The sequence below is a fragment of the Quercus robur genome, chromosome 10 (genome assembly GCF_932294415.1).
Source record: "Quercus robur chromosome 10, dhQueRobu3.1, whole genome shotgun sequence".
NCBI lineage: Eukaryota > Viridiplantae > Streptophyta > Magnoliopsida > Fagales > Fagaceae > Quercus > Quercus robur.
In genome coordinates, this window is record NC_065543.1 from 36,715,232 (window position 1) to 36,859,410 (window position 144,179).

Sequence of the window (144,179 nt, forward strand, 5' to 3'; positions counted from 1 at the left end):
GAAAAATTGCAAGTTTGATTTTAGTTTAAGAAAAACACAGAAAAATTACATATCTAAAATCTTAAGGAAAGATTCAACCCCAGAACTAGGCATGTTCATCAATTAATCATGTGAAAATTTTTGAAAGCAAAAGAGAACATGTAATAACATATGAGAAACATGGTTATCTAAACATAAAAGAAACAACATCACATCCATGTAAAATAAAGCATATATGAAAGCATGTTATGGAAACAAAGTTAGAATTATACCTGCATGAACTTAATCCACTAGTAGAGAACTATCATAGAGATCAAAGAGAGTGAATTTCTAAGGATTTAAGTGAAGCCTCTTAGCAAAAAAGAAATTCCTAATGCAAAGCTTCTAAAACTTCTTTAACATAAGGGGAGAGAGAAGTTAGAAAAAGGGTCTTGATTTCTTATTTTTGTTCCCTATTTATAGAGGTTTGGTGCTTAAAAAATAAGCTGGATTGGATCAGATACGAATTAGGTTGCATTCTTATCCCTAAAAATTCAAAATGGATGCATTTTATCTTGATCAGAACATTTCTAGGCCAAGCCTCGAAGCTGTGCCAATCGGCACTAGCCATTTGCCAATCGGCACTCCAAGAGTGCTGATTGGCACTCTTAAGTGCCGAGCCCAATTCCCAACTTTTGTTCGACCTGGACTCTTTTTTAGGGATTTTCTGAATCGGGAATTGCACCTAGACGTATTTTTAATTCGTACTCTAAAATTAAGCCCTTTTATTTTGATAATCAGGTCCTTAAAAACAATAATTATCTAATAGATCAATATTCTAAAAAGACTTAATTATCAACAATTCTCTTGTTATCTGATTATCCATTTTATTCCTATGCAACCAAGTTTATTTTTGATAAAAACCAACAACCAATCACACAATTATTTAATTAATTTTAATTGTTTAACCAATTAGAATTAATTTCAATTAATCACACGTGATCGGCTTCACCCCCATATAATGCATGCAAACCGTGAAAACTTGATCTTGTGATATCTTTCAATCCGACGGTCCAATTTGGGAATCGGGCATATCGCCGTGACTGTTAGAATCTCAAGATCATTTTTATGATATGCAATGAATAATTTAATGCATGTAATGCAACTATGATTTTTGGGTATTTGAAATGGTCATTTTAGTCATCTTCCAGAACTAAATTATGGGTGCAAAATCAAGTGTCTACATCGAGAATTTTCCCCCCCTACACCAATGTAATTCACAATTTCATAAGGTCACTATGGTTCAAGAGTTATGTATTGATCAACTATGATTATGGAAGAACAAGGTTTAAGAGTAATATACTATAGGAATTTAAAGAAGCTCACATTAAGGCTCTATTAATCAAAGAGAACTTTGGGGGTACCAAAAAATAATTAGAATAATATTTAAAAGTAATGGGAATCGAAAGAAGGAATGTGTTGTGTATAGCATAATCTACTCCACCCTCGCTTAAAAGTTACTTTGGGTTTTTTTGTGCGTTTATGTGTGTATGTTTGTTTCTTAAAAAAAGAAAAAGAAAAAAAGAGTCATACAAGATGCAGTAGAAGAGAAGTATTTATAAGATAAAGGCAGATGCGGACTTGCTTTAAGGATTCATGAGTACTTGATGGATCTCATGGCTATCTTGCCATGCATTAATAAATATTTGTCCTATCAAGTTTTACCTTGCCAATTCTAAATATATTTAGTTTTTTTTAAAAAAATTTAATTTTATCTATTCCCATTGTTTTGTATTTTTGTCTTTGTTTTTTCTGGTAAAATACTATTTTGGTCCCTAAATTTTACCAAAATATTTTTCATCCCTAAATTTTAAAAAGTTCTTTTTTGGTCCCTAAACTATTGAAAAGTTCGTCTTTTGTTTCTTAAACTATTGAAAATGTTTCATTTTTCATCCTTAAAATTTTAAAAATATCTTTTTTTTTCATCATTAAAATATTGAAAAATGTTCATTTTTATGTCCCTATTTTTGTCTCTAAACTATTAAGAAAAACTAATTACAAAGTTTAAGGACAAAAAATATATCATTTTCAAATTTAGGGATGAAAAACAAACTTTGGTAAATATTTAGGGACCAAAATTAGAAAGTCTAGGAATTATTGAATGAAACTTTGTACATAAGCCGTTGCAAACAGGAAGAGAACTTATAATCGGGGATCGACAAACTAGATCAAAGCCAACTTGATGTACCTTGGTCAGATGACCAAGAAATTATGCATAAAATTACAAAGAAATTTGGTACATAATATAGCCAACATAAAACAAGAAAAATCACAACTTAACAATTTCAAATATATGTTGTTAACTTTACTACGATTAGGTTATCTTGGCATGAATTTTGTCATTTAATATCTAAAAATCTTTGCTTCTTGTGTTATTCAAGTGAGAAGAAAACCTCAATCATTTATCATTCAATTTGCTTGTATGCAACTAGATAAAAGGAATTAATTGCTTTCTTGAGACCATTGTATTAGAATGGGGTAAAAAGTATAGGGGGCAATTGCAATTAACCCACCTTTGGTTAGACCCATTTTAATAGTGCTTACTCATGGTCAAAAAGTGTTACATAATCCACTTGAGATGCCCTCTTTTAAACAGCCGTAACCTACCTCTCTCCTTACTTTTAGAAAAATAGGAATAATTTTTTTTTCAATAATCTTTTATGCTTCTCTCCTCCTTCAGACCCAAAACTCAAAAATAAATAAATAAAAAACAAAACAAAACTCAATTATACTAAAAATCCCATGATTAAGATTTCACAAACTCATCCACTACTACAAATAATCGAAATGCAGATGCTTTCACTAACAAAAAAAAAAAAAAAAAAAAAAAAAAAACCAGGTCCCCCATTCTTCTATAAAGTATAAACCTTTACATATTATTCAACCAATCAAAATCTCACTATCCAAAATATAATGGGGAGTTTGGTACCAAAGACAATGAAGAAGAAAACAAAGAGTTGGAGCAAATGGAAGAAAGTGACAGAGTGTTGAAGTTGTTATTTTATTTTTTCTCTCTGACCTGGGGGACTATTTCTCTCACTTTGAGAATAACGTTTTTATCTGGGTCCACTCACCTGTGTTTGGGTGAAGAAATTGATAAATTCATAGAAATTCATAAATGATAGGATTTTAATTTTTAAGTCCCTTCCTTTCCAATACCATCATTTACCAATTTCTTAGTTTGGTATAAAATTTATACCAAAAAAAAAAAAAAAAAAAAAAAAAAAACTAGATTTCATAGAAACTCTTTCTTTCTTTGCCATCCCAATCCTTTTGGTCCCACAAACATGAAGATGCTCTTATGATGGCGGTGGCAATATTCCAGAAAAATGGTAGTGTATGGATTTTATTCATCCACATGTTAATAAAGAACAAGATCTAAAGCCATGGGTAAATTGTATTAAAAAAAACAATCTACAAAGTGGGTCAGTGACAGAATCCAATGAACCCCAACGCCAACAAAGAAGAGTTGTATGCCTTGATGTTCAAGATGATGTCGAATCTAATCTAAACAATAGTGAAGGAGGGAGCAAGTTCATCAACAAACAAGAAGTTTCCAGGATCTAGGTTCACTCAATGAAGAAAAACGATCAACAACCACAACTCTGTACGGTTGTCCCTCCTTTTCTTTTCTTTTCTTATGAAATTGGTAGTTTCCACTTTATTGAGTGAAAATCGATATGGGTGTCTCTCATTTTTCTCATATATGCAATTTTTTGGATTATGGATCTTGGACTTTACAATGGTGAAGCAAAGTATTTCTTAGGAGGCTATTTGATCTGTTTTATGTTATATGTTTTGGCAAAATATGAGCAAAATAGCAGCCAGTAGGGCCTCCAAGAATGAAACAATGTGTTTTCCAAATTAATTTGTTATAATCTACTCCCATCCATTATTTTTATATTTAAATGATCAGTCTGTTAAGTGATTTAAACAAACCACCAGATATTACAAGTCATATCTATCTGATTGCCTTGAAATAGGTCGGACGAAGTCCATCTTTATTGAGGAGTTAAGACATACATTTTACAAGCATGGGACTCCAAATTGGCAGAGAGTTGTCCCTGAACTGATTTTTTCTTTTTCTTTTTTTCGAGTGAGAATTGTCCCTGTGCGGATGATTGTGTTGAATGCTGCACAAATCAAGGAAGCTCTAAATAACAGTATAGAAGAGTATAATATGCCTTCTCGCATTTTTGGAAAAAAATCAAATCAAATCAAATCCTAGTTACAACTTACAAATCTTACCGCCCATAAATCTCGTGCACTGACAACAGTTTCTGGTTTGAGGCCTATATCAGACCAATAAGCAGTAACCGTAGCCTTTGATAAACCTCTGTTCCACAGGATTATTGCTACCTTGTTATCACTGAGAGGACCAGCCCAAACCTACATACAAGTTTTATTTTTAAAAATTTTATGTAATTATATCTTATACTATAATTAGACGTTTAACTATGGATGAAGAATTGATTGACTCCATTTATGCAATGCAAATTCTAGCAGTAACAGTCGATTATTATTTGCTCAACCTTTTGTTTCATTTTTTTTTTTTAGTTGATGCCCATGATTTAGCCAGTTATACATGCACAAAATGTCACGTGTATAAACATGGATTCATATATGATAAATTTATATATATATACTTGATGGGGGTTTAAATTAAGTTTAGTTCGTCCATGACTAGATCGCATCCAGAACGTTTAATAAGGAAGGAAGCCCAACAAAAGCACCACAAACATGAACAGTGTCCATCCATGAATATCGTAATTGTCCAAATCATAATAGTCGTCCATGGCACAAGGGCATGGACGACCAAACAACACTTAGCCAATTTCAAAGGAGCTTTCTACAGGTTCTATGCAATTAGACCACGATCTGCCATTCAAAACGCAGGGAGGATTCCTCGAAATCCACTCCATTTTCTCCATTAACTCACACATCCCCCATGATGATAGTGGATCTGAACAAGTAGACTCACTCCCAACTCTCTATAAAATGATCAAGTCTCATTCAACCAAGCTAAGTTCTACTACTCACTAATTCACCATCCTTGTGTTTTAAAGAGAAAACTGACTTAACCATCAGAGAGTTCTTGGCCGGTTCACACCAGTCACTCTTGACAGTCTCTTTTTTCTCTTTAGGTCATCAAGCCACCACCGTAGCCTGGAGCATCAAGCCTACTGATTCTTGTGCATCATCAATTAGTGTTGTCTGTGGGGAGTAAGCAAAGTTTCTATGTGTTAACCACCTTGTTTTCCAAGACAAAAAAGGCTACATGGTTCAGACTAAATCGATGGCCACCACTCCAAAACACCAGGAGAGTGGAAATGTCTCCAGTCATCCAAATTGTGCACCAATACCACCACTGCTGTCTGTCCAACAATAGCTACAGTCCATAGCAGCTGCAATGGCAGACTTGATGTAACAAAACCAGGAGTTAACTAGAGAAGTCAACAGACAACGTCGACAGCGACGCGGCGAGGAGCACGGGCAAAATTCAGAAAACAGAGGGGCGAAGAACAGTGTTAAAGGAGGAGATCAGTCCAGAGGTACCATCACTCGGATGGTGCCACACTTGGAGAGAGAAATGGACCAGATGAAGAAAGCCATGGAGGAGATGAAGGACTCCATAAGGAGAGCAAACCATGTGGATGATCTCATCCATAGAACTGACTCTCCCTTCACCATGTCCATCACAGTCATCCTTTACCCCCCAAGTTCAAAATGCCTACCTTGGACTCATATGATGGAACGCGAGACCCTTACGATCATATCGCCACGTTCAAGATGACCATGCATCTGCAAGGCATACCAGATGTAATCATGTGCAGAGTCTTTCCTATCAAGTTGATAGGCCCAGCCAGGGTGTGGTTTGGTAAACTACCACCAAACACCATAACTTCATTCCAAGAGTTAAGTAAGTTGTTCGTCAACAACTTCGTCGAAGGCCAAAGGCATAAGCGTTCCTCATCTAGTTTACTAAACATAGAGCAAGGAGAAAACGAGAGTCTTCGGACTTTCATCAGTCGTTTTAACTGGGAAGCCCTGTTGGTAGACAAGATGGACGATAAGATCCTCTTAGCAACCTTCTACAATGGAGTTACTTCGGATTTGTTCATCCACAAGTTGTATGACCAAGAGTCAGACGATAGCCAAATTGATACACTTAGCCTAAAGTTTCATAAATGTTAAGGATGTGATTATTGCCAAGAAAAAAAAAAAGGCTGAACGAGTGGAAGCTGGATATGTACACCATCCAGAGCAAGGCCCTTGTCCAAAGAAGGCGAAGACAGGGGAGAAAAGAGATCGAGACGACAGGAAAGCAGGATTATCCTCAGGATGATATTCCAACTACACTCCCTTGAATACCCCACTTGACCAAGTGTTGATGCAAATCAAAGATGACTTGTCCTTGAAATGGCCAGAGAAGATGAAAGGAGATCCTAGAAAACGAAACAAAAACAAGTACTGTTGCTTCCACCGAGATCATGGACATGAAACGGACAAGTGTTATGATTTGAAGCAGCAAATTGAAGTTCTCATTAAGCAAGGAAAATTGAAGAATTTCCTTGGACAAGACCACAAAGACAAAAGGCAACCATTGAAAGGCAAAGCGGAAGAGTCAATGTGTCAGCCACTAGGAGAAATAAGGGTTATTGTAAGGGGAATGTCAACCGGGAGCTCGTCCAAAACCAAGAAGACTTACTTGCAGGTAGTTTAGAATGTTCAACTCACTGACCTCCCACCAAGGATGTCCAAAGTAGACGAGCCTACTATTACTTTCACGAACGAAGATGCAAGAAGACTGCATCATCCTTATGAAGATGCAATTGTTATCACTTTGACGATTGCAAATTACACAACAAGAAAAGTGTTAGTAGATAATGGGAGTTCAGTGAATATCCTCTACTATCCAGCCTTCCAGCAAATGAGAATTAATAAGGAATTACTTTGTCCAGTGAATATGCCTTTGATTGGGTTTGGAGGAATTGAGGTTCTACCAGTAGGCACTATCTCCTTACCAATCGTTGTCAACTCTTACCCACGACAAATCAATAAGGAAGTAAACTTCCTTGTTGTGGATTGTTCATCTTCATATAATGTCATTATAAGACGACCGACTCAATAGCCGGACACCAATTGTTGAGTTTCATGGACGCATTCTCGGGGTATAATCAGATCAAGATGGACGAGGCAAACCAGGAGAAAACATCCTTCATCACAAGTCAAGGTTTGTTCTGTTACAAAGTAATGTTTTTTTTGTTTTGTTACAAAGTAATGCCTTCTGATCTGAAAAATGCAGGAGCCACTTATCAGAGGCTAGTCAACCATATGTTTCGTCCACAAATTGGGCAAAATGTTGAAGTGTACATGGACGACATGCTGGTCAAAAGCGCAAAGGAAACGTAGCACTTGGACGACCTCCAAGAGACTTTTAACATGCTTAGATGATACAACATGAAGTTGAATCCGAGCAAATATGCCTTCAAAGTTTCATTAGGAAAGTTCTTTGGTTTTATGGTTTCACAGAGGGGAATTGAAGCGAATCCTAACAAAATCCAAGCGATACTAAGCATGGAGCCCCCAAAGAATGTCAAAGAAGTCCAAAGCCTTACTGGACAAGTAGCAGCTCTCAACAGGTTCGTTTCAAAAGCTACTGATAAGTGTATCATTTTTCAGAGTGTTAAGGAAAGCATTTGAATGGACGGACGAGTGTTAACAGACATTTGAAGACCTTAAGGCGTATCTCACTTCAACTACGTTGTTGAGCCTGTCCAAACCAGGTGAAGAGTTATATCTGTACCTAGCGATGTCCCCTTATGCAGTGAGCTCAGCCTTAATTAGGGAAGAAGAAAAGGTGAAGAAGCCCATCTACTACACCAGCAAGGCCTTAAGAGGAGCTGAAGGACGACACCCGCCAATAGAAAAGTTAGCCTTCTCATTGGTAACAATAGTAAGAAAACTCACTTCAACTCCGTTGTTGAGCCCGTCCAAACCAGGTGAAGAGTTATATCTGTACCTAGTGGTGTCCCCTCATACAGTGAGCTCAGCCTTAATTAGGGAAGAAGGAAAGGTGTAGAAGCCCATCTACTACACCAGCAAGGCCTTAAGAGGGGCTAAAGGATGATACCCGCCAACAGAAAAGTTAGCTTTTTCATTGGTAACAGCAGCAAGAAAACTCAGGCCTTATTTCCAAGCTCACATCATCAACGTCTCGATAGATCATTTGCTCAAGAAGGCTATGAATAAGCTGGAAGCAACTATACGACTGATCTAGTAGGCAATAAAACTCAGTGAGTTTGACGTAAGATATCACCCTAGAGAAGCAATAAAAGTACTCGTAGACTTTATCGCAAAATTCAGTCCTGCCCATGATTAGCAGAGTCCATGATTAGCAGAGTAAAGACCATGGGGCAAAACAATGGATTGTCCACGTGGATGATTCGTCTACTCAGTATGTGGGAGGAGTTGGTATAATCTTGCAATCACCCAAAGGAGATCGTCTAGAGTATGTAATACGTCTACAATTCCAGACGACTAACAACGAATCTGAGTATGAAGCCCTCCTCAAAGGTTTAGAGTTAGCTAAGTCGCTTGGAGTGAAGTCCTAATAGGGAGACTCGCAGTTGATATAGACATTCCAGAGGTACATCATATAGATTGAGAAGCCAACTGGACCACTCCCATCATGTCTTATCTCAAGTGAAGTCCCAATAATGGACGAGCAAACACTTAACCATTTCAAAGTCCCTAAATAAGTGAAGTCCAAACCACGGACAAATGAATACTTGAACAATAAAGCTAGCAACAAAAGGGATAAAAACAAACAAAGATAGATGAGATTTGTATTTAAAAATAAAAAGGGTAGATGACCACCATCCAAAAACCCTTAAAGTAATAAGCCCAAAAAGGAAAGTGTATAAAACTTCCGTCCTTAAACATGGACGAAGTAAATGTACTTGGAGAAATTTAAAATGGTCCAGAACAATGGACCCCCCCCCCCCCCCCCAAAAAAAAAAAAAAGAGAAAAGAAAATGATGATGACGAAAATAAATTTTTGCTTACAAATTAAACTACTAGGATAAACCACTAAGGGCAACACCCCCAGACTTTCAGTCGTCCTTCATGGGATGAGGGGTAAAGGCATCGTCTTCAATATTTACATCCTCTGAGCTAGTCTGGGGCAAGGAACTCTTAGCTATAGTGAAGAGCTTGATGGAATCAAAATCCACCCCAGGAAAAGCTTCGACGGCATCTATACAGAAGTCCTCGAAGCTCGCAGCGTATTTCTTGTCCAGGAGGTCAGTAAACTAACTGATGTCTTGAATTCCTTGATGACCTCGTCTTTAGATTTACTCAGAGAGGACCTGAGCTCGTCATTCTGCTTCTAAAGATGGTCCAGACAAGTATCCTTCTCGACAATGTCCACCTTCAACTCCTCAGCAAGGTTCTTCAACTCTTTCACCTCATCCGCCAACTTCCTCCTCTCCCCAACCTTACGACTTGACTCCTCCATGTCCCTTATCTTCGTCTTCATCCTGATCCTCTCTTTATCCAAATACACGACTTGCCTGGACGCCGCCATGAACTTAGTCATAACGTGCAGTATATGCAAAATATGTATCGTCAAAAGGTTACTTGAAGATGAAGTACATGACTTAATATGGACGAAGAAAAGTTACCTTGAAGAGATCATGGATTGTGGAATGCTCGAATTCCTTGATGGACATATCGTAGCATATGGAGACGTCCTCATTTCTCACCACTTGCTTGAAACTATTCCAAGCTAGGTTCTCACTCCTTAGAAGAGTCAAGGGACCGTCGTCAAAAAGAAGGGCTTTAAGAGAAGGGTTAGACGGTTTTGCATCAAGACGAGTGAGGGAAGCATCGATCTTGGGGACCATAGATTTAGCAGTAGGAACGGCAGGGTTAAGAACCACGATAAGAGTGGTGGACGGCATTGAAGAATCAACCTTCTGCTTCTTATTACCTTGACGGCTAGAAAGGTTACCTATGTCCAGTTTCTTAGACACAGTCTTCCTTTTTTCCAACGAGGCTGGAAGGATGAGCTTCAATGTGGCCAGCAGGTGGACGAGTCTAGATAGGGACCCTGTCCCTAAATTGGACAACCTCATCACCAGCAGCAAGACATTTCCCCTTATTTTCCTTCATAGTTCATCAGAGTCTAGACGAACTAAATGAGTAGGAACAAGCAAAATTGTAAGAAAATAAATAACTTACATTGACGAGTAGTAAGCTTGTGGGCTAATGCTTCTTCTGTAGGTTCAAGTCCAAGCCCCCAAGTTGCTAGACGGCGAAGCGTCACTAAGGAATAGAAGGTCCTGTCAACAAAGGAATGCATTTGTTGGACGCGGTTTAGGAAGAAGTTGGTCAGGGAAGGTCGTCTTACAACTGAAAAATAAAGAAAAAAAATGAAGTTAGACAAGTATGATAGAATAAGTAAGATGAGCTAAAAAAGGTAACATACCCTTGGAACGCAGATGACCCATCTCACCGGTGTAAGGAGGAAATAGGTCCATGCCTACCTCAAAAGGGCTCCCTGCCCAATACCCAGAGACGAAGAAGAACATCGTCTTCCACCTCTTATCAAACGAGGGAAGGGACCTTATTAACCTACAACTAGAACCCCTAGCTAAAAACTAGTAGAAACCTAAAGATTTGCTTATTTCAAAGGGTTTATAACAATATAAGAACTCATCCACAGTAAGAGGACGGTTCCCATCAAAAACCTCTCTCCATAGCACTTGCATGGACACAATGATCCTCCATGCATCGAGGTTGAGTTGGTTTAGTCCTATACCTAACCTATGGAGAAGCTCCCTAGCAAAAGCATTCAGAGGCAACCTAAGACCCCCTAACAAGTAAGCCTTATATATGACAACCCCTGAATTCGAGGTACAACACCATTCACCAGGAGTGGCAAGATGAGGATTAACCTCGTCCGAGATTTGGTATTTATCCCTAAGTGCATAAAGCCTTTTCTCATCTATTTTTGAAGGAATGTCCATGGTGCAGCAATACAAAATGTCCTCCTCCTCACTAGAGGAAGGGAAGGATGGTTGGGCACTGGTGGACAGACCAACGAATGACCTAGATGCTGCCCTCTGCCTCAACTCCTCCTGAAGAACCTTTAAGGGAACTCCAAGGACTCCAGACGAGTACTGCTCATCCATAGAGTCACTACCACTACTATTACTCTCGCTACTGCTATCACTACTATTGCTCTCATCCTGGTACTTGTCTATCTCTCTCTCATCCCTATCACTAGACAAAGACACTACTATCTCAGCCATTTTGTAAAGAATTCTAAAGAAAACCTACAAACGAAGAAAAGAGGATACCTGGTTCTAAATGAAGAGGACTAAGGATGGAAGAAAACTTCTAGACGAGGAGCGAAGGACGATTGATGTCAGAGAAGAAAATATGAGAAATGTGAGAGGGTAGGAAAGGTATTCCCCTATTTATAGGCAACACGGTGGGACACTAAAATGACGCAAGCAAACCAGAATATGCCACGTGGCAATTTTTTGAAGAACGAAACAACGCAACCTGTGGACTGTTAGGATTACGCCACGTGTCAACATCCAAGACGTCTGATCCCAAATCACCCTGACATGCCACTTGGAAAATCCTTTCAACCAATAAAAAAATCGCCACGTGTCAAGGTAACAGTGATATGGATGACATAAGGACAAGGGGGAACTGATGGGGGTTCAAATTAAGTTTAGTTCATCCACGGTAGTCGTCCATGACCAGATCGCGTCCAGAACGTTTTATAAGGAAGGAAGCCCAACAGAAGCACCACAAACATGAACCAGGTCCATCCATGAATATCATGATCGTCCAAATCAGGATGGTCGTCCATGGCACAAGGGCATGGACGATGAAACAACACTTAGCCAATTTCAAAGGAGCTTTCTACAGGTTCTATGCAATCAGACCACGATCTGCCATTCTAGAATGTGGGGAGGATTCCTCGAAATCCGCTCCATTTTCTCCATTAACTCCACACATCCCCTATGATGATAATGGATCCGAACAAGTTTCCTAACTCTCTATAAAAGGATCAAGTCTTATTGAACCAAGGTAAGTTCTACTACTCACTAATTCACCATCCTTATGTTCTAAAGAGAAAACTGACTTAACCATCGTATTGTCCTTGACTAGTTCACACCGGTCACTCTTGACAGTCTCTTTTTTCTCTTCAGGTCATCAAGCCACTGCTGTAGCCCGGAGCATCCAATCTACTGATTCTTGTGCATCATCAATACTAATAGCCAAAATTTAGAGAAAATCCAATTAGATTTTAATTGGATTCTCAATTTTGCGCCACGTGTCCCATTTAATTTTTAATTTTATGCCAAGTGAATTTTTGAATGTAAAAATTGAAGAGTCCAAATACAATTAGATTCTAAATTAGATTTGAATTGTAGTCCAATTTTCCACCATGTGTCCATCTAAGTTTTTAATTTTTGTGATAAGTGAATTATTAGGTGCAAAAATCGAAAGTCTAAAACCAATTAAATTCTAAATCATATATATATATATATATATAATGAGAAACCATTACATATTTTAGAAATGTATAATTTTATAAAAGTATAAGTTAATTCCATGTATAATTTGAACCTCTTCTAAAAAAATATAATTTGAACTATATAATTAATGTAATTATTTTTAATTGTATCTGAGCATGTGCACAGGGCTACATACTAATGAAAATAATATGATAAAAGCTCACCTCTAAATCTCCATCCTTCTTAACCTTTTTCCCTTGAACTCCAAGTTTATCTGTCCAAATATAGCATCGTAAGTAATTTCAGATTTATTTGGGAAGATAAGCAATGTTTCTGATGTACCTTGATTAACTGCAATAACTTCCTTGTTGCTTAGTAATTCAAATGTCATATTGTCCATTGATCGAATATCGCATCCAATCAATAAAGGAGCCTATAAACATGAACAAAACACTGGTTTGATCAACTGCATATTTTAAAAACTGACATTCTAATTTAAAATGTGGTATATGAATGATTTCAAAAAAAATTTAGTAATATTTGCCAGACTACCTTAGCTAACGCCCATATACTGAAATGTGCACGGTACTCCTCTGTTGTCATTCCTCCATTTCCAACTTCAAGCATATCAGGATCTGAAACCAATTAGTTAGTTGGAAAACTGACTTACCATTTATTATTCAAAAACTGACACTATCATAAGTTACTTTTACATTTTGAAGCCAAGGGGCTACGTGGTACGACCTCGATCACTTGAAAATGGAGGGCTTACACAACTCATAATTTCTTATTTATCATAAGAGAAACAAACAATCCTCTGAATTATTTCTTATTACTCGAATAATAGAGGATTCATGTCAAAATTTTGGGTAATGCATATGGAAATGATAGAGAACAAAATCAATGACTGTAATTATGATAACGTCTAGAATGACATATGCTTGCGTGCCCTTTTTCCTTCCATAGCTGACAACACACACACACATATAAAAGTAATATTACACTATTCAATATTTTTTATTGGATTCAAATTTTGACTAATCCACTGTTGGATTACATAATCTTCAAATATTTTTTATACTTACAAAATTTTAAGACAATCAAAGATCAATAACTATGTCATCAATCAAATATATAAAGTTCAAGTTTTTATTGTTTAAAATTATACATAAAAAATGGGTTTATAGATTAAATAGTAAATAAATAAAGTTTAGTACCATTCCATCCTCCTGGTCCAGCATAAGATGCCCATTTGTCGTTTTGATCTGCACGAGATATCATGCTAAAAAACACATGTAAAAATACTTCTCTTAGATTGAATCATGAGAATATATAACAAGGAACTTATTTCATTATTTTCAAATTTTGTGGCAAAATTAAAAATTGAAGCTGAAATTGTACCATAGCTACAAGCATATTTGGATGAGTTTATTTTAGCTTATTTAACTTACATTTCAATTTTAATAGTTTCACTTTTTTTGGGAAGCACATACAGTACCATGTTTATTTAGTATTTACCATATCTTATGATAGCATTGGAAATACTAGAACTTGAGTTGATGCTATGTTTACCATTTGAAATGTTCTTATATTGTAGAATGAATACACTCAATTAAAATTGAAATAGAGGAAAACCTATTTTGTGTAAATGTTTTATATTAAAAAATAAAACACTAGTAACAAATCTATTGAATCAAAGTTATATCTTAAACTATGATATTGACTAACATTTGGCTTGCAAAAATTATATGAAGTGGCACTTTCTTATCTTACCTCTCCCAGCTATCCTGAATATCTCCTGTCGTTCTCCAACTATTTCCGATCCTTGCAGCCCAAGTCGCAGGGTCTTCTTGTCCCCTGAAGTTGGCAACAAATTTAATAAATACAAAAATAAAAAAGTGTCACCGTCGACTACACATTAATATTCACTGCAATATATATTCAACCCAAAAAAAAAAAAAAAGTTTTCTACCAATTACAAAACCATGATCTGTTGTATGTTCTGCAAAACAATGTTATGGAAATCATGTAATGTTATATAAATAGCAAAAATTGCTTGATGTAATGTAAACATCACTATGTAACTCACCATTCACATAGAGAGAAGAAGATGGGTCTTCCAGAATTCAATAAAGCTTTGCTCATTTTTGGGTACCTATTACACATTATAAGCAAGTATGATTAAAGCTATAAAGATTATGCAAAGGAAGAATGGGACTTTCCTAAAACTGTAATGCTTTACAAATGTTTAGTCCATACTAATACTATAATGTTATTCTTGCAAAAGAATTTAGTTTTATAGATTGTTGGATTCCTAACCATGGGCCCCTAGTTCTTGTTCAAATCATATAAATTCGAATTTCATAATATGAAAGTCTACAAAATATTCAAAATAACAACAGAAGCTTGTGTATTTTGAAGCAATACCTTTCCTTTGGGCTTGTGCCATCATTATAACAGTTATCATACTTCAAGTAGTCAACCCTCTGTGTATAGGATAAATTCTGAATTAGCCTAATGAAATTGTTTGTAGAAGTTAATTTTTTTTAATAAATAATTTGATAGTTGGAAAATGGAGATTTAAACACTAACGTCTCCGTTGGAAACACCAAAAAGTCGCAATTAGAAGACCCAAAGCTAAAAGCTAAATGTTAATAACTAGGGCAATACTTAAGAATCAGTACTTTTAAAAAGGAATTAATCTTACCCAGGAAGCAAAAGTATTTGCATCTTGTTCCTCATAACCTAGTGATCCGGGCATTTGTCTACTGCATGTCTCATTTCTACACATGTATGTATATATATTGATAAACACTGGCTGATAATATATAGATTGTGGAGATGAACGAAATTTTTGGTACTTAAAATTATTATACAGTACTACATTGTTAATAAAATAAAAAATTGATTCACGAAATCATTACCCAGCATCAGAATAGATCCCAAGTTTCAACCCTTTACTATGGACATAATCTGCTAATGCCTTTATTCCAGAGGGAAACGTTGAAGCCTTAGGTACCAAATTTCCCTGCCAGAATTAATATTTTGTTAAAAAAGATTGACAGAACTTATGAAATGTTATTTAACTACTTAGAACTAATAAATTATTGAAGCTTAAAATTTTTACTCTCGAAGTTTTTTGTACTTTGATAGAAGTACAATTAATTATACCAATAAAATAGAATGTGACCCTTTAAGGACAAATAAACTAATAATTTAAAGGAAAAAGGGTAACGGTGAAGCACATATACCTTAGAGTCTCTATTGAGTTGAGCCCAGCAATCATCTAAAAAATGTTTAAAACACAAACCCCCCACCCCCCCAAAAAAAAAAAAAAAAAATAGAGGGAAGAAACGATTAGCTAATTCTGAAACGATAATTTTAATTTAATTATAATAACTACTCAACGCAGCTGCTTATTAATTACCTAGATTTATATACTTATATCCCAGTGCTGCAAGTCCGGTTGACACCATTGCATCCGCTGTAATAATGGAATAAAACATATAATACATGTTCAATTTTTTTTAATTATAAAAAAACCTATTCAAAAAAAAAAAATTTCCAAAAATTTTGATAGTTATAACGGGATAGGAAATTCGAATCATAAACATCTCTGTTGAGTTGCATTGAGCTACAACTCTTGTGAATACATATTCGAATTTAGTTCCTTTGTAGTTCGTACAAATGTTTATGATAGACAATGTGATTACCTGTTTCCCTGATCAATTCCTCTTGGATGTGGCAGGCAAAGTGATTCCAACTATTCCATCTGATCACAACTCAATATTGTAGTCAAGTTTAAGATCAAACTTACAATTTGATTACAAATATAAATATGAACGACAGAAGTTGCATTTTTTCCACGATTCTTATTTAACATGAACAAGAAAAGAATTTCACACAAAGAGCTATACTAGATTGATCACATTGCGTTTTCAAAAAAAATAAAATAAAATAAAAATAAAAATAAAAAAAAGAAAGAAAAAAGAAGAAGAAGAAGAAGAAGAAGAAGAAAAAGAAGAAGATTGATCACATTGCCAAGTATAAATCAATATAAGAAGGTTACGCACTTGTCAAGAGCCTTGTAACTCAATTGGCACCTTCCAATCTCAAGTAGCATAGTAATGTATATATTTCTAACTATCTCAACAAAAACAGAAACAAAAACAAAACAAGACAAGACAAAGAAAAAATGTTAAGCTCTCTGTTTTGAGCTCACTATTGACACTACTTTTATTATAAATCATAATAGACTATATCAACAATTAAAATTAAAATGTCATGCTTTTATGCTTACTGCTTTTCGTATGCTCTAGTATGAATTTGTGTGAATTCCAAAAAAAATAAAATAAAAAACAATAAATCTTATTCTATCTATAAAATAAAATAAAATCCGAAGAAATAAATTCTAGGGATCAAAAAAATTAATTTACTTATTTACTTTTGCTAACTGAGTTGATCATTACGAACAAGTTGTAATTGTTGTAACATCTTTATCATATGAGCCCACTATTAACATCAATTTTATTATAATGAATTACAAAATGTAGCTTATCAATTTTGAAAACAAAATTATGAAATTCGTTGTGTTATTGGACTTATGGTAAGAATGAGTTTCGAAATTTGGGTTTACTTCCCTCTAGTGCAGTGGAGGAGACATTGACAAAATATCTGTCCTAAAATGACTATAGCTTAAACCTAGTACAGAGTGTACAAGAGCAATGAATAAAAGCCTTTAAGCTCTTTAAGAATAATAAATAAATAAAAATTAAAAAAAAAAAAAAAAAAGGTGAAGAAAAAATAGTTATAGATCAATTATATATCACTACTATAAAAAGAGAGTAGTTTAAAAATCTTATGTATGGGACGTACAGCGTTTAGACTCAGAACATCGATCTTGCCCTCTAATAATTATTATATGTTGGTGTTTCCTAAATAAATTAAAAACACTAGAGATGATGACGTGGATGGCACTGGTACACCAGAAGAGAAGGGATCCTTATTTTCTTTTAGAAGAAGTAAAAGAAAATTAAGGCCAAAGTTGATCAACTGGCAATCTCCTTGTGACTTTGATTGTGAGATAACACTCGTGACATTTTTCTTTTCTTTTCTTTTTTATGAAAAAAAAAAAGAAAAAGAAAGTTATATCACATGTGTGACTTTTTTTTTTAAGAAACAAACATTTAAACATACACACCTAATTACACTCTCTCACTAAGTTCAAACACATTACTTATATCATATGCATGACTTGTTAGACATTTTAACCTCATATCACTTGCATGACTAAAAGCAAGTTTGGTACATGTCTTATTCCCATTTATTAATAAGATTAAATCCTTTCTTTCCTGTATTGGAAATTCACATTTTGTCCGAAATTATTATCCACATTTTTTTCATATTATATACGGCAGAAAAAATAAATGGATCACAGAAAATTATTAAAAGAAAATTAAAAATATTTCTTTAATTTTCAGAAAATGATACATGTCTTAATATTCCTTTTACTTTCTAAACCTTATCTACTATTTTGTATTGCCACGTTAACTAACCCCACCAATATAACAACTATCATTATTGTCATCATTATCAGCGCACCATTGTCACCACTTTATGTACCACTACCACCACTACAACTACAGTCTCATCACCTCTTCTACTAACATGAAAATTTGATGATTTTTGGTTTAAGTTATATTGGAAAAAAGTTTTCTAAATCATTTTCCAAGCAACAATCACATGAAAAAGAAAATTAAAAATCGTTTTCTGTAAGTAAATATTTTCCACCAACACGCATTAAACGTGGAAAATTTGCGATTTTTTTCAATATGAAAAAGCGAACATTTTGTCACTTGACGGTAGGCATTGGGGCCTGGCCTAAAAATGTCTAACCTGAATTGCAATTAAATCTTAAATATCTCTTTTAAAAGTACTAAAAATCTCAACTAGTTGAATTATATATAAATATATATATATATATATATTTTTTTTTAACAAATCTGTCACATGTTAGCTCTTAAAAAGAGTGAAAATTTGTTTCTATAAAAAGAAAAAGTGAACAATAAAAAGGACTTGGTATTTACTGTTCTAATAAAGATAGTCGTCACTGAAAGAGATATTAACTACTCTAAATGAAACCACCGCACATTTTTGATGTGATGGTCACTCCACAAGTATAAGTATTTATGGGGTGTGAGGGGGCAAGAGCCGGGGTTCAAGTCTCCAGGGAGCTTCACACACATATACACTTAAATTAGGCTAAGGTAGAATTCTATCTTGTAAAAAAAAAAAAAAACTACTCTAAATGAAGATAATTCTCACTAAGAGAGATGAGATCCTAGGCTTCAACACAAGACTTTACGAATGCCGACAAGTAATATGAGCATCCCCAACACATTATTGGATTCATCATGACCAAAAAAAAAATCATAGAGCTATATATGTTAGACTAGATACGTGACAACTAGATCCCTTATCTTTAAATTCATATTATATTTGACCCCTCTTCAAACTTGAACCTCATATTTTTAATTTATTAATAATAAATATTTTATGTATTTGATATATAGATATATATTGTGTGGGCTTCATCATCCACATATGTTTAAGATCGGATGGAGGAGATAGCTCCCAATTTAGGGCCATCAGAACTATAAACCCAATCGTATGGCTCTTAAAGGACCACATAATTAATTTCACTAGTTATAGAATGCCTGCTTTTTATCTTTATTTTAATGTATTTATTTATGATATCTCTTCTTCTTAATGGAATACCTAATTTGATAGCAACGTGGATAGATAGAGTTGTCAAAGTTATATTGAAAGTGGTTGAGGTAATGTACCCAATCCCAATCATATTTCCGAGATTCTTGAACCCCATATGGTCCAGGATCCTCGAGTCAATGGATGACATAAACGAGATACTAATACCAATAAATTTCATTTTATTCAATTATCATGGGAAATTTTAGAATTTTTCACATAACCCAAACTCTAAAACATGACAAAATTAATAAAAAAATCCATTGATCATTTACTCAATTATATATCAAATTTTATTTGATTAAATCGAACCATTTATATTTTGTATAATGATTGTATATACCATCCCTCTCAATAACCTCTCTCTAAAAAACCATTTTTTTAAAAGACAAATTAGGATTTTAACTTATAAGTTAAAACACTAATCAACATTTAAGTATGAATGATGAGAATTTTATTATGGAGTTAAACGAAAATATATTCAGTTCAGAAGACTCTAATCAAGTAGATGCGGATGGATCACATGGTCCTTTTTTAATAATCGGATCTAAATAAACTAGTTGGCTCATCGTGAGCCATGCATGCACTAGACTCTAGACATAAAAACATAATTAGGATCATTAATTTTAAAGATAATTTTTCAACTAATTAATTAAGTTTTTGATCATTCCTAACCAAATTAAAGAGGAAGGGATAAGAAAGACCGAACATTTTTGGTACTGCGCATTTGATCATACAATTACTTAAAAAGAAAACAACACGCGCGCGCATGAATGTGATTAATTTAATCACCAAAAGCAGGATTGTTAACATAGAAAAAAGAAAGAAAGGGAGGGCTTACCCCATAGGTGGTGTTGGAGCAAGTTCATTTGCCAGAAGACTTCTCGGCATCGGCGACGGGATCTCCTCCATCTGACGAGCAGCAGCAACACCACAAGTACTGGTATTCGATAGCACAAGGATGCATATAGCAAAGCCCACAGCCACAGCTGATGATGACCAGCCTCCGCGTAATAATAAAGATATATGATAAGCAGCCATACCCAAAGATGAAATACAAAAGGAACAAAGAAAAAGAGAGAGATTAATTGGCAGTGATTAAGATCGAAGAGCTTAATTATGAATTGGATTCATAACAAGAAGTATTTATTTAAAGAAGGAATATTAGATTTGTCCCACCCACACAGCTCAGCTGGACAACGGCTTTCTCAAAGTCATTTGTTGTTTTTATTAATTAGTTTCTGTCGGATAATATATATATATATATATATATTAATATATTATTAGTTGGGAGATTTAAAATTTAATATATAAATGCCTCATCTGATTCTGTGTGTCACATATTTCCATATATATGAACTTAAAGAAGTTTGTAGGTTTTTTTTTGTTTTTTTTTTTATTTTTTTATTTAATGGTTTCATTAGGAGTCTGTTTGGTTGAAAAAGTGGAAAAGTAGGAAGATGGAAAATTGTGAAAGGATGAAAAAGTGAGGAGATAGAAAATATTTAGTTTTCCCTCTTGTGTGTTTGGTTGGAGGGGTGGAAAAGTGGGAGGGTGGAAAACTCTTTTATTTGGTTGGAGAGAAAAAAGAAATGATGGAAAATGTATTTTATATAAATTAACTATTATACCCTTGTTACATAATATGTAAGAAACAGATTTATTTGTACTCATTAAATAATATAAATTTACCACATCATACATATAAATTTATATATTTTTTTATTATAATGTAAAAATTACAATAGTATACATATAAATTTAATTGGGCAAAAGATTTTGTAACCAGCAAAAACTTGGTTAGCCAAAAAAAAAAAAAAAAAAAGGGAGAGAAGAGAACTTGGACGTTGCTATGCTATGAGAAGGTAAAATGATAAGGATGAGAAAAGGCAAAAGTCATCCGGTCATGAATAAAGTGAGGGGTGAGTGAGAGGGTATTTATATAAAATGTATTTCACAGCACTTTTCTCTCTCCATTTTCCTTCCAATTTGGAAGGATAAAAAAAGTGGATGCAGGAGGGAAAACTTTCTCCCTTGTTTTTTGTCTCTCCTATTTTATTTCCTCATCCAAACACTGGAAAACAACATTTTCCACCCTATTTTTCTCTCCGTCTTTTCCATCAAGTAGAAGTCATTGTTTTATTTTATTTTATTAATGAACATTAGAGTCATAGTGGAGTAGTGATGAAAAGGATTTCAATTCTTGGCGTATGATTTTGTCGCTATCTCTAGGCCATGTTCTATTGCAAATGTTATCATTCATTGTCCTCATCGATCTACTACTATATGGCAAATGTTTTCTCTTTAACTCATTATCTTTTCTATTTCAATACACTTCTTTATTTGTCCTCCTTGGAATTACTTGATTGTGGTGTTAGTGTTGAGCTAGCAAGGGTAATAATTGGAGTTTGACCAGATGTTTTTTATTCTTTTTTTTTTTTTTGGTTAGGAATATCGTTTGTTTAGATAAGTTAGGATTAAAAGTGGGTATACGTGGTCAACTATTAGAAACCAAACTAAAGGGAAGGGTGTTATTACCTCTTGTAGTCTTAAGGAAGGCAAGCGCGTGACTTCTTTAAATAAAACGTTTCAAGATTTAGAAGGGAAGGGTAAGGAGACAGATTTTAACAAAAAGCAAAGATGAGTGGGATTTGATGATTTAACGGTGGTGGCTGGGTCCCAGCCCTGCCGACAATAATGAATCTGTTAGCTTGGAACTGCCAAGGGCTTGAGAACCATCGTACAGTTGATGAGCTTGGGGAAATTATCCAAGCAAAAGATCTTAGGATTGTGTTTTTGTTTGAAACATGGTCCACTAAGGAACACATGGAGCGTATTAAATTGAAGTTAAATTTTGATGGTCTGTTTACTGTGACTGATGAAGCTAAGGGTGGTGGGTTGGCTTTGATGTGGAAAAATAGTAGCGATATCTGGGTTGATAGCTTCTCTTCCTATCATATAGAAGCTATTATTAAGGGGGGTACAAAGGATGCATGGAGATTAATAGGTTTTTATGGAGAACCAGAGACGAGTATTTGAAATGAAGGATGGAATATGCTGCGTATGTTGGGGTCAAAGCCAAAACTTCCATGGTGTTGTTTCGGGGATTTTAAAGAGTTATTACAAGTGGAAGATAAACAGGGTGGTGCACCACGAGCTCATAATCATGCAAGCTTTTAGGGATGTTCTTGATCATTGTGGGTTTGTGGACTTAGGCTATTCTGATTTGGACTATACTTGGCATGGGCGACGTAGGGGTGAGTTGATATGGGAAAGGTTGGATCGAGGGGTTGCCAACTATGAATGGCTTGCTTGGTTCCCTGCAGGAAGGATTAGGCACTTGAATAGTTTTACTTCAGACCATCGCCCAATTCTATTATCTTTGAATCGTAATGGGGAGCATCAAAGGTGGAGACGAAAGCATTTCCATTTCGAGGCTAGGTGGTTAACTAATTCGGAGTGCAATGGTATTATTTCAAGAGCTTGGGCTATTGATCAAAAGGGTACTCCCATGCACATGGTGTCAAAAAAGCTAAAAAAATGTAAGAAGATGCTTACGGCGTGAAACCGTGACCACTTTGGTAATGTGCTGAAAAAAATAAAAAATTTAAAGGAGCGGCTTTGGAGGGTTGAGGCAAATTCGATTAGATCTAGGGATGTTGATTTAGTGAATTGGTTGAAGAAGGAACTTAATGAATTACGTGCACAAGAGGAGAAAATGTGGCATTAGAGGTCTCAAGTACAGTGGTTGCAAAGTGGTGATCAAAATACTAAAATTTTCCATGGTGTCTCAACCCAACGAAAGAGAAGGAACTTTATAAAGGGGCTGCGTGATGAGAATGGAACTTGGCAGGAAAATGAGGAGGTGGTTTCGGATTTGTTGATTGAGTACTATGCTAATTTGTTTACTACTTCCAATCCTCGCAATCTAGAGCGGATTTTGGGAAGGGTTCAACTGGTGGTGACTAAGGAGATGAGGGCTACCTTGGCTAGGCCCTTCAATGTGGAAGAGGTGGAACTTGCTATTAAGGATATGGCTCCGTTAAAGGCCCCGAGACCGGATGGGATGCTGCCCTTATTTTATCAAACTTATTGGACTGATATAGGTATGGATGTCTCTCAGGCTATTCTTTCTTGCTTAAACTCTAGATCCATCCTGAAATCTATTAACCATACTTTTATCACTTTAATTCCAAAAGTCCAAAATCCATAAAGGGTGTCTAATTTTAGGCCCATTAGCTTGTGTAATGTGATTTATAAGATTGTTAGTAAGGTTATTGCTAATCGTCTCAAACCTTTACTGGATTCTATTGTCTCTGAAACTCAGAACGCCTTTGTTGCAAATAGGCTTATCACAGATAATATTTTAATTGCTTTTGAATCTTTGCATCATATGAAGAATAATTGTACAGGCAAGCAGGGTTACATGGCTCTTAAGTTGGAAATGAGCAAAGTGTATGATAGGGTGGAGTTGGCTTTTTTGGAACAGATCCTTCTGAAATTGGGTTTCCATTAGGATTGGGTAGCTTTGTTAATGAAGTGTATTACGACAATGTCCTATTCTATTCTTGTTAACGGAGAGCCAAAGGGTCTATTTAGGCCTTCAAGGGGTTTCAGGCAAGGGGATCATCTTTCGCCTTATTTATTTCTTTTTTATGCTGAAGGCTTAAATGCAATCTTGAAAGAGGCAACCTTAAAGGGGGAAATTCATGGGTTTTCTATTTGCAGGAATGGTCCAAAACTCACCCATCTCTTTTTTGCAAATGATTGTCTTTTGTTTTGCAGAGCATCATTGACTGAGTGTGAAAAAATCCAAGAATTATTGGGTTTCTATGAAGAAGCTTCAAGACAAATGATAAACAAGAGTAAAACTACTCTCTTTTTTAGTAAGAATACCGATGCATAGACTATGGAGGAAATAAAGTTGTCTTTGCATGTCCCTGCCATTCAACATTATGAGAAGTATTTGGGACTGCCTTCTTTTGTTGGTAGAGGGAAAAAAGCATGCTTTATGCAAATAAAGGAGCGGATTTGGGCAAAAATGCAAGGGTGGAAAGAGAAGCTTCTGTCTCAGGCTGGAAAGGAAGTTATGATAAAAGCAGTAGTTCAATCTATACCTACTTATTCCATGAGTGTGTTCAAATTACCTGTTGGTCTATGTAAAGATATTGAAGCAATGGTCTGGAAGTTTTGGTGGGGGCAAAGGGAGACAAAAAAAAATCCATTGGGTAAAGTGGAGTGCTCTTTGTTCATCTAAGTCTGTGGGCGGAATGAGTTTTAGAGATATTCAGAATTTTAATAATGCTCTTGTTGCAAAACAGGTTTGGCGGTTATTACATCATAAAGATTCTTTACTTTATAAGGTCTTTAGTGCAAAATATTTCCCCAATAGTAGCATTTTGGAAGCGCCTGTTCATCCACATTGTTCTTTTGCTTGGAGGAGTATTTTATAGGCGAGAGATGTCATCAGTAAAGGTGCGGTGTGGAGAGTGGGGAATGGAGAATCTATCAAAAATTTGGGAGCATAAATGGTTGCCGGAGCTTTCAAACAGCAAGGTTGTCTCTCCAAGAACAAATACTGATGTTATTTTTGTGAAGGATTTGTTTCTGGCAGGTAGAAGGGTGTGGGATCTGGGTTTAGTGCAGCAACTTTTTTTGCCTTGGGAGGCTGACTTGATCCGAAGAATTCCAATGTGTGAGGAGTCCGTAGCTGATTTGTTGATTTGGCCTCTCACTCCTACTGGGGATTATAGTGTGCAAAGCACTTACCGTATGTTGGAATCTACTGCAAGTGTGTTAATCGAGGGTCATCTTCAGTGGATGGGCAGAGCAAGGTTTGGAAGGGGATATGGAAGATCAAAACTCCGAATCAGATTTGGCATTTCATTATGAGAGCTGCTCGTGATTCTTTATCTACCAAGCAAAATCTTCGATATCGTCATGTACCTGTGGAAGCATCCTATTCTACATGTGATGAGCATTCGGAATCTCTAATTCATTGTTTGTGGTTGTGTGAGCATCCCTAGGCTGTGTGGAAATCCAACATTAACTTTGTCTAGTTTTATAGGAAGCAGTATAGGAGTTTTTTTGATTTATTAGAGGAAGTCTTGGATAATGCTTCGGAATTTCAGGTTGCTCTGTTCTTAACTATTTCCTGATGTTTGTGGCAGAGGGGAAACAGATTGAGGGAGAATCAACCCACTTGGTCGTTGCAGGAAGTAGGTGAGAAGGCTGTCTTGTTGGTTTGGGAATTCCTTGATCTGTGCAAACTTGATGCATTGCCGAGAGGTTCTGGTGCTTATGTGTGTTGGTCTTGTCCTCCAGAAGGTGTCTTTAAGGTGAATTTCGATGCTACCTTGTTTGAGAATAATGTTAGTGCAGGCATTAGAGTGGCGATTAGAGATTCAGAAGGTGAGATCATTGCGGCGTTATCTCAGAGGATTCCTATTCCATTTTTTGTGGAAATGGCAGAAGCCATGGCCGCTCGTCGAGCACTTATTTTTGCGCAAGAACTGAGTCTCTCTAAGGTGATGATGGAAGGTGATTGTCTTAGGGTGGTTTCGGCTTTGAACTCTTCGGTCAACTGCAACACGTTGTATGGGAATGTGGTAGAGGAAACTCATCGTCAAGCTTGTCAATTTCATTTTTGTAGGTTTATTCATGTGTGTCGGGGTGGGAATAAGTTAGCCCACGCCCTCGCTAGAAGAGCAGTTTCATCTGCAGGTTTAGATGTTTGGGTAGAAGAACTATCATTTGATTTGGAAAGTGTATTCCAAACTGATTTTTCTTAATTTATAAGAGCTTACCTTTTTCTCAAAAAAAAAAAATTTAATAAATAACAATTAAACAAAAACTCTTCAATCAAAAAAGAAAAATACATAAATTTTTGAGTTTTCAATCCTAAATTTATTTATTTATTTTCATAAAATAAATTTATTATTACTAGTCTAATAATATATTATTAAATGTTTAAATTGTATATGGTATAACTCTATACCTGGTGCAGCTCTGTTTAAGGTTATTTAATAAAGTTGAAAATGATGAGTTTTATTATATTGCATTGTCTCCTTACATATCTCATCGCATTTATAAAATATTTAAAAATGATTTTTTTAAAATATTTTAAAAGGATAATTACAAATTATCCGCTGTGACACAAACAATTTAAAATTTACCTATTTTTAGTTTTAAAAAGTTATAACTCATTTGACATGAACTTCATTTGTATAAGCTTTGTTGTGATTGGTTTTGTCACAACAAGCATTGTTAGGCTAAGGCTTAGCATTCTCATCAAGAGGACCCCTTCAATATGGATCTTCAATATATATATATATATATATATAGTTACAATATACTGCTAACGCTTCAGTTCGAAACATTTCCTCCTTAGACTCCTAAACACTTTTTACACGAAAATGTGTCAATTCAATCACAAAGCTGTTGACAAGATCTTCAACATTTGTAGTGGTAGGAATGGATAAGTATGCTACTAACACCTCAACTTGAATCCTTTCCTCCCTAGATTTCAAGCACTTTATGCTTGAAAATTTCAACCACAAAGCCTTGCCTGGATCTTCAACATTTGCAGTGGTAAGAATGGATAGGTTAAAAAGAAGGAAGAGCCTATCTATGTAGGGTTTAGGTATATTGAAGTGAAGTGGGGGAATGCCAATCAATGTGGATTGTAGGAGTAGATTGGTGTAGTTATGTCAACTTGTCAAATCTCCTATATATTAACAATCACAATGCAGAAGTCGATTTTACAAAAAGAAAAAACCATTGATAATTATTTTCAACATCACTGGATAAGTCAGAACTCAGAAGTGATCAAGTCGGCAGATTATCAGTATGGTCAATGACTTTAAACACCCTTACGTATGTTGTAGGATATATATATATCGATATTATGATATACAAATTCTAAATAAATGAATTTGATTTATTTTTATAGATATTTTCTCACAGACTCTTATCTATAGTGTTATATATATTCAACTAAGTAATGCTAGGAATGCATTATTTTCTCACAAACTCTTATTTATAGCGTTATACTCTTATTTTTTACTATAATAGAAAAGGGATATATTTTTAGTGTCCGTTCGGATTATTTGTTTTAAACGGTGTGCTTTTTAAAATCTCATATAATTGTTTGTAAAAATGTGAAGAAATACTGTTTCCTATCTATGTAGGGTTTAGGTATATTGAAGTGAAGTGGGGGAATGCCAATCAATGTGGATTGTAGGAGTAGATTGGTGTAGTTTTGTCAGCTTGTCAAATCTCCTATATATTAACAATCACACTGCAAAAGTCGATTTTACAAAAAGAAAAAACCATTGATAATTATTTTCAACATCAATGGATAAGTCAAAACTCAGAAGTGATCAAGTCGGCAGATTATTAGTATGGTCAATGACTTTAAACACCCTTACGTATGTTGTAGGATCTATATATATATATATATATATATATTGATATTATGATATACAAATTCTAAATAAATGAATTTGATTTATTTTTATAGATATTTTCTCACAGACTCTTATTTATAGTGTTATATATATATTCAACTAAGTAATGCTAGGAATACATTATTTTCTCACAAACTCTTATTTATAGCGTTATACTCTTATTTTTTACTATAATAAAAAAGGGATATATTTTTAGTGTCCGTTCGGATTATTTGTTTTAAACGGTGTGCTTTTTAAAATCTCATATAATTGTTTGTAAAAATGTGAAGAAATACTATTTCTATTTTTAAGCATTTGGATAGTATTGGTAAAAACTGTTGTTTCAAGTGAAAATTACCATTATAGTTCCCATTTTTAAGCATCTGGACACCTTATCATTTTTAATTCAATCTCCACCTACACTAAAACTGACTGGTGTATTAATTTGATGATAAAAGAACTATCATCAATAGTAGATGCCATAGGTTAAAACTCTCTCTTAAAAAAAAAAATTGTGGAAACTCCCACACAAGTTAAAATTGAAAAAAAAAAAAAGTATTGCAAAAGAAGAGGGAAAAAAAGGGGAAATTACAATTTACCATCTTAAACTATACCACAAATTACAATTTACACCCTAAACTATAACTTTTATTACACTTTGCACTCGACGTTAAGTTTGCTATTAACTTAAATTAAAAAGTATAATATTACGTGAAAAGACCAAATTGGCCATCGTCTCAATTTCTTAAAAATAAAGAAGAAATTATACTTTACTATCCCAAATTATACGCTCGATTACACTTTGCACCCTAAACTTTGGATTTTCATCCAAGTTAGCAACAAACTTGACGTTGGGGTGCAAAGTGTAATAATGTCATAGTTTAGGGTGCAAAACATGTATTTGAAAAGTTTAAGATGCAAAGTGTAATTCGAGATATAGTTTAACGCAGTAAAGTAGAATTTTTGAAAAAAAAGAAAAGAAAAAAGATAAGAGTCCTAATGTCATATACTTTTTTTTTTTTTTAGTTACGATATGCTGTTAATTCTACAGCTCAAACCTTTTTATTTTTTTTTTTCCCCTTAAATTTTTAAGTACTTTGTGTATGAAGATGTGCCAATTAAGCTAAATAGCTCTTAGCAACTACTACCGCTACATTCTTCATCACAACCTATTTAAATATCATCTTGTAATTAGATTGCATCTCTTATGCATGATTCTGCACTAGTATTTTTGGCTTGAAGGGTTTCGTTACTTTGACCATTCTGTGTTACTAGCATTTTTCGTTTGTGACAGTGCGATGGTATCTACAATGAGATTTTTCTCAACGAAAAAAAAAAAAAAATTTATAATGGGATATTGATATTCGATGATTTCCGAGGGTATTTGTGACAAATCACACTTGTAAAAGCAGTCCACAAAACGCCAAAATAGTACTTGTGAATTCTCACCTTCAGTTTCAAGACGCGCCATTTTTTTTTACCTAATTAAAAAAAAAAAAAAAAAAAAAAAAAAAAAAAAAAAAAAGAAGAAAAGGCGCGAGCCAAACAAACTGATCTTCACGTTTTCACGTGAAAACGCGCCCTTTATCTTGCTGGTCTGTTTGGAAAGGAAAATTATTGAATGGTTTTGGAGTATTATAAATGCGTATTTTTTTCAATCACATGAATTATAGGTCATATAACAAATTTAATTAGTAGGACCTACAGTTATGTGAGAGGAGAAAGTATGGATTTATAGTACTCTGGAAGTACCTAATAATTACCCGTTTGGATACTACTTATTACTGAAAACTAGAAACTTATTACTGAAAATATAGTAACAAAATAATTTTTAAATGATGAATAATGTCCGTGGGTCCCATGAACAGTTTTTAAATGATGAATAATTTGTGTTTTTCCGTACAACTAGGTCTCATGAACAGTGTACGAGATTCAGCTGCTGAGCGCAAATGCTGTACGTGATGGGTTTGGAACGCAATCCAAACTCACACTTAAGATGACACGGTGACATTCCTTAACCCACCCTTGCTATTTCACAATTTTTAAAATTTTGAATGATTTTATTGAATTTATTTTTTCTCAACCACACATTAAGCCAGGCCACAATTATAGCAAAAAAGTTATAAAATAGTTTATAATTCTAAATTTTTTCTTTTCTTTGAGCTATTCCAAGTTCCAACATTTATAGTCTCATTCTCATGTAAATTTTTTTTTTTTTGTTTATTTTAGTATAATAACTCACTTTTTCTATTATACATAATTTTCAAAACACTCAACATCATATTATTTGTTTCTCAAAAAAAAAAAATCATATTATTTATTTTACTCTAAATTTCATTAAAGTATCAATTTATCTTATTTTTATAATTGTTTATCTTTCCTTACATATAACAACCATTATTTACTTCTTATACAACTAAATGTAAAATAAATAGTATCGGTGTATATTTACACATTAAAATAAACTTATAAATTTACATAATTATACACAGATTGACCGTTAGTCATGCTTAAATAAAAATGTATAAATTTTGTATTTTTTTTTTCTATTCTACGTAGACCGGTAGAAATGCACTCACCATTTCATACGGACTAATACGAATGTACTAACTATTTAATGCGATAGTAGGTGACTGACTGTCACGGTGGATTTTCTGAAATTTTTTTCCCAGCTCGGCTCCTCGTCTACAATTCTACTTGACTTCCTGCTCCTCCTTTTATTTACAGTTTTACTAACTACCTCCAGAGAGAGACTGAGAAACAGAGGGACCCACCCAACAAATTTGAAAATCCTTTGTTATTTCACAAAAATCAATGTCAAGGCTCCTTCTTCTTCTCCACGGTCGAACCCTCACTTCCCTTCTCTGCAACTCCACTCTCACTCCCACACTCACACTCACACTCACACAGACACAGTCTCTCTCTCCCACTCCTTCCTTTCCCCTCCAAACCTTCACCTTCCGCTCCTCATTCTCCTCCAAAACCAAGAACAGCAAACAGCAAGAACAAGAACAAGAACAAGAACAAGAAGAAGCAGATAAAGTAGGAAATGAAGCGAAGAACAAGAACAAGAAGATTAATAATAGTAGCAGCGAGAGTAGTGTTAGAGATTCTGACTATCCAAGCGGTGAGTTTCAGTTGCAAGAGTTTAGCTGGTGGAGGAAGCTCACTGTCAAGCTCATGATGCTCACTGCATTGCCTAGAGAGCGCATTCCCAACGCCACCGTTTTGACCATGAAGATCCGCGGAGAGGTAAGCTTCTCTTTCTCCATTTCTCTAATTTTGAAAAAAGAAAAAAAAATCGATGAAAATTTAGCTTACAGTGAGAGCAAAGCATAAGCTGTGGTTAACTGCTCAAAACTTGATTTGTTGCATGCATTATTAGATGATGATCATCAATATCATTCCTCATGTTATAGTATAGCCTGATTCAACGTTCAACAAATTAATTTCAAATAAATTACTGTTTGAATTTAATTCAGGAACCTAATCTAGGTATTGTTTGTGTTTAAGTTTTACATTTTCTTTCTTTTTATTTATTTATTTTTTGCAAATTGTATTTAGAATTATTAATATATTCATTGTTGAAAGTTTGAACAATTATATTGCCTCATTTTCCTGTGTTTGGTTTTGACCTTGAAAATGAGCTAGAAAACACTTGTGATGGTTTTTTTGATGTTTTGGAAAACATTTCCATTGACTTGCGTTTTCCACTGAACAAATGAATTGTACTGCCATGTGTTTTTTTTTTTAAACTGTGGACTAATACTATGATACAATCTATCTTAAGCTAGAAAATACTTGATAACATTTTTCTAAACGCAAGTGAAATTGTAGCTTTATTGGATAATAGATGCTGAATATGTCATATATGTCTCATTTAGAAGATGAAATTGAAATTGTGTTGCTCTTTCTTATTCTCATGTTCAGATATTTGAACAGCTAGAGAGCCGTTACTCTTCAGAACTATCTCTACCTTAAATTTGTGAGAACATTATAAAAGCAGCATATGATCCGCGTATTTCTGGTATCTATCTTCATATTGAAACCTTGAGTTGTGGCTGGCAAAGATTGACGAAATCCGAAGGCATATATTGGATTTCAAAAAATCAGGTAGTATCTTCATGGTATTTGTTTTTCTCATAATATGTATATATGTTCTGTATGAGTTAAATACAACTGATTACTTTTCTCGGTCTTGTGCAGTCCTTTGGTAGGCACGACCTGACCCTCAATCAATTATGGTTATTGTAGTTGTAAAAAATAAGAGACACTGACTCCTGAGTACAAAAACACACACATGCAGCATGCAGCATTGAACTAGTTGATTAGACCTGTTAGTCAAGTGATATGCAAATTTTTTTTTATTGTTGTTTGGCATGTGATTGAAGAGGTTTGGTTCATGTGTATGATGCAGCTGAAGAGCTTGGCCATTTGTTTTTAGTTCCTAAGTTATAAATGCACCCAATGGGTCTTGAATCCACGTCTTCACCTTAACCCTCGACCTTTCCCTCTGCCTTACTCTCACAAGGAGTGGAGGTGCCATTTGAGCTAGAACTCATTGAAAAAGAGGTTGACTTATTGTCTGTGTGCACATATATATTTGCTCCTGCACCTAAAGGTTTTGAACCCACAATCTCACCCTCCACCCGTTCTTATGGGGGAGAAAGAAGTGCCATTTGAGTTAGAGCTTATTGTGGTCTGTATGTACCTACATGACAGGCAATTTATCTTCTTTGGACGTTCAGGTGCACTGTTTCTTTTAAATTGGACTTGTGTTTGTATCATCTTAAAGTAAGAAGCCCCTCATACCTTTTTAGTTCTTCTATCTTCTTTTCATCACAAGGTCATTGATTTTGTTTGTTATGTCCAAAGTACTGGATAGCTGAGTTATTTCTTTAAAACTTCAAGTTTCTATGGTGACCTGCCAGCAAATTATCTATTTTTACAACCAGTAACCTGATCTTTATTCATACTTGACATGCAGGGAAATTCATTGTGGCATATGTCCCTGAATGTTGTGAGGAAGAATATTACCTTGCCTGTGCATGTGAAGAAATATATGTCCCTCCAAGTGCTTATTTTTCTCTATTTGGTTTAACCGTTGAAGCATCATTCCTTAGAGGTAAGTTGATTTTTCTAGTTCTTGCATAGTTTTTGTTAGAGTAATGGTTAATGATTAAATTCATCATTTCTTAATTGCTTAAGCTTTTGGGATAAGTTGTAATTTATCATAATATCAGAGGTGGTCTTGAGTTCAAACCCTGTCTTTATTGCATTTACCATCTAAAAAATAAACATCCGACTTGTTGGGCCCCACTTATTGCTGGGGAGTTTGGGTTCACATGTGGAGAAGTGTTACAATGATAGTTTTTTTTTTTTTTTTTTGATAATCTTACAATGATAGTTAAAATGATTAAATTCATCATTTCTTAATAGCTAAAGCTTGCAAGGACAGATATGTAACCTTGTAGGTATTCTATCTCTATTTGGCTTGCCTGAACTTGCAGCTAATTTCTAAAATGGAGTAAGTGCTGATTTCTTCTGCCATCACAACGCAGTTTATCTTTCTATCTGTGTTTGCTCCTTATAGTAGCCTTGGGTGTCATGGAACTGGTTATAAATATTTTTTAATTACCATGGTCAGATTACTTGGACAGTATTGAATATTCATTGGTTTTCATTTTATCTCCATATTTTGTAACATCTTTTGGGTTATTTAAAGCTAAGATTTACCACTTTCTATGTTTTCAAATGAATACCATAATAAAATGAGAAAATACTTAGGAGCACTAGGACATTGTCTCCTTAGTGCACTATTGACTTGCTTATATCACTGATCTCTGTTTCTGAATTTTTATGCAGTAAAAAAGTTTTCTGAATTCTAAAACTGCTAGACTATTTCTTGAGATTCATGAGCCAAAGTGAGTTGTTCAACTATTAGACAACATCTGAAATGTTTCAACCAGAGCTTTCAAAATCCATATTTGCAAGTTGCATGAAATCCCATCTAAAGGAATTGGTGATCATCTCTGGTATAGTTTTGTGACATTTTGTTAATTACATAAATTAATCATTGAAATATGGATAGCATGGCCTTGGCTCTTTTGTTATCACACAGTTTGAAATTGAAAATAGATTGCATTTTGTATTAGTTGTGGTTAATCCTGAGTGCTCACATGTGTATCTTATAAATGTTTGTAAAATAAGTTCTTCGAGTCTTATGCTCTTGCATGAGTTTTTAATGAAACATATACAAAAGTCCATACCTAATTTTCCACTTCTTAAAAACTGTAGTCTGAGATAACTTATGGCTCCGATTGTATTATTTGAATTTGATAGAGGTTTCAAAAAATTTGTTTTGTAGGTGTCCTTGACAATGTAGGAATTGAGCCAGAAGTGGAAAGGATTACCAAATACAAAAGTGCTGGGGATCTACTTACAAGCAAAACTATGTCTGAAGAAAATTGTGAGATGCTGACTGCATTGCTTGATAACGTCTATGAGAATTGGCTGGATAAAGTTTCTTCTGCAAAAGGTTCCTTTGCATCTGTTGCTTTTCTCAATCTTCTAGTATTAGTTAAACTCACAAGATTCTGCAAATTCTGTAGGAAAAGACAAGGGAAGATCTGGAGAACTTCATTAATCAAGGTGTTTACCAAGTAGAAAAGCTAAAAGAAGAGGGCTGGATAACAAACATAAGCTATGATGATGAGGTACAGAATTCTACTCCTAGAAGTCGGGGCTTGAAGTATATGAGGAAGAATCAATATCTGCTACTGCACTTATTAAGAATTCTTAAGGATATCTGAAGAGTGAGATGGCATTTTCATTTAGTGTTCAGTGTACAAGATTTTAATGGCATTATACTTACAGCCAGTTGAGAGGGTTTTCTAAAACTTGGTAAGTTATGGTTAAAGTTAGAACTTCTAATGCATAGTAATTATCAAGTCTAAATGGATTCTTCTAATATAAATGTACCATATTGTTGTTAGATTTGATCACATGTTGGCCATTACCATTAATACCTGTTCAATAGTTTCTGTTGAAGAGCATGGGTGTGACAGCCATTGGTATTAGGAGTGGTTTGTGTCCTTAAAACTGTTAAGGAATTTTTATTTTTATTTTTTTCAGTTTCATTGATATGATGATTTCAGGTGGTTTTTAGTAACATGTAGTCCTTGCAGATTATTTCAATGTTGAGGGAGAGACTGGGATTACATAAGGATGAACAGATCCCTATGGTTGATTACAGGTAGTCAACGTATTATTGGAGGCCTACAAATATGAATGTTCTAATGGAGTGTATTGTTTCCTGGAGCCATTGTTGGCAAATTGACAACCCCTTCTTCCCAATTAAAGCTTTAATTTTCGTTAATTTTAATATATACATATATATATATATGTATGTATGTATGTATGTATGTATGTATATGCATGTGTGTGGCTGTCACTTTCTGTTGTTTAGACATCTAATCTTTAGATTGTCCATCCAACTGTATTTGATTTCTGTATCATAATCTGGCATATAAAAAAATTATTTCGACCTGCTGCTGTTTTAGCTTTTAATTATTTTGAGTGAATACTAGCCATGGGGCTTCACTTACCTCTTATTTGAAGTTTGAACAATTTTATGATTTAAATTTCTAAATAGGTTGTCGGAGGAATAATTTTTATTTTTTGTTTCCATATTTACCACGCAACTCTTCCATTTTTCTATGATGTGTATCCATGATTAATGATTTGGATTTACAATGCAAGGTACATTGAGGTTCTGTTTACGGAAATTCATAACTCTCTAAGTGCTAACTTTGTTGCTTCACACACTCTGACACATGTACAATCGTGTCGTCTGATCTATTTTATATTAGTGATATATGAAAATGTTCACTAGTCTCTGTGTGACTTGTGACCAATCTAAGAGTTCCATTGGTTCAACTGCTTGGATTTTTTTTTTTTTGGAGAACGTGAAATATTAAGTATTAACCTTTATAAGGTTTTTTTTTTTTTTTGGGTCATGTTAACTTACAGCGAATATTCTAGAGTTAGAAAATGGACTCTCGGTTTATCTGGTGGTGAAGACCAAATAGCTGTAATCAGAGCCTCTGGGAGCATTAGTCGAATACAAAGTCCATTTAGTGACTCTAGTTCGGATATTATTGAGGACGAGTTCATTGAGAAGATTCGTAGTGTGAGAGGTAATATTTTATCTTATAATTCACTTTGCTTAATCTAATGCTCTATTTTTTACCGTGGAAGCATGATCAACTACCTCTTAAGATGTGACCTAGGCACCTAGCCATTTGAGATGGTGGCGTTCTAATTATGTTCATGTTAACAATGGTCACATGTGTGTTAAGTAAAAACTATGTAACATTGTAACTGTGTATACTTACTCCATGCCATTCGTTGTGGAAACATGGGGAGCCATTAGAAGATGCAATGAAAGAAAACATATAGATGTGCAGTTTGACTGTTGAGAAGACCTCTGGCTAGGTATCTAAAAAACTGCTCATGTAAATGAACTCAAAGAACATAGAGAATTTCCCCAGCAACGGCGTTTTTTGTTTCTCAAAAAAAGAAGAAGAGAGAATTAGTGCTGTTCAATTGAATATATGGTAACATCATATGCATCCACAACATTCATCTATAATTTTTGCTTGTAGAGGTCTAAGAGCAAAAGCTGAAGTCTACAAGGATCATGTTTTATCTACTTGGGAGTTGCTTAGCTTGAATTGCCCAGTATTTGCAGAGTCATAAATTATTTTTCCAATCATGTTGGTTTTCTTTTCCCTTGCCTCACCCTCAGAGTCTAAAAGATATAAGGCAGCAATCATCCGAATTGACAGCCCTGGAGGTGATGCTCTTGCTTCTGATTTGTAAGTTCTGGAATATTTTACCTCTATAGATGTGTTATGAATCCAATGACGCATGAACTAAGATAGTAGCCATTTTGTAGACAACCTATCATGTTTTGTTTTCTTTATAATCAACTCTTTGGTGATTCAGTATTCTCTGTCAAGTTTCTTACACCGAACGCAACCTCATACTGGATAATAACAGAGTCCCACAAAGCTCCCAATGGGAATCTATGCATGAGAAGGAAGCCTGCCCTAAATCCTAAAAACTCTGCAAGCCCTTCCTCCTCCTCTGTAGTTCCCACTGAAACTAATTATTTTTTTCTCAAAAATAACTTTCTTAATTGTAACTACTTCAAAACATATGAGTAGACACCTTAGAAAACTGCCTGTTTTACATCAGCTCCAAAATAATAGTAGTTCATCTGCACAAAGAAATTTGAAGCACCAGCACTCAATTTGTATGGCCAAAAATGGTCATATTCCACTGTTTGGGAAAATATATATGGATCTACCACTGTTTGCGAAATATTTAGCAATCTACTACCTTTTTGAAACTTGAGTTTGTGAAACTCGAGTTTGCCATGAAATTCGAGTTCTGTGGAAAAATAGCCTTTAAATTTGCCGTGCTATTTTTTATGGAACTTGAGTTAAGTAAAAAAATTTCAAAATTTTTCCATGGTACTCAAGTTTATTGAAGAACTTGAGTACCATTGAAAACTCGAGTTCCCCAAACTCAAGTTCCCAATTAGTGGTACATCTCTACATATTTCAAAACCAGTGGTAGATTGCAAAATATTTTCAAAAACAGAGGTATTTGACCATTTTGGCCCAATTTGTATGATTATTACCAACTAGAAAACTTGATATGGAACCTTCCCCAGCTTCCATAGTCAACATCTGCTGGGAACTTTCCTAACAAGAATTGAGAAAGATTCGAATGTGGATTACCTTGCCTTAGGCCTATCAAACTGTTGAAGAGAGATATTAGTTCTTTTCAATAGAACTTAAATCTCCTGATAGTGGAAATCCAAAAGAGATATGGAATCTATTTTCTTACTTACACGTCTATAGAAAAATATTGGGACCTTTAAAAATATTATATGATTTTCATTGATCTAAAGAAAGCATATGATAGGGTCACTAGAGGTTATGTTGTGGGCTTTGGAAAAGAAAGGAGTTCCTTTAAAGTATATTAAGTTCATTAAGGATATTTATGGGTTGTACTTGTAACTAGTGTGAGAATAGGTGGAGGAATCACAAGTTGGTTTCCTATCACTATAGGTTTGTATCAAGGATCATCATTAAGTTCATATCTTTTTGCATTCGTAATGGATGAACTCACTAAATCGATTCAAAAGGAAGTCCCTTGGTTTATGCTTTTTGCAGACCAAGAGCAAGAGCTTTTGATATCTTGGATCAATAATTCATAAAGATATAGAGATTAAAGAGGATGTGACTTACAGGATAAGAGTAGGGTAGATGCAGTGGAGAAGTGCATCAAGATTATTATGTTATTGTAGAATACCTATTAAGTTAAAGGGGAAATTTTATAAGATTGCTATACGACCAACTATGCTTTATGGTACTAAATATTAGGTTATTAAGAAAAAACATATTCATAAAATGAGTGTAATTAAAATGAGAATTTTAAGATGGATAAATGGAAATACACGGAAAGATAAGATTTGAAATGAGAAAATTTGCTTAAAGATAGGGGTACTTCTTATTGATGAAATGATGAGAGAGGGTTGCTTGAGATGGTTTGGTCAGAGGTGAGTGATTAATGCACTAGTAAGAAAGAGTGAGTTGATCCAAGTTGAGAGAAATAAAAAAAAGGTATAGGAGACCCAAATTGACATTAGTAGAAGTAATAAAAATGAACATATCAATCAAGAAAGTAACAAAGAATATAATTTTAGACTAGCCTCATCACACGTGCTCAGCACGTGCAATGAGGCTCTTTTTTTATTTTGAGTTTAATATAATTTTTTAATTTGAATTTATCTATTGTTAGTGAGGTTACATAGGAAATGATTGTTATAAAACTAAAATTTAGGATTTGAAATGGAGTAAACTACTGGGTTTAGTGTGTGCTAGTTTTTAGGAAAAAAAAAATGTATCAAACCTATGTAAGATATGTTTAGATAGAAAGTGCGCTAATTTTTAGGAAAAAGTTTCTTGGGTAGGTTTTTTTTTTTTTTTTGAATTAAAATTTTAACCATATTTTTTATTTTTTAAGAATAAGGATTATCTAATTAGATTAGGGATCCCCACAAATCTAATTAGATTAGAGGTATTTTTGATATTTTTTGAAGTCATAAATAAACTTTTTGAATCCACTTAATATATAGAGATAAAATGAAATCAAGGAAAAGAATACATGTAACCGACCCTTAATAATCTGTTGAGGATCCATAACCAACTCCAAAATTTTGGGATTACGGATTATTGTTGTTGTTGAGTAGTGGAAATCCAAAAGTGTTTTATCTTTGTTGCATCTCCCCAAATCTAATACACCCCAATTAACATTATCGCCTTTTCTACATCTAACTTGCAAACTAAGCCCTAGACTCCTTTCTCTCAAAACCCACATTAATCTCTCATTAGGGACCAAAACAAAGTCTAGAATGTACCGTCCTCCCACTAAGCATTCTGTGACTCTAAAACATGTGTGGGCCATGGCTAATGAGGATGAAAAGTTATGATAGTTTTCTTCACAAGAAACTAAATCTTGATAGTGGAAATCCAAAAGTGTTTCATCGTTAAGGAGGTTGAAGAGTGATGGTAGATCTGTTCACAAGAAATTAAATCTTGATAGTGGAAATCCGAAAGTGTTTTATATTTTCTTTTTCGCCCCAAATCTAGTACACTCCAATTAACATGATCGCCTCTTCTACATCTAGCTTGCAAACTAAGACAAAGAGTCCTGCTCTCAAAACCTGCAGTAGTTTCTCGTTAGGCACCTGAACAGTCTAGAATTAAATGTTGTCCCACTTTGTGTTTTGTGTCAATCAAAAGTTTGGACTGTGGACCCCTACTATTGGATTTAATGAGGCAAAGTGGAGGTAGGCATTGGGCACAGCATATAGAGTCACAGAATAAAAGCTAGAGCTGTGATGCTGGCCATGCCTACAGTTTACAGGCCTTCCTGCCATTTGTTGGGTAATGCCTTCCTGCTTACTCTTTAAAATTTAGTTCCCATGTTGCTTCTGGTAGCTGCACTTATGTAGTTATCTATCACCATTGTTAAAAACTTTCTTCAGTCTGTCAAAAGTTTCAAACCTAGTATGTCTGCAATTGGTATTTAAATCAAAGAACCAACCTTCCATGCACAGTCAATTGATAAAAAACTTGGACAAGAAGGCAAAAGGAAAGTTGAGGAATAAGAAATGAAGATTGGCAAGGGAGCTTTGGTTGCCTTTATTGAATTATTTACAAAAATTATCCTATGGCTAACTTATTACCCCTGGTGTTTTTGGTGTACAGAATGTGGAGGGAAATCAAACTTTTGGCTGCATCAAAACCTGTCATTGCATCAATGTCTGATGTGGCAGCAAGTGGATGATACTATATGGCAATGGCAGCAGGGACTATTGTTGCAGAAAATCTAACCTTGACCGGTTCCATTGGAGTTGTAACAGGTGAACCTAAGAATGCTTCAAGAAAACGAGGAAAAAAAAAAAGTGAACTTCAGTGATATAAAGTTGGTCGGAATGTTAAATAGAAGAAATTTTTGTGGGTTATAACAGTAATAAATCTAAATATGTGTGCTGACATGCATGTGCAGAAGGTATTGGTAAAATATATAATTTCTTATTCATTTTTTCTTTTTTCCTATTTTAAATAATCGATTACTTCTTGTGAAATATAGTTGAGGATATATGCAAGAAGCTTTAGTTAGCTGTTAACTTCTCCGCAAACCCTTCTTACCATTTAAAAAAAAAAAAAAAAAAAAAAAAAAAAAAAAAAAAACTTCTGATTAGTTTCTTTATGTAAATTCTCCATGCATCATTAAAGGAAGACCTTAGTTTTTTTTTTTTTTTTTTTTTTTTTTTTTTTTTTTTTTTTTTTAAAGTAAATAAATTGTATTTGAAACAAGACAGGAAAATCACATTTGAGAACGTGAATCTATCCTTTTCTAAAGAATACAACCACAATGACAACTTATTGGTAGACACAACACTGAGCATACTCTACCCTCACTGCTTCTATTTTTCTTGAAACAACACACACACCCATAATCTTTCTCTCTCACATAGAGATATATATATATATATATAGAGAGAGAGAGAGAGAGAGAGAGAGAGAGAGAGGTATAGTTTTATTAGCTGAGATGCTTCTACGTAATCCAAATTGCATCAGTGCTTATGGTTTCTGTAGTTGAGCAAATCACTTTGTGGTTCAAAAAAAAAACTTTTATAACTTCCCTTGGCTCTTAAATAACATCTATTTGGCTTGTGCAAGTTTTTAATGTGTTAGGAATTTTGCTTGTAGGGAGGTTTAACCTGGGGAAACTATATGGAAAGATTGGTTTCAACAAGGAAATCATATCGAGGGGAAAATATGCTGAGCTCCATGCAGCGGAACAAAGACCTTTAAGGTAAAGAGGCCTTGTTGCATTGTTAGCTTGATGTCTCCTTTGTGAAACAGGAACGGATACTATATTCTGTTGTCCATAATCCATATAAATCTCATGTTCTAATTGAAACCTATATGAGTCTTCCACCATGTAAACCTATTTTGCGTAGATCATTTTGTCTCCTTTTTTTTTTATTGTGCAGTTATGCCCACACATTAATTTTTGAAAAATGCATACATTATTGTTGGTTTAAATGTGAGAAGTTCTGGATTAATGGATATTAGAATGAGAACATGAATTTGTAATCCTTAATATATCAACTATATTTAGAATTCATATTTCGAAGTATTTTATGATGACCCATTGTTATGACACAATTACTAGATGTCCTTCAATAATTGGGTTTCTAAATATTTCACTATCCAGGATGCTAATTCAATAACAGAGTTCAAGAAGGGTATAGTGAGATCCCATGAACTTTTCAGTCTATTTTCATATCAAAAAAGTAATTGTATTTTTATATACCCAGCACTCTCTCTCTCTCTCTCTCTCTCTCTCTCTCTCAGCTAACAAGGCTTTCAAATAAAAAATTGAGTATGATATTTCAAATAAAAGTTGTCTTTTTCCATATATAAGAGAATCGTATAATGGGCAGTATCCTCCCTAAATAATGAGGGCATTTACAATGTGCATCCCAAACCGCAATTTCTACAATCAACACGCTACTTTTAGATTAAGCTGCTTATTAATTTATTACTTTAAGGGTGTTGATTGCAGAATTTTGTAGTTTAAGGCTTGCTTTAAACTCAACATGAGTTTATCTCTCCATGCTCTTACAATTGACTGGTTACGATTTCTATATACAGATCAGATGAAGCAGAACTTTTAGCCAAGTATGCACAGCATGCATATACGCAATTTCGAAACAAGGCGGCTTTTTCCAGATCAATGCCTGTATGTTGGTCATTTTAATTTTCAATAAGAATTTCAATCACTTAAAAATATTTTTTTCGTTTTACTTTTTTTTCCTGTATAAAATCTGAAAGCTCTCCAATGTCCCAATTATATTGTTGCTAGGTAGATAAGATGGAGGAGGTTGCACAAGGGAGGATTTGGACTGGTAAAGATGCAGCTTCAAGAGGCTTGGTTGATGCTATTGGTGGACTTTCTCGGGCTGTTGCTATAGCAAAACTGAAGGCTAATATACCTCAAGACAGACAGGTTTGTTTACAATTTTTCTTCTTTCTTCTCTCTCTTTATCTTTTGTGTGTGTATATCACAAATTTGCTTCAGATATATACTGTTGCTGATTAAAAACACTGTAAATTCAGAAGTCTGCACCAGCTTATTAAGTGATGAATAGAGTAAATATTTTCTTTGCCTGTCTTTACAGAATGTGTTATAATGCATTTGGTTGGACTGTATAGGTTACTCTTGTGGAGCTTTCAAGAACACCCCCAACACTATCAGAGTTATTAAGTGGCTTTGGGGATACTCTAGTAGGAGTTGACAGAACACTGAAAGAACTACTGCAAGGGTTGATATTCTCTGCTGGAGTTCAAGCCCGGATGGATGGAATAATGTTTCAGAGAAAGAAACATACGTCAATTCCATTTTTAAGTCAATAAAAGATTACTTGAATTCTCTCTAACCTTTATTGGTTATCCATCGTCTCACTTCTCCATTTTGATAAAAACCATCCTAATCCCTCTAACCTGTATTGGTTATACACAGTCTCGCTGCTGCTTCTCCAAAATCTAATTTTAGTTGGACATTTGTGTTCTAAAGTTTGGCACAATGGAGCAATTAGTTTGGGATATACTTTGTTTGGAAAACAGCTGAAGGCCAACTGACCCAACTTGAATTTTTCTCTTCATTTTTTTACCCTTTTGGTTTGCATCTATTTTCTCCATGCCTTTGTACATGAATAAGCAGAATTATGTAGTGTACTAGTGTTCTACACAGGCAATACCAAAAAGAAAGAAAAATGTTGTGTTGTAATATCTTTTGGATAACATGCAATGAGCCATCCGAAATTGTCAATTTCTAATGCTAATTAGTGTTTTGGGGATTTTCTTAATGCAGGGAAGTAGAGACAGACTTTTTTGATCCAACAATTAAAAAAGAATAGTTGAAACAAAACTATGAATGTTACTCGACATTCAGTTATATGCAGTGTTTGGCTTTAAATTTAACCAATCAGTATTGTGAGTTCCACTTAACTCAACTAGTAAAGTTTTTGATGGTTGAATAAGAAATTTGAGGATCAATTCTCACCAACACCAAAAATTGATTGGTATTTTACTCTAATGATAAAAAGTATTATTAGTAGCGGACGCCATACGTTGAAATTTTCTCCAAAAAAAAAAAAAAAAAAGATGTGGAAGGGTTATGTGCAATGCACATGACCCACTTGACACATGATTTGATGACTGCTGTCACATTATCCTATGTGTAGCAATTACTGCATACAAAATTACAACAAATCCTCTCCCTTTATAAATTTATCATTTTCGAAAACAAAATAATTGTGTGAAGCATGGTCGACAACTAGTATAAAGTTTAAAGATGAAAATTCAACTAGTATAAACTTTAAAAATGAAAATAAAAAGTGTCTGACAACTAGCGTATACTTTAAAGATGAAAAAAAATAAATAAAAGGTACGGATGACAATGATATGATAATCAACCAAACCCAAATTTAAAGGATATATTTAGACTTTAGCCAAAATTTTAGAGAAAATTACACTTTACTTCTCTAAACTATATTTTATATTACACTTTGTATTATAAATTTTTCGAATACACATTTTGTATCCTTCCTAAACTATGGCCTTTGTTACACATTGCACAATGACATTAAGTTTGCTATTAACTTTGATGGAAATTCAAAATGTAATTAGAAGTATAGTTTATGGTGGTAAAGTGTAAATTGTCTTTTATTTTTAAAGGATTGGAAAGAGGGGTAATTAAATTTTTTTCACCTAATGACATTTTTTTATTTAAGTTAACGGTAATTTTTTTTTATTCTAAGTTAACGGTAAACTTGATATCATGTCGAGGTGTAAAGTGTAACAAAGATCATAGTTTAAGATACAAAATGTAATATGAAATATAGTTTAGATGGTAAAATGTAATTTTTTCCAAAATTTTATGTCCAGTAATATTCAAATAATTATTTTCAACATTTTAAAGCATATTTGAGCATATAATTATGTCTAATAATTCAAATATTTATCAAGTTTTTCAACTGTCTTAAATATCTTAAATATTTAAAAAAATTGAAAATATATTTTATAACGAAACAAATAGGGTTAATAGAATATTCTTTTGCTTTTTAGATTTTTTTTAATTATATTACTGCAAGAACTGAACTGAACAAATCCAACAGATAAGAGTCCCCTCAGCTCTGCAACACCTCAACATGGCTTCTACAGTGGCACCACCACTCTCACTACACCACCACCACCACCACACTCCCTTCGTTCCCACCCCAATATCAAACACTACCAAACATTCCCTTCTTCCAATCTTCACTCCAAAAGCAACTCTCTCACTCTCCACCAAAACCCACAACAAAAAAAGCAACCCTTTACTTCAAGAAATAAACAAGCTCTGTGAGTCTCGGAACCTCACTGAAGCTCTGAATTTCCTTCAAAAAACAAACGCTCTCAACAATGCAGAAGCTATGGGTGTCCTGTTACAGGCCTGTGGTCGCCAAAAGGACATCGAGACTGGCCGGAAAGTCCACGAGCTGGTTTCGAAGTCGACTCAGTTCAGCAATGACTTCGTTCTCAACACCCGTCTCGTTACCATGTACTCCATGTGTGGCTCTCCTTTGGATTCTCGTTTAGTCTTCGATGGGTTACAGAGGAAGAACTTGTTTCTTTGGAATGCACTTGTTAGTGGGTACGTTAGAAATGAGCTTTATGATGGAGCAATCAGCTTGTTTATGGAGCTTATTTCGGTTACAGAGTTTAAACCAGATAATTTTACTTTGCCTTGTGTGATTAAGGCTTGTGCTGGGCTTTTGGATGTGGGGTTGGGGAAAGTGATTCATGGGATGGCAATGAAGATGGGTTTGATTTCTGACGTGTTTGTGGGTAATGCGCTTATTGCAATGTATGGGAAATGTGGGTTTGTTGAGGATGCAGTGGAGGTGTTTGAATATATGCCTGAGAGGAACTTGGTTTCTTGGAATTCCATGATTTCTGGGTTTTCTGAGAATGGGTTTTTTAAAGAGTGTTATAATACGTTTAGGGAGATTTTGAAGGGTGAGGAGGGTTTGGTACCGGATGTTGCGACTATTGTCACGATATTACCTATATGTGCAGCTGAAGGAGACGTAGCTATAGGAATGGTAGTTCATTGTTTGGCAGTTAAGTTGGGGCTGAATCATGATTTAATGGTGAACAATGCCTTGATACACATGTACTCAAAATGTGGCTACTTAGCTGAAGCCCAAACTTTATTTGCTAAGAATGATAACAAGAATGTGGTTTCATGGAATACCGTGATTGGAGGTTACTCTGGGGAAGGAAATGTATGCAGATCATTTGATCTGTTACGGGAGATGCAGATGGAACCATGGAAAATGAAGGTGAATGAGGTCACCATATTGAATGTTTTGCAAGCTTGTTTAGGGGAATCAGAAATGCCTTGCTTGAAGGAACTTCATGGTTATTCATTCAGACATGGGCTTCAAGATGATGAATTGGTGGCCAATGCTTTTGTTGCAGCCTATGCAAAGTGTGGGTCACTTAGTTCTGCCGAACATGTGTTCTATGGAATTGAAACTAAGACAGTAAACTCTTGGAATGCACTTATTGGTGGCCATGCACAAAATGGTGATCCAAGAAAGGCCTTAGATTTGTACATTCAAATGACATATTCAGGCTTAGCTCCTGACTGGTATAGCATTGGTAGCCTTCTTTTAGCTTGTGCCCACCTGAAATGTTTGCATTATGGCAAAGAGATTCATGGATTTGCGCTACGAAATGGTTTAGAAATGGATTCATTTATTGGAATCTCATTACTATCACTTTATATTCATTGCAGGAAAATGTTATCTGCAAGGGCATTGTTTGATAGGATGGAAAATAAAATTTTAGTATCTTGGAATGCAATGATTGCTGGTTACTCACAAAATGCACTTCCTGATGAATCCCTCAATCTCTTCCGTCAAATGCTTTCTAATGGAATTCAACCTTATGAGATTGCCATAACAACTATATTTGGGGCTTGTTCTCAGCTGTCAGCACTGCGTTTGGGAAAAGAAATTCATTGCTTTACTTTAAAGGCTAACCTAACAGAAGACGTTTTTGTTGGTTGTTCACTCATAGATATGTATGCAAAAAGTGGCTGCATAGAACAATCTCAAAGGGTTTTTGACAGTTTAAAGGAGAAAGATGAGGCATCGTGGAATGTTATAATTGCAGGATATGGAATTCACGGACATGGAAACAAGGCCATGGAGCTATTTGAAAAAATGCAAACATCAGGCCACAAGCCTGATGGGTTTACATTTATAGGACTTCTAATGGCATGTAGCCATGCTGGATTGGTTAAAGAGGGGTTAAAATATCTCAACCAGATGCAAAGTTTATATGGAATAGAGCCAAAACTGGAACATTATGCCTGTGTTGTGGACATGCTGGGTCGAGCTGGCCAATTGGATGAAGCTCTAAAGCTCATACTAGAGATGCCTGAAGAACCAGATGCTGGAATCTGGAGCTCATTGCTCAGTTCCTGCAGAATTTATGGTGATTTGGATATGGGGATAAAAGTCGCAGAAAAGTTACTAGCACTGGAACCACACAAAGCAGAGACTTATGTGCTACTCTCAAATTTATATGCTGGGTCAGGGAAATGGGATGATGTGAGAAGGGTGCGGCAAATAATGAAGGAGACTGGCCTTCAGAAAGATGCTGGCCGCAGTTGGATTGAACTTGGAGGGGAAGTTTTTAGCTTTGTTGTGGGTGATGAGTTGCTACCAGAGTCAGAAGAGATCCGAGATGTATGGAGAAGATTAGAGGAAAAGATTAGCATAATTGGATATAAACCCAACACAGATTCCGTGCTTCATGAATTGAGAGAAGAGGAGAAGACTGAGGTGTTACGGGGACACAGTGAGAAGCTTGCAATTTCTTTTGGGTTGTTAAAGACCACCAAAGGTGCAACACTGAGGATCTGCAAAAATCTGCGCATTTGTGTAGATTGTCATAATGCGGCTAAGTTGATATCAAAGGCTGTTGAAAGGGAAATAATTGTGAGAGATAACAAACGCTTTCACCATTTCAAAGATGGGTTTTGTTCTTGTCAAGATTATTGGTAGGTGAATGCGTGGGGCTGGGCAAGTATTCTCCAATCGTATTTTGAGTGAAAATTTCTCAGAGCGTATCAAGGGGATTCCAGCTGCACAAATGATTGCTTCAGCTTATTCCCATGCTCTCCCATGTCCTTACGACTTTTACGGTAATTAAATTCAATTGACATTGTCCTGATTTCTGAGCATATTCTATCTGAAACACATTGTGCATCTCCTCATTGAAGCTCTTTTCCTAGACAGTAAATTCTACATTGTAGATTAGAATTTAGAACTTTTAAAAGGTGGAGGTAGAAAATATGAGCTACGTAAAATACAAAGATCTTAGCTTCTAAATGATGAGAAACAGATTTTGTTTTAGCATTAATGGTGGGAAGAATCTCTGTAGTCTAGTCAAATTACTGCATAATTTGCCAAGCAGCACCCTATAGCTTCCTAATAGCCCGAGTCATATCTTGCGTTTAAATATGATAAAGAGGTTAGGGATCAATAGTAACGATTTGTTCACTCAGATGGTTAAATTGCTGCTGTGACACATCAATACATGCACATTTATTATGTAATGGAAAGAAAAAAACAAATAATAACGAGTATGTGGTGATTTGGAAACATCTAAGATCTTGCTAAGAAAAGTACCTTTCTAAACCTGTTTGCGGTACTAGTCTGTTATGTATCTCATCTAATTTGTAGTATTTTTTTAATATCATTTTCTTTATATTGACATGCTTATAAAGTTTTTAACTTAAATATTTTCTTCTGTTTGATTTTTTTAGATAGTTGATGCTGAAGTGCTGATTTGATTACTACACTTTCCTACAATCAGTGAAAGGCTTCAATAGCAAGTATTCTATAAAATCAGGTAGCATTGTAAAGATTTTATGCTATGACCTTAGGTGAAATTGCTTATATATAAATGATGTGTGTTAGATTAATTTGGAAATTTAGCGGTTATATTATAACTATTCTCTAATTTGTTCTGTTTTAGTAAATTGCTGTGTGCTATGCCCTGGCCGTGGAAAGGTGAATCTGTGTTCCTGAGAATGGTACATGCTGCATATGTGCAAGCATTTGTTGCTTGTTGAAGTTAATTGCATATTTGCTGGGAGGATCCATGCGATCAGTTAGATAAATAAACTGGATGTTGGAATTATGTCTTTGAAAGTAGTTGCATCATGATGAGAGGCTTAAAAGTAATCATGTCTGTGTCGTATGTAAAGATGCAAAGTTCACATTAATGTGTAATCAATCAGTCCCTAGAGAATATGTTTGATATTGTATGTTGAAATCTAATTGCACGATTTGAAGAGGAAGTGTATGAATTTCATTTTGTGTTGAAAAAATATTCACACTTTTTAACCCTAAATAAATCCTTTTTTTTTTTGGTTGAGGTGTTTTCTTACCCCTCAAATCAATGGTCCAGATCTCTTCTTTGTTTTTACCCTAATTATTGCATTATATAAAGTTATAAACACAAACTTCTTTTCTAACCGTACTATTTTGATTCCTCATTTATTTAATTTATCTTTGCTCTCTTACGATATTAATTCTTGCATCCCTCATGTCATTTTCTTTTCCAAACCTAAATAGATGTGTGCAGGCAAAGTCAACTATTTTCATTGTTGCAAGATTGAGTACCCAAATTGTCTTCTCACCTGTAAATGTTCGTTCTTTAATTTCTCTTATATCAAATATAATCCAAATGTGAATTAGTCAAAATTTACATACAATAAAAAGATATTAAGTGAAATTGTAGCCTTATGGTACAAACAAGTTTATTGCCAAACTTTGTCCTTTTAACTTGCTTACACTGAGATCATGGCACAATGTAGACATCAATTTGGTCTACAAGATCAATAATCTCACGTAGTATATATACTAACTCTTTATTTCTCTAATTTTGCAGCTCTCTATTTCCAATTCTAGTTCAAATGGACAACACATTCCACGAGGTAAAAAATAAATTCCATACTTTTCAAAAAGTAGTTGTTAATCTCGGTAACCTTCTTTATAAACAAACTCACTCTTGAATACTTTGGTAAGCTTACTGACTTTTATTTATTTATTTGGTGTTTGAAATCTGATAATTTTTTGTATTTGGTGTTTAAATTTCAATTTCAAGTGTATGAGAAACTTGGGGGATTTGGAGGATCGCATAAGTTGGTTGCCAGATGAAATACTCATCGCTATACTGTCTTTGTTGACAATGAAAGAAGCAATCAAAACTCATGTTCTTTTGCTTAGGTGGAAATATTTGTGGGTGTTCCCTGATACTTTGGACTTCCAGTGCAGGACATTGTGGGCCAAAAGAAAAAAAATTCAAAATCAAAAGAAGTTTGTGAAAAGGGTGAACTGTATTCTAAAATTATATTGAGCCTCAACTATAGACAAGTTCAGAGTCTGTTTTGAGTTAGATAAACATTTTACACGTCACATTGATAAATGGATTGATTTTGCAATCTCAAAGAGAGTCAAAAGGCTTGAATTGGACTTTACACCATTGATGACTATGAACCAATGTTATACATTTACACATAAGCGGTTTACAAGGATTATAAATTCTATTGGAGATTTCCTGACATCCCTCACTCTAATGTGTGTCAATGTAACCGGCAAGCTTCTGGATCACTGCCTTTCCAATTGTCCTGTGCTTGAAAGGTTACAATTCTCTATCTCTAGTGAGACTGAAAATTTACAGTCCGTCACTGCAGTTGTAGTACCTACACATAATAAATTATTCACAAATTAAAAGTATTGAAATTTTTGCTCCAAATCTTGAGTATTTTGGATTTGTTGGTTCAAGAATAGAGTTCTCTGTTAATTATGCACCCCGTCTTCTAGATGTACTTGGTGGAATATATTTCTCACCTATGAGTTATTTATTTTGCCCTCTGTCAAGCTACTTGTCTCAACTACAGTGTTTGAAACTCGACATTTGCCATTGCAATTATGTAAGCACTTTAAATTCTTTTGCAATCTCTTTCATGTATGTTTATTCTGTTTTATGCACTGTTATCTTTATCTCTAGTTTTTTATTTTTCAGAGTGAATTGGAATACCCTGAATTGAAGTGAGTTGCTGCATTTGTTGATGGAAACCTCCTTGGCTTAATCTCTATAATAGAAGCGACACATGTTTTACATAAATTTTCCATGGAGGTGACTATTCATATTTCATAACTTGCCACTTAAGCATACTAATAGCTTTTTATTCTTTAATTTCGGTGATGCAATTTGCACATTAATTGTTGGCTCATGGTTTTCCATCTTTTTATCTATTTAAAAGATATTCCTTGACCACCATGCACCTTTGGTGCGGTGGTCGCTCCACAAGTATAAATGCTTGTGGGGTGTGGAGAGTAAAGACCGGGATTTAAGTTTTTAAGAGAGTTTTACACATATATACTCTTAGTTTAGACTAAAGTAGAATTTCTATCTTGTATATAAAAAAGAAAGAAAGATATTCCTTGAATTGCCATGAGCATTTATATTATTGGATAAACTTTGCCTCCAAACCGGTTTGGAGGAATCTTCTCCAACTCATTATATGGCACTTCATAGAACTATCTATGTGAATTATATGACCAAATCACATGACTCATTAAATAAATCATGTGACTAAAATTATATGAGGATTGGTTTTGAGTCTCTATATAATGGGTTGGAGGAAATTTCCTCTTAACCGGTTTGGAGGTAAACTTTGTCTTATATTATTGTTTCTAATTTCTAAGGAATAAGTGTTGAAATGAATGTTGAGTTCTATTAAAGTCATCATCTTCAATTTCCAAAGTTTAGCAGTTTCGTACATATCATCATTATTATTATTATTTTTGGATGAAGAAGAAATTTTTTAACAAATTTCCAAAATAGAGTACAACCGAGCAACATCAATCTACAAACAACAACAACTAATCATCAAATACAGAAAACATTATTCTCCACAACCACATAACAATCAACTAAATATGGCTATATTATTCTTACAGCCTCTGGCCTTGCTCTAACATCCTCTCTAATGGCTCTAAATATGGTTTCATTAGATTTAATTTGCCCTTCATGTTTTGATCATCATTAGTTATTTGATTTTAATCCATATATTTTTATTTGCTTACACATACTGCTTGAGTATCATTGCTATCTGTTTTGAACTTCCTTACTTTCTTTTTCCCAATTGCATGCATGATTCGATACTTATTTTCCTTTTTCTGAATTGCAGTTGACATGTTTTGCGTGGTCTAAATGCCCACATAAATATAGAGAATCAAGGAAGGCGATGAAACATCCCAATGAACACCTCAAGGTGGTGGAAATAGATGGATTTGTTATTAATCCTCGTAATCCACATTTAGTGGGAACTCCTCAGGATAAAGAGAACGAAGGCGCCAGAGAATGTGCTGAGCAACTAAAGAAACATCTACCCCTAGGAGCTGAGTTAATTATATTGTAATCATCATCATTAATATTAGCAAGTGATTATGTGTGATTATCTATATATTAGAGATTTTAAATTGTTTTTACTGTAATGATATTTGATTTTATATCCAAGCGGTTGTGACATGGACTGCTAATTGTTAAAATGTGAAGGTTGTGCCTTCTGTTGTTTCTGTTTATTTTGTTTTTTCTGTTTTTTAATATGGAAAACAAGCAATGTCAATTGTTCTAGGGAAGATGACTTTCTCACTCGCACACTTGACTTGATTTTGTGTGGGAATCCAATGACATTGACAAACATGTGTAATAGCATGTTTGTATTCTATATATGGGTACATCTTTGAATGTGTATTGTGGGGCTCGTGTATTTAATGTTTGGATCTTAGTCCTATAGCATCTATTTTGTTTAACATTTTGGTCTCTAATAGAAATTGGGTATTATTTGGGCTATGAAATTTGTTTTTGTGTTTCTCTGAAATGGGTTTGGATGTTCGATTCTGTTTGTTTTCTTAATGAATTAGTGCTGAAAGTACTACATTTCTTGCTTCTGATAGAGCAGTAGTCAGCCATTTATTACACTTTTGGGTGTGATATTTTGAACTGGTTCACATGGAAAAGGGTGGTTATAATATTGAGGCTCTTAAGCTGAGCTTGTATTTCGGTTTAGCTCTCTTTATTGTGTACTTCAAAAATGTTTTGTGAGTTGGTTTAGCTAATCTTCTTGTTAAAAAAAGGGTTGTGGTAGATGATGGTTCTGAACTTCGTCTACACTAAAGTGTTACGAAGAAAGCAGGTGGTCAAAGGGTTCGCCTAAAAAATAAAATTCCAGAACTGAAAGATGTTACAAGCTCAGCATTTGAAGAAAAACAGTTAAAACATTTTCATGTTGCCGAGAGTTACAATTAAGTTTATATAGTCAAATTTTTAATAAATTAGCGCTGAATAAATTTTTAAATTTATAAAATTTAATCTAAATCATAAAATTGATCAATTTCAAATAAAGACAATTGAAATAAATTAATAATAAATAGCTCTTTATTCACATTCAACTTCAAAGTATCGTCCCCCTCAAAAAAAAAAAAAAAAAAAAAAAAAAAAAAAAAAAAGTACCAAATTATAGCAAAGACGTTGGGGACTTTCTAGACAATATCTTTATTATAATTTCATAACACATAAGTTGTTATTGACTTTTAATGAAGGAAAAAAAAAAAAAATAAATAAAGTTATTGGTAAACTCTAATTAGAATCAGTAATAATTGGTCATATCAAGATTTATTGTGAATAGTTTATCGCTTCTAAAATTTGTTGTGAACATATTGTAGACATAGTATTAGTATTTCTTAAAAAGGTAAACTAATAAAAAGGAAAAATGATTAACAATTGGAAAAAAGATTTATTTACTTAACAATAAAATTATATAGAAATATAATATCTAAAAGCCAAAAAATAAAAATAAAAATAAAATTAGTTAGTAAGTTAATAAATCGAGAGAAGAGAATAAAAACTGGTTAGAGAGAGAACAACCAACTGTACAAAAATGCTGCAATTTTTTGAAGTCTTCTCTACTCTCTACTTCTCTGTTTCTCTCTTCTTCTTCTTCACTCATTATTAGTTTGTGTGTGCCTTTTAAATAATAATAAAATATGGAAATGGCGAACGTGCCATCAAGTTCACCTCCAACACCAACCTCGCCGCCGTCGGCCTCCAATTCGGAGAACTCCGCCACCAGCCCCACCACTTCTCTCACTCCACCTAACCCACTTCACCTTCAGGTCCTCTCTCTCTCTCTCTCTCTCTCTCTCTCTCTCTCTCTCTGTGTTTATTTGTAAATAACACTGTTTTTCTGTTCTGTTTTGTTTTAGATTGTTAACATTAAAGAGGGTTTGTTGTTGTATTGGGTTTGTTAAGGTTGTCGACGAAGGACCAACCCCGAATAATGGATCTCTCAATGTCGACGACAAAAAGCCTGACTTTCCACACCAACACTTCAAGTTAGTTTTTTAATTACTTATTTTTTCTGTCTTTTGTTGCATGCATGTCTGTACTAAAATTCTGGGGTTGTGATCTTTATAGGTTTTAGAATTTAATCCCATATTCGAATATGTTCGTCATTGTTTCTTGTTTTTGTTTAGTGTATGATTGGTTTGGTTTTTTTTTCCACCAAACCAAATGGGTTCTTTTTAATAAAACAAAATAAGGACCTAGCTTATGTTATACTTAAACATCTATTTGCTCGTGTTCTCTGAAAATCAATGGAAATTTAGAAGAAAAAAAGAAAAGAAACTTTATAACAAAAGAGAAAACAAATAAATAATTAAAGAAAAAATGTGTTTTCACCTACAACCAAGGAGCTGTTGATTTCATAATTTGAATAGGAATATGGTCAAACTTTGAAGGGTAAAAAATGGTGAAAATTTGAAGTTCAAGAGTTAATTTCCTTTGCTTTTGCATCATTTTGACAAACCAGATGGATAATGAAGGAAGATCACAAAACAAGCTTAAGTGATATTTTATAGGATTCTTCAGTGAATTAAACTGCCTTAAATACCTTTAAATGGAAAATTTTATGTATCAGATTAGTGAAAAGTAGGAAAGATTGATAACTGTACTAATCTACAAACAGAAGTTCCCCTTTAAAGTTACAACATTGTGGAACTAAATTGCAAAAACCAGCCCTTAATATGTATCAACATGGCTTGAAGAGTGTGAGCAAAGGATGCCAGGAGACATGAGAAAAACACAAAATTGGAGCTTTTAATGACCTTTAATGAAATTGTTAAAACAATGGTTAAAAAACCTCTAGAATCCATTAATATATATGCTGACACAAGCACAGCCTCTGATATGGATACAAGGTATCTAACATGGTGGCTGCAACGAACTGCAACATGGGCATAAGTACCTGACAAAGCATCCCACACGTATATGTCAAAGTAGGAGAGAGAGAGAGAGAGAGGTGGGGTGGGGAGCAAAAACAGGTTATGTGGCTTGGAAATCTCCAAAGGATTTAAAAAAGGTTGAGCTTTGTTTCCCATCTCACTTGATGACAAGAAAAGAAGTCTGTCAGTGTTAATTAAAACAACAAAATTTGAGGATTTTATGGGCTCCTAAGCTTGCCAAGAGCCGAGTAGCTCAACTGGTTGGCACCTTCTGGTGTTTCACCTCCTCTTTCTTAGTCCTTTTAAAAGATGATTGAAGCATTCTAATTTTCACTTCAGGGTTTTTAAGGTTTTAATAATTTTGTTAATTTTTGTGCTTTGTCTTGTATTGGTTTAAGATCAAGTATGTCCTTCCTTCTATGGATTTCACTTTTATTTAAGGTACCATAAATTGCTACTACTTGGAATTTAACGATCAGAATTAATTAGAAGCAATGATATCTTTCTACATGGGATTTCCTTAGATTACATTAGTGATGATGCTGTTATTTGTGTACTGCTAGGGTAAGCCCATATAAATGAATTTCAAAAATAAATAAAATTTATTGCTATTTTTTTTCCTCTCAAGTTTAATTCACTTGGAGAAAATTCTGGCAGCAATAATTTACCCCTTGTTAGTAATATCTTCTGCAATGCTTTAATTTTTGTTTGTATTACCAGTTAGTGTTTTCCTTGTGTGGTGTTGTGTGACCATACACAGTTATACTACATCACGATGAAGAGCCATAAATATCCATCTAAATGTTGAAAGTTGTTCTGCAATACCAGTATACCACCTGATGTTATTGTAAAGAATGTGTGTGTGTGTGTGGGCATAACTCAAAGGTAAAAACATTGTTTCAAATCTCTCTCTCTCTCTCTCTTGCACGTTTGTGCATAGCCACTGCACAAAAGATGACTAAGTCAGTAATTTGGTCAACAGCCTTCATATGATTTCAAATATGACTTTAAGTATATTTAAAAAAAAAAAAAAAGTATGGCTTTAAGCTTAGACGTCCATATTATGATGCTTGGATTTTATTTCTTTGTTTTGGTAACTGCTAACCAGGTTCTCACTTTAGATAATGTATATGAGTTGTGTATCTTTAATTAGAGCTTGTAATTACGTAGAAATATTAAGCAACTTAGATCAGATGCTAGTCTCAAGTATATCTGTACTGTCCAAAAATAATAAGTCTCAAGCATATCAGTAGAAAGGATAGCTGATGCTTTTTCTGTTGTCTACAATTATACTAACCTTTTTGTGCTTTCTGAGTCCTTATAATTTCTTTCTCTTTCATTTTTTGTTTTTAAAAAATATATATCTTTAAAATGGCCCATATAGCCCTGTCTATAACTTATGTAGTTTTAACTCCCTGTCCCAAACAAATGCCTTTTTTTTTTGTTGTTGATATGTTAAATTTTGTACTTTTCCAATGTTTTCGTACAAATTATATCCCTTATACAGTTATACCTTTGAAATGCTAATTACATAAGAAAATACTAAAAGATTATTGTCAATGCATTTCTTGATTCTAAAAAAGTTATCCTTGTTTGAACAAGAACACTCATTTTGGGACAAGGGGATACTATCTTTAGATCTATATAAGAGGCTACATCATATAGCGTGATCTTCATTTTTGTTAGGTTTCTTGACAGCACAGACTACATTGAGAAGTTCAAGAAATATGAAGCTGACTACACTTTCCGGTTGATGGCAAAATATTTCTCTAAGAAGAATCTATATGGAGGTAAGCAGTAATTGATGTAACTTTGAATTTTATAATAGGGGTTATTTTATTTGTCTCTTAAAAAATAAAATAAAAAATAAAAAAATCTTTTGTGCCCTGCATAGTCTTGGACAATTTGGTTTCTCATTTTCGTACTTAATTGAGTGGAAATTTGGCAATTGATTTTCTTTATTCTCAGTTCTCTCCCTCATTCAGAGAAAAGATTTTGTGGGTGGTCAGTTTTCTTATCAACTTATATAAATTCTTCAATAATGTAATTTTCAGTTACTGTCATCAGCCAAAAAATTTATGATTTCAACTCTCTCTCTCTCTCTCTGGTGTGTTCTTTTTATGTAATAATACCTTTGTCCTAGGGTACGTTTTAATCTTTTATACTTATTACCATCTTTATCCACTAGGAATTTGAGATTGCTTTTTTTGACTTGCTTTTTTTTGAACCATTTTGTACTTACCATCATTTGGTCACATTTTTATTTATTTATGAATCTGTGTCAAAATCGTATCATTGTGGAGCAAACCATAAAATGTATTTGCATTTCTTTCCTTCTGTTGGCTTGTGCACCTCTCATGTAGGCTCTCAAGGTATAATTGCCGAAATCCTATTTAGTGTACATGTTGTCTAATAGATTTTAAGCCCAATGAAAACTCTTTGTATTCTAGTCATATCTCAAGCAAGTTCAGGATCTTCCTGATAGCCATTTACTTTTGCACTTCTTTCATATTTTCTTTCTTGTTGCCTGCAAGGTAAAGGATTTGTAGATTGATGTCATGTATGAAGTGGTGACTGTGTAAGTTTCTCAGGTTTTAATTTTGAAGGGCAAAGTAGAACACAAGACAAAGATTCAATTTCCACTGGTTGACCATAATATACTTTTTCTTCAATGAACTTAATTTTTTGTTGTACTAGAATGAAAATTTATGATGCATGTAAGTTACTTAATGATTCATTATTGTAGTGGATATCATCATCATCATCATCATCATTATCATAATGATTGAGTTTTATCTGTCATTTGCAGGCAGCATATTTGATGGGAACATGACAATAGATGATGAGGTCATAAAGTCAAGCAGGTACAATGAAATTGAAGCATGTATTTTTTATCTGGAATTTGCATATGCTGCAGCAGAAGCTAATCTATTTTAGGCCCTATTGTGTGAAGGTGGCCTTGTACCCGATCATATGCAAACCCAGTGCAGGGTTTTGAAGACCAAAGCAGCAGTATTCCAGCTTATTCAGATGAAACTCCAACTGATATATCAAACGGGAAGCACCCAGTAAGAAAGACTAGCTGAAGACATTTGCTACCTTAACCATACTCTTAGACCTACCTGTATGGTACGTGGTACCGTATATTATTTATGATGTAGACAATCAGGTTACTGGGTGAAATGAACCACAACTTCACGTAACCTCCCATTTAGTGTAAGAAATGTCCACGGTTCAGAATTTACAATTTATCAACGCTATTGGATCCGGAAACATACAATTTATCAATGCTTTTGCATCCAGAAACACAAGTAAATCAGCCATCATAAATAATTAGGTTGGAGGGAGCAAAGTGCTGAAAAATGACAGGAACTATATTCAATTGAAATGGAGATCTTTCCCAACATAAAAATAGCTACATGGATTAAGTGGAAAAAATTTGAACGTATTCTGTTGATCAAGCTAAATGTCTTGTACTTATTAAGGTTTTTGTAATATTAAAATGCGAGGAGGGATGGTTTTATTCCATATCTTTTGCAATGATTTCAATTCCTAAATGCAAATTTTGATCTCTTCCAGGAGGACCTTTGCTTTTGAGGACCTGGTCAACAGTGATAACTAAGCAACTCATCCTTGAATCAATTTCATGATTTGCATGATGAGCCTTGTTTGGCTCCATAAGCCAATCCTGAATATGGTTCCGAATGCTCAAGCTGCCCAAATTTGTTTTGACTGAGAATTAAAAGAACGAAAAGGCATCCAAATCCATATGTATGTCTCAACCAATATGTTTAATGAATTTGGTGAGCTTGCATTTGTAATGCCGTGTTAAGTATACTATATACGACATCACATACCATGCACAATCGGTATTATTTCTGATTATTTGATGTGATGTACTGAAGGAGCCTCTCACTTTTGTTTGGTTCAATCTTAGTATAGATTACACATTAACAATGCCAAATGAAAGACGTACCATTGACAACTAGTGTAGGCTATATACCTCTATATGTAACGCCGCAAAATCATAAATAATAAAAGTCTCTTCAATTTAACTTCAAGTGGGTAAAGTACCAAATTTCAAACCACGGGTAACTTAAATTTTGGCTAAACTACAGGTGAGTAGGTTGTAATTAGCCTATAATATTGTATAGACTATCGTAATACTTATATTTGCAATTAAATAAAAAGTATTACAAATATTTCCCCATATAGGTTGCACCTATATTAGAACTTTTTTTGAGAAAGTTTCAACCTATGGCGTCCGCTCTTGATGATAGCTCTTTATCATCAGATTAAGACACCAATCAGTTTTTGGTGTAGGCGGAGATTGAACCTTAAATCTCTTATTCAACCATCAGAGACTTTACTAATGGAGTTAACTGGAACCCTCCACCTATATTTGAAGTTGATATCTATTAAAGGTAATACTTTTTATTTCCCTTTCAATAGCCTTTGATATCAACTTAGCCGCATCTTACAACAAGAGTAAACCTTCAGTCCGAAGTTGGCCTAAATGGGCTAATTTACGCCACCAATAAATGAATGCCACGTCAGATTTGTATTAAAAAACCAATACACTCTTGCACACACAATTATATCTCAACTAGTCGCTAACCTGTGCTATGCACGAGAACTTACCTATTTGTGAAGTAGATTAAAATAATTTTATAAATTTTTTAAGAAACTACACCATTGCATTATTTGCTCTTATATGACTTCAATTTGTGTTAAAATTTGATGAAAAATTGAACTTACAATGCCTTACAAAAAATTTATTAAACACTTTCAAATACAGCAAAAAAATAACTCAAAAATTCAAATATTAAAACTTTTGAAAGACCAAATTATATTAAAGAATCAGATGATTCATTGCTTAGAAAGATGAGTTACATTCAAAAGAATAATTTCAATTATTGCAAACTTTTTTATCTTGTAAAAAACGGCTAGAAAGAGTTTGATAGTTCATGTACGAAAATTACTTTTTTAAAAATACATGAAAAACCATAAAATAGAGGAGAAGAAAATAATATAAGAATAGCTCATACCTCTACTTGGCTTAAAAAAAAAAATATTGAGGTTTGCTTTGCTTTTATAGTGTTCATAATTAACCCCGCAAATTTAGAGATAAATTATCAATGTTTGAGTTTAAGTTAAAGTTTGACTTGTTAGAGAGATAGAATTTCACTCCTTGTTAAGTTCGAATTAAAGTTTAAGTTAAAGTTTGACTTGTTAAAGAGATAGAGTTTTACTCCTTATTAAGTTCGGATTAAACAAAAATAATTTTGTTTTACAAAAAATGATAATGATGCATTTGAGTTTTAGTTGGACTTGTTACGGAGATAAAGTTTTACTCATTGTTAAGTTCAGACTAAACAAAAATAATTCTATTTAAATAAAATAATAATTTTACTTAAATATTGTGCTGACGTGGAAAATTGTGAGAGTTTCAGAGGTTTAGTTATATATATATATATATTATAGATGATAATGATGAGTTTGAGTTTAAGTTGGACTCATTAGAGAGATAGAGTTTCACTCCTTATTAAGTTTGGACTAAACAAAAATAATTTTATTTAAATAAAATGATAATTTTATTTAAATATTGTGCTAACGTGGAAAATTGTGGAAGTTTCAAAGGTTTTGGTTTTATCTATATATATGGAGAGAGATTAAACCCAAATTCTCAAACACGTATACACGATTCAGACTTGAAGAACAGCTCCTCCACCGCCTAAACCCATTCCATCTCCTCCTCTCCCCTAAGCACCGGAGCTCCACCACGTCGCTGGCGCCGCCACACACTTCGTCTTTGGAGCTAGCGCCGCCACACATATGCCATAGGAGCATTAATTAAGGAAATATTTGTAAAAAAAAAAAAAAAAAATGAGAAAAGGAAAAAGTAATTGATTTTTTTAACAAATTTTTATATTTTTCATAAAAAGTGGTAGCAAAACTTTCTTAGAATGGTATATTAACAAAAGCCTCCAGAGCACCTATTAACCGGACCCTTAAAATATTTAAGATAGTTATTACCAATGGTTGGTGGTCTTTATTGTTGAATATATATATATATATATATATATTTAGAATCTATTGAACATAAAAATTGATGATTACATAAGTTGGCATACAATTTTTTATTATTCTTTTGATAATAGGCAAGCAATATAAACTTACTACATTATTAACGTTACTATATTATTTATTTTTTTGAGATAATTACATAATGCTGTTAACTCCATAGTTCGAACATTTTCCCCTTAGATTCCCGGGCACTTTATGCACAAAAATGTGTCAATGCAGCTATATTATTGTATACCAACTTAGAGCATATCCAACAGCTTAGGCAAATTTTTGAACTATTTGGAAAATAAACAGTTACTTTTACTTTTTAACTATCCACTTTTTCAAATACACTTTTCAACAGATTCACTTTCCCATTCTCTATCTCATTTAAATATTATTTTTTCATTCATTATTTATTCTTTTTTTAACAACTACACATCTTCCAACATTTTTTCATTCAATACCTGATTATTATAATAAAAAAAATATTTGAACTTGATTATTATAATAAAAAAATTTTAAAAAAAACATTTGAAGAATGAACAGTAGCCCACCAGACTTGATGAGCTACTATTCATGAGCCAAAAAAATTCTGGGAATAGAGCGTCCATTAGAGACTATTTTTATGGTGTCATTCTCTATTATAGAGATTTTTATGCACCATTGGAGATGCTCTTATTGAAGTAATAAAAAAACGCCAAAACAAAACAATGGTTCCATTTCTCAAACAGCTAAAATTTAATTTCCGAACATTAGAATGCCAATTTACACCAAGCTCCTAATGAGGTTTAGTGCTATTGTCAGCTTTATAAAATAAGAAATTAATTAATTAACCAATTGGCTCTCAATTAGCAGTGGTCCGTATCATGTCATTCCCAAAGATCCAATGGTGTTTAGCTGTTATATTAATTAATTGAAGTGAGACTAGTCCAAATGGCTTTTTCTTTAAGAGGAAGGTTTTGTTGGTTTTTTCTTTAGCATATGTACCACAAATTTTCTTATATTGAGCTTATAAACTAATATATCACTAATCATAAAGAGATAATTCAAATAAATCATATGAAAACTAACAAGTTCACATCCACCAATCACATTCATTGCCACATCTTTATGTGGTAAAAACTTATAATACCTACCACAAAACATTACATTGTCCCCAAACAAAATAACTAGCTACTTATAGGAAAAATAAAAAAAACAAAACAAAACAAAAGAACATTCTATTGTATAGCTTTTCATGTAGTTATTATTTAAACAATTTCATGTATTGCGTGAGCACTATTCTTGCTATCAAAATACTAAAAGAAACTCCTTACAAAAAAATCCCCTAAACACTATATTCATGTAGAGCAGAGAGCATATAAACGCCTATGAAAACTAACAAATTCATCACCTTTCTATAGGAACTTTGCAAACTCTGAGTACTATCCACCATCTATTCTATAATGTCCAAGCTCCTGGCAAAAGAACATTCTATTGTCCAAGCTCCCCAAACAAAATAACTAGCTACTTATAGGAAAAATAAAAAAAACAAAACAAAACAAAAGAACATGCTATTGTATAGCTTTTCATGTAGTTATTATTTAAACAATTTCATGTATTGCGTGAGCACTATTCTTGCTATCAAAATACTAAAAGAAACTCCTTACAAAAAAATCCCCTAAACACTATATTCATGTAGAGCAGAGAGCATATAAACGCCTATGAAAACTAACAAATTCATCACCTTTCTATATGAACTTTGCAAACTCTGAGTACTATCCACCATCTATTCTATAATGTCCAAGCTCCTGGCAAATTTTCGAAGGTTCACTCGATCTGTTCCTGAGTTAAGATGTACCGAACTTCTACTACGAACAAATATCTGGTACTCATTTTTCAAATCTGCCATCACCGTAGCTTCATCTGTGTTGGAGAAGTAAACAACCTTGCTTCTCAATTCTCCCCCACTGCAAAACCAGGTAACTCTCTCTGGAAACTACGGATGTGAAATACTTCATGAATTTTTCAGTATCTGATAACGTATAATCTAGGTTTTTGGATCCTCAAGTGATCCATTGCTTTTCTGATCTGAGAAAATAAGAAAGAATTGAATTGTTTACTCTCTTGAATTGTTCTATCTTTTCTTTAAATTGGTTTACTATCTTGAATTGTTCTAGCTCAGTTTCTTAATCAACTAGGGATGACAATTTCCGCCCGACCCATGGGTTCCTGGTCTGACCCGACTCGATAAAGAATAGGGTTGGTTTTGGGTTTTTAAAAATGTTCGCAAGTGTCTTTGCTTCTTGCACTAGAGCTGTTGCTTCTTCCACCAGTTTTCTTAGTTCTTGTGCAAGTGCTCTTTCTTGCACTAATGTTTCTGCTTGCACCCCTGTCACTACTTGCACCCGTGTCACTGCTACTTGCTGACATTGTGCTACTTTTTGCTCAAAACTCTGATTTTCCTATTGAAGTCACCTCACATTGCGTTGAATTTCCTGAAACTACGGCAAAGGAGACTTCAATCAGAAGAGGAGAGTTTTGAGCAAAAAGCAGCACAATGTCAGCAAGCAGCAGTGACACGGGTGCAAGTAGTGACAAGGGTGCAAGTAGAAACATTGGTGCGCGACCGCAGCGCGCGACCACGACCCAAGCCGCAGCGCGCGACCCAGGCAATGCGCGACCCAAGCAGCGCACGACCCAGGCTGCAGCACGCGACCCAAGCAATGCGCGACCAAAGCAGCGCGCGACCCAGGCCGCGCACGACCCAGGCAGCGCGCCCAGGCCAAGATCTGATCTGATCTAAGTCTCTCTAGCTTTCTCCGCCCAGGCAGAGATCTGATCTGATCTGAGTCTCTAGCTTTCTCCCTCTGATCTGATGGTTGTGTTTCTGGATTTCTTAAATTTTTTTTGGGTATTTCGGCTTGTACGAGAGACTTGAGACTTAGAAATTTTTTTTAAAATTTTTTGGTTTATAAATCGAGTCTTAGAGACTCGATTTCCAGGTAGGAAAAAAATGCCACATCAAACCATAAAAATCGAGTCTCAAAGACTCGATTTATAGGCCAAAATCGAGTCTCACAGACTCGAGGTGCTAGTAAATAATATAGTTTAAAAACTGAAACTACTAACTATATTGTTGAAAAATTATGCTTAGTTACCCATTTTCGCCCTCTTCATTTGGTTATCATCCTCAACCAAACGCACCGTTTTAGCTCAACAAAAGGACAAAACTTAACTAAACCAAAATCCAAAATCATTGTAGAAAGAGCATTCGCTCTTTGTATATAGTTAGTAGATATATATATATACACACACACAAAACTCCCTAACCCTTTGAGATTTTGAGTATTTAATCCTATTAGTATTTTTTTTTTTTTTTACGTCTATATTAAATCTAGATCAGAAATTGACTCATTATAAATTTTGGGTCACTAGTTTAACTAGTCGGTCTCAGTTCAAATCACCGGTTGAATTAAAATTTAAATAAAAATATAAAAAAGGTTTTTAAAAGTTCTAAAAATTAAAAATTGATAGATCAATTTTAAAAAATTTAACAGTATACATATATAGTATTCACATATAAAATATATAAGGTTACAATAACATGCTTAAGGAAATAATATTTATCGATCACTCTTAGTATAAGCTAAAACATAAAGAGTTCAACTTTTTTATTTTTACAAAAATTTGTAATGATAGAATCTTTAAATTAAAATAGATGAACAAACAAAGTAAATATTATAACAAAAATATTGTGCAATAATTTAAACTAGTGATATGAAAATAACTTAAATCATTTTGAAAGATAATAATTTTCTTCCTAATAACTTTTAAGTATTTTAAAGTACTAAAAAAAAAGCCTAATTATTTTTAGAAACTTGTTGAGGTTGAACAAGGTTACAAAAAAATCGTCGAATATAATTGGGTTAATTAATTTGACTAGGTTATATGCTTAAATGGTCTAATTAAAGGCTTAAATCAATCTAAGCACTGGGTCACTAGTGTAAAAATCCAATCAACCATGTCTAGACATAATAACTATGATTTATTTGTAAACCATTAATTGTGATATTATTTCATATGAAAATAATATAAACATGGTAGGTTTCAATTAGCTCAATTAGTATAGTCTCTAATGGTTGAATAAGAGATCTAAGATTCAATTATCACCTACACAAAAAACCGATTGGTGTCTTAGCCTTATAATAAAAAAACACAATCATCAGAATTGGACGTCATATGTTGAAACTCTATATATCATTGTGTAAGCAAAAATGTCTGTTTTCACAAATTTTTAGTAGTTTAGGTATAAAACAATTAATACAAGAGGTGGTTAATTGTTACATTCAAAACTTTAAGTGGTTTCATATTTTACAATTAAAAAAAAAAAAAAAAAAAAAAAAACCATGGAATTTTTGTGCACTTTCCCACAATTTTAAATTTTAGTTAATGACCCCTTTCATATTAAAAAAAAAGAAAAAGAAAAAGAAAAACACTAATTTAAAGTACAAATTTCTTTTTCTTTTTTTATTATTCACTTTTTTGCCTTATATAATTCATTAACTTTAAGAGCCCCTAAAACATATGTTCACAAAATATATAAGCAAAAATATTTTGTAAAAAATCCTTTTCTTTTACAAAAACTAACTCTTTTTATTTTTCATTTTACATACTACAAGATTGTTAGGGATATAGAAATGCATGGTTTTTTTTTTTTTTTTTTTCTTGTTAGAAGAAACAATAACTCTATAGTCACAATTTTCACAAAAATATGTCCAACGACCAAGATGTCGAGCTGGTAACTACAAATAATAAAGTGATATTAGTAATAGTTCAGATGAGAACCAAAAAAAAAAAAAAAATCACTTATCTGTTTTGAAAAATGTGGTGTTTATAGCATTACTTTGAAAGAAAAGATATTATGAATTATATGGTTGAAAGTTTGACACATGTTCTACTTTATCTTAAATTAATTTATATGTATACATTTGATGTTTTCTAAAAATAAATATTATACTCTAAAATCTAATCTTTAATTTAGTTAACAAAAAAGCAATAAATTAATTGTGTATATATTTTAAAAGATAATTATATATGACTTAGAGTATCGTTTTTCATTGTAGCTTCATGAAGAAAAATAGTGATTTAAAAGAAAAAAGAAAAAAAAATGGCTTTCCATTAACTACTTCACCAAGTAAGTAGAGACAAAACCCTTAGTAACAATAATCGGGTAGAATATGAATGATTTTATATGGAAATCCATCAAATGTAGAATTGGAATCCCACATGTGATAGTCTTTGACAACAAGAAGCAAATCAACAACAACTAGTTCAAGGAATTTTGCTCACAATTGGGAATTACTCTTCTCCTGGTCGCTCACACGCAAATGGGCAATTTGAAGTGACCAACATGGCGTTATTAATGATGATCAAGGTTCAAGACTCAGTGTCAAAATGCCTATTGCCAAAGAAGTGGAGAAATAACAATTACACTCTATTCCTACCTTTTATCTACTAGAGCATACTTATTAGTTCTTTGGCCATGGTCTATTAACATGAGTATTGAACCAATTTCTAGCCAACTCTACTCAATTCTCCTTCACTCTCCCTCCCTCATCCTCTATCCAAACTGACCATTAGAAATCATTGTAGAATCCGCTAAAGTGAGTGTTACCTCACTAACATGACTCAAGGGAGGTGAAAGGTATTACTATTATACCACTAATGCTCACTAAGGACACCCTATAATGGTTTATTAATCTTAGATAGAAGTGAAATCATCGCCCTTGACTATGCAGTGAGCTAGTGAGTCAAGGAAGTGGGCCAAACCCCACGTCTCGTATATTTGCTTCAAGTCTAGCTCTAAGGATCAATCTAATTTCACCACGAAGGTGGATGACTATGCAGTCAAAGTAAGTAGTCCAAGTCGTAATCTGTTATTTTGCACCACACTAGTGTACTTTAATTGACCTTTTATCTAAATACAAATTCTCTATATTATTTTTTATGTTCTATTTTATATTCCACCAATTACAACTTGCCATGTATTTGTTTAACTTTCCTTATAAAATAGCCAAAATTTAAAATTGAATAAAAAACACATGACAAGTTGTGATTAGTGGAACATAAAACGAAACACAAATTGTGGTATAGAGGATTTGTATTCCTTTCATCTATACTAGACAACATAAACCACAAAAAAAAAAAAAAAAAAAAAAAACTATTGTATTGACAATGTTACTAACACACCACATTGTAAGCATTAACAACACTAAACACAACTATAATAGATATAAAATACTCAAAACTATTTTTTTTAAATCTCATTTCTAGCACTGAAGGGAGACCTGGGGGGGATATAGCAAGAAAAACTTCAAAAAGAAAAAATACATATCTGATCAATTGGGATACTCACTCTTTAGTGCATAAGCATAACAATCAAACTCAGCCATGAATGGTTAGAGAAAAAAAGCATCTTTTGCTTTAGAAGTTTGTACCACAACCTTATTACTCACACGTGGGTGGTGATTAACTCTATTTTCCAGTGCACCTATGTGTTTTGGTTCCAACCCAGGGAAAAAGGCACACCCATTTTTTATCTTTTCATCAAAAAAAAAAAAAAAAAAAAAGGCACAACCCAATGTAAAGGATGACTGAAATTACTACCTATAGAGACATTCCTATTTATGGTTAGCTTTTGAAAAATATATAGTTTTGGTTCTTGAGAAACCGTTTCGTTTTGAGGCCATGTGGGTGTCTGATTTGGATTGTAGAGAAGTAATTTCTAACGTATGGCACTATACTCCTGATGGTACACCCATGTTCAAGGCAACTAAAAAACTTCAGAGATGTAAGAAACGATTAAAAGCTTGGGATCAAGACCATTTTGGTAATGTGAAGAAAATCATAAAGTAGATAAAAGAAAGGCTTTGGAGAGCAGAGGAGGTTTCGACAAGGACTGGGGTTTTTAATGAGGTGGCTTATTTAAAATCTGAGTTGAATGTGCTTCTTGATAAGGAGGAAAAGATGTGGGAGTAGAGGTCCCGGATTCAATGGCTAAAGAATGGTGATTAAAACACTAAATTCTTCCATGGGTCAGCTACCCCAGAGAAAAAGGAGGAATTTCATTAAGGGGTTGAGAGATGAGAACGATGTTTGGCAAGAAGATGAGGAGGTGGTTTTGGATTTGTTCAATAGCTTTTACACTCATCTTTTTACCTATTCCACTCCACAAGATTTAGAGCATGTGTTGGATGGGGTTCAAACCGTGGTTCATGAGGAGATAAGGGTTGATCTGGCTCGTCCTTACACAAGTGAGGAGGTGGGTGATGCGATCAAGGAGATGGCGCCACTTAAAACTCCAGGTCCAGATGGTATGCCCCCATTATTTTTCCAAACCTATTGGACTGATGTTGGTATGGATATTACTCAGGTTGTTTTATCTAGTTTAAACTCAAGTTCAATTCTAAAGTCTATTAATCATACTTTTATTACTTTGATTCCCAAAGTTCAAAATCCGGAAAGAGTGACAAAATTTAGACCTATAAGCCTATGTAATGTGCTCTATAAAATTGCTAGTATGGTGATTGTTAACCGTCTCAAACCTTGGCTTAATTTTATAATTTCAAAAACCCAGAGTGCTTTCATTGCTGATAGATTGATTACTGATAATATCTTGATAACATTTGAATCTTTACATCATATGAAGACTAACTGTACAGGCAAGACTAGTTTTATGACTCTGAAACTGGATATGAGTAAAACTTATGATAGAGTGGAGTGGGTTTTTCTCGAAAGAATCCTTCTTAAAATGGGTTTTCAAGATTCTTGGGTGGCTTTGATTATGGAATGCATTACCACAGTTACGTATTCTATTCTGGTGAGTGGTGAACCTAAGGGCTTAATTAAGCCATCAAGAGGATGAAGGCAAAGGGATCCTCTCTCCTCGTATCTATTCATGTTTTGTGCAGAAAGGATGAATGATTTGCTTAGTGGTGCCACTGTTAGAGGAGAAATCCGAGGTTTTTCAATCTGTAGAAATGGGCCTAAACTAACTCACTTGTTTTTTGCAGATGATTGTCTGTTATTTTGCAGATCTACCTTAGAGGAGTGTGCTAAAATTCAGGAGTTATTAGCTTATTATGAGACTGCTTCTGGTCAAATGATAAATAAGGAGAAAATGACACTCTTCTTTAGCAAAAACACATTCGAGCAAACCAAAGAAGCTATCAAGGTGGCACTTAATGTCCCAGCCATTAAGCATTATGAAAAGTATTTGGGGTTACCTTCTTTAATTGGCAGGAATAAGACGGCCTGCTTTACTCAAATAAAAGAACAAATTAGGAAAATAATGTAGGGATGGAAAGAGAAGCTCCAATTGTAGGCAGGTAAAAAAGTTATGATTAAGGCTGTGGTTCAATCTATCCCCACATATTCAATAAGTGTCTTCAAGTTATCGGTCGGACTGTGCAAATATATTGAGGCAATGATTCATAAATTTTGGTGGGGTAATGGTGAGTCCAAGAAAATCCTTTGGATCAATTGGCGGTCTTTGTGTTCTTCAATTTTAGGACATATGTGGAACTTGTTAGAACATATGTTATGTAATATTGGCTAATCCTTTGATAAAACACACTTTACTTGTAATTGGGTAGATCTAGGATGGGTTTAGTACTTCAAGGAACAAGAGTTCAAGTCTAGTATTGAAGCCATACAAATCTATCCAAGAAACAAAGTGAAGAAATGTTGTTCATTAAAGCTCGATAGATATCTCGACAGATAATATCTATCGAGGTTTAATAAAGAATCTCGACAGCTACTTGACAGAAACAGTATCTATCGAGAATTACGAAATTCAGATTTCCAGATCTGTTTTTCATGCATATCCAAGTTATTTGTGTAGGGTTTCTTTTCTCACAACCTTAGACATATATAAGGATTATTTTAAGGGTCGTCTCACTTGATGCAAGGTTATGCAACTCAATGCAATTTGATTATGCATGCAAATTGTGACCGGAGACAGAATTTGCCATAGTTCATCCTATTCCTTGTAGAAGTTGATGTGTCTTTGTGCCAATGGTTTTGTAACCAAGGAGTTTCTTGATCTTCATCGTTGGATGAATTGAAGAACTCTGCAGCCAACATCTTCCTCAAGTTGGTGTTTTAGTCACATACTTGGATCTGTGCATCGATTGGTTATTCACGTACTAGGAGTCGTGCATTTAAAGGAGAGATTGTCACTACATTACAAGTCCAATTGGGTATTGGGGTAAGGGTTTAACTGTAGGCTGGTATTAGGTACTAGGATTCCTTTTACTTGTAACCGCTTATTTTGATAATAATGGATTCTCAGGAGTGGTGAACTTAAATTCACCTGGTGGGGTTTTACCTCGATTGTTTTCCCCATTCGTAAACAAATCACCCATGTCAAATTTATTTTCTACTACATTTAGTTATTTGGTGATTTGTTTCTTTACCACGTTTATTGCATGTAATTAAATCTAATTAATTTCACTTGGCTAATTAATTGATTAATTTACCAAATGGGTCAATACATTCTTGGCCTATCAAGTGATATCAGAGCAGGCACACTCTGATTAGGGTTAATATTTGTTGTGTGATCCATTGACCCCTGTTGTCATGGTTGCAAACGGCATGAAAAGACATTTTATTTCAAATATATCTTGTTTTTCTAATCTCTATTTGAATGAGTGTTTCAGAAAATGCAAGTCTAAAAGTTATTTGAAATCTATCATGATGATTATTGAAAAAGGTCTCAATATGACAAAGAAGAAACTAGATTGTCTCAGAATGAAAATGTGCAGAGGAGTTCGTCTGAGAAGAGTGAAAGTTAAAGGCTTTGTTTATAGATGGCTGATAAAAGAGTACACCATTCCTACTAATTTGACAAGCAAGCATGAAGTGTACTTTATGATGAACTCTGCATTTAAGGTAATGGACACATGTTTGTGGTACTTTGACAGTGGATGCTCAAGACACATGACTAGAGACCGTTCTCTCTTCAAGGTTTTCAAGTCTAAGAAAGGTGGAAATGTTACTTTCGGTGATGGGAGCAAATCTCAAATAAAAGGGAAGGGAACCATCTCACTACTTGGACTGCTAGACATTGCAAATGTATTGTATGTAGAAGGTTTGAGAGTAAACTTGTTGAGCTTAAGTCAAATATGTGATCAAGACTTCATGGTGTTGTTCTCAAAAGGGAAATGCCTTATGTTAAATGAGTCTGGGAAGAAACTCATAAGCGGAGTCCGCACTCTAGATAACTGCTATGGATTGGTACCTGATGCTAATATTGTGTGCAATAGTATTCGGTTGCCAAATGAAGACTTATGGCACCAAAGGATAGGACATGCTAGCTACAAACATCTGTCAATTGTATCTAAGCATGAATCAGTGTTAGGAATACCAAAGCTCAACAAGGTTAGCAATGTTGTGTGTGGACCGTGTCAGCTTGAAAAACAGACGAAAGCAAAACATCCAGGCACTCAAACATCAGCTACATCTAGACCTTTGGAGCTGCTACACTTGGGTCTCATGGGTCCAACTAGAACCAAATCTCTTGGAGGAAAGAGATACATCATGGTTGTAGTAGATGATTTCATCAGATACACTTGGGTCATTCTTCTAAAATCCAAGTCAGATGCTCCTGAGCACATTGAAACCTTGTGTACAAGATTGCAAAATGAGAAGAACTTGAAGATTGATCAAATTAGTAGTGATCATGGTAAAGAATTCAAGAACTCATACATGGAATCCTTTTACACCAAGTTGGGTATATCTAAAAAAATTTTTGCTCCTATTACTCCTCAGCAAAATGGTGCAGTAGAAAGAAAGAACATAGTCATTTAAGAGATGGCTAAAGCCATGTTGCACAACAAGGATGTGGCTAGAAATTTATAAGGAGAAGCAGTTAACACTGCATGTCATACAGTTAACAGGGTGTATTTCAGACTCGGTACAAAGAAGACTCCCTATGAATTATGGAAGGGAAGAAAGCCAAATGTGAAGTATTTCAGAATCTTTGGAAGTACTTATTTCATCCTTAAGGATAGAGAGAATGTGGGAAAGTTTGACTCTCGAAGTGATGAAGGAATATTTTTGGAATACTCCTCCACAAGCAAGGCTTATCGAGTGTACAACAAAAGAACCAAGAAGGTGATGGAAACTGTCAATGTTATTATTGATAAAGTTTCAGATTTGGTTCTGAGAAAATTAGTGAGGAAATACCTAAGGAAATTCTTCCTTCAAAGCCTAAGGTTGTTCAAGATATGGTTGATCAAGAGCCCGTCTCTCCAAGTACTCCAAGTGTTGTAGAAAAGTCAGCAGACATTCCTACCTCACCTGATTCTGAATCTCATGAAGAGAAAGGACCTTCCTCAAGGATCAAGCTGAATCACCCTCCTAAAATTATTGTGGGAAATATGAATGGACTTACAATAAAAAAGCGTACAATTGATAAATGTGTTGCTAACTTTGTGTTTTATTCTTACTATTTGTCACAGGTTGAACCCACCAAGGTTGAGGATGCTCTCCAGGACGAAAGCTAGGTTAAGGCCATGCATGATGAGCTTCTCTAGTTTCAAAGGAATGATGGCTGGACCTTAGTACCTAGACCAGAAGGAGAGCACATCATTGGCACAAAGTGGATATTCTGTAATAAAACTGATGAGGAGGGAAATGTGATCCGCAACAAAACTCGTCTGGTGGCCCAAGGATATTCTCAAGTGGAAGAAGTAGATTTTGATGAAACATTTGCTCATGTAGCTCGCATGGAATCCATTAGGGTTCTCTTAGCCCTGACTTGTCACTTAAAGTTCAAGCTTTACCAAATGGATGTAAAGACTGCATTCTTGAATGGGTTTCTTAAAGAAGATGTCTATGTTGCTCAGCCTAAAGGATTCATTGATCCACACTTTTCGGATCATGTGTTGTACCTCAAGAAGGCACTCTATGGACTAAAGCAAGCACTTAGAGCTTGGTATGACCGATTTACACAATACCTGGTCTCACATGGTTTCATAAGAGGACAAGCTGATAAAACCCTTTTCATCAAAAAGAAGAATGGCGAGTTAATAGTAGCTCAAGTTTATGTTGATGATATCATCTTCGGGTCTACAAAGGATGAACTTGCTCATGACTTTTCGAAACTTATGCAGGCAGAGTTCGAGATGAGCATGATTGGGGAGTTAAGTCACTTCCTTAGATTGCAGATTCATCAGTAAGAGTCAGGTATATTCATATATCAATCTAATTATGCTAACAATCTTGTGAAAAAGTTTGGATTGGAATCTGCTAGTCCTATTAGAACTCCCATGAGCTCAAATGTTAAACTCATTGTTGATCTGTTAGGCAAAAGTGTTGATTCATCTCTATATAGAAGCATGATAGGTAGTCTCCTATACCTTACTGCTAGTAGACTTGACATTAGTTACAATGTGGGAGTATGTGCTAGATATCAAGCTAACTCCAAAGAGTCTCTTATGATTGCTTTGAAAATAATCATAAAATATGTCAAATCCATTACCAATTTCGGAGTGTGGTATAGCAAGGACACCAATGATGTCTTAGCTGGGTATTTTGATGCAGACTAAGCTGGGAATGCTGATGATAGAAAAAGTACTTTGGGATTGTTTTTATGTGGATAATAATCTTGTCTCCTGGATGAGTAAAAATCAGAATTTCATCTCATCATCCATTGCTGAGGCTGAATACATCGCTACTAGTAGCTACTGCACCCAACTTTTGTGAATGCAAAAACTCCTCTTTGATTACGATATTCATCAAGAACATCTTACCATTTATTGTGACAATACCAGTGCCATTAACATCTCTAAGAATCTTGTTTAAGATTCTCAAACAAAACATATAGAGATTCGACACCACTTCATTTGCCAGCTTGTCGAAGATGGCACACTCACTCTTGAGTTCATTCACACTAATGATCAAAAGGTTGATTTATTCACTAAGCCTCTCGATAGCAAACGATTTAAATTCCTCTGCCAAAACATTGGTTTAATCTCCATGGAGTGATCTCTTCTCCTTCTCCTCCTTCCTCATGCATTTGCATCTAGTTTTATGCTATGCTTTGGTTAACATGTTTTTGTTTGGTTGTGTAAAGTGGTGGGTTTTGCTAATAGTGTTGGGCTGCTTCCTGCTGCACTAGGCCCAAGTTTTCTGGGTAAGGAAGTTAGGACCGGTCCAACTGCAACTCAATTTGGTCTGGCTTGCGCGCAAACTATGCGTTGTTTGCTAGAAACCTGCTTGCAGCAGGCAGAGTTGTTTCAGATAAGTTGTGACAGACAGACATAATAATAACAAAATAAAATATCCTGACTACTTTAATAGAAAATGACCAAATGATCCCTAAGAAACATAATCACAATAATAATAATTACTTTTAGAAAAGAACAAAGGGAACAAATGGTAATATATATGGGTTAATCAAAAGATAAAGAAGTCAGATTAAAATCGGGTCCACAGGAGCAAAATCAGAAAGGAAAGAGCATTTCTTCTCAACGCAATTAATCTCCCAGGAAAGTCCTACCATGGAAATTAACTACCTTGAGGGAAATGGACCTGAATGGTTGATGCACAAAGGACTCCTCTTGGTTTTGACAAAGAGCAGGATCTTGTGAGGGAGAGAGGGAATCAATGTATTGGTGCATGTCTGCCGTTCTAACTCTTTATTTATTTTCTTTTTGGTTGTTCTCTTTTCTTTCTTTCCCTCACACTTGTTTCTTTCTGTTTCCTGGTATATCTTTTCGAATTCCTATTCCTTAGTTATGGTTCCCGTTGTTGTTCTCCTTTTCTTTTGTTCACGGCAAGGTTCTCTTTTTATAGTGCCTGCCGTGACCGTATTTTACTATTTTAGCCCTTAACCTCATTTGTCTGGTCTGGGTGTACTGGCCGACTACTACTGGTCTGTCTGTGTGCCACTCTCCATCACCAGACAAAGAAGAGTATTTTGTATGTTTGTCTGCCGTGACACCCTTTCCTGCTACGGTTTGGGTTCTTTCTCTCTTCTTAGTGGTTCCAACTCAACTTGCTTCTTTTGGGTAGTATGTCATCCCAACAGGACACTTCCCCCAAAAGAGCTTGAGTCGGAACCTCAAAAATAGATTTTGCCACTCTCCCCACCACCAAACCATGCCCTCTTACCTCTGATCCACAACCTCACCATGCCCTGTATTGGCTGGGTATAGACTGGTGGTGCCTGGGCCTTGCGTGTGCCTCCCTTCCATGTGTGTCCAAAATCTGCCTACTGCTCATTCGTCTGCCGTGGTCTAGAGGCTTGCCTGCATAGTCTGTCGTCCATTTTCTTTGACCTTTTATGTGAGCTGCTTTTCGATTTCCCGCTCCCCTTAAGAGCTGGGCTTTATTTGATACTGGGCCTTACATTTCTTTCGGCCCATTTCTTGATTGCCTTTATTTCCTACCATATTACTTTGTCATTCCTACTGTAATAACTCAATCCTGCTGGGCCTCTTTAGGCCAGCCATTTACTCTTTCCCCCAGTGGCTTGGCATGACCATTGGTTTTCCTACTTATGGGCTCCTATGTCCCTTTGTCTTTCTCTTGGGCATCCTTGGCCCATTTGCTTTCTTTGGGCTTCCTTGACCCTTTTACTAACTCTGCATTCCCATGGGCTTTTACTAACTTCATTGGGCTTCCCTGGCCCAATTGCCTTATTCTCATCCTTGGGGTTCATGGGCCTACCATTAACCCCTTACTTTCTTTGTTTGCATTACTTTGGGTCTGCAGTGGCCCTTTCTCACTTTTCTATATCATATACTGCCCATGGGTATGCTATTTCTTTCTTTCCGGGCTCCTTTAAGCCCACTTGCCTCTTCAAGACCCATTTGTTTATTTTATGGGCCTGTGATCCATTATTCCTGCCACTTGGGCCTAATAGTTTTGCTATATGTTTGCCAATTCTTTGCTACCCTTGTCGTTGGGCTTTCTTCTTTCTACTTGGATTCTCAAGAATGACCCTCAACAGGTTGTTTTCAGTTTTTGCTTTATTTTTTTCTTTATAAAAATAAAAAATAAAAAATTGAAAAATCAGAAAAATACAAAAACAATGTGTGTTTTGTGTACATTGGTACTTGTGTACTTTGGATGGATATTGAAACAAAATTTTCTAAATTTTGTATCTTTTGTAGCTTAGATGAACATCTCAATGCACAACTAAGCAAGTGAGCTTTGTTACTCGCGTTTGTGATGAGAACGATTAAGTAATCTCTTATACTTAACACTCATATCACCCTTTTTGACGGGAAGGACTAAAAAACCCTAAGAGAAAGGTGTTGAGGGCCATTTGTGAGAATCCAAGTGAAAATAAAGAAAGCCCAATAACAAGGGCAACAAAGAATTGACAAAACAGACAACAAAACCATTAGGCCCAAGCGGCAGGAATAATGGATCACAGGCCCAAGAAATAAACAAATGGGTCTTGAAGAGGCAAGTGGGCTCGAAGAAGCCCGGAAAGAGAGAAATAGCATCCCATGGGCAGTGTATGAGGTAGAAAAGCAAGAAAGGGCTGCCGCAAGCTCAAAGTAATGCAAACTAAGAAAGTAAGGGGTTTATGGCAGGCCCATAAACCCCAAGGATGAGAATAAAGTTATTGGACCAAGAAAGCCCAATGAAGTTAGTAAAAAGCCCATGGGAATGCAGAATTAGCAAAAGGGCCGAGGAAGCTCAAAGAAAGCAAACGGGCCGAGGATGCCCAAGGGAAAGCCAAAAGGGACATAGGAACCCATAAATAAAAGCAAACCAGTGGCCATGCCAAGCCACTGAGAGAAGGAATAAACGACTGGCCTAAAAAAGGCCCAGCAGGATTAAGTTATTATAGCAGGAATAACAGAACGACATTGCAAGAAATAAGGAAAACCAAGGAATGGGCCAAAGAAATGTAAGACCTATCATCAAATAAAGCCCAGCTCCTGAGAGGAGCGGAAAAACAAAAAGCAGCCCACATAAGAGGTCAAAAAACACGGACGGTGAGCCTCCAGACCACGGCAGACGAATGGACAGTAGGCAAGTTTTGGACACATATGGAATGAAGGCACGCGTAAGGCTCAGGCACCACCAGCCTGTACCCAGCCAATACAAAGCACGGTGAGGTCGGGGGGTCAGAGAATCAGAGGGCATGGTTTAGTGGTGGGGAGAGGGGAAAATCTATTTTGAAGGTTCTGGCTCAGGCTCTTTCGGGGAGGTGTCCTGTTGGGATGGCTTACTACCCAAAAGAGGCAAACTGAATTGGAACCATTAGGTGCATGCCATGAGAGATAGGGAGAGAGAAATAACCCAGACCGTAGTAGGAAAGGGTGCCATGGAAGACTAGCAAACAAAGTACTCTTCCTTGTCTGGCGATAGGAGGGTGACACACAGACGGAATAGTGATGGTCAGCTAGTACACCCAGACTAGACAAAGTGAGTTAAGGGTTAAAACAGTAAAATCGGGTCACGACAGGCACTATAAAAGGAGGGTCTTGTCGTGAACAGAGGGAGGAGGAACAACGAGAACTTTGACTAAGAAATAGAAAACTTAAAAGAAATAGCAAAGAAAACGAGTGAGGAGTGAAAGAAAGAAATAGTGAGAATTAGAACGGTAGGCATGCACCGGTAGATTGATCCCTTCTCTCCCTCATGAAATCCGGTCCTCTGTAAAAAAAAAAATAATAAATAAATAAAACTCGAGAGTATCTACGCAGAAAAACCACTCAGATCCGTTTCCCTCAGGGCGGTTAACCTCTACGGCAGGACTCTTTCCTGAGAGATTGACTGCTTTGAGAAGGAACGTTCTTCCCTTTGTGGCTCTGCTCTTGCGGATTGGATTTCTGGTAGATTTCCCCTAATATTCCGACTAACCCAAGCGTATTAACATTTGATATCCTCTGTTATTTCTTTTTCTCTTCTACAAAAAAGAAAACAATGGGTATTGCTGTTGTAATTGATTTTAAGGGCTGTTTGGTCAATTCCCCATTAAGTGGCTAGATATTTTCTGTTTATTTTATTGTTATTATGTCTGTCTGCCACGATTTGTCTGAAACAGTTTCGCCTGCCGTGAACATATCCCTGGCAGACTTGGCCTAGTTTGCACACAAGCCGGACCAACTTAAGCTGAAGCTGGGCCGGTCCCAACTCTCTTATCTAGAAAACTTAGGCTTAGTGCAGCAGGAGGCAGCCCAACACCACTAGCACAGCCCACCCCCTTACAAAAGGCATAAATAACCATCTCATCACTGAAACCCGCCAATCATGTAAAACATCTGTGTGCTTCGGCATAGCAAAATTGTGATGTTTTTGGCTTAACATAATTAGGTATTTATTTTCTCTCTCTTATATGCTTATGCATGATGTAAGGTTGAATTTTATCAACCATCTTGTTGGCTTTATTCCGTGCCAAATCTGCTTGTATTTTAGCAATTATTAATCCTGTTTTTAGGTGGGAATCATGTAAGGGTAGTGTGTGAGAGAGTGTGAAGAAATGCTCAAGATTGTGCAAAGAATCAGGGACTCGCAATTGAATCTCACGGGTAGCTCGCGGCTTGCAAGCCGCCAGAAGTTGCACACGTGCCAAGCATGCAGAAAAGCTGAACCGTCATGCCAGCTGTAGCACTACAAGACAAAAAGTCTAGTCTGGCCGTTCAGTTACCTCACGGCTGGAACTCGCGGCTCAGTCAAGTCATGAGGCCAAGCCGCCAACCAACTCTGTTTTGGAAAAACTGACTCTTCGCATTCCAAACACATACAAGTATAAATACTCCTAATACCCACGAATTGTAGAGAGCTTCCAGAGAGAATATTGACAGAGAAACCCTAGAGAAAAACAAGATTAACTCATCCCCATTCTTCACATAGAGACTCTTCAAATTCCTCTATTCTCACCCTCTCCATTGTTACATCCTTGAGAGGTACATTACCAAAACCTTTTCTCACCATACCCACATCTGTGAGAAAGCCATTTGGTGCTTGGGAGGCAGTTAGGAAGGGACTAATTTCATATTGGTTGATGCTATGGGTTATAGCGAAATCCGGTAAGTTAAAGAAGAAATAGGTTCGGCGTAACCTCGTTGGAGTAGGAGCTTGAAGGACTTAGGTACACTGGGTAGATTAGGCTTGGAGGGTCTTCTGCTATTCATGTATCCCAACTTGATTTTTTAGTGGATTATTTACCACTTAGAGAGCGGCGGAGAGGTTTTACGCCAAGGGCTTCAGTTTCCTCTTCGATAACACATCGCTGTGTTGTCCTTGTGTTTGCATCTCTCTTCCCTTAATCTTTGCCATTTAATTTCTGCTGTAGATGTGATTTTATTTGGTTTAGATTATTTATCAATTCTATTATATGCTTATGTTCATATTCCTCACATTAATTGTTTGATAATAAGCTTGATTTGATTATTTGGAAATTTGGGGTCTAAACGTTCATAGTGTTTTATACACTTATTGAACATTCATATGATATGTTCAAAAAGAAAAATATGCAAAGAAAACTCAAAAGCAAAAAGAATCAAAATGCTTTTAAAATGATTGTAAGCGTGTTTCTAGGAGATGTGGGAGTTATATGATGTACCTCAAAGGTGATAGTCCCCATCAAGCAATTATGATTGTGTGTGAGTGTATTTGATTTTCTCATATCTCAAATTGTCATAATATGAGACACTTATGCACTCTTGCTATATTTTCACACACAACATGCAAATTCTTTGCTACTCTTGATACATGTGCAGGTACAATGTGATTTGGTCATCACAAGGGATACATGTGCTAATGTATACTCACTAAACTATCTTGACTTTTTTTTGAAATATAAAATTGGTTAGACTTGTTTTGTGTGTGTGTGTGTGTGTTTTGGATCTATGAATGCTTTGCATTTTTTTGTTGAGAGATGTTTTTGAAAGATTAAAATGTTGTTTGGATCTTTGGTTAAGTAGCTTGCTTAATTGCATTCATTTCAGTGTGTTTTTCCTCTCTTTGAAAAACTGTTTTTATCAAGCTCAACAGCTTCTCGATAGATCCTCGACAGATAGCTATCTATCAAGCCTCTTGAACTTCTTTTCTTGACAGATCTTATCATTATTTCAATCCATCGAGCTATCTGGAATTTGTCTCAATAGCTTCTCGACAAATTCTCAATCCATCGAGAAAGTTTATGTCTGGCTGATAGCTGTTCGATCCATTGAGGTATTTTTGCCGTCGACAAATTCTTGACAGCACCTTGACAGATTTTATCTGTCAAGAATTAGTGTTTCAGCCTAGTTTGAGCATTTCTTCTCTAGTATGCTTCTCTAATCCTTCATTCTTCATGTATTTCATGCATTTAGACCTAGGTTTTGGGGTTTCTTGAAATTTTTGAGGTTTTTGAAATTTGATGAGTTTCTTATGAAATTTTTGGGTTGGGTGTTGTGTATTTGATGCTATATGCTCATACATTGCATTCCATTTGCATTTTCAAAATGTTTCATGCATTTAGATGTGTGTTTATATGTTGAAAATTGTGTGCTGCTAGGCTTGGATTGGGATTGAACCCATGATGCAATTTCTTTTGCATGTCATATGCTCATGCACATTTCAAGTGTACGTACCCTCTCTCTTCTGTATATTTTGGTACTCTGTTGTGATGGTGCTTTTCTGTTTCTCTCTCTCTCTCTCTCTCTCTCTCTCAAATAGACTGCGTATGTACCTAAGCGCAAATCTACTCTGGTCCGGAACCCTCTTCATTCCGAATCATCTTCTTTTGATCCTACTCTTCTTCACATCCGGTTCCGTGATGAAAAGGCCCATAAGGACTTCTTGGAGAACTTCAACAACCGTGGTATTCATTCAGAATGCCACGTGGTTCTATCGGACTTTTCTGATACTGCTCTACCCACTGTCATTCACAGTCGGGGATGGGAATCTCTATGTGAGATACCCATGATATGTCCTACCGTGATCATACAGGAGTTCTACTCCAAAATGCACGGTTTCGATACTTCTATACCTCAGTTTGCTACGCAGATTCGAGTTACACGTATCGTAGTCACTCCGAATCTTATATCCGAGATACTACATGTTTCGTGGGTATCGCATCTTGATTACCCCAGTTGTCCACATTTGAGGACTGTGTCCAAAGACGAACTTCTGTCTCTTTTTTGTGAGACACCTTTATAGGGTGAACGCCAAAACATCTCATGCTCGAGCTTTGCAAAAGGTCTGAGATTCCTAAACATGGTGATGACAATCGTTCTGCATCCATTGTCTCTATAACTCCATTACCGAGCCTCATGCTCACTTTTTTCTATCCCTCATAGAGAACCTTACTATAGACTTTCCTTCTCACTTCATTCTCTCTCTCATCGATGTCTATAGAGATACGGTGACTCATGATAAGCTCATTTTTCCTTCGGCTATCACGCAGATCATTTGTCATTCTTCTATCCCTTATCCTGAGTCTCCTCTCTTCATCATTATGGGTGCCATTAGCGCGGCGTCTGTTTGACGAAGCGAGGCCCAGCTTCGACCGAAGTGGCCACGGACCTAGACAACAACTCCTCTAGTCCCTTACATTCCATCTACCTCCACTCCTTCTTTTTTAGCGGGTGGTGTGACGCTTGAGGCGATGATGGCGCAGTTTCAGCGCATGGATGCTCGCCTTGACACTCTCAGTGATGAGTTGTGTCAGGTGAACACCCGTGTTGGTTGTATTGTACGACAACAGGCTCATCTTGGTGGCTTCATAGCGTCTCCCTCTCCTTCTCTAGAGGCTTCTGAGGACGAGGATGTTGAAGATGGTTTTGATGATGATGATGAGGATGAGGATGCTAGTTCTTCCAGTGATAAGGAGATGACGACCTCTCAGTGACTTGCCCTTTATCATTCGTGACAAAAATGGGGAGTAGTTTTGGACTAAAGTAGTCATGTATTTAGAGGGAGAGTTAGCATAGAACATTTTTGATAGGGGGAGTATTTACATTTATGAGGGATGTAGTAAGGTTATTATGTATTTTCTTTTCTTTCTTTCTTTTACTTTTACCTCATATATACCGGTATTGCGACCATTTGACATACATTGTACTTATCTTTTGATATATATATATATATATATATAGGCTGATGTATGTTTATTCACCTATCTCTTCATGTGTTGTTTCTTTTCTATCTTTATACACATGTTTCTTTATGTATGCATTCTTTTATTTTTGTTTCACACTAAGATGCCTTGATGAGTTTTGTTTAAAGTGTTTTAGAAAGACAGGTTGTCAAAATCTATCATGCCACGAACTCTCTTCTTGCAAAGTTTTTTAAGAGTTTGTGTTAGGATTAGATTTTATTATATTCAACAAGTGATTTTGAGTTGAGTGATTTATGACTTCTCTCATACTTCATTTGTTTGTTGTGATTTTGTCACGGATTGCCAAAGGGGGAGATTGTTAGGACATATGTGGAACTTGTTAGAACATATGTTATGTAATATTGGCTAATCCTTTGACAAAACGCACTTTACTTGTAATTGAGTAGATCTAGGATGGGTTTAGTACTTCAAGAAACAAGAGTTTAAGTCTAGTATTGAAACCATGCAAATTTGTCCAAGAAACAAGTGAAGAAGTGTTGTTCATTAAAACTCGACAGATAATATCTATCGAGGTTTAATAAGGAATCTTGAACAGCTGCTCGACAGAAATAATATCTATCGAGAATTACAAAATTCAGATTTCCAGATCTGTTTTTTATGCATATCCAAGTTATTTGTGTAGGGTTTCTTTTCTCACAACCTTAGACATATACAATGATTATTTTAAGGGTCGTCTCACTTGATGCAAGGTTATGCAACTCAATGCAATTTGATTATGCATGCAAATTATGATCGGAGACAGAATTTGCCCTAGTTCATCCTATTTCTTATAAAAGCTGATGCGTCTTTGCGTCAAGGGTTTTGTAACCAAGGAGCTTCTTGATCTTCCTCGTTGGATGAATTGAAGAACTCTGCAGCCAACATCTTCCTCAAGTTAGTGTTTTAGTCACATACTTGGATCCGTGCATCGATTGGTTAGTCACATACTAGGAGCCGTGCATTGAAATGAGAGATTGTCACTACATTACAAGTCCAATTGGGTATTGGGGTAAGGGTTCAACTGTAGGTTGGTATTAGGTACTAGGATTCCTTTTACTTGTAACCGCTTGTTTTGATAATAGTGGATTCTCGAGAATGATGACTTTAAATTCACCCAGTGGGGTTTTACCTTGATAGTTTTCTCCATTCGTAAACAAATCACCCGTGTCAAATTTATTTTCCACTACATTTAGTTATTTGGTGATTTGTTTGTGCTACCACGCTTATTGCATGTAATTGAATCTAATTAATTTCACTTAGCTAATTAATTGATTAATTTACCAAATGGGTCAATACATTCTCAGCCTATCATTCAAAGTCCATTGGAGGTATAGGGTTTCGGGATTTTCAAAAGTTTAATAATGCTTTGTTATCTAAGCAGGTTTGGAGATTTGTTAATCACAAAGAGACTCTCTTATATAGAGTCTTTAGCGCCAAATATTTTCTGAATGGTTGTATTCTTGAAGCTCAGGTTCATCCAAAATGTTCTTATGCATGGAGGAGCATTCTACAAGCCAGGGATGTTATTGACAAAGGAGTTATTTGAAGGGTTGGAGATGGTCAGAAAATTGATGTGTGGAAGCACCGGTGGTTGCCTGATCCTTCATACAGTAGAATTAATTCCCCTAGAGATGCCTCGATGGTGGTCTGAGTTTGTGATTTGTTCTTTCCTAATACAAGAGTATGGGATCCCCGTAAACTAGAGAGTTGTTTCTTGCCTTGGGAGGCCAAGATGATCTGTTGAATACAGGTGCTTGAGACTTGGAGTGAAGATATTTTGATTTGGCCTCATACCACAGATGGTGAGTATAGTGTGCGTAGTGCTTATCGTGTGTTAGTTGAGGAGGATGGTCAGGGCCTGCCAAGTTCATCCTCTTCGGGTGATTCTAAAAAGTTTTGGAAGAAACTTTGGAAGATTCGGGTTCCCAATAGAATTTGGCATTTTCTTTGGCGAGCTGTTAAAGATTCCCTGCCCATGAAACAGAACTTGAATGCACGACATGTACCGGTGAATGTTACCTGCGATCGCTGCGATGATCACCCCAATACTATCTTGCACTGCCTTTGGTTATGTGATGAGGCACGCTCAGTTTGGTGGTCTGACCTGGGCTTCCAATTTTTACACCGGAAGAAATTTCGTTCCTTTTATGATCTGGTGGAGGTACTGCTCAATGAAGGGTCAAGCTATAGGGTTGCTTTGTTTGCTACGATCGCTTGGGGATTATGGCAGAGGCTTAACCGATTAAGGGAAAATCAGCATTGTTGGCAGCTTCAGGAAATTGGTGGTCATGCGAAGGAGTTGGTTGCGAATGTGGATGCTGCTATGTTTGTCGACTTGGATTGTACAGGCATTAGGGTGGGGTTTCGGGACCATGAGGGCTATGTCATTGCTGCACTGAGTCAGCGTATTCCCTTGTCCCAAGCAGTTGAGATGGCTGAAGCATTAGCAGTGAGGTGAGTAGTGGTCTTTGCACAGGAGCTTAGCTTGACAAATGTGATTATTGGAAGGGACTGCCTTAGGGCGATACACACTCTGGTTGACTTAGGTTGGTGCAAAACATTGTTTACTCAGGTAATTGAGGAAACCAAGAGGCTTGGGGAGTCACTTCGGCTGTGTCAGTTCTTGCATGTCAAATGAGACGGTAACAAGTTCACTCATGCCTTAGTTAGAAGAGCAGTTTCATCTGTAAAAGAACTACCTAATGATTTGGATGATGTATTCCAATCTGATTTTACTCTTCTTTAATAATATTTCGCTTACCTTAAAAAAAAAAAAAAAAGGCTTGATTTTCTATTTAAGAAGTACAAATTGTATTATTCAAGCTTTACCACTTTAAGGTATGGGTGGAAACACAGTAAAATTGGAGATAAAATTTTAGAGGGAAGTTTTCAATTCTTATAAGCATTTAAAGTAAGTAACTTTTCTCTTAATTAGTTTTATTTTACTTATATTATTGTATCTACTGAATATTGTTTTACAATTGTTACAATTTTATGTCAATTGTTTAAGCTACATTGATTTAAAGTAACGAATAACAAATCATCATAAATGTATTTGATTACTATATATATGATTTTATACATGTATTTTGAATAAGATATATATTTATTTGAACTATGATTTAATATATCTCATTTTGGACAATTTGACTATGTTTTGATCTCTGATACCCAGCCAATGAGGGTTATTCATTAGTACCGAAACTAGTTTCACCTGGGTCATCCTGAGCCTATCATGTTTCTGGACCCAATTAATAAAGGATATACATTAGCATGAAACTAGTTTCATCTGAATCTGATACCCAGTTACGGGAATATAGCGTAACCATAGTCATAAAAGATTGTTAAGAATATGAATTTTGTTTGAGTATTTGAACTATTATAAGTCCACGAAACTTCTTATGTTTTTGGAACCCATTGTAAATTATAGTTTTTGATATATGGAAAATTGATTATCTTCTCATCAACTTATGATATATTTTTTAGAATAAAATATTTGACCAATGTACAATTTACTATTTTATTGATCTATTTGCTTGATCCAACTTATTAGAATTTTGATTACTTATTGAGTTGTCAACTCACCCCCTTTTCCCCCTCTTGTTTCATATTATGAAGAATAGTAAGTTTTGGAACTTTTGCTGAAGGTGTATGCATGAAAGGAGATTAATAATTTTTGAAATAAGATGATCTTGTAAATAGTATATCTTTTGTTTAATGGTAATGAGGTTTGAATTGTTGTTCTATTGGTACTTTGGAGATCTTTTAACAATTGCATTATTGAGAATATTTTTGGATTTATTGATGAAATTTTCTTTGAGGATAAGTTTTTAGTTGCTAAGAGGCCTTGCACATTTGTAGGGTAAAATCTTTATAAGCGTGCGACCATTGTCACGTGCCTATCTTTATGGTAGGGTTCAGGCTGTGACACTTAATAAGCCAGACGTTACACTAATCCCATAAATGCACACTATTATAATAATCTTAATGCAAATATCACAACATACTCCAGTGGATTAAAAATAAAATTAGCCAAATAAATTTAATTAGAAACGATGCTCACATTGTAACTTCCTATAATTGATTGATGAAAACAATTGTACAATTTCTATATATTTTCTAACAAAATCTGAAATTAATTACAATGTATCCAAGGTCATATAAGCTACTATTTCGTTCTTATATAGATTTAAAGAAGGAAGAAATGAGGATTGTACAAAATTAGCTATCACAATATTTCCAAGTCCATATAATTAAGCTACAATTTCATTCTTATAAAGATTCGAGGAAGGAAGAAAGGAGGTATGTTATTCTCGGTAAATGATAAGTGAACTATCTTAACTACCACACATCAGCTTGCTTGCATCTTCAAATACGTATTTTATTGTTTTTTTTTTCACCAACCAATTAAGTTCTGTACTTCCTAATAATTTGTTATTTGTTTTCGGTATCTAATGATATAGGCGCAATTGCACTTTTAGTCCCTACATTTTGAAGTTTTTCCATTTTAGTCCCTACATTTTATTTTTTCCACTTTTAGTCCCTAAAACCAATTTACGCTTTCCGTTTTAGTCCTTAAAGCCTCATTCCGTCACCAATTAACGGGGAAACTGACGGGATGAATAAAATAATATTAAAAATTTACTGTAGCACCAACACATCAGCCTATAAATTTAAAAAATTAATTTATTAATTTTAACTGAATGAAAAAAATAAAAACAGAATTAAAAAATCATGCTCAAGCCTTGCCCAGAATAAAAACATGTGTTCTTCAACGTTAATCATGTTCTTCATTTTCTTCCCAGCAAACCTTGCCCAGAAATTTAAAAAATCAATATTTTTGTCTCTCTTCTTGCATTTTCTAAGCAACCAAACATGCAAAACACATAGCAATCTTCAAATGAGAACAAAACCCAACAATCACAAAAATACAAATCTCCTGCAAAATCAATCTCCAACAACGAACCAAACCCAAATCTCCAATAAAACAACCAAACCCATAAAACCAACAACCAAACCGATCCCAACAAAACCTTCAAACCCATAGGAAAAACAAATTAAAACCCCCAAAATTCTCAAACCCAAACAAAATCATCAAATCCAAAAACTCAAATATCTCCCATCGTTTTCTCTGGATCAAGAATCCATGGCATCCATTATTAAAACCTTGAAGATCTGCCCCTTGCTCTGCCCTTCGTTGGTCGAGGGAGAACCTGAAGTGCAAAAGGGTCGAGTCATTAAGCACAATGCAAGCTTGCAACTCGGCGAACTCGTCCACGCCTTTTCGAACTGGGACTAGAATCGAAGTATCTTTCTTCTTGAACGACTCGTGCAAAGTCTTCTGGACTCCACCTTTTCCTTTCTTGAACGCCGATTTGAGTTTTTGGGTCATTTGATTGGGTTGTGGGTTTTATTGTGTGGCGGTGTTGGTTGGCTATGGCGATGGTGGTTTTGATGAGTGTGGGTGTGGGTGTGGCTGGGTTTTTGACTGATGTGGTGGTGGTAATGGGGGGTTGCTGTGGTGTTAGGGGTGGGTTTCACTATGGGTTAGCTATTGTGGCAGGGAATTTTGCTGTGGGTCAGGTTCATGGCAGTGGCGGAGGGTTGTTGTGGCGGTGAGGGTGGGCTTCACTATGGGTAGTGGTGGAGGGTTGTTGAAGAACATGTGTTTTTATTCTAAGCAAAGATCCAGAAGAATGGGTCTGAAGATGGGTAGTGGTGGAGGGTTGTTGAAGATGCGTTTGAGCATTATTTTTTAATTCTGTTTTTATTTTTTTTCATTCAGTTAAAATTAATAAATTAATTTTTTAAATTTATAGGCTGATGTGTTGGTGCTACAGTAAATTTTTAATATTATTTTATTCATCCCGTCAGTTTCCCCGTTAATTGGTGACGGAATGAGGCTTTAAGGACTAAAACGGAAAGCGTAAATTGGTTTTAGGGACTAAAAGTGGAAAAAATAAAATGTAGGGACTAAAATGGAAAAACTTCAAAATGTAGGGACTAAAAGTGCAATTGCGCCAATGATATATTATTATCTAAAGGGATGTTTTCATAATAATTCTATGGAATTTGATTGAGCATAAAACTTTGATTTCTACCTTCTTCTTTTTTTGACAATTCAATATTTAAGTGAAGAGATTTGAAGCCTAAACATCACCATTAGAAATGTGGGTTCTTATTGAGTACTGCTAGAGATACAAATTTTTTACAAACTGTTGATGTAGTGAGTGGTTATTGGTAAATGAAAAGTGAGGTTAGTGGTATGCCTAGATGACAACTAGTAACAAGTTGGCCACATCAACAATTTGTAAAAATATTATGAAATTATTTGTGACTGTAGCATTATTTGTTCTTATTAAGCGCTCTTAGCTATATATTAATTATTTAAGTATCATGAAATTTTGAAGTTATTTTTCTGAGGTTTATATGAGAAAAAAAAATTATATATATATTATTCTTGCTTAAATTTAGTTGCTTCTGCAAAAACGGAAACAAAGTCCGACAAAAAAAAAAAAAAAAAAAAAAAAAAAAAAAAAAAAAAAACTAATAATACACAAGCAAGAATAAAAAAAATAATAATAATTGAAGGATTTTTGCATTTTTATTTTATCAAAACAATATTTGCATTTTTAGTAAGCATGAAACATATGTATCTATATCAATCACTATATCATGCAATTTCAAGCATGTGAACACTTATAGTATGATACTTCACTACACATGACTTTGTCTTTTGATTTTGTTTATAAAATAGAATGCTAAAGATTATAATTTTTTTAAGAAAAATTATTGAAATATTTTTTTTATCCATCAATCGATAGTTGGGGGTGAGGCAATTTAAATAATGGATGCCTCCGGTGGAAACACCAGGTGCCAACCAGTTGAATTACAAGACTCTTAATGAAAATTATTGAAATATTGGAGGAAACTAATAAGAAGTGTCAAACAAACTTCTTAATGAGAATACCCTTTGTGTGGTTTTCGATGTCACATAAATTCTAAAAATGTCATCAAAGTTTTCAAATCTAGACCAAATGGGTTAACCATGAACCAAATTGAAATCCAGTATTTTAATAATGCAAAACCGAATTTCAAAGAATTATATTTGAATCACTCGACCTATAGTTGGACTGTACGGTTCAGGCAAAACTGGTAGGGTTTAATCACCTCATGAAAATTATTTCAATATTGGAGAAAACTAATAACAAGTGCCACACAAACTTCATGAATAAGGTGCACATATTAGGCTTAAAACCTGATGTACCTTGGTTGATAAATTGGAAATGTACCTTGGTTGATGAATTGGGGGGAAAAAAAAGTGATCTCTGATGTCAAATGAATTTTGAAGATATTTGCAAGGTTTTCAGATTTAGACTAGCCAATTCGACCAAATTAACCGTAAACCAAATTGAAATCCAATTTTTAATCATGCTAAACTGGGTTTCAAAGAAATTTTGTGAACCGCTTGACCTGCAATTGGATCATATGGTTCGAGCAAAACCGATTGGGTTCAATCACTTAATGAAAATTATTGAAATATTAAACGAAACTAATAACAAGTGCCACGCAAACTTCTTGAATAAGGTGCACATATCTAAGTTAAAGTCTAACTTTAAGGTCATGCTTGCATGTTGATGCTCTTAAATGGAAACTAAATATATTTGAAGCAAATTTTTTTTTTTTTTTTTTGAGGAAATATTTGAAGTAAAATTAATAGAATTACATACTACTAAATTAAATAAACTTTAGTTGCTGCTTTTATTTTATATTATAATTAGTATTTATAATATTTTATTATATTATATATTTTGATTATCTATCTCTAAAAGTGAATATATAAAGTAAATTCATACTTTTATATTTCAAAAATTAATTTTAACTTTTTATGTTTTTTTTTAATGTTTTATTATTTTATGAGTAAATTACAAAGTTAGTCTTTATCATTTACATCATATTTTAATTTGGTCCCTAAACTTTTTAGTGTCGTGTCAATTTAGTCCATTTTGTTATCTCTTGAATGAAAAAAGTTGATGTTCAAACGGAACAATAAAAAATTATTTTTTATATCACATCATATGCCAACTGTACCACCATTTCAATTAAAAAATAAATAAAAAAACTCAAATTAAAATTGAGGCAGATGAACACCAAAATCCCTAACTCATCTCCCCCCAAAAATCCCTAAACCATCTGACTAGAACCTCATAGACCTCCCAAGTCCTGATGAACTAAATCCAGACGGGCTACTTCCAAAGAATTCCCCAAAAAAGTCCTTTGCATTCCTAGGGTTAAACCTATTCACAGAAAGAAAGATTGAAGATACTCATATAAAGAAAGGGAGAGCTAAGAGAGGTAATGTTAATTTATGCCTAAGTAAACATTGAAGCATATTTTCCTTTGGCTGACCAAACTACTGAATAAAGTACATGGTAACAAATTTCTGACCCTTTTGCACATATGCAATCATGTGCACACCAAACACATGTATATGCCAGAAAATTAAAGCAACTTCAATTTTAGACAATAACAAATAGGTAATCAAGTACTATTATTACAATGCAACTGTCTGAGATAAAGATTCTAGTTATTAAGGTTGATGATTCTTAAACTTTTTCCTTGACATCTCTGGCCTAAATTCCCTATTTGCTTCCAATGAGTGATTTCCCGCATTAATTTATTTTAATAAATGTCTACAAGCCATTACAGCTGTGGGATGGAAGGCCTAGGGGTGTATATTGGGCCGTGGGTTTTGTCTAAGGACGTTCAGCAGTCCGAGGACAATTAGACATTAGCTAAGACATACAAATTAATAAGGTATGGAAGGATTCTGGCCATGAAGGTTTAGGAAGGTAGTCCAATGGAGAAATGCCTCCCCGACTAAGCAACGCAAATGTCAGAAGGTTTGATCTGCCATCAAGAGCAACACTCCTAACAATTCTACTGGTAGGGATAAACATCAGGAGAGAATAGGACAAAGGGAAGCTAAGAAATATCTAAGAGAAAACTGCTATCACCACATCAAATACTTTGCAGCTAACTCTCTAGCCACATTAATGTGGAAGTGATACCTGAACAGTGATATTTAGCCTTACAGCTACCTCCAAAGACTTCAGGAAGGTGTTGATGGGACAAAGATCAAAGCAAGCAACTTGACCTACACATGAAGGGTGGAGATGAAGAAAAACAGGAGAATATAAGGAAGAAAGACCCCATTACAAGAGAGGCAACGGAGAATCTGTAGAAAAAACACTGTAGCAATAAGAACTGTAATTGTAATAAAGTTTAAGAGAAATTTATTCAAGAGCTACTCTCCTCGAACTTTGTCAAGGAAAATTTTCTACGCCTGAAACTTATTTATTTTTGTTTTCTTGTCATCTTTAACCCATTATGATTATTGTCCAACTCATTAAAGTATAGTTTCAAGCCCACTCTCTACAAATTTATTGTATTGGGTTCTTTGGGCCTTAATCCTTTTATCTTTTGGGCTTAGGATTCAAAACGTGGCCCTACAACAACAAAACTCACATTCATATGCTTATAGTTGTCAAAATGTGAATCATATCGTTAATTGATTTTTTTTTTTTTTTTTTGTATTGTATATTATATGATACACAAACACCAAATAAAATTATTAAAAAATTATTGATATACATATATAAAATAGTATATTCATTATAAATTTTGAAATATATTGAACAAATGACCAATTTAATCATTAATTATGTAATAATATTTAACAAAGCTGACTAAATAATTTAAATTAACAATGTTTATACACATTCAAATTGATTAAACTAAAAAGTGATAATATAGGATATATGAGCCAAAATAATAATTTATTTTCATAATTAATCTTAATCAATTTTATCTAGGTCAATGTTATTATTATGTTCATCATCTTAAAAAATTATTTTTTTTCATTGACATTTTCTTCATCTTCTTAGTCTTTTTTTATTTTTATTTCTAATAATTTTTTCTTTATATTTTTTCTTGGTATTTAGCTCTTAGACTAATAACAATAATAACAAAATAAAAAATAATTATATTTTCATTTTAATACATTATTCATAGGTTATAATTTTTTTTTTTCAAATATAAAAGTGAAGTGTCAAGTGTACAACACAAATTTTGTAGGAGAAAGAGAAGAGGTGGAAAGAACTCATATACATGTTATTTTATTAGATTCAATTAAGTTTTCAAATAAATTTTGTGTTAAAAAAATTTTAGCAACTTGTTTAAATCAAATAAAACCACAAATTTTATTCAAAAAACTCATTTTAAACCCACATGTTTATATATAGTATGATTCTATGATACGATTTGCACCTATGTATCGGACGTTTATGAGTACTTATGATCATGGTTTTAAAACCTGAACCATTTAAAAAACCGAAAAAGATAGAAATTCATAGTTTTTTAGGGAGGTCGAACTGTGATGATATCATAATTATTTTAATAATTAATTTAATACGAAAAATAAATTAAAGAAACATATGAAATTACCGATTTTCAAATAATAGTATTATTTCAAATGTTTAACAAAATTATAAAACATAGCAATATTTCAAAAAATTATTGTACTACTATAATTAAAAAGTAATTCTTAAAAATTTAAACTGAGAGAACCTTTTCTTTTCAGAAAAACAAAAATTAGGCCTTTAATATATTAAATAAATAAAAAAAAAAAAAAAAAAAAAACCTTAAAGTTCAGAGTTTGTGCAATGCCAATGCCCAATAATTTTTTTATTAAAAAATAAATCTCAAAAAAAATAAAAAATAAAACAAAACAAAAACAACCAAGTACACTGTCCTACGTGGCAAACAAGTACCACGAGAACTTAGGCTTATTTAATAGTATATTTTTTTAGAGAAATGATTGGTTGTTTGGTTTGTGTTTTCAAATAACTATTTTTAGTTTTTAAACAACATTTTACATATTTTTACATACTTTTTCTCCCACATGTATTTTTACAAATATTTTCAAACAACAATTTTCAGTTTTTAAACATATATACCAAACTACTTGGATATATCTACAACATTTTTACAACAAATCCTAAGTAGCAGGTTGTTACTGATTGTTATTGTTGGGTTAAAAAAGTAATCTCAGTGCTAAATTCAAATTTGAACCAATAATAACTAATCACCCAATTTGTTGTAAATATATTGTAAATGTAGCACCTCTCAATTTTTTTAAACCCACCCTACTTCCCAAAGTCCATCTAGCCCCCATTAGGCGTTCTTCCCTAGTTACCCACCGTAGTCTTTCTTTCAGGTCTTTATTTTCAATTTCTCACCCCAAAAAAAAAAAAAAGACTCTCACTCTCCGTTTCTCTTTCTCCTCCCTCAGTATCTCTTCTTCAAATCAAATCGGAGATATTAGACTCCCATCCAACCAAATTTAAAGACACAACTTGTGATGATGAGTTGTCTGCAACGAAAGAATGGAGTCCAATGAAAGAGATTGAGGGCTTGGACTTCAAGCAGCGAAGAAAAAAAGTCAGTTATCACCCATTTTATAAAGATAAGTTAAAAGGAAATATCTGACCACCCATTTTATAAAGATAAGTTAAAAGAAATATCTGACCGGTAATCCCATGTCGAGTTCCAAAATTCAAGGGCCCGTTTGATAATGTTGTTCTAATAACGTTGTTTAAGTGTTATGAAAATACGTGTGGATAAAAAAGTATTCTGCATATATGAGTTGTACACACCATTCGAATTGCGTCTTTACAATATTAACAACTATGCCTATGCCCATCAGAACAGTGAAAAACCTCAGCAATTAACATATGCCAACCCCATCAGCAAAATTCACATTCCTATGCCCCCAAAAAAATAAAAAATAAAAACCCAGCAATTTTATCGTATGCCAACTTCATTACCCCTAAAACACAATTACTCATGCTACATAAAAACATGATTATCCATATCAGTTCCTACTCCTCATAGTTGGGATTATTGGTCCGGCTATAACAGAAACAATTAAATCAGTATTTCACAATATTCTAGAATATAGAAACAATTATGATATTCCCATCTATTGATCTATCATATGATGCCTCATTCACCACAGAGGCTGCAAAAAGGTTATATTTAATTCATATCTAATAACCAGATCCAAAATAAAATGAGATTTACAAAGAAAATGTCATCAAGACAACATAATCTCAAAGTCTGCTACAAAAACTAACACCCTAAATATTCTCTTGTTCACAAGCATACAGTAACACTGCCCAAAGTATTTCCAGTTTTCCACCAACTTAAACCACTTGCAGGAGACAATGTGTACACACAATAAACAAAATTATCCAGATTGTGGCTCAACCTTCAGAATTAAGGTACCTGAGGAAAAAACTTAACCAACCAAAATTTGAACAAATTTAGTATATTCTATAGTCGTACCAAATTGGCATCAGTTTGAAGGCACAAGCACAAGCAGTGCATAACTTATTAAAATTGTTTAAGTAATGTGGAAAACTCAAAATAATACACAACCCAGTAATAAAATTCTAATGCTCATCAAAACACATAAAACAATCAAGAATGTCATTATCTTGACAGTGAGATGGACTCCATCCAAAACAATATCTACATTTTTAACAACTAATGCTCAAGGATTTTTTTTTTTTTTTTTTCCAAAATCATATCTGACCGTAACTTACCATCAGGCACCATGGGCAGCTCTTTGTGCCTTCCTACGCTCATACTCAGCATCATCTGTGGGCAATTCAAACCGGCAAACAGGGCACGTATTCCTAATCCCCAACCATGGCACAATGCAGTCACCATGGTACCGATGGGCACATGGTAGCTGCTTAGCTTGCTCCCCAACACCAATATCATCCTTACAAACTGCACAAAGCGCATTTTTACCCTCCACATCTTCCTGGGTCATAACCACTGAGGCCAAATTCTTAACAACAGATTTGGAGGCCGGAGGCTTACCCGTTGTATCATAATCATTAAATTGCCCAAACAACATTTCATACTCAGCATCTGCATTATAAATGTAATCCTCATGATCACCAAAGTAAGGTTCAGCATCGCTATCCAATCCAAGATTCATCTCCAAATTATTAGCAGTCAACAACACTTCCCACTCCAAACTCTCCAACCCCACAACTCTGACCGCACCCGCTTCCTCCACTGGGGGGCCAAAAACGGGCACCAATCTCTCATCCTCTTCAGCATCATCGTCGATAAACATGCTCAGGACCTCTCTCTCGTCAACACGACCATCAACTTCCTCCACTTCCTCCCACTCGAAATCTTCATTAACTTCCCTGTGATCCTCCAATTGAAGTGAATCCCAACAAAGATTTCTGAGGCTCATGCTCGTATCATTGTCATCATTGTCATTACCAACCTCAATCTGAACCTCATGTATACCATCCAATTCTCCAAAACAACAATCATCACCATTCATCGAATGCAAATCGATCCCCAACACGAGGTCGTTCTCATCCTCGTCCGAATCAGACCCAAACCCAACAACACGAACGCAACTCTCAAATTCCACAGCACTTACCGTAGACCGTGCCTCACCAGATTGAGACCTCGAAACCCTCCTTCCCACAAAAAAATCCTCATCATCCTCCTCATCCTCATCATCATCAAGATCAACAACACGACAAGTCTCGTTATGGGCCCGATCAAAAAAATTCCTTTCAACCTCAAACCTAGACCCAAACCCAAACCCTAAATCAAGGTCCAACATCTCAATACCCACATCACGATTATTGATATTATGGCTATTATTACCTTCAAAAACACGAAAGGTTGAATCTTGAAGAGCTTCGCAGACGAGATCTGGGTCGCCCATCATCACCTGAGACTGCTCGACGCGTTGGTGGAACAGATCCATCACGAAATTCACTTGGTTCTCGCGGTGGCCGAAGAGGTAGGTGCCGTTGGAAATCGAATCGATGTCCGAAACGTCGTCTTCTTCTTCTTCTTCTTCTTCTTCGTCTTCGTCTACAAGTCGAATCCGGACCGTTGATTCAAGGTGATGAATATCGGAGGGTGGTGGAAGTACGAGGTCGGAGGAGTGGAGGTTGTTGTGGTGGTGGTGGTGGTGGGAAGAGTAAGAAATGGTGGCTAGGGTTAAGGTTTGGTGAGGATCGTCGATGGAAGCGTCTAGGTCGAGGAGGTTAAGGTACGAGGTGGCCTCTGCCATTTGATGATGTTTTGTGAGTTTCTTTGCTTTTCTTTTTTTCTTTTCTTTTTTTTCTTTTTTTTTCCCTGTTCAAAAAGAATGGGTGTGTGTGTGTGTTTTTTTTTTTTTTTTTTTTGGATTTAATGGTGATGAGGTAGGAAATTACGAACGTGTCCTGTGTTGTTTCGTGGAATGGACTTTTCTTACTTGTTGGGGCCGAGGTTCTGACATCAGGGTTTCCCAGCAATTTCGTTGGAGACTGTAGGACATTTATGTCCGTAAAGGGAGGGACAACTGAGAATTCCTTGCCACTTTTTTGGTTTTTTTTTTTTCTTTGTTTTTTTTTTCCCTTTTTTATTTGAATAATTTGTTTTTTTCCCCTTTAGTTATGAACAAATGTATTATTTTTTATTGGGTTTGAGATTTTAGTTACCATGTTGGGTGAGAGATTGACACATTGGTTGGTATATTCACTATATTGATTTAAATTTTCTTTTTTGGAAAAGATATTGATTTAAAATTTTAAACACTATTAACGAATTATTAATATTTGAGTTTGACCGATAATATAAATACATATATATATATATATATATATATATAGAGAGAGAGAGAGAGAGAGAGAGAGAGAGAGAGAGAGAGAGAGAGAGAGAGAGAGAGAGAGAGAGAGGCTTGTGACTAGTAGCCAGTTTCACTGGATACGCTAGAATACGAACATATGTTCACATCTCAACATGTCCAATAAAATTGACCACTAGACACTAGCCTCTGATCTCTCTCTCTCTCTCTCTCTCTCTCTCTCTCTCTCTCTCTCTCTCTCTCTCTCTCTCTCTCTCTCTCTCTATATATATATATATATATGATAATGGCAATCTCCAAACCAAAATGGTTTTCATTATTGGCCATGAGTTTTATAAATCAATGATATAATTGATTTAATTGGGTGTCATCTATTAAGAGAATCAAGTTTTAAATCCTACTTTCTTATTATGCTATCAAATTATTAAAAAATAAAAAGTGGTGTTTTACAATGCAACTATTTTGAATTTAAATATTCTTGAAAAATATAACATTATTTGTACTTCGTTGGACAATGCAACTATTTTGAATTTAATTTATAAACATGATGTATTGTACTTAAGTTTTGTCTTTTTTAAACACAACAAAATATTTATTAAAATATTTATTTATTATGTTGTTCATGTATGACCAATCACATTTGTTGTCATGTCAATTTGTTTTAATAAAATTGATAGTACCTTCAACATTTTTCTTCAATAAGGATTTTATAACTCAATAGCACAACATGATACCCTTTATTAGAATAATCAAATTAGAATCCTCATTCCTTACTATCCATTAAACTATCAACACAGGTTTTAGAAACCAAAATCGTAACTTGGCACACGCTTGTTTTCTTCTTCTGTTTTATGGGTTTTATAAATGATGGATCTTCATTCATATTGAGGTTGGAAGGTTGCTATCGGAGCTAGCTCCAAACCTAGGCCACTTAGGTCTCCACTTGTCCCAAAATAATTTTAAAGGTTTTAAAGCCCCCATTAAACAAACAAAAGGCCCAAAAATTGTACCCAACAAAAAATCCCAAAATTATAGAATGATAATTAAAATCCCCCAAAATATGTTTCCATCTTCAAGAAAGCCCCCAAAATTTTAAGCTAATAGAAATCCAACAAATTAAAATCCTAAATTGTTTATTAAAAAATTGTTATGAGTTTATTATGAATGTGTTGAATTATCATTGTAGGGGCTAGGGCCCAAAATAATGTATTGGGCCTTGGACCTTGTCCGAGGACACTAACAAGTCTGAGGAGGAGAATACGACTTAGATGATCCACATTACAAGTCTCACACAGCAAATGCAAACTAGGTGTGTATTCTAGCAATTGAGATGCGCCCCCTGAACACGTGAGAGGAAAGAAAATTAAAAATATCTAAGGAAAAGCTGCCACCACCACATTAAATGCACTGCAGCTACTTTTCTGGCCGCATTAGTGTAGAGAAGACCGCTGAACAGTGCTGCCTTGGCTGCCACAACTCACAGAGGGCTGAAAGGGGTGTCTGATAGGATGGGTACTCAAGTGGGGATCTAGATGATCAACAAGTGTAAGGTCCAGATGATCAGAAAAAAGCTATATAATGTGGAAGAGCTCCCATGAAGAATGGTGGAGGGGGGGGGGGGGGGGGAAGAAAAAGAGTAAGAGAGAAAATATTGTAGCATGCTAAACAATTTTAATATTATGATCTGTATACGTCAAATTTTGGTCTCCTCAAACCGAATGTCCTTTGGCAATAATGACTTTTATTTGTGTTTGATTGATTTTTAACTTCATGCCAGTCGTTGCCCAACTCATGTAGACCTAGTTCTTTAACCTATACTCTACAAAATTCATTGTATTAGGTTTATTAGACCTGGGTTCCATACGTTTAGACTTGGGATCCAAATCTTGCCCTTACAATTGGCGTCGTTTGTGGGAAAGAACTTAGGTGTTAATGAGTGCGTCAGTTAAACATGGTAAGATCAAGTCCACACCAAGAAAATCCACGCCAAATAGATCCCCAACGGACAGAACCCATAGGGTCTCAGCGGCAAAGTAATCTTCTTGACCCTGAGCAAAATCTAGGCAATGAAAGGAATCGAGAGGGGAGTGTGCATACCACCCAGATGAGCCAAAGCCATTCCCAAGTGGGCAGTCGTGTATCCTAGAGACAAAATAACCGTCAAGCCATGTTGCAAGAGATAGACGACTTGAAAAGGAGACTGCGCTATGCACAGCGAAGGCAGTCCCCTTCTAGCTCCGACATATCCTCTAATGATGAAAAGGACGTCAGTTACAGGCGGAGATCAAGAACTCCCCCAAGCAAAAATTTCTCTTATGAAGACGAGCACCGTTATGGACGGAGACACAAGAGCCCATCTAGTAATGGCCTGGGTAATGATGCTATGAATAAAGTTCTGGATCAGATCTCTAAGTTACCCTTTACGCACAAGATAGAAGGGGCTAGACTACCTTGGTATTTCCATCAACCTACGTTCACCATTTATAATGGCCGAACAGACCCTATGGAGCATGTGAGCCAGTTTAATCAAAGAATGGCCATCCATTCTGAAAAGGAGGCTTTGATGTGCAAGGTTTTCTCATCCAGCCTAAGACCTGTGGCGATGAGGTAGTTCAATAGCTTGAAAACAGACTCCATAGATTCCTACAAGCAGCTCACCCAAGCCTTTGGCTCTCGTTTCATTACAAACAGCAGGGCTCCTCTACCTCTGAGTTCATTGTTGTCATTATCCATGCGCGAAGGAGAAACTTTAAAAGCATACTCGGACAAATATTGGGAAATGTACAATGAGATGGACGGCAACTATGAGGACATCGCCATCAGCACGTTTAAAAGTGGTCTCCCCACTGAGCATTGTTTGAGGAAATCCTTGACTAGTAAGCCTGTTATCAGCATTCGTCAACTTATGGACAGGATTGACAAATACAAAAGAGTGGAAGAGAACCAACTGCAAGGGAAAGGAAAGGCGAAGATCATCCCTTAAAAGAGGAATGATTTCAGGTCTGAACGATACAATAATAACCATCCGAGAAGGGATTTCGCAGGGCAATCAGAATCAGCCAACACGCAGACAGTTAATGTCGTATTTAGAAAGCCGGTACACCAGGTTTTAGAGAAAGCCAAGAATGAGTCATTCTTCAAGTGGCCAAATAAGATGGCTGGAGACTCCACAAAGCGCAACCAAAGTCTATATTGTCAATACCACCAAGACCACGGATATACTACCGAAGACTGCAGGAACCTATGGAACCACTTGGATTAGTTGGTTCGAGAAGGGAAATTGAGGCACCTTTTACATCCTTCCAGGGGTCATTCAGGTCAAACAAACCAAGAGCCCGAAGAGACATATCTTTAAGACCCCCATGGGCACGATAAATGTCATCCTTGCCGCTTCGGGAAGAACCAGCTCTTTTCCCTCCAGAGTAATGTTTGTGGCTCGGCTCTCCACTAAGGACAACAATCGGGAGTCCAAAAAGTCCAAGAAGGGAGCCTCACCTGTGCTGGGATTCTTGGACGAGGATAAGATTGGAACCATCCAACCCCACGATGATGCTCTAATGGTTACACTCAGGATTGGGGGGTTTAATGTGAAGAGAGTACTGGTAGACCAAGGCAGTGTTGTGGAAGTAATGTACCCTGACCTGTACAGGGGGCTAAACCTAAAGCCTAAAGACCTAACGGCATATGATTCCCCTTTAGTGAGTTTCGAAGGAAAAACCGTTACACCAATGGGCCAGATCAAACTAGCCAAACAGACCGGTTCAAACGTGGTGAAGGTGGATTTCGTTGTGGTCGACACCTATTCGCCTTACATAGCTATAATGGCTAGACCTTGGCTCCACGCCCTGGGAGCCATTTCTTCTACACTTCACTAGAAGGTGAAATACCCGTTGGAAGGCCGAGTCAAGGAGATTGTGGGAAATCAGGCCATGGCCAGACAGTGCATGGTGGCTGCCATCTCGCGCCAATCCAATGCAGAGTCCTTGGCCTCTATTAGAAATGACTTATAGCAATCAGCCACCTCGGCAATACCCGTTGATGAGCCAGTCGAGGAGGTGAAATGCGAAAATCTAGAAAGGGTGATTGTTGACGCTAATCCAGAGAAATTCTTTCAAGTTGGCTCAGAACTACCCCTCCGAGAGAAAGAAGAACTGATTGGGTTTCTTAGAAAAAATGTGGAGGTGTTTGTATGGGACGCATCCGCCATTCCCAAAAAGCAACCACCCCGACGCCCGTCAAAAAAGCATGCCAACGCTGTTAAGGATGAAGTAACAAAGTTCAAAAAGGTAAGGGCTATCAAAGAAGTCTTCTACCCCGAGTGGTTGACTAATACAGTAGTGGTAAAAAAAAAGAGTGGGAAGTGGCGAGTTTGCACAGATTTCACAGACTTGAATAGGGCGTGCCCAAAAGACCCGTTCCCAATGCCTCGGATAGATCAGTTGGTGGATGTAACTGTAGGCCATCCTCGAATGAGCTTCTTGGATACCTTTCAGGGTTATCATCAAATACCACTAGCCCCAGGTGATCAAGGAAAAACAGCATTCATGACTCCTATTGGAAACTACCATTATAAAGTGATGCCTTTCAGTTTGAAGAATGCAGGGTCTACCTACCAAAAGATGATGACTAGAATGTTTGAGCCGTGACTAGGCAAGAGTATTGAAGTCTACATAGACGACATGGTAGTAAAGAGTAAAGTAGTGTCCGAGCATGTAGGAGATCTCGGAGTCATTTTTGGCATCTTAAGAAAACACAAACTACGTCTCAATGCCTCTAAGTGCTCATTTGGTGTCAGGTCTGACAAATTTTTGGGCTATATGGTAACTCACAGGGGAATTGAGGTGAGCCCAAATCAGATCAAAGCGGTTCACAATTTACAAGCTCCTCGGCTTGGATTTAATTGAAGAAAAAAGAGAAAATGCAATGATTCAATTGGTCTATTACCATCAGAAACTCAAACAGGGGTATGATGCCAACGTAAAACTACAGCCGCTAGTGCCAGGAGACCTGGTGTTGAGGAAAATTTTTGGTAATGCTAAGAACCTATCCTGGGGAAAGCTGGAGCCCAACTAGGAAGGTCCATATCGCATCACTTCAGTAGCAAGAATCGGTGCATATTTTTTGGAAGACTTAGATGAGAAAGCTGTACCCCGCCCATGGAATGTAAATAACCTAAGAAGGTATTATTATTAATAAAAGCGGTTTTGCCTACACTATGTTTTATTATAATTGCGCGTCATACGGTTCACTACCATCCAAGTGTTAAACAGAACCTAAGTCCTGCATGGCTCCTCAAAAGGGGAAATTAATAACTTATGGCATCTATCCAAGTGTTAAACAAAATCTAAGTCCTACATGGCTCATCGGACCACAGGCTTAGGGAAAATTTATAACTTATGACATCTATTCAGGCTTTAAACAACTCAAACAGGTTTTGAAGAGGGTGCGTTTCATAATTTTAAATTGCATATATGTTGATTTTAAAATAGGATTTGAAGCCTAAACAGGCCCAAAGCAAATTTAAACCTATACTTACGTGCAGTATACGGACTGTCTGCATGTCAACCTTCACTACCTAAGATTCATTGCACAGTTTTACTCCTAACACTTAGTCATATTGGCAAAATATTATTGTAAACTCTAACCGAAGGCACGGTTACATTTACTTAGAACAATGCAATAAAATCCAAACAACATCAGGCAAAAGAACAAAGGATGAAAGAAGGAGCATTCACATTAGGAGATAAAGATAATACAATACTACTAGACGAGACGTCTTTGAAAACAAAAATAAAATACAATTCTACTTCAAAATGATACTAAAAAAAAAAAGAGGAAAACCCTAGGGGCTAAACATCAGCAGGAGGGTCTTCTTTTTTGCTTTGGCTGAGAAGGAGGAACATCCTTGGTTTGGGGGTCAACCACATGACCCTCAACCTCTGCAACCTTCTCCTTTAAGGGATCCTTTGATTTGGAAGAGGGTTTTTTGCCTTTGCCCTTGCCTCTGCCCTTCTCTCCCTCGGCTTCCTCGCCTTAATCGGTAACTTGGCTAGGTCCCTTTGTAGTTTTGGCTATTGGGATGGCATCTGGGATTGCCGCAGGTTGCTCAGAAGTTTCAAAGGCATCAGTTGGGACCTCCCGGATCTCTGGGGGGTAGAAGACGTTTTCAGGCAGCCTCCAAGCAGAATCTGCAGGGACACCCGCAACGCTGAGAGCCTTATCCCATGTAATGCTGCAGTAGTCCTTGCATACTTCTGACAGTTCCTCGACAAGCCTTACTTGCGTCTCCTCCACACCAAGTTGTAGGCTGCCCTCTTCTCGGCCTCAGCTGCTTCCTTGGCCAATTTGGTTTCCTCCTTAGCCTTCTGCAACGCGGCTTTGAGATCTAGGACAACTTGTTTCTCAGTGGCAGGATTGATCTTAGTCACGTGCAACTTCTGACGCTGGTCCTCAGCTTGTTTCTCTGCATTTTTCAGGCCAGCCTCAGTGCTCAGACGGCCTGATTGTGCCTCGTTCAACTTCTCAGTCAGCTCATACTGCTCCTGCTTAATAGTCCCTAGTGTTTTCTCTATCTCGGCGCGAGAGAGGGCTTCAACGTTGGCCAACTTGCGAGCATCGCGATACCACTCCTCGGCCACAAAAACCTACCAAGTAATCTGCCTAAAGATCACAAAACGACATGAGTTAGAACAAAATATGATTCAGTATTTATGCTTGTAAAGGGATAAGTTACCTTACTATTGCAAAGTCCCTCTTTAGGGACAGGAAGAGTTCGTTCTGCAAGAAACGCCTGTAAGCGTCCATGTCCCTAGGAAGGAGCATGGGCTACTCCAGGGCTTCAGCGATGTACCCTGCTCGGCCCCTTTGGTATTCCCGGACTAAGGCGTTCCAAGGAATTGGTGCCCCATCCACCTCGAGCCGAGGGCTCCAGGTACGTTGTGCCACGCGCATTTCAGCCCTTTCCAGCTTGTCACAGCTCTCCACCGACGGGGCCCTCTTGTCCCGAGGTTCTCGGGTCACCTTTTGGTGTTTTGCGCCATGACGAGGGCCCACCTCGCCTTCCTCAAGCGACTCGACCGGCCTCTTCTTTTTCAAGTCAGGGTTAACCTTCAGGCCGAGGTCGGCGGGGACCTATGGAGGGGCAGGAGGAAGGTTGGAGGGTGCTTGAGACTTGGTGGGAACCTTCGAGGTTGACCCTTTGTCCCGAGCAGCCATAAGCTCCCTTAAGCTCTTATTGCCCTTATTCGAAGCCATGTTATCTACCTCTTCATCAGAGGAATCGTCCGGGCAGGCGATCACAAAAGGAGAAGCGCAAATGCCGGAGTTTCTGTCTGGCTCACCCTCGACATCTAAGAGGTTAATTAGAGGAGCCTTTGGATTATCTTCTTCAAAATAAAACTCGTCTATCTCCTCCTCTAATGAAAGGCGAGATGATTCAATCTCCTCTTCAACAGATGCTGCGGCTCCGAGATGGTCTTGTGGAGGTGGCTATGCAGCTGGTGGAAGGTTCTGTAGAATGGGCAAGGTAACCAGCGATAGGTCCTTTCGAGCCAAAAATCCTGGCTTAGAAATGTCGATCTGAGATAACCTTAAACTACCAGCTCTTATTGATTGGCCAACATCCAGAAAAACGCGGGACAGGGGCTCGTAACCCAAGATCATATGAGCGGCACGCAATTGTCCATCCTCGCTTACAAAAATCTCCGACCTCAAGAGGTAGTTAAGAGCCTGAACGGTGGTATGGCTGAGCCGCGGAGCAACGTGGGCTCTATCTGCAAAACAGCCGAGAAGGGAATTATGGTCAGATCGCTAAAAGGATATTTTCTACCAAAAAATTAAGTGCCAAGTAAAAGGAATAAAGCTAAAAGGTTAAATCTCCTTCCAAAGGGACTGATCCTAAAGGTACAACATCTGGACCTCCTGCCCGAGTTGGACAATGAAGACCATCACTCCATTCCCCCGAGGCAATCAAGTAGTCATCCTTCATACCCTTATTGGACTTAGGAAGACATGATATTAGCCTAACGTCCTCGGACTGAGATTTAAGGTAGTACCCCGCGCTGGCAAGCTTGTGGCACTCATACATGTGAACCACATCGTGCCACGTGAGCCCTAAGCCCATCTTCTCGTTCACGGCATCTACACAGCCCAAAACCCTAAATAAGTTGGGGGCGCACTAATAAGGAGTCAACCTATGGTTAATCAAATAGTCTCGGGTAATCCTACACATGGGGAGCGTCATTCCTCCCTCTATGAAAGTGATCATGGGAATGACGACATAACCCATATCTCTATCAGTCAGTACTCGGTCCGGAGGGCAATATTCTAAAACCACCCCCTGTGGAATATGGTACCTAGCTCTAAAAGCCTCCATAGCGGCTGGTGTATCTCCTAAACGCTTGAATTTACCCATCTAGATGAACTGAAAGGCCGAGGAGGAAGACTGAGAGGAAAAAAAGGGTAATATAAAGGAATGAGAACTTACGAGTACTCAAATAATAATCCCTGAAACTTTCAGAGATCTTTTCAAAGAAAAGCTTCTTATAGGAAATGACTACGAAAACTCAAGAGTTTGGTGCGTTTTATGAAGACTGGGCGCTGGAGTTCTCTGAAGTTCTTGAATATTCGTAAAAAAAAAAAAAAGGCAAAGGGGGTTCCTTCAAAGCTTTATATAGCAAGAGAAGATGAAAGAGATTACTCCCGCTCAAAATACTAGGAGAAACGCCAGCCGTTGGATCTGCACTTCGCCGTTGGATGTGGAGGACATAAAGCCACCTGGAGTAATTAATAGCGCCTCGTAAACTACGACGCGACAGAAGCAATCACTCCCACACGTGTGAACCAAAAATCAGTTGGTCTTATCTCTTAAAAAATCAAAACCCCGCTTTCCTCCTTGGATGGAATGGAAAAATCGGAGTTTTGAGGGACTATTGTAGGGGCTAGGGCCCAAAATAATGTATTGGGCCTTGGACCTTGTCTGAGGACACTAACAAGTCCGAGGAGGAGAATACGACTTAGATGATCCACATTACAAATCTCATCAGTGGGGGACAAATGCAGACCAGGTGTGCATTCTAGCAATTGAGATGCGCCTCCTAGCAATTGAGATGCGCCTCCTGAACACGTGAGAGGGAAGAAAATTAAAAATATCTAAGGAAAAACTATCACCACCACATTAAATGCACTGCAACTACTTTTCTAGCCGCATTAATGTGGAGAAGACCCCTAAACAGTGCTGTCTTGACTGCCACAACTCATAGAGGGCTGAAAGGGGTGTCTGATAGGATGGGTACTCAAGTGGGAATCCAGATGATCAACAAGTGTAAGGTCCAGATGATCAGAAAAGAGCTATATAATGTGGAAGAGCTCCCATGAAGAGGGGGGGGGAAGAAAAAGAGTGTGAGAGTGCTTTTTTTTCGGGATATTCAGGCCCAAGGATCCCGGACCTGAATGAAAAGAAAGGATTTGGTGGACTGGGCCTTGACTCACCGCAGCTAAATGGCTGTTTAAGAATCAAGTGAATGCAGAGAAATGCTCCTGACAAAAAGATGACAAACAGGGATATCGAGGAGTGCCAGAAATTAACAACGTAAGCTCAGAAAAAAAAAGAAAAGCAGGATTAGCAAGACAATAAAAGAGAAGTACTGTGGGGATCCTGGGAACAATATTTAATTAAAGCATTATCTATTCGATCACAGCAAGCTTACTAGGACGTGATACAAGGTCCAATCAAGCTCAAAAATTGCAGCCTTGAATGACTATTTCAGCCTTCAAAACTTGCGAAGTTTGATTCTCGTTGGATCCGAGTATGTGCCATAGTTGCTTTTACAGGATATCGGGAAGCAGTATTTGTTTTCCCTTGGTATTTTCTTTCTGCCTAAACTTTCTGATAATTTTCTAGAGAATCTCTTCTTTCTATTGTGTTTCTTTCCCTTTTTTCTCGCTGCTCTTCTTCACAACCCATCCTCTCCTTTTATAGTGGAGTTTTCTGGGCGTCTTGGGGAACCGTTGGTTCCCCTGTTTTGGTCTTTTGTAAACAGAGTATGTTCTGTCCTCATCATCTCGGTAAGTCCCCTTTTCCGTTTTCTCTCATTCTTTCCTTCTCTTGATTCTGATTCCTTCGAAAGCTTCTGGTTGGCCATCCTCTTTGGGATGTGCTGAGGTATGCCCTTCTCGGCATCCTCACTTCTGGTGTCTTTTACTTCTCCGTTTCTTTCCTATTTGGGCGGAATCCTGTTCTGCTCTTTTGAAATTGTTTTGTTAACATTCTTCTTCCTTGTTTTGGTTCCCCGACGCCTTTTCTGTCTGTGCCATGAAGGGTCGCTTGCGTCCTTTTGTTTTTTTCTTGTTTTTCTTTCTATCGATCTGTCCTGGTCTTCTTTTTTCTTCGCGCTCATTGATGGTGCCCGAGGATCCTTGCGTCTTATACTTTGCTGTGATGTTCTCTCTTTTTCTTTTTTGGTTGCTTTTCCTTTTCTGGGCTTCGGGATCCTCAGGGCCTTTTGTATAATCCCTTTGGACTTGGTCTTTTTTCTTCTGGGCTTAACTCACTCTTTCTTGGGCTTAGCTTATCCTTTCTTGGGCTTATTTTATTGTGATTTTTTTAGGCCTCAACAAAGAGTAAGAGAGAAAATACTGTAGCATGCTAAACAATCTTAATATTGTGATCTGTATACGTCAAATTTTGGTCTCCTCGGACCGAATGTCCTTTGGCAATAATGACTTTTATTTGTGTTTGATTGATTTTTAACTCCATGCTAGCCATTGTCCAACTCATCTAGACCTAGTTCTTTGACCCATACTCTACAAAATTCATTGTATTGGGCTTATTAGACCAGGGTTCCATACGTTTGGGCTTGGGCTCCAAATCTTGCCCTTACAATCATTTAAAACTAATTTCCCTAACAATATGTAAAAGATATTACCATAAAAATATGTACAAAAATATTAATAAAAAGCAATAAGAACCGTTTTTAAACAAACAAAAAAAAAATATATATATATATATATATAGGGTAAATTGTAGATTACACTCCTAAAGTTTGAGAATGACTGGATTTTACACCCTGAAGTTTTAGAATTTAGATTTTACCCTCTGAAGTTTGGTGATGTTTGGATTTTACACCCTAACATTTCAAATTTTGGATTTTACCCTCTATATTTTAGAAGTGTTTCAATTTTAATCCCTAAAGTTTCAAAATTTGGGAGTATAAAATTCAAACAACCCTAAACTTTAGGAGGTAAAATCTAAGTTCTAAAATGTCAGAGTGTAAAATCCAAACACCCCAAACTTCAAGGGATAAAATCCAAATTCTGAAATTTCAATGTGTAAAATCCAATTTTTTTTTTTTTTTTTTTTGGGTTAAAGTGTAAAATTCAATTACATCCAAACTTTAGGGATGTGATTTGCAATTTACCCAAAAATATATGCAAAAGTTGAATAACTAATATTTAACATATTAAGAAAATCACAAACATTTATTGCGTAAGGCCCCAAAGTTGAAAACTAGTGAAGTTACTTGAGCTGAAATCTTGATCAATTATGTTCAAAATTGTTAAACAAGACAGTTTGATAATCATACTAGGGTCTTGTAATTTTTGAGCTTTAGCTTGCGTGGGCTCATTGCCATTCTAGAACTTTGTGGGTACAAAAGTTAGTTGGAGCTTAGCTTTAAAACAAATTCTATTTGGGATTTGTTAACGATTAACGTCAGTACATGAAACTCAAGTGTTTTATTTATTTATTTTTATTTTAATGTAATTTCCTAAGTTGGAACACACTCAAATTTATATAAGGAAGCTTAACCAACTATAATAAAGGTGCCAAATCTCACCAAACGAAGCCAACTCACACAAAACCACGACAAGAATGTTCGCCTAATATAATAATGTAATAATCCTATAATCCTTTGTTAGAGTAACAGTTCAATATTTAATAATCGAAATTTGAAAATTAATATATTTTAATAATAATATTTACTTAAATTAATATGATTTTGAAGTTATTTAAGAATCTAGTCTCTTTTTTTCCCCCCCAAAAATATGATTTCACTAAAGATGCCACGATTTTCACTTGAAATTGTTCTTTGAACCCGCCATTTTAGCACTTAAAATCGATTTTTAAAAAATCTAGTTTTCTAAATAACTTTTAAAAATAGTACTAATTCAATAAATTATTAGAGAATGATATTATTTTGAAAATTTTGCGAAAAGAACGAGGATGCTTCAAACTACGGCAAAGACAAAAAAAATTATGCTTGTTTTGTCATTCTCAATTCCACAAGCCACAAGTGTCAAGTGTCAACTACCCTCTCTCAAGATTTCAAAAAAAAAAAAAAAAAAAAAAACTACCCTCTCTCACTGACTTCCACTATAGGTCCCACTGCCCTCTGAGGTGGCTTCCACGAAACCACAAAATAAAATATAGGGCCACGCTTTCAATAATAGTATAATACTAATAAAAAGGTTGAACTAAAAGACAAGTCTATTGGCAAAAAATAAAAAACTATAAGACAAGTCTGATAGGAGGATCACTTTGGAAAATGTTCGAAAGGCAATCATTTCTAGTTTAGTGAAAGAAAGATTACACTTCTCTTCCTAATCATTGATCCAAAATCTTTTTTTTTTTTTTTTTACTTCATTAGTTTCAGTAAACACTTCTATTTCATTTAATCTTCATCGGGGATAATGTTCTTCAGTCCCAAACATGCACATCATCCAATCAATCCTAAAAGTTGTTTTTAAAAAAATCTCTTTGATCTTCCAACAACTAATCAATAAGATGACACAGTTTCCTAAAATGGGAAAAATGTATACATTTTATAAGAATAATCATTTCGATCGAGGGTGTTGATAATTGAGATAGATTACTAGATTGCAAATACTTAGGGAGTGAGACCTCAAATGAAAGGCGCCACAACATAATGCTCCTCTAGGCTCTAGTATAGTTTGCTCTTCATTTTTCACTCCTTTGTCCATCAAGGAGGTTAAGGTAATTGTCGCCAGAAACTTAGGCCAAGGGGCTATGGCTATTCTTGCCAGCTTCTTCACAACCATCTGATCACTTAATTTGTATCAAGTTTCTCAGTTTTTATAAACTATCAGTTGCTACAGAGAACAGTTCAAAACTGAATGACACTAACATTACAACTGATATACAATGTGGTTGCTTGCTGTGATACAAACATACAATGCAACCATGCATTGTGAGAGCAGAGATTTAGAGACAAGAATGAAGCCCCTATGCTTCTCAAGTACATAATTACAGAAGAACACATTCCATAGTACCTCATTTTATTGTGCCTCAGAAATGTAGATCAAATTTTCCTCAATGCATGGTGACCCAGAGATAGAATGAACGACAGAATGCTGGTCTAGGCCATCTCAGCTGGGGTTAAGGCAGATTACATGATTTGATCTTTATCTTTTACCTGTCCCTGCTGTCTTCCTGATATTAATTGGAAGGATCAAACAGAAAGGACATCACTTGACAGATGACTTTAGAAATGGATTTGACGGACGATGAGATTGTACTTGATTCTCCCCTACTTTCTTTACCTCCTGCTTGTTTGATGACTTTATAAACGGATTAGATGGGTGATCTGTTTGTATCTGAGACATTTCTCCTATCTTCCTTGCTTCCACTGCATTTTTTACCTCATCCACCTTCTTTTCCTTGTCAATGTCATCTAGTAATGTAGTTTGTTTCTGTTCTGTTTTCTTTATTCCACCTTTAGCACCCTCTTGTGATTTGGCCTTCTTAGTAAACAGAGGAGCAGTCAATTTTGGTGAAGATGATGAAATTACAGTTTCTGATGTTTTACTTGTTTCAGAAGAAACTAAGGTCTTGCTGACTGCAACATTAGCCATGACAGGTGCATCACCGCTTGAGCTTGGGAGAGTGGTTTGCTTCGTCCCTTTAGCTTCATTAAGCAATCTTTCCTGTTAAAAACATAGAGGCATAAGACAAAGTGAAGATGAAAACAGATTGTGTCCAATTTGATTGATTAGTGAAAAGTTGTACACCCCTCTTTGGACCACGAAGGCTTACCTCCAACACACTATTGAACCGTTCAGCCAAGTTAGGAAGCTTCAGTGCAGTAACAAGCTTGATTGCACCCTTCACAGATTTTTCCAATGATAAAAGCTTCACAAGTTCAATAGCCCTCACAAGCTTATCACCTGATACCACCACAAGTACGATTAGGATCATTCAATTTCTTTATTTTTCTAGAATATAAATTAGACAAATGGGAAAACAGGGTAGGAGATAATAATAATATGACTCACCATTGCAGCAGGAAGCAATAAGCCGCAAGATGCACCTATCTTGAGCTGCTTCAGTATTGAAAGCCTCATCATCAAGTGAAGTTGTGTCCAACCCAGCACCAGCCATTTCTTCCATTCTCTTTTGAATCTGAGAGAAACATAATTCTAAAAGCCTCAGCCTCTGAACAGCATTAGTGGAAGATTTTTCATAACCTTTTGTATAGAGAAAAATTTGAAGCAACCCAATCGTCCAGAATATAAATCAAACAGTAATGTTCTCAATTACGACACATTAATCAAATTAACAACTAAAACTGACAAGCTGATAGTTCATACAAATTTATGAAAGTAGGCTGTTAAGTACGAAGGAGGAAAAAGGACCAACCTGTAAGAGATGCATGTTGTTTAGTATAAACTCATTCTCAAGAGCTTCAGCTCCAAGGTCCGAGGATGCCACAGGAAATGAAAGATTTAGCAAGGTGAGAACTGGTTTGGGCATCACCTAAAAAGAGGGAGAAAGTCAAGCAATAATTGAAAAAATATAAAGCAGAAAGAGAAGTCATGAGCTATCCTACCTGTGGGAATAAGTCTGGTTTTTTACAAACAATACAAAACAGCTTGCTTGTGTTCAACCCAACCACCCAATAGTTTTCATCTGACTTCTCTTTACTAGCGCTGCATAGCAGATCTTTATTAAAGAACGTTCCGGGCAAGGAGGTTATAACTTATAAGAGAAAAAAATTTATTTAGAGAACAATTCTATATTCTTAGAATAAACTTGAACCTGAAGAGTGGGAGCCAACTGCCGCCATATTGGCTGCTATACACTCTCAGCACACCCTACAAATTTACAAACTCAGATTTAACATCAAGAAGCAACCTGCAGGACGGAGAAGTTATATCACTTCAGAAAAGAGCTGAGACTACCTTAGAATCATAGGAGCTTAATTGGCCTTCTTCACTAAACCCAAACCACGCTAGATGTGAACCAGGGGTTAATGGAAGACGTCCTTTGAGAGACTGGGTTCCAGTAGATATGTTGAATACTGTAAACTCTGACATCTGCAAGTTACAAAAGGGTTTACATTTCATAAGAGCAAGTAGCAAATATTATGATATAAATTCAAACAATCAACCCTCAAGAGTCTTCAGCTAGCAGATGGTTATTTTATCCAGAAGACTTTGAAAACCAATATCACCATGGACTCCAGGATTATTGGTTATGGATTTTGTAAATGTAATTGTTCTAATTTATACAAAGATAAGTCCAGGGTCGAGCCTTGGACCCATCATCACCCTGAAAAAAAGTACGGAAAGTTGAAACAAGACCTGATCATTTGAGGGAAGACAGTCACAAGCATGAGTGACAATTGCAAGTTCATCCTTGAAGCCTGATGCGGTAACCACTGGCCCATTAAGGGAGAGAATATGTCTCTGCAACAAATTGCATTCGGTGAAACAGATGGCACAGAAAAAATATTATCAAAATTTTAGAAAAATGCTGGCCTGTTAAGGGAGAGAATATGTCTCCGCAGCAAATTGCATTCAATGAAACAGATGGCACAGACAAAATATTGTCAAAATTTTAGAAATTTTTTAAATAAAAGACTTATATATTAGTATTCATATGAAATCATTTTTTTTTTTATAATTAGTATTCATGTTAAATCATACATTCAGGAAGCACGGAGCCCATTAAGGAATTGTTTCAATATGTTCAGTATCCTCATTCAGAATCACAGCTAAATATGAGAGAACACAGATTTTCCCTTTTGTTTTTCAGCAGCATGAACCAAACAATACATATCATTCTCACCATAATTGTAAAAGCCCTATTCCCTACAAGCAATCATTCTTTGTCTTTTTTTTTAATACAATGCAACTGTCCAGCCATCATTTAAAGTCCTACAATTGCAAAAAAAAAAAAAAAATGTATCCATGAAATTTTCATCCATGATTTGAAATTAATTAACAGTAAGAAAGCCACAATTATCTGAAGAACTAGTATTCATTTTATAATTTTGTCAATGGAAGATAAGTTTAGATGAATTCCAACGAATTCAAGTTTCTCTAACTGTGTTGCTCTTTTGAGTTAGAAGGTTACTACAACCAATTATAAGGTTTTCTTCCCTCTTCCTACAAAAAGTATCTTATTCAATAGGCATATGCAACGTGTATCCCACATGCATGTGAGTGTTGTTGCATATACCTGTTACACAAGGTACCACCTCATACCTACTTGGAGCTGCTTAATCATGTTGTCCTCCCTGCCTTAGACAGGAAAATTACACCATTCTATCATTGGTGCTATTGTTGCACCCTTTCTTTCCAGCAAATTATTACACCATTTTATCATTGTTGCTATTGCTGCACTCTTTGTTTCCAGCAAATTAATGACCCTCCTAATTTTATTTTTTTATATCAGAAATTATAAATAATAAAAACTAATTCAGAAGTTAATAGATTAACCATCACAGTTGCACCACTCTCAGATATGCAAATAACATATTTTGTCAAAAGATAATTCTTAAAATGAACACACTGCAAAGTGAAAGCATAAATTCATGATTCCATGATTACAAACCAAACAATTTTAACCACACCCCCAACCCAAAAACAAAAGATGAACAAAGAAGGTTAACACACCTGCAAACCACTCTCAGAAAAGATACGAAGAAAATTAAAACTCGTAATTGCAGCCACCCAGGCAGTACCAAGTGCCACAGCCTTCACTTCTTCCCCTTCTAATCGCATAGACCACTGGGTTTGCATTAAACATCCAAAGTCAGCACACAGAAACTTCATATTCATTGTGCACAGACAATTAAACATTGGCAGGGGCAAGAATGTGCATGTCTAAATTACCACATAAAGTATGAACACTAATAAAGGTAAATGATTGTACCTCACTATTGTTTGCCCAAGTACTGAATGGGCGATACATAAGAGTACTCATGCTCTTCTCACCCTTGCAAGGGTTAGCAAAAACGCTTCCATTTTCATTTAACGCAGCCATTGTAAAGCCAAAATGATCAGTCATTGACGGAACTCGGGGACCACTACCAGTGTCATGAAAGTCTATCTGTATCCATGAACTATTAGTACATAACACAGGCTCCCCTGACCGAGGCATGATTCTTAATAAAAGTTTGACTGCAAAAAAGAACAAAAAAGAAAGGAAAAGAGAAAGACTAGAACTGATAATAAATTAACAAAAGGAATGGATTACCTCTATATGGGAGTATCCATCATGCTCAATTGTGGTTATACTTCCAACCATGTTGTAGCACAAAAAACTCCTTTTTCCAGGCAGCACAGGAGTAGCACCTGGCTGAAATGACTCCTGCATTTTCGGCCTAGCAGATGTTATGCTTCTTAACCCCTCATTCCTGTTATTCAAGCTTTCCTTCTCAATACGATTCGCTTTCTTACGGGATTCAACCTTTGGACGCAAGCTCCATTCATCATTACCATTCTCCTCCAAATTCTCCTCATATGCAGATGGTTTGCGTAGCCTTTTTCTGCTAGGAGGCTCAGATTCACCATGGCTACCTTCACCAAGATCACTTAGACTACCAGAGGTACTAAGATCTTCTTCCTCTTCATCAAAAAAAAGGAGCCCATTACTATTCTTTGAATTTAATTTTGGAATATCCTCAGTAGGAGATTTCATTGACGAAGGAACAACTGATTCCCATATGCCATACTTTCCCATAACATCAATAATAGCCAGTGCATTGCTAATTGGCTTCCATGCCATGCAACATATTTTATCATCAAATTTCTGCCTGTCAATATCCTGCTTCCGATCAACATCCCAGATAAGAACTTGCCTATCTAAACCAGAGGTAGCCAAGTATTTACCGTTGGGTGACCAAGACAAGAAACAAATAGGTTGTATGTGATCACCTCTCAATGTAAACAGTTTCTCAGCTGTATCTCTATCGTACATCACTACATCATTTCTCAAACCCGGGACAGCTAAGGTCTCCCCATCAGGACTCCAGCTAATCACATTCATGACGGAAAGGTCTAAACCAATGTCAGGAGCTACGCCTTTAAGAGTGTGCAATGCTACTCCAGACTGAAGCTCCCAAAATATGACAGTCCCAGTTGAATCAACAGATGCCAAGTATTCACTCTTGGGGTCAAAAGCTAAGCCAGTTACAGGCCCTTTATGTCCTTTGAGAACCCTTGCAATTGAACCATCAATTGTGTTTATCAGCTTAATCCCCTCATCATCACCCGCGGCTGCCAACATGCTCCCTGATCTATTAAATGCAAGGGCACGTATTGGCAATGTGAATCTAGTAATATTAGTCTCAAACTCTCCACCTGAAAAGTACCCAAAAAAGAAAAGTTTAGCAAAATTAATCAAACTATATCAACCGAACTAAATTAAACTTTATGATTATTAGATGCAACTAAGTGATTTTGCACAGCGAGTTTAGGCATGTTCCCAGTAAGCATTACCAGGTAGTCGACTAAGATGCGCAATTAAGAGATAAAATGAAGAAACTCAAACAAGAGTTCCAACTATACCTAATTTCTAGCAAACCAAAACCAAATCCAGCACTTTTCACACTCCAGACATTCAGAGTAAAGCATCAAAAACTACTTTTCAAAACACAAAATCATTTCACACATTCCATCAAGAGAACCTTACACTTCAATTTTTTTTTAAAAAAAATCCTAAATATCTCAACATTTCACACAGATCTATACGAGCAGACCAGCATTCCAACAAAAATTAAAACATTTCACACATCAAGTTGATTCTTTAGAGAATCCCAATAGAGCACAAAATAATTACCATGTGAATCTAACAACTGAATCGATAAATGACACCCAGAAAGAAAACCCATCAAGCTAAAAACACAAATCAAACCCAATTTTCCTTTTTTTTTCTTTTTTTTCTTTTTTTTTAAATCCCAGCATCAAAATTCCACAAACTTCATACTCAACACAAGAAATGGAGAAACAGAGATTAGAATACCGGGAAACTTGTAGAGCTTGACGGAGTGATCGATGGATCCGGAAGCGAGGCAAGTGGAGTTGGGGCTAATGGCGACGGCGGTGACGCCGTCGCGGTGGTGGCGGAGGATCCTGGGAGCGCTTGAAGGAAGAAGAGGGTCGTGGATGGAGATAGAAGGGTCAGAAGAGGAGGCAGTGACGAGGTGATGTGCTTGCTGGTCCCACACCACGGAGCAGAAGGAGCCGCCGCCACGGCCATTGCTGGAGGAAGCAGCTTTGTGGGCCTCCCTGAGCTTCACTGACCGGATTTTCATGGCGGCTTTGGAAATGGGTTTGGCTTCGCTTGGCTTGGTTGGTGGGTGGGAATTTGTGGATTTGATTTTTGGAGTTGGGGTTTTGTGGGGGTGTGTTCGGGGATTTGGCGGGAAATGGGTGGGTTTTTGGTTTTGGATTTCCCGGGAGGGATTTTGAGCGAAAGGAAGAGAAGGAAATTACCAAAGAGGGTACAGAGTTAGGAGGTATTTTACTTTGGGAACCATTGGTGGTTCTACTCCTTTGAATCAGGCCCATTTGGAATAGACAGTTTTCCTCCAAAGTCCAAACTCACTTTCATTAGATCATTCACGTGTGATCATCCAAAAAAAATAAAAAAAAAATCATTCACGTGTTAAATCATACAAAACATCCAAATTGATTTAGAGGAAATTGACATGTGGCAATTGATAAAATTATCCAAGGTTGCTTTTGGATACATGACTTTGGATTTGAATTTTAAAGTAATAGATTTGAAATACTTTAATTATAAATCTATAAATTATTTAAGTGTGTCATAATGTCATATGAATTTCTAAAATTTTATGAGTTTATAAGTTATTTCAAATTCAATTTTTGGGAGATTTACCAAATCCAAATCCTTGATTTTTTTTTTTTAAATTATCCAAACAAGGTATTTGGATTTTAATTAGCCAAATCCAATTCTTGTAGATTTTAATCACCCAAATCTAAATTCTTGTGCTCAAATTATGCCATCCAAACACACTACAAGTGTATTTTACGTTACATGACGTAATTAATCAAGTAATATAATTTTTTTAAATAATACATGTAGATGACTTTAATTATAAGTTGTCGTGTAATGGGATGGGAAAAAAAATTCCTCCAAACCACTTTGGACTCTGGAGGACTCCCATGACTATTAAGTGCCCGTTTGGGCCAAAAATCACAATTGCAATATCAAACGTAATTTTTTTGTGTTTGGTAAAATTTTCAAATGGTTCTTTTTGACCATTAGTAAATGTAATTTTTTGTGTTAATGTAATGGTCCCTTGGACAGTAATTCCAAATCATGCTTTTTGGCCCACCACTTTTTTAAAAAAAGTTTCAAAAGGTTGAACTAAACTCACCCTAAGTTGGTCACATGACTCAAAGTAGTCGATAAATTTTTAAGTTGTTACTTAAAAGGTTGGAAGAACTTTCCTTCCATAGTTTAGAAGAGAACTCTATCTATTCAGAATTTGTCAACTTGGGAAAGCAATTGTATTTTGTGGTTCTATTTGTTTGACCCATTGGAATTTTTGTCAATTTGGGGAATCCCATATAGTTTGATTCAGGTATTAATTTCAATATGATAAGTTCATTTTCTCCCTTTTTCTTTCTTTCTCTTGTCACTTGTCACTTGTCTGAGTCCCCCCACCCTCTCCTATTCTTCTTCTGTTAGTTTTACCTATCATAACTTCCTCCGCCTACTCCTTGCCCACTCAAACTTACTGCTATTAAAGTTGTGGGTTAATTAGTGTCGTTTGTTATATTATTGATAAAATTGAGTGTGTTGAGACTTGGGCAGTTTGGTGGAGATGAGATTAAGTTGTTATGGCTTGACCAAATTGGTGCTAAACTGGCAAAAAGATTGAATATGTTGAAACTTGGATGAATTTGTTGGCAATTGTAAGTTTTGTAAATTTTGGGTGGTTTTGAAGATGTTGGTGATTTCTTGTGGCTTGGCCAATAGGGGCTATCGGTGATGATTTCTTCTTTTTCTTCTTTCTTTTTATTTTTTTTCTTTTTTTTCTTTTTTTTTTTCAACTTGTATGTTTAGTTTCTTAAATTTTTATGCAAAATATAAAATGAATAGAAATTTGGAAAAATATTATTGGTTTGAGACTTTGAGGCAAGTAGGTGATAAGCTAACGCATATTTTGACTGAAATAGAATATTACTATTGAATTTACATTGTATATCCATAATATGCCTAAAAAAACATGATTCCAAGTGAATACTTTATGCGTCTCCCTCTTCCAGGTCCATCACAAAGGAAATGAAAATCGAGATTTGCTTTATCTACGGTTGGTCTGCGACCATTGAATGTTGAATGCATCTTTGGAGTAATCTATTAGGAGCCACCATAGGTATATAGATAATAATTGTTGTAATATTGCATTTAGTTATTTAGTGGTTAGTTAGTTACAATTGCAAGCATGTTAATCACATTTAACATATGTTGGAATTATTAATGCACATGGGAATAATAGAACCATTAGGATAAGGCCATGTGGGCCAATTAAATAGTTATATGGTTCTATAAATACCTACTTGTAATCACATTTCCATTCATTGAAGAATAAACCAATTGATTACTTAGTGCATTTCTTCTCCCTCTCTCTCCCTCTCTCTCAATATTTCTCTATGGAAGGTGACTACATTGAATTAAGTAAATTCCCCTACAATTCTTATTCATCCCCATTAGGAACCACTAGGTTCCTAACAAGTGGTATTAGAGCTATCGATTTTGAGATGACTGAATCTATTGCAACTCATCAAGCTTTCATGGAGTTTTATTTCAAAAGCGAAGATCCTTTTCGATGGCTTGTCAAGCTCTATGAATTCTTTGCTCTAGACAACATAGCACCACATTGCATGGTATATAGAAGAAGAAGTGTGTGAATGGTTCCAAGATGCGAGGACATTGGGCTTATGCACAAATTGGGTGCATTTCATATGCACCCTACAAGATCGGTTTCGAGCACCAATCCTTGATGCATCAATGGAGACTACCAACCAAGAATCTAAGATGCAAGAGCCCACGAATTTCATAGCAGAGGACCAAGAACCAATTTTTGATGCACCAATGGAGGCTCCCATTCAAGAGTACACGATTCAAAAATCGGCAATTCGAGTGTCAATGATCCAAGAATCAAAGATGCAAATGCCAAAAATTCTAATGGTTTTAGAATCAAATGAAGTCTAAAGGATCCAAGAACATTCCAAGATCCAAAGAACTAATGAGACCTTGAAGATTAAAGAACCATTAAAGGCTCAAGAATTTGAGGGAAGTTTGAAGATCTACAAAGAAGGAAGCTTCATGTACACAGGACCACTTGTCAAAGAGAAGTGCATGAATATGCTGATCAAAATGTCACCAAGGTATTGGTCCATTGGAAGATCTCCTTTAACGAAGATGCCAATCACAACAACACCTTGTGGACAAGGTGTTTTGAAGGAGAGGGAAATGATGTTAAGAAACCCTATAGGTATATAGATAATAAATTTTGTAATGTTGCATTTAATTAGTTACAATTCCAAGCATGTTAATCATATTTAACACATGTTTGAATTATTAATGCACATGAGGAATAATAGAACCATTAGGATAAGGCCATGTGAGCTAATAGAATAATCTTATGGTTCCATAAATACCTACTTGTGATCACATTTCCATTCATTGAAGAATAAATCAATTAATTGCTAGTGCATTCTCTCTCTCTCAATATTTTTCTATGGAGAGTAATTACCTCGAATTAAGTCAATTTATTTACAATTTTCAAACATTCCCCTATGATTTTTATCCATCCCCATTAGGAACCACTAGGTTCCTAACTAGATCTCATAGTTCCTATGGGGTGGAAACAATGGGCCCATGAACTTTCCTTTATTTTGTTACATTTTGGTCGAAGGGTTGAAAAGAGAGAGTGCATCAAGCTATTTGCAAGGGACAATGCATGTAAAAAAGAGAATAAATAACTTAATAAAATTATCTGGAGCTTTATTAAGTGCTTCTTTAGGAGTTAAACTTCCATTTGTCCATATTTCGAGAAAAAATATTCTCATAACTCGAAAAGAGTTCGCTGCCAAATAATAGGCAATTCACCTATAGGATACAAAAAAGTCACATTTGGTAGACAATATTTCTAAAGTTTCATTATAAAATAATTTATCATAGAATCGTGTGTTTTGACTAGAATAATGGAAGAAAAATAAAAATTGCACCCAATCTATTTCAAACCCCTAATATATAGATAGACAAAGAGTAACAATTGAAACATCATTATTCTTCGGCTGTCATTTGAGTTGGGACCATAGTTGTCAGTATCACGCGTATCGTACAATACATATCATATCGTTTGAAAAAGTACTGTATCGTTAATACGTATCGTAGGTGTATATGAATCGGACGATATAGTTGTATGTATCGTGCGTATCATACGTATCGGACGATACATAAACAATTGGCTTAAATAGGCTTTTTTAACCAAAATTTCAGCCCAAGTTTAGCCCAAAACGTTTTTCTATTTTTTTTTAAAAGCAAGTTGGGCTATTTTGGTGGTTTGGCCCAATACAAAGCCTTCTTAATTTTTTTTTTTAGCCCTAAAAAATTTAAACCACAATTAAATTGATTTACCCACACCACATAGCCGCACCAGTCACCCACACGTTTTTTATCTGATATTTTCCTTTGTATCTCAATTCTCAAGCTCTCAACTTTCCCAAAACCCCTTTGGCTTCCTCTCTATTTGTTTTCATCTTTTTACCTTTTAGATCATCAAGTTTCAGGAGATCTATCATCAAGGGACCACAAGCTCCAAAGGACCACAATCTTGTCTTTTTCTTCTATTCCTTTTCCTAACCCAAAAGTCCCACACTCCTACATGCTACTAGAGCAAGACAACAACAACAACAAGTGCTGTCTCACGTTGGGTCCATTGTGTGTGTAAGGTTAGTTTTTCTTTTTTCTTAATAAATTTTTTTGATTAATTCTTTATACTAAAAAATTATTGTAGTTATTTATTGTTATTAACCTATTATATTAGTTAATTTAGTTTAATATAACCGAGTGGCTTATAAAAAATTAGTTTAGTATACTGAATATGTATCAATGTATGTATTTTGTAATGTTAATATTAATACTGTGAATTTGTGATAGTGTAACTGTGATGCTTAATTTGTGTACATAAAAGTTGTTGATTGACTATAAATTCATGTGTTCATATTTGCTTTTAGGTATATAAAAAAAAAGGGTGATAGGAGGAAAAGAAATAAGGAGAAAGATCCCACTTGGGATCATTGTCTACGTATTAATGATGACAAGACAAGTAGGCTTAAGCTTAAATGTAATTATTGCTCAAATGAATATTGGGGTGGAGTCATAAGAATGAAAAACCATTTGGCACATACACATAAGGATGTTAAACCATGCTTGAAGGTGCCTGAAGATGTTAAAAATTATTTTGCCAAACTTTTGGAAAACATAAAAAAAAAAAAAAAAAAAAAAAAAAAAAAAAAAAAAAAGAGCAACTTGATGATGAGTTTGATGTTGAATGTCTTCAAGAAGACGAATTACAAAAGATTGGTGGTGATAATGCAAAAAAGGGAACCATGGATGCATACTTAAAAGGGAAATGAAATTCTAAACAAGTGACTTTACCTTCCTTGGTGAAAGATCATACTGCAACTTGTTTGGTTATTTGTAGATTTTTTTATGCTCATGCTATACCTTTTCATTTAGTTAAGCTCTTTGTTTAAAAAAATGATGGATTTAGTTGCTAATTATGGCAAGGGATTGAAACTCCCTACTTATCATGAAACAAGGGTGACTTTCTTGAAAAAAGAGATAGAAAATATGCACTTCACATTGGATAAGTATAAAAATGAGTGGAAAAAACAGGTTGCCCTTTAATGTCAGATGGATGGACGAATAATAGAGAGAGGTCTATCACAAACTTCCTTGTCAATAGTCCAAAGGGAACAATTTTTCTTAAATCTATTGACACCTCCAATATTTCCAAGAATGCTGAAAATTTATTTCAAATGCTTGATTCTTTGGTGCAAGAAATTTGAGAGGAGAATGTGGTACAAGTAGTGACAGATAGTGCTTCGGCTTATATTTCAGCTGGTGAAAAATTAATGGAAAAAAGACATAAGATCTTTTGGAATCCTTGTGTTGCCCACTGTATTGATTTGATGCTTCATGACATTGGTGATTTGCCTGTGCATGCAAATACTATAAAAAAAAAAAAATAAAAAAAAAAGCAAAGAAGATCACTGTTTTTATTTACCGTCATATTTGGGTGCTTGATTTGATGAGAAAATATACAAAAGGGAGGGAATTGGCAAGATAAGGTGTCACAAGATTTGCTACTGCCTACTTAACTTTGAAGAGTATATATCAACAAAAAATTGGATTAAGGTCTACGTTTGCATTTGAGGAATGGGCTAAGAGTCCCTATGCAAAGAAAAGTTATGGCATTAATGTCCAATTAATTGTCTTGAGTGATCCAAAGTTTTGGCCTGCTATTAAATTTTGCTTGAAATGTGCAATCCCTTTAGTAAAAGTTTTTAGGCTTGTAGATGGTGATGCAAAACCAGCAATGGGCTATATATATGAAGATATGGATAGAGCAAAAGAGCAAATCCGGAAAAATTGTAATGATGTGCAAAGGAGATATAGATCTATATTGAGAATTATTGAAACTAGATGAGAGCTTCAGCTTCATAGGCCTTTACGTGCAGAAACTTATTTTCTCAATCCTTAGTAAGTTCATTATGGGAATTGTTATATATTTTAATCTTTATCTTTATATTTTGTATGCATATTTATTTATAAGATATAAAATTGTGATAGGTTTCATTATGATCCCAACTTTGTTGCAAATGAAGAAGTGAGAGTTGGACTTTATGAAGTGATTGAAAGAATGTGTCCTACAACTTTGGAGAGGTGTAGGATTGATCTACAATTGGAGAAATTTGATAAAGCTGAGGGTTTGTTTGGAAAAGAAATGGTTATACTTACAAGAACAAAGAAGCAGCCAGGTATGTGCTATTGTTATTATCATTATTATTGATTATCATCATCATCTTAATGTAGCTTTTTATTTGTTGTTATCGTAATTATATTGTAGCCCTTTGCAATTTCTTTTGTTGGCAATATAGCATTGTGGTGGGAAAGTTATGGAGTACATTGCAAAGAGTTTCAAAACTTAGCTATACGTGTCTTAAGCCTAACTTGTAGTGCAACAGGATGTGAAAGAAATTGGAGTACTTTTGATCATGTACACACTAAAAAAGAAAATCATCTTGAGCAACAAAGAGTGAATGCTTTGGTGTTTGTAAACTATAATATTAATTTGGAGTTGAGACAAATAAAGAGAGAAGAGAATGGTGACTCTTATGATCCAATTTGTCTATTGGATATGGAATCTGATGATGAATGGATTACTGAAAAGGAAGAACCTTGCTTGCCAGAAGATACTTCATGGATGGACATTCATGAATGCTTTGAAGTTAATGAGGAAGGATGTAGTAGAAAAAGAAAGAGAGGTATAAATTTATATTAAATTGAAATTTTCTTTTCTAAATTATGAATAAAATGCTAATTTTGACAATATATATTTTTTGTTATTATTTTTATAGGTCCAAGAAATTTGAATGCCAAAAAGAAAAGTAAAGAAAACGTTATTGAAGTTGAAGAACCAGAAGAGACAGTGGATGCTGGAGATGATGAAGAAGATGTACAAGAAGATGCCAATGATGAAATGATTTTGCAAGATGATTAAGATGATAACTTCATTGACTTGGACTATGTAGATGATTTTGATGATTTTGATTAGGCAATGATGAATATGATTAGGAAAAAAAGTATTTTGACTAATATAATATGTAGTGACTTTGAACCCTAATAAATTTGGATATGAATATTTTTATCTTTTGGATATGAATGTTAAAAATATATTTCCATTTGGTTAGCTTAGTCAAATACTATAACATAAGTAATAATTAAAGTGGTCATTATTTGCATATGTTTCAATTTTATAATAAATATATGTATATGTATAATGTTTTATAAATTTTATATAGTGTTTGTGTATCTTACGATACACGACACGATACAATATGATACACAATACATAAAAATGAAAAAACGATTCACGATTTGACAACTATGGTCCCAACTATAGTTGTCAAATCGTGAATTGTATCGTGAATCGATTTTTGATTTTTCTATATTGTGTATCGTATTAAATCGTGTATCGTAAGATACACAAACATCTAATAAAATCATAAAATAATTATAGTTATAAATATAGAAAAGGTATATTCATTATAAATTCAAAATATATTCAACTAATGACCAATTTAATCATTACGTATGTAATAAAATTTAACAAAGCTAACTAAATAAATCAAATTAACTTATGTTTATAACATGCACATTCAAATTGATTAAACTCAAAAGTAATACATGATATCTGAACCAAAATAATAATATCTTTTCATCATCTTGACTAATCAACTCCATCTAAATCAATGTTATCATCATATTCAGCATCTTGCAAAATTATTTTTTCATAGACATTTTCTTTATTATTATCAACATTTACTTTATTTTTTGGTTTTTTTTTTATTCTAATATATATATATATATATTATTTTTTCATGGCATTCTAGCTTTTTAGACTCAAAATAATAATAACAAAATAATTGTATTTTCCTTTAATACATTATTAATAGCATAGAAAATAAATTTGCACATATGAAAGTGAGTGTTACAAATATAGTCTAAATTTTGTAGGAGAAAGAGAAGGGAGGAAAAAAAACTCATTGACTTGCTATTTCATTAGACTCAATTAAGTTTCCCAACAATTTTGTGTTAACAAAGTCTAACAACCTGTTTAAATCAAATAAAACCACAAATTTTAACAAAAAAACTCATTTTAAACCTACATGCTTATATATCGTACGATACGTATGATTCACCGATACGATACGATTTATACGATATGCACTTATGTATCGGATGATTTATGAGCATTTACGATACGCCTTTACGATACGAAACTTTTTGTATATGATACAATACGTATCGCGTATTGTACGATACTGACAATTATGTGATATACATATATGCATGTTTTAGTACCACATGTTTATATATTTTTTTAGAACCAGCTTGGGTCCAATGCTTTTGTTCATTGGACCCATTAGGACTTGGATATGTATCAAATAATTGTCACATATATATATATATATATATATATCTTAACAGATCCAATGCATAGGAGCACTAGATCCAACTTAACCTAATCCTTTTAAAATTTATTTGTTGGTGTTTGTGTTACTTATATGCTCACAGAAAATTTAAATACTCTTTTTATACTCGGGACAAGTCTAGCTATTTGACCTACAAAATTACTTGCAATTCCATATCACAATCAATACTAGATATTTTAGATTTTTTCCATATCACAATCTATACTAGATATTTTAGATTTTTTAACAATTTCTGTGTCGATGTAAAGGATAGACATGCATTACAGTACTTGACAGTTAAAGTTATTCCACTTCCTCTTGAACTTAGTTTGAGACAAAAAAAGATTGTTATTCCACTCAGCCGAAAAGAGAGTACAAGTAGAGTTACAAAACACCACTTAGCATTACAGTACTTGACAGTTAAAGTTATTCCACTTCCTCTTGAACTTAGTTTGAGACAAAAAAAGATTGTTATTCCACTCAGCCAAAAAGAGAGTACAAGTTGAGTTACAAAACACCACTTATTCAAGCCCTAGTAGCATTATATAATAGAAACATGGTGTTTAAATTCGATGCAGAAGTTATTTACTTTTATTCCAAATCCATATAGCTTTGGACCTTATGAGTAAAGGGACCAGCTCATTCCTTATTTGGAGGCTCATAACCTCATTTGCACCACCAATGAATTCTTGCCCAATGAACATAGCTGGTACGCTTGGTTGACACCCCAACTGCAACAGTGCTCTTTCAATTTGCCTTCCATTTGGTATCTGATCAAGCTCATAGACTGTAGGGTTTGCCCCAAAGCTACATATTAGTGAATTTATGGAGTGGCTCATGCAACAAGAGCTCTTGCTGAAGATCACTACTGGCTTTTCAGCCACCAACCCTGTCACCACATCCATTGTTATGAAGTTTGAAAAAGTAGGAAAATGTGAGTATGTATGTTTTGAAGCTTGTGAAGTGAGTTAATATGAGGCTTTGCTTTGAGGAACTTGAGCTCCAACTGGTGTCTATTTATAGATCATTGTTTAGGAAGAAGATATCTCAGTGCATTCCAAATTTACCCTTTATGATTACTTGACAATGACTTAAGTGGCTTTTTGCACATTGAAGAGCAATACTGTAGCATATGTACATGTACCTAACCATCATCTTAACCACGTTAAGTTAGTGTTGTCATTCTGGGAATTTCACAGAATAACAAGTTGCATATATCAGAATATTGACATGCAAAATGTTATCACTGATCACAATGGTGGGGGAGTACATTCCTTAATGCCGATTATCCCTTTTTAAGTTTCGAATTAAGTGATTAATATAGAGTTTTAAATATATCATAGAGGGAGGTGTTAGAAAATTAATGGAATGCTCATGCATGACTCTCTCTAAGCCATACCAACTGAATTACAAGAAATATTAATAATTTAGGACAAAATTTAGTTACAAAATTGGTTGTAACTTAAGGCTACAAATTAACTCAATAAAATAAATATTACTATATATTTTAAAAATCTAACCGTCGAATTGCATGTTATTTACATTCTTAATACATCTGTCAAATTTTGTGTCAATCAGATATTATTTACTATATAATCTATAAGCTTATATTTTACATATATTTTTAAATTATAAAAACTTGCATTTTAAAAAATTTATTGATGATATAATTATTAATCTTTAATATTCTTGAAATTTTAACAAGCATGGAGAATATAAGAAGAGGATGTAAGTGCTGTTTGGATTGCGTTCCCTGCGTTGGCGTTTCCTGCGTTTTGCGTTTTCAGTTTTTTTATTAGACGATTTTGTTGACTTTTAAGCGTGAACAATAAACTCATGCACTATTCACGGGACCCACAAACATTACTTTTCAACAAATTTTTCATTAAAAATGGATCCCACGGTACTTTTTACACATTTAAAAATTATTTTGCTACAGTGTTTTCAATTTTCAACTGTATTCAAACGAACCTGTAATCTAATGGTGGATTTATCAAAATTCACCTCCACTAAAAAGATATTGAGTAAGATTATAGGCTAAAACTGCAACCAATTTTGTAACTAAACTTTGCTCCAATAATTTATATATGAGTTAAACAGAAAAATTCTTTCAAACTCATTTTAACGTTATAACTAAAACATGAAAACAACTTACCCACAAAAAATATATATATATATATATATATTTTACTAAGTAGATCTTGGATCATCTGGCCAGGTTGAGAAAAAAAGTAGGATTATAGGATTTATCCAATTATCTGGTGGAAATTTTCTCATAACTTGATTCACAACCAGATCAATTCAAGAAAAATATGCTTTTTAAAGGTGACCTAACACATTATATATCTATTTTGACACATTGCACTAATCGGGAATGCTACTATATAAGATATATTCTCTTCGTTAAATACTAGTGCATTGAACAACTGGACAAATTAAGCCTATTTAGCATAATGTGTGGTTCTCTTTAAAAGTGTATTGGTATCCGATTGTAGATTAATTAGTACTTCAATCTTGCTTTTTTTGCCAAAAGAAAATACCCACCATTGAGTCAAAAGCATATATAATAATGTGTGGTTCTCTTTAAAAGTGTATTGGTATCCGAATGTAGATTAATTAGTACTTCAATCTTGCTATTTTTGCCAAAAGAAAATACCCACCATTGAGTCAAAAGCATATATAATAATGTGGCTAAGTGTTTATTTTTTCACCCTAATATTTTTATTACTTCAAAGATTAGCAATAGAAAGTGGATTCTAATTGTGAAATAAAAATTTGTAACCTGGATAATGCAATCAGGACTTTATATATGAAAACTTATCAAAGAGGCAGATTATTGGAAACTTTTATCACATATAAAGAAAGCTAAATAAAATGATACCCCACAAATGCATTACCCATTCTTTAAAAAAAATAATAATGATAAAAAGGAAAAAAAAAAGGGAACTTTTACCACCAGGTCCCATATCAGATGCCACTTGCTAGCATAAAATTAGAATATAATGAGATTTCAGTTAATTTAACCATTAATTTTGTAAACAATTTATTCAAAGTAATGTTGCTCACAAAACCATTCATGCAAAGTAATTATAGGCGCTCCGATTTCTTAAAAAGGATGCTATGAAGATGAAGGACATCATGCAATACAGCATTGAAGTTTCTACTTATACTCTCACCTAACCGAGCTAATTGTTGTGCTACAACTCTATTTTTTGCAAGATGTGCAAGTACATGTAGAAAAGATGCTACCATCTCCTCCATTTCCATATTCCTAGATGGCCTCAAACCCCTATGTATGTGGAGCATGTCACAAAGTTTTCTAAATGCTCTCCTGTCCATTCGTACATTGTTTATGGATGCCGTATCATCCATCCAAACCATTTGATTCATATTTACAATTCTCACATTTGCTCTCTCCAATATTTGGTCACCCCAACCTCCAATTCTTCCAACTCTCCTATTCCTAGAAAGAATCACTATTGCACACATGCACTAACATCATCCACATTTGACATAGTAAATCTAATTGATGTAGCAACACAACAAAAATTATCATTTTATGATTCCTTGGTGGTCGAGCCATCACTGCAATCATACACAAGAAATAAAAACTTGACATTTAAGAAAATTACAAATTATTAAAACAACTACTATTAGACTAGCTACCGGTGTGACATATAGCTATGTAACTAATATAATGGAAAAAAACTACTAGGGATACTTACTAATAAATTCTTATTAGCTAAAAAAATCTATTGTTTTTAATCTTAGATTAGCTATTGCCCGTAAATGACCAGTGCAAAAAGAGTAAAATGAGTTTCCTCCATTATATATTCTCACAATAATATCAAACCAATGAATCAAGGTTGGAAAAAAATAGCATATACTATGTTTAGGATTGGTTGGTTACACACCCTGTGTATTCCAAATAGTCCTTATGTAGGCAGATCATTATGCAGACAAATTATTATGTAGGCAGATGTGTAGCTACCATGAAACCCCCACAAAATATATAAGGCATCTACTCATAACATTCTTCCTAACTATATTATATACTCACAAAATCACTACCATTATGAAGCATCCCCCAATTAAATTCCTGCAATTCATTAAGGAAACAATATAATATTATAAAGCATTCTCAAGAGTGTGAATAAGCTATGATATACCTGGGAACCCGCTCGCAACCCAATAACTGCCTCCATAAACTGCAATAATAAGAGACAAAGTTGCCGCAAATTTAAAGGCTGAATACAATAAAATAAATCATACCAATTAAAGAACAGAGTATCAATAAAGCAAACGAAAAATTTACACCATTATTTGAATATAACAGTTAGTGGTCAAATACAGCACCAAAGACAGCTTCTTTTAATTTGATCAAAAGGAAAATATACACATAGTACACTAACAACAACAAGAACACAACGGTGATAAACAACTAAATGCACTCCTCTGATGCATTGAGATTGATACTTCCCTCTGATGCATTGAGATTGATGACAAGCAACTAAATGAGTTTCCTCAGTTACTTCTTTTCGTTCTCATATCCTTGGGAATCAGGGTCATGGCATACAGTGGTGGCTTTAAGGGCCTCAGGGAGTATGCAGTGGCACAGTGAACCGAAAACCCAGAAAATTTCATACCCATAAAATCGTAGCAACCCATAAAATGCATACCCATCCTTACTCGACAACCTCCTTACCACCACCAGAAAATCCAAAAGAGCTCAAGCTCTCCCAGACCTTGGTCACCGATGAGGGAGAAGAGAAGCAAGAGAGAATAGAGACAAGGACAGATGGGAGAGATGGAGGGTGAGGGCTTGAGAACAGAGAGATGGAGAGTGAGGGCTTGAGATCGGAGATGGAGGGTGAGGGTTGAGATCGGAGATGGAGAATGAGGGCTTGAGAGATGAAGGCTGATGTGCGATGGGAGATAGGGCTGGAAATTTTTGAAGTATGCTATTTATACAAAGCCTAAAGCCGCATTTTTAACTTGTGGCTATAGGCAAATATGAAGCTGCGTGTAAGAAACGCGGCCACTTCCTAAACTAAAGTCGCGTTTTATAAACACAGCTACAGACTAAGTTTATAGCCGTGTCTATAAAACGCAGCTATAGGGAAGGTAGAGTCGCATTTTTCAAGTGCGGTCATAGTTTAGATTAAAAAAAAAAAAATAGAAAGGCACTATAGCCGCGTGTTTAAAACGTGGCAATAGCTCCAAACCAAAAAATGTGGCTATAACACTAAAAAACGCGGCTGTAGACATATTTTATAGACACATGTTTAAAACGGGGCCATTCTTTTCCCTTCCATATAATTGAACATGCAATAACTGATCTTAATTTGGAGTGAACTGATCTTTGCTACTGGGAACAAAAAGGTTAATCTTCTTATTAGTCATATTTCAGATTATTAAATAGTCACACATGCTTCGGATGATCTCTGATAATGTAAAACAGTGCTCATTCTTGGTCAAATTCCAATATAGGTTTTAGTTGTGGCCACCATGTGATAATAGTGTCTTTTGAAGCCAAACCAACTAACCTTTATTAAAATCCCCAAGTCTGAAAGCCAAATTTAACAATCAAAGCCCATTTTTCAACTACAATCAATACCGTTAATCTTTTACATGCTCAAAAATATAGAGTTCCTGTATACTACGCAGCTGGTTTCCTGTACATATATGGGGTACAACTACAAACTCTTGAAACCGAGAAGAACGTGACACTGGCAGTTCTTCCATGCATGGAATTACTAGCTCTCTTGGGCTTTTAAAATAGAAACATAAATCCCACTTTTTTTTCGAATCTTTGTAGTTATTTTGATAAGAGAATTATTTAAAGCTAGGGTAAATAATTGTCATTATTCATCTAAAATTTTTTTGACATCTTTTTTTTTTATAAGTAATAAGAATATATTAAAAAGAAGAGGGGTGTCACCTGAGTATATAGGAAGAATACATCAAGGACAAATACAAATCAAGTGCATAAATTACAAAAGTCTATGAAACCATGGACTGAAGAAAAAGAACGAAAACCAAACACTATAACCCAATCCAAAAGAGTCTTAAGGAAGAATAGTTTAAGATCTGCAACTGATCTCTCTAAGTCCTCAAAATGCCGGTTATTCCTCTCCCTCCAAATGCACCACATCAAACAATGGGGCACAGCCATCCAAATAGCTGAATTCCGATGCCTCCCCAACTTTCCTTGCCAACAAGCCAACAGATCCATCACTGTTTTCGGCATAACCCAATGAATGCCAAATAGATTAAACACCATAGACCATAAATCAAAAGCAATAGGACAATGGATAAGGAGGTGGTCAACAGATTCCCCATTTCTTTTACACATACAACACCAATCCAAAATCAAAATCTGCCATTTCCTAAGATTATCAATAGTCAAAATATTCCCTAAAGCTGCAGTCCACACAAAAAAAGCAACTCTAGAGGGGACCTTAGACTTCCAAACAGTCTTCCAAGGGAAAGATTGATCGACACTATTAGTCAGCACCTGGTAATAGGAATGAACAGTAAAACCTTTACCCCTAGCAGGTTTCCAACACATCTTATCGTCCCCAACTCCTTTCAAAGAAGCTCCATAAATCCTAGACATTAAACTGTAGAAGGATTCCAAATCCCAATCTTCGCTGTATCTTCTAAAAGTTAGATCCCAAAAAAGAACACCATTTGGGAACTTCATCAACTCAGACACAGAGGCCTCCTTATTTCGACTTAACGAAAAAAGTCTTGGGTAGAGGTAGAGCACACACAAAGAAGCGTCCCCACACCAAATATCCTGCCAAAATCTAACAGTAAAACCGGCCCCAACCTCAAATTGGATGTGACGATGCATTGATAAGCAGATCTCCTAGGTAGGCTATCCAAATTTGAATGCTCTTGAGTCATGCACATACATGACAAGCAAGATATGAAACATTCTTTTTGCATCCAAAACAGAGAAAAAAAAAATCTTCAATTTAACAGCTTTTTTCTTATTCTTTTGAGTGCAAGAGTGAAATATTAAAATAATAAAAGCTAATAAAAACAACCCAAAAATCTGTAGCAATAGTCCTCATCAACACTCTATTTGTTGATATATTTAAAATCTTATTGTCATTTTATAGAATTAATATTAGAAACACCGTGATCATGTTTTCCATGCCCGTATGCTTTTTATAATTCTGCATTTGGGATTTTGTGAATTAGAAAATGATAAGGACGTACACAATGTACATTAACTACAGAAAGTAAACTTCTTATTCTTTTTTTTTTTTTTTTTTTTTTTTTTTTTCTTTTTTACCCTTAGCATTTTTTTCTTGACACCTATATTAGTTAAAAGAAGACATAAGTCCTAGTGAATACTTAAATGGTCAAATATTTAGGTTGACAAATCCATGTGGAGGTTTAGAGTACTAATACTCTCACATAAAACCAAACTCACAGAATTCAAAAGTTAGCTATTGTAATGGTTATTATTATATTGCCTATGAAACAGACTAAGCTATGAAATCTATTTACGTTAATTCCGGTAATATATAGATGTACGAGATGCCAATTGCCAAGGCCAGAAGGGCAACGATGGATTCAAATGGTTAGGTGGATGAATACTAATGAAAAATGATTAAGACTGAATGGGATCATTAATCATTTTCTAATGTGTTGGTTCGGTTTCCGTCGGTTTTCTAAGTGTTGGCCAACCGAAACCGAAATTTTCGGTTTGTGAAATTCTCAACCGAAACCAACCGAAGTAATTGGAATTCAATCGGTTTCGGTCGGTTTCAGTGGGTTTTTTCGGTTTCCTTATCATTTAGTTTCTAAGAAAGCAAACAAAGGAAAAAAAAAAAAAAAAAAAAAAAAAACAAACCCAGAATATAAACAACCAAGCACATGGGTTTTTTCAAAACCCCAACTTTATTTGCACATAAAAATTGAAAAAATAGCATTGATTCAATATTAAACAAACCCAGAATATAAAAAAGAGAGAGGAAATTATGGAGAAATTAAGTAATAGAGCAGTTGAACAAAGCTGATGAACGAAGTTGATACAAAGCGACAGAGAAAGAAAAGAGAAGAGATAGAAAGAAAAAAGAAGAATCATACCGTGAGAAAAGAAGGAAGATGATCGTGTCGTGGGGAGACTGGTGTGGGAAGGCCATCGTGTGGAGGCCGGTGTGCGGAGGCCGGCGGCAGAAAGAAGATTTGGAGTGACTGTGGAGTAAAACTTACCGATGTGAAGGGTCTCTCTCTCTGTCTCTCCTTCTTGTGTGTTAGAGTGACTGCGGAGGGCTGGAGGCTGTGTTCTGTGTGTGAGAGTGAGAATGAGATGAGAGTAAAACGTGTGCTAGGTTTTTAAATTTTTGTTTTAGTTTAATTAGTTTACCTAATTAATTTAAGTTTAATTAGATATTTAATTAATTTAATTGGTTAATGGGCTTGATTATTTGCAAGGCCCGAGGCCTAATGCATTAATGCATTTGAAAGGCCTAGTTGCAGGTTGCCCAATATATTTGCAAGGCCGGCCCAATCTGATTTTATATTATATTATATAAATATATATATATATAATATTATAATATAAAATATGTTATATGTATATATTAAGAGGATTCAGAAAGTTAGTTATTATTTTTTTTCCTGTCAAAAATACCCTTAAATTAATTAGCCAACAACTTAAAAATGAGGTTAAAATAGTAAATTAACAAAAATAATAAATTTTTACTTCTATGTTGAAATATCTTCATGCTTCTAATAAACTCCTACTTTTACGTTGATTTAAATTCCTACTTCTACTCACTAACTCCTACAAAATAGGATTACTCTTTTGTTAGTTTTAAAACTCCTCCAATCTACAAAACTCACCCCATGTATTTTTTTTTTTTTTTTACTTCATCACGTGCGTGCTCAGAGGCTAGTATATATTATTCAGTTCGGTGCATACATATCGGAAACAGAAACCGAAACCGAAATTTTGGTTTGTGAGAAATAGGAACTGAAACCGAACCGAAATTTTGGACACGTTTCAATTGGTTTCATTTGGTTTTATCGGTTCTTCAGTTTTATGCACACCCCTAACTTTCTTTTTTGGTAATTCAATTGTTATGAGTAAGGGAGGAGGATTCCAACCATACCACTGAAATACATGATTCTTGGCATCATTATTCATTAATTACTTTCATTCTTTCTTTGATTGAAGTTATTGTTGTGGGAATAATCATTGATTCTTTTTCTTAATTAAAAAATATTCATTAATTGTTGCATGTATCATGGTTCTCTTAGCAATGGAGAATAGACTATGTTATTGAGTTACAAGACTCTTGAAAAACTTTTTTGAGCTATATCAGCAACACATAGATCGTGTAATAATCAGCAAATAACATGCATAAATTATAAGTTATAACTAGTGTGAGTCGGCTTTGTTTACCAAATTTCTTTGTTGTGCTAATTATTATTGCACACATTGGGTTATACACTGTCATATACACTTCAGCTAAAATTATGTTTTGAAAACACGATCCTGACCCCCCCCCAACCCAAAGAAAAAAAAAAAGAAAAAAAAAATTGGGGCCCTCCTGGCCCCTAAAAAAAAAAAGAAATTTTTTTATTGGTTACATATTTTTTATTTCTAAAGAAGTGCCTCCCTCTTCCAAAAATTTAGACACCTCCCTTTTAATTAGCCTAACCCAATTAGCTACTACCCAACTAAAAAACTTAACAAAAGCAAAACTTTAAAATAAAAAAATCCTAGTCAGCCTAGTATTAAAGTACTAGTATTAGGTGTTCTAAATGCTAAATATTTGTGTGAGGACTATATTTGTAATGATCCCAATCTGATATTGGGTTCGAACGTTAAAGGCCCAAACAATAAAATTTGTAGAGCGTGGGCTGAAAGGTTAGGCCTTCGTCACCGGACAGTGGTTAGCCAAAGTATTTATGGTGGACGCACAGAGGTGAACTAAGTGTCTCCATGGACCTTGTCCATTGAGTTTAATGTTCTTATTCTTCCTTTTACTTTCTGGGTACCATCGTTCCAGCCCTTTTTGGCGCATAAGCCCTTATATTATATAGCCCTTCTCAGTTGATTCTGACCTTCCATCTGTTGATTAGGTAGGTAACTACTCGAGTACCTGTCCCATCAGCCGCCTCCCCCTACTTTCTGTTAGTTGCAATAACCGAAGCCACACTGTTTAGGAGTCTTTTCCCATCAATGTGGCTAGGACGTTTGTTGGTGCATTCAATGCAAATGTGACGTCTTTTCCTTGAACCAATCCCACACTGTACCCCCGTGCGAGTCCCATTCTACTCGCCTTTTCCTCTGGGAGCACTTTGGAGGCTGCCTTTGATGACATGTCGTTCTTCCCTTTTAGGCATTGGGATGCCGAGGACAGGGTCATCCTCGACTGTATCTCTAGGCTATTTGGTCTTTCACTACTTGTCTTCGGCGCAGGCCCTGGGCCTTAATGGAAAGTGGGCTGGGACACAAATTCTCTAGCCCCACAATTTGTATTTAGAACACCAAATACCAAAAACACTACTATATGAGACATTTCAAATGTTATATTAAAGTAGTAAGTCTTGGTTTGTGAAAATGAATTTTTTTTTTACAACGACTGATGCTCTTAAGAAACAATATTATTTTGTGTTTCTTTGTTGTTGTTGGTAAATGATTGTATCTTAATGTATTAAGAAACAATGGTTTTCTTTATTTATTTTGGTTGATAGTTTGTTAATACCATATAGATACCTAGTTGTTGTTGTATTTTTTATTTATTTTTTTATTTTTTTTCAGCCTCTTTAGTTTGAAATCCTAAATCCCTATACGGGACACATAACAAAAATTATGTTTTCAAAAAACAAATGAAAACACAATTTGATTTATGTGTTTTGTACAAATAGTGTGTAAGTGTGCGTTTGGCTCTAAATTAAAAAGTCAATTTATTTTACTATTCAGCTTATTTTTGTTACTATTTATGGGTTCCATTGCACTTTTTGGTACTAATTATGAGTCATACTGTATTATTTTAGCTAACTTTTACCTTTATCTACCGTACTTTTAGCAAAATAATTTTAGTTTCAGCAAAATAAGTGGATCTCAAACAGAACCTATCTATCACGTACCAAGTACCCTTGTGCTAAACGCGTTCATGTCGCGCCTAGTGTAAACACTGAACACTGGTCCCAGCTTAGATGTTTTCTATTCCCCGGTGGCATTTGGTGCATGTGGCATCACCGACTAACCCGCGCCATGACACCAAATCCAATGTCGGCAGAAATGTAAAAATGTTGTTTTTAGTTTTACTGTTCACATTTCAATAGAACCGACACCGTTGTTGTCGTAGCTAGCTGCGCAGTTCCCATTAACATGAAAGTTGGAGGCCACGTCCTCGTGTTCCACACTAGTTTAACCACAGCAATAAATTATTTTTTGTGAAATTTATTAACTTTGTTAATCATATACATGATGGGATTAGTGATTCAATGTGGTAATTAATCGCTTGCCTCTTGGAATCTATGTTCGCTAATCACCAAGTTTCCATCTAAGGAAAAAAAAAAAATTACAGAAAGCTAAGCTAACCATATTTTTTACTGATTTTGCTCGCTCTTCAATCAACAAGCTTTAGATACTTGCTCACAGCTCACCTCTTGTTGAAGTTTACAAAATAAAAACTATATTCTTTGCATTTGCAAGAGCTAGCACTAATTCTCTGAAATTACCCTATTCAAGTTGTAATATACATAAAGTATACTACTCGATTATCCAAAAAAAAAAAAAAAAAGTTGTAACTTGTAACATACTACTCCTGTAATTGATCGGTAATTATAACTCCAAGGGCACAGGGTATTAAATTACATCACCTTCTCTCTCCTTGAGATCAAACTCAATCATTTAATAATAATAAGTTAATAACAATAGGATTTTACTATTCTTTAAATTTATAAATGAGAATACCTAGTAAAACTAATTAAAAATTTATAGTATAATTATCAAATATATATTTTATTCGCTAGGCAAATATTTATTTTTCTTATATGTTGTTCTACTCTTCTATTTGTTTATACATACACACTACACAGTTGAATTTTAACTATATATATCTTGTCATTTAGCGTTTGACCACCAACATCTTGGTTGAATATGTGATTCATAAACTCGCAATATATTTATCGGTAGGATTGAGATTTTAAACCCATTGATGTCTTCCATAGAAAGGACTAGTTAAGTAACATATCATGACCTGCACTATCTTGTGCAGTGTGTTAAAGCAATGTTTGGCAACCTACCTAAATTTAAGAAAAAGGAACAAATCCATAGAATCAAGGCTTATTTATAATTCAATAGTTGGAGTTGAGGAATGTGAGCTCTAGATGTTTCAATTGAAAATATCATGAGATACTAATTGAGCTATAAGGTTCATGGCCGTTCTAGAATTGACATTTGAATAAATGATTTCCAAAAAATCAATTTTACATGCATGAGCCATTCGTAACATCAAAATGTATCAAAATTTTCACTCATATCTTTCATATTAGTATATAAAAAATTGTTAATGCTTTTGTTTTTCTTTGATTATACATCGAAGCTTGAAGTCCACACTGAGTTAACACTCAATTTATTCTAACTCGTGATCCAAGTCAATGGACAATTCTAAGTCTGTAATAAGGGGAGAAATGGTTTGACAAGTAGGGGAGTGTTTTTATTATATATTGGTTGAGTTGTTAGCCTAGGGCCCTCAAATATTGGGGGGTTGGGGTGGGGAGGTAAATTATATATATTTTTTAAATGCGAGTTGTATCTTTCTTCCTCCACTCTTAAGAATGCCTAAAAAATTGAGTGATATTAGAGATGCTACAAATTTTATATTATAGGTCTCACAAGTTGATGTATCGCCAATCACTAAGAAGAATTCAAATGCTAAAGTACTCATTTATTATTTTGTAATAGGATTTGCAGTAGTTTTAGTATTTTCCCCGAAACAAATATTATGGATTAATATGAAACCAACCCAATCACCATTAAGTGAATTAGTCATATGAAAAGAGTAAGAATAGTGGAGTTTGAATTATATATATATATATATATATATATAATAGAACATTAACTAAATTTTATTTAAAGTGATATTTAAATGTAAAAATGTCCATTTAAAGTTATCGTTGTAGGCCCCTAACAATATGTCAGTCCTGTGTTAGCCATCCATTTGGCCAACGTGTTAGCTTAGACCAAATGGACCAAGGATTTGACTCAAAGTCAGTCTAGCATGCATACCTTTTCATTTTATTTCCTCTCAATTTCCCATTAATACAAATTGTCATCAATTGCATTAAATGCCCTCAATTATCGTTTACCTTTCCAAGAAAGAATCTTTCCTTTTATGGCTAAAACCATGTATTACTTTCATCTTAATAACTTTAGAGCTAGAAAATAAAGCCAAGTCACCTGCAAAGCTCAAGGCAAGCCTTCTACCCAATGCAGAAGTATTTTGAACCCTTCAAAGATCTATAGATAACTACACCCTTAGTAGAAACCATGATTTGTCAAGTACATCAAAGACATATTTATTCCATAGAAACCAAACCATTCACATTATAAAAGGGGGAATCAAAGGCTTCTGGCTAACTCCCCTATGCTTCCCCTCCCCATTCAAACTAGCCCAAAGAGACAAGGGGCAAAAAAAAAAAAAAAGTGTACAACTAATCTATCTTGCCTCATCACTCACATTGTGCCCCTCTTTATCTCACTTGCTTAGCTTTCAAAAGCATCCTATCAAGCATTCACCCTTCAAATCTCATTCTCCCCCTTCCAAGCAAATTTCTCCTTTTATTTATGAGAAAATTTAAGGAATGCCCTAAGTGCATTTGTTTGTGAATCATTTTTAGAAAGTTTTTACGAGAAAAAAAAAAAATTAATATTTTGACAACTTTTTGAATTTCTCATAAAAGTGATATAAAAAATTTTCTAAAATAGTTTATTAACAATTGCCCTAAGAATACCTGTTAACATGACTCTTAACTCGAAAGGTAGGCCCATTTATTGATTTCAACATGTTTTTGATAGAGATTCTCGCAAACTAAGTTTCTAGCTTGATTGACAAGAGTGTGCTCTCATAGTCTGAACTTTTCTAACTTTAACTATTTGAGCACTAATCTGCAGAATAAGTATGCTCAATAGTTTGTATGTTGTTGACACTACAACAAAAAATGTTTATTACAATAAGATTTGCTCAATATTAAATTTAATGCTCAATATTTTAATGTAATAATATACAACAAGATTTGCTCAAGATTAAATTTATTACAATAAGATTTGCTCAACATTAAATTGTTTATTGAATACTTACACCACCACCAAATGCTTCTTGATGTTCTTTGCTTAATGCCTCAATATGACATCATGACACTACTAAATGCCTCCCTCCATGAAAAAATACCTCAGTATGTTGCTGCCAAATACTTTCCACCACTGTTCGACCTAGCTAGCATTGGTTTCTATTACAAAAGCAACCCCTAAAAACTATAAGATAAGGCTTGAGTATTATTATTTTCACTCTTTTTTATGTATAAACATTATTATTCCCGCTTACTTACTTTATAACGAAAAACTTCTTTTCCATTATTCATATGCTTAATTATTATGTTATTTCATTGCCTAGGGAAAACATAATGGTAGTGGCCAACGAATGACCCAATAGCAAGAGTTTTGGACTCAATTTTCCAACAACTTTAGGTCTAATTGTCGACGTATCAAAGCGCGACGCGTCCTGGCCACAAAAAGACCCTTAACAAAAATATATAGTAATATCATAATTAATTCTTCATAGAGATTATGCAACTTGTGATGATTATGAACAATCTATCTTTGATTTTTCTTCCTAGATGGATTTCCTGAAGGGAAAGAATTAAAATAATGTTTCACTTTTTTAGAAAAATAATTAATGAATTTTGGTTTGAATGAGGTGTTGTTCAAGGGTCCCATTACAATTACAAAGCTAGAATGTTTTCCTTACTGCAAGCATAATCGGTTGTTAGTTTAAGGAATGTGAATGCTGCCTTACCTTACCGTTCAATTGACATGTCTAGATCGATGAAATAGAATATTTCTTTCAGGTTCCTTTACAGCACAGTGTGCAACAATGCATAACCTTTCTAATTAAAGTCTGATTCACGGCCAAAAAGAACACGTTCATTACCATAGAGAACTAATTTTTTGTTAATTAAATAATGACAAAATATATTAAAAAGTACACTTTAATTCTAACCCTAGAATTTTTTTTTCTTTGTCCTTCCCAATACTACCACCCTCTCCTATAAATGCACTTGACCCCAAGTAATTCTTTATTTGGTCAAAGCTAGACCCAACTCAAGCAAGCATTTAAGACTAACAAATAGACAAAGTATGACATAAAGGTCTCTCTTCACACTTAAAAAAACCTTGTTCTAAGAAAATAATAGGCAAAGCAGCCTCCATTAGTATAAGAAAGTGTGCGAGTTGCCAAAGGCAACATGGGCACTTGCATGTGTTTCACTTACCAAAACAAAACTGTATGTCTCTCTCTTTTGTCTCTACTTTCTTTTAGTTGTCTTACACTTTATGATATTAATCTCAGGACAATGCTTAAGTTTATATTTATATGGGGACTGGAGCCCCCAATAAAATAGATATTAAAAACCAAGGTGGTCACAAACAAACCCTCCTCGTTGCATGCATGGCGGCAGACAAGCGCTGAACACCCGTATCTTCCATTCCACGCGATCAAAGGCCTTTTTCCTAACACTTCAAAAGCAACCGATAAACCATTTTCAACTTTTCAACACAAGCTTTGAATGTTGCTCTTTTTTTAAATAAAAATTTAGTCTCCCTAAGTAACTTCATGTACCCCTAATCATATTTTATATAGGAACTGGGAAAATGCAAGGGCCAGAACCCTAGCTTTGACTTGGGTTGGACGATCTATAAAGACCAACTTCTCTTGCATTTAATTCCTCTCTTTTGTTTAAGAACTAACAAACATCCCAAGGAAGAAAGTGCGGAAAAAAATGGCGTCCATAAGGTTCACTAGCTTTATAGTCATGTTAATTTTGCTACATGTAAGAGAGACTAGCGCACAAACTAAAGGTACATAACTTTCTTTCTCTTCATATTTGTTGCAAATTAGATTTCAGTTGAGGGTAAAAAATGTCTCTTAAAGTTTTTTTTTTTTTTTTTTTTAAGCTCTCGGCGAGGTACCAGTAACAGATAAAAGTTCGCTTCCAACAGACAAAAAGAGTCCTGTGAATGTGGAAAAGGTATAAAATAAATCTTTCCTTCAGAGTTTCTCTATGTGATCAATGTAAGTTGTATTTTTGGAAAATTGTTATTATTCTAACAGAAACAATTTTACCAGGAAACCTATGATGTTGTTCTAGCCCCGGCTGACGTTGGAAATGCAAGACTTAGAGGAAGGAAAATGATGATTAAAAGAGTTTTGGGAATAGTGAAAGAGGAGGGTTTGAAAGGAGAGGATTCTAAGAATATTAAAGGTGCAGTCCCTTCTGTTGGGAACTGTAACCATGAAGGGAAGGGAGTTCTGAATGTAAATTGTAAATTGAGAAAAAGAGGTCCTAAACCAGTGGATGTCAAAATGGCAGGTTTTGTAGCTTTCAATGCTGATTATCATGTCCCAAGATCTCATCCACCTAAGAATAATTGAGGAAGAAGAGCTGTAGAGAAGTCCTTAGGACTGCAATTTTGGTTAATTCTACTTTTTTCTTTTACTTTTTAAAATTTTTTTTTTTTTTTTTTCAGTTTTCTCCTTTTGGTTTTGTAAGCGTTAACTTACAGTTAAAACAAGTACGGAATATGATACTTGTATGTATGCAATAGAGGCTTAATGTCTGCAGAAATTTTATGCTAAAGGTGCAAGAAAGTTTTCTCAATTTTATCTCTTGTACTACAGTACTAGTGTTATGGCAATAAACTGAATGGTGTGTACAAACGGAAATTTGGCTCAAACGGAAAGGAATGTTATATTTTTCAATTTGAATATATGGATGATTGTATATATGCAGAAAAAGATACGCAGGCATATGCTTCAACAGCATCGTCCCAGCCCCGAACCTCTTGTTTTAGTTTATAAAATATGTTCTTCCATTAATTGTTTACATTTGCCATATGTGAAATGAAATTTTCCTTTACTTGGCTATTTTTAATTCATAAAGGCAGCAGTTGATGCTCTAGCTGATTTATCTCATGCTTTAACTACCATTTCTCAGCTCCTCTAGAACCTTTTTTTTATTAAAAAAACTGATTTCTTATCTCATTTTTTTTTTTTAAAGGATAAATTTAATAAAGATCTAGTATATATCATTCCTTTTGTACCCTCTAATAACGCCTAGCAACATCATCACATTCCACATTGGGCGTGGTGGTTAGGGGTGACATAGGTGTTGACGTGTTGTGGCCCTGCTGGTGGGGATCCCAAGATTTTCTAATAACATTTCATTTGCATCTATCTAATATTGTTTGACCATGGTTTGATTAAGGTTAATCAAATGGTCAAACCTTGCAATACCTTAGCAAAATCTAGCAAATGATGAATAAAAATTATTAACAGAACTAAGATTTAAGGTTGAATGTTGGAAGTCATTCAATTTCTTTCAGAGTTTTTTTGAATGTTGTGAGTTAAGATTGTGTTAATCATTCAATTTGAAGTTTATTTATAACTAATGATTTTGAAGTTTATCACTTTATTTTAAATTTAATTCCTTTTTGTTTGAGATTAGAAAGAAAAAAGTGCTTGATTTTACATTTTTCAACATTTTTGAAATAAAATTAAATTAGAAGGTATTGTTATTTCAGAATTTGTGTGAACCACCAAAATGAGAATCTCATATGACCCATACACAATAAATCTCATACAAAATAAATCTCTTAAATAGTACACAATATTGTTCGAGACATTAATAACTCCTACAGGTTTTTTTTTAATCAAAAAATTATAACTTCTCTAGGTGTGAACTTTTGAGTACTATTAGGGATTTTTTGTAAGCAATACGAAGAAACCAAGAATCATATTCTCTTATATATATAAACTAGACTCATTACCATTACACCTCCTATGTGTGTGCAAAGAGAGGTTTTTAATTTCATCCAATATTTCACCTGAAAAAATATATAGAAAATTGTCTGATATTTTATTTTTGATAATTCAATAATTGAGGGTGGAGCACTTCAAACCCTAGATGGTGCTTGTTGAACTATAAGGCAATATTTTATATGCTTTGATCATATTAAAGGGATATCCAAAAGTAGGTTGTTTTTTTATTAGCGATGGAATTCATAATAAATGTATGTGTGCATGCAACTTACAACTATACTTTTATGTGTGAGTTAAAATATTTATATATATATATATATGTATGTATGTATATTGAGAGAGAGAGAGAGAGAGAGAGAATGATGAGGCTACACATCCACAAATAAACAAAATAATAGTTTTAGATGTTGTGCTAGTTGTTAGGTTGCACGTGTGAGTGAAGTTTCATATTGAATAAAGATAAGAAGAATGAATGATTAATATAACATAATTGAGCGCATACCTATTGGGTTGAGGCCTTTTGGGTTAAAATGTGTCTTTATATGTTATATTAATTACTCAATGAAGCTCTCCAATGTATTTATCTCCCCAACAAGTGGTATCAGAGCATAGGTTTGAGTATTGGAGGATGCAAATTGAAGACTATTGATAGAGAGGTATTGAGAGTTATTCGATTAACTTTATCAAGATCAGTTGCACACAATGTTATGAAAGAAAAGACTACAGTGGATTTGATGAAGGCTTTGTCTGGCATGTATGAAAAGCCGTATTGGAGAATGCAGATTGAAGATTATTGATAGAGAGGTATTGGG

At 35.1% G+C, this 144,179-nt stretch overlaps 8 protein-coding genes and 1 pseudogene across 25 annotated transcripts; 5 read left to right on the forward strand and 4 right to left on the reverse strand.

Annotated features, from left to right (window-relative positions):
* Positions 1 to 3,873: 3,873 nt before the first annotated feature.
* LOC126701650 (alpha-galactosidase-like) lies at positions 3,874 to 20,539 on the reverse strand. 5 transcript variants are annotated; one of them, XR_007647445.1, is made up of 16 exons: positions 20,167 to 20,539; positions 16,274 to 16,332; positions 15,988 to 16,044; positions 15,812 to 15,846; positions 15,485 to 15,588; positions 15,268 to 15,343; positions 14,988 to 15,046; positions 14,650 to 14,715; positions 14,334 to 14,417; positions 13,778 to 13,842; positions 13,113 to 13,195; positions 12,903 to 12,993; positions 12,785 to 12,834; positions 10,264 to 10,364; positions 9,705 to 10,188; positions 9,049 to 9,593 (listed from the first exon to the last, which is right to left on the reverse strand). XR_007647445.1 is itself a non-coding variant. In XM_050399941.1 (15 exons), the coding sequence occupies exons 1-15, from the start codon at positions 20,364 to 20,366 to the stop codon at positions 4,020 to 4,022; spliced, it is 1,311 nt and encodes a 436-aa protein (XP_050255898.1). In that variant the 5' UTR covers positions 20,367 to 20,538; the 3' UTR covers positions 3,874 to 4,019. The 5 variants fall into 5 exon arrangements, 4 of the variants coding, with proteins under 4 accessions (XP_050255898.1, XP_050255899.1, XP_050255900.1 ...); XM_050399941.1 differs by lacking the exons at positions 9,049 to 9,593; positions 9,705 to 10,188; positions 10,264 to 10,364 and adding exons at positions 3,874 to 4,151; positions 4,258 to 4,407 and having other exon boundaries at positions 20,167 to 20,538; XM_050399942.1 differs by lacking the exons at positions 9,049 to 9,593; positions 9,705 to 10,188; positions 10,264 to 10,364 and adding exons at positions 3,874 to 4,151; positions 4,267 to 4,407 and having other exon boundaries at positions 20,167 to 20,535.
* A 9,952-nt stretch (positions 20,540 to 30,491) lies between these two features.
* LOC126701649 (serine protease SPPA, chloroplastic-like) lies at positions 30,492 to 43,292 on the forward strand (annotated as a pseudogene).
* Positions 43,293 to 44,581: 1,289 nt separating this feature from the next.
* Positions 44,582 to 52,136, forward strand: LOC126701992 (pentatricopeptide repeat-containing protein At1g18485). 11 transcript variants are annotated; one of them, XM_050400524.1, is made up of 6 exons: positions 44,582 to 47,686; positions 48,311 to 49,197; positions 49,441 to 49,486; positions 49,657 to 50,485; positions 50,578 to 50,691; positions 51,749 to 52,136. In XM_050400524.1, exon 1 carries the CDS (start codon positions 44,637 to 44,639, stop codon positions 47,544 to 47,546), a length of 2,910 nt encoding a protein of 969 aa, XP_050256481.1. In that variant the 5' UTR covers positions 44,582 to 44,636; the 3' UTR covers positions 47,547 to 47,686; positions 48,311 to 49,197; positions 49,441 to 49,486; positions 49,657 to 50,485; positions 50,578 to 50,691; positions 51,749 to 52,136. The 11 variants fall into 11 exon arrangements, with proteins under 11 accessions (XP_050256481.1, XP_050256486.1, XP_050256483.1 ...); XM_050400529.1 differs by having other exon boundaries at positions 48,311 to 48,396; positions 49,441 to 49,868; positions 50,434 to 50,485; positions 50,563 to 50,691; XM_050400526.1 differs by having other exon boundaries at positions 48,311 to 48,396; positions 49,441 to 49,868; positions 50,434 to 50,485.
* Positions 52,137 to 53,470: 1,334 nt separating this feature from the next.
* On the forward strand, positions 53,471 to 58,134 carry LOC126702625 (uncharacterized). Of its 3 annotated transcripts, none has more exons than XM_050401388.1 (5): positions 53,471 to 53,735; positions 53,872 to 53,954; positions 56,529 to 56,632; positions 57,652 to 57,706; positions 57,780 to 58,134. In XM_050401388.1, the coding sequence occupies exons 1-5, from the start codon at positions 53,607 to 53,609 to the stop codon at positions 57,838 to 57,840; spliced, it is 432 nt and encodes a 143-aa protein (XP_050257345.1). In that variant the 5' UTR covers positions 53,471 to 53,606; the 3' UTR covers positions 57,841 to 58,134. The 3 variants fall into 3 exon arrangements, with proteins under 3 accessions (XP_050257345.1, XP_050257344.1, XP_050257343.1); XM_050401387.1 differs by having other exon boundaries at positions 53,474 to 53,735; positions 56,541 to 56,632; positions 57,796 to 58,134; XM_050401386.1 differs by having other exon boundaries at positions 53,476 to 53,735; positions 57,796 to 58,134.
* Positions 58,135 to 94,027: 35,893 nt separating this feature from the next.
* Positions 94,028 to 96,264, reverse strand: LOC126701690 (uncharacterized). The gene is made up of 2 exons (XM_050399993.1): positions 94,677 to 96,264; positions 94,028 to 94,368 (listed from the first exon to the last, which is right to left on the reverse strand). The coding sequence occupies exon 1, from the start codon at positions 96,188 to 96,190 to the stop codon at positions 94,679 to 94,681; it is 1,512 nt and encodes a 503-aa protein (XP_050255950.1). The 5' UTR covers positions 96,191 to 96,264; the 3' UTR covers positions 94,028 to 94,368; positions 94,677 to 94,678.
* Positions 96,265 to 100,173: 3,909 nt separating this feature from the next.
* LOC126704105 (uncharacterized) lies at positions 100,174 to 100,623 on the forward strand. The gene has a single exon (XM_050403137.1). The coding sequence runs from the start codon at positions 100,174 to 100,176 to the stop codon at positions 100,621 to 100,623; it is 450 nt and encodes a 149-aa protein (XP_050259094.1).
* Positions 100,624 to 109,790: 9,167 nt separating this feature from the next.
* Positions 109,791 to 116,500, reverse strand: LOC126702180 (protein ENHANCER OF LHP1 1). Its single transcript, XM_050400839.1, has 12 exons — positions 116,013 to 116,500; positions 114,246 to 115,351; positions 113,922 to 114,098; positions 113,663 to 113,776; positions 112,346 to 112,450; positions 111,944 to 112,078; positions 111,801 to 111,856; positions 111,592 to 111,691; positions 111,402 to 111,518; positions 111,038 to 111,164; positions 110,799 to 110,929; positions 109,791 to 110,689 (listed from the first exon to the last, which is right to left on the reverse strand). The coding sequence occupies exons 1-12, from the start codon at positions 116,302 to 116,304 to the stop codon at positions 110,231 to 110,233; spliced, it is 2,919 nt and encodes a 972-aa protein (XP_050256796.1). The 5' UTR covers positions 116,305 to 116,500; the 3' UTR covers positions 109,791 to 110,230.
* A 9,169-nt stretch (positions 116,501 to 125,669) lies between these two features.
* Positions 125,670 to 133,636, reverse strand: LOC126702010 (monothiol glutaredoxin-S6-like). 2 transcript variants are annotated; one of them, XM_050400549.1, is made up of 3 exons: positions 133,397 to 133,636; positions 129,460 to 129,498; positions 125,670 to 126,445 (listed from the first exon to the last, which is right to left on the reverse strand). In XM_050400549.1, the coding sequence occupies exon 3, from the start codon at positions 126,193 to 126,195 to the stop codon at positions 125,872 to 125,874; it is 324 nt and encodes a 107-aa protein (XP_050256506.1). In that variant the 5' UTR covers positions 126,196 to 126,445; positions 129,460 to 129,498; positions 133,397 to 133,636; the 3' UTR covers positions 125,670 to 125,871. The 2 variants fall into 2 exon arrangements, 1 of the variants encoding a protein (XP_050256506.1); XR_007647606.1 differs by lacking the exon at positions 125,670 to 126,445 and adding an exon at positions 127,199 to 128,875.
* Positions 133,637 to 141,258: 7,622 nt separating this feature from the next.
* On the forward strand, positions 141,259 to 142,207 carry LOC126702591 (uncharacterized). Its single transcript, XM_050401332.1, has 3 exons — positions 141,259 to 141,407; positions 141,504 to 141,577; positions 141,676 to 142,207. Exons 1-3 carry the CDS (start codon positions 141,329 to 141,331, stop codon positions 141,979 to 141,981), a joined length of 459 nt encoding a protein of 152 aa, XP_050257289.1. The 5' UTR covers positions 141,259 to 141,328; the 3' UTR covers positions 141,982 to 142,207.
* The last annotated feature ends 1,972 nt before the right edge of the window (positions 142,208 to 144,179 follow it).

Excerpts from the sequence above, each read along its gene's own strand:
- LOC126701650 (XM_050399941.1), bottom strand. The coding sequence starts at position 20,366 with ATGGCTGCTTATCATATATCTTTATTATTACGCGGAGGCTGGTCATCA. Across the intron at positions 15,344-15,484 it reads GGGATCTATTCTGATGCTGG|AAATGAGACATGCAGTAGAC; the intron begins GTAATGATTTCG and ends ATACATGTGTAG. Across the intron at positions 4,408-12,784 it reads AGAAGGATGGAGATTTAGAG|GTTTGGGCTGGTCCTCTCAG; the intron begins GTGAGCTTTTAT and ends ACTTGTATGTAG.
- LOC126701992 (XM_050400522.1), top strand. The coding sequence starts at position 44,637 with ATGGCTTCTACAGTGGCACCACCACTCTCACTACACCACCACCACCAC.
- LOC126702625 (XM_050401386.1), top strand. The coding sequence starts at position 53,607 with ATGGAAATGGCGAACGTGCCATCAAGTTCACCTCCAACACCAACCTCG. Across the intron at positions 53,736-53,871 it reads CTAACCCACTTCACCTTCAG|GTTGTCGACGAAGGACCAAC; the intron begins GTCCTCTCTCTC and ends GGGTTTGTTAAG. Across the intron at positions 57,707-57,795 it reads GAGGTCATAAAGTCAAGCAG|GTGGCCTTGTACCCGATCAT; the intron begins GTACAATGAAAT and ends TATTGTGTGAAG.
- LOC126701690 (XM_050399993.1), bottom strand. The coding sequence starts at position 96,190 with ATGGCAGAGGCCACCTCGTACCTTAACCTCCTCGACCTAGACGCTTCC.
- LOC126704105 (XM_050403137.1), top strand. The coding sequence starts at position 100,174 with ATGTTTGTGGCTCGGCTCTCCACTAAGGACAACAATCGGGAGTCCAAA.
- LOC126702180 (XM_050400839.1), bottom strand. The coding sequence starts at position 116,304 with ATGAAAATCCGGTCAGTGAAGCTCAGGGAGGCCCACAAAGCTGCTTCC. Across the intron at positions 115,352-116,012 it reads CAAGCTCTACAAGTTTCCCG|GTGGAGAGTTTGAGACTAAT; the intron begins GTATTCTAATCT and ends GGTACTTTTCAG. Across the intron at positions 110,930-111,037 it reads TATTGCTTCCTGCTGCAATG|GTGATAAGCTTGTGAGGGCT; the intron begins GTGAGTCATATT and ends TGGTGGTATCAG.
- LOC126702010 (XM_050400549.1), bottom strand. The coding sequence starts at position 126,195 with ATGGATGTGGTGACAGGGTTGGTGGCTGAAAAGCCAGTAGTGATCTTC.
- LOC126702591 (XM_050401332.1), top strand. The coding sequence starts at position 141,329 with ATGGCGTCCATAAGGTTCACTAGCTTTATAGTCATGTTAATTTTGCTA. Across the intron at positions 141,408-141,503 it reads GACTAGCGCACAAACTAAAG|CTCTCGGCGAGGTACCAGTA; the intron begins GTACATAACTTT and ends TTTTTTTTTAAG. Across the intron at positions 141,578-141,675 it reads GTCCTGTGAATGTGGAAAAG|GAAACCTATGATGTTGTTCT; the intron begins GTATAAAATAAA and ends CAATTTTACCAG.